The following is a 144,179-nucleotide window of genomic DNA, read 5'->3' on the forward strand; positions in this document are numbered from 1 at the left end:
AGGACAGGAACATTTACCAATTCACACACTTATCAAGAGAACATCCCTACTGCCTCTGATCTGGCGGACTCACTAAACACAAATGCTTCATTTGTAAATTATGTCTGAGTGTGGCCCTGGCTATCTGTAAATAAATAAATAAATAAAACATATATATTGCTGTCTGATTTGCTTAATATAAGGACTTTGAAATGATTTATACTTTTATTTTTGATACTTAAGTATATTTAAAACCAAATACTTGTCTTTCACTCAAGTAGAATTGTACTGGGTGACTTTTACTCAAGTATGATAATTGGGTACTTTCCCATCACTGTAAATAGCAATATGATCAGGGCACTACCCACCACACCCATCAAACGGGAGCAAAGATACTCAACATACCTCATACTGTTGAAGAATGGTGCACAAGTACTTTACTTGAGTATTTATGTTTTTGACAACTTTTACTGCACTACATTCCTAAAGAAAATATGTACTTTTTACTCCCATTCATTTCCTCTGACACCCAAAAGTACTTGTTACATTTAGAATTCTGAAGCAAGACAGCAAAATGGTGCAATTCATGGACTTATCAAGAGAACGCGCGGCCATCCCTTATGCCTCTGATCGAAATGGTGTCTGGGTTGGAGTATGCCCTTCGCTGTCCTTAAATGTAAAAATGTTTTAATAATTGTGCTGTCCGGTTTGCTTACCTCTGCATTTGCATAGGGAGTGATGTCAGACTTTCTGGCCTAGCCAGAGCCCAGCCTGGGAGGCAGTATATTAAAGGGCTCCCGAGTGGCGCATCGGTCTAAGGCACTGCATCTCAGTGCTAGAGGCGTCACTACAGACCCTGGTTCGATCCTGGGCTGTATCACAACCGGCCGTGATTGGGAGTCCCATAGGGCGGCGCACAATTGGCCCAGCGTCGTCTGCGTTAGGGTTTGGCCGGGGTAGGCCGTCATTGTAAATAAGAATTTGTTCTTAACTGACTTGCCTAGTTTAAATAAATAAACCGTCTAGAGAATTCAACAGTTGTGGTTTCATCTCGCTGTGATATTGTCTGCCAGATTTAGCTCTCACAACATGAAAAAATGACTAAATAATTTAATAGAATTGGAGTAAGACCACTTTCTCTTGGTCACAGACGGACAAAAGCACTTCTTGTTTAAAGTTGTAGTTGTAACGAGTCTGCACACATTTTAATGGTGTCTCTGCGCCGCTTGGAGGACGTTTAGTAGAAAATTATCTGCTGTCAGTTATGAAATAGTTCCAAAATTGTACTGTCACTAAGTATATTATAACCGTAAAATAAATTATTAAAGGGGAAAGGTGTTACTATATTAAAATAATTTCTGTCATTTCAAGCTGACTTTTTTTGGAATAGGAAGAAGAAAAAAAACATTTTTCATAATATTTGTACTATGTACTTGAGATCGAGTCCTCAAAAGTGAGTACACCTCAGCAATTTATAGAATGTACCAGGAAGGTGAGTTCAAGACCTTTCTTAAACTATGCAACATGACCAGTTATTGTTTATAGCCATCATGAAAAATAATGACGTTTTGGTATGTCTATTTAGGGGGAAATCTAAATGTTGACATGACATTCAACTGGTTATAAGGAATTTGATTCATAGTAAAACCAGTTATTTTTTACTTTACTCAAGTAGTATTTTACTTGGTGACTCACTTTTACTTGAATAATTGTTTACTTATTATTTCATCATTACTTTTACTCAAGTATGACAATTGGGTACTTTTTCCATCTTTGACCATTCAAACCATCGCAAAACTTTAGCCTGAATGTACCCCAGGCATTTCCGTGGGAGATTCTCATTTGGTTTTTCTCAACTCCTGTGTCCTTTCTCACCCCCTTTTGAAAAAGTTAAAAGGTAATCGAGAAGGTACAGTGCTATCCGGGATCCTTGGGACATCCCTGCCCTAACCCTTACCCATTATGTCAACATTAATGAGGTAGGGATGTCCCAAGGATCCCAGATAGCGAGGACCTATTGAAATGTAGCTATGTAGCCTGTTTTCTGTTTGCTAGCTAATAAGTATGTGTTTTATGCACATGTAGAGTATGTTCATATTGGTATACTTATCCATTCTACTTCCTCTTTTTTTGTTTACCTGTTGCCAAGGAGGCCCTCCACATAAGAAGACTGGAGGCCATTGTTGGTAAGATTAACATTGTATATCAAATGTTTTTCTGTGTTTTCTTATGTGACCTCTGTTAGCAGATGATTGATAATGGCTTCTAGTTGGTTGTCTGTTGTACTTGTCTTTATTTTCTAAAAGGGTACATGGTGGAGAAATGTGGTTGCAACAAGAAACAGGACCAAGATGGGACCAGGACCATAAGTCAGAGATGAATGAAGACAAGGCCTCAAATTAATAAAATTAAAAAAATACATTTGCACAATCTTATTTCTTGTTTGATATAACTAGTTAGAAACTTGAGTTAATAAAACGTGCACTTGGCAGTTGCAAAGAAAAAGACATCTCAGACTGGCCAATAAAAAGAAAAGATTAAGATGGGCAAAAGAACACAGACACTGGACAGAGGAACTCTGCCTGGAAGGCCAGCATCCCGGAGTTGCCTCTTCACTGTTGACATTGAGACTGGTGTTTTGCGGGTACTATTTAATGAAGCTGCCAGTTGAGGACTTGTGAGGCGTCTGTTTCTCAAACTAGACACTAATGTACTTGTCCTCTTGCTCAGTTGTGTACCGGGGCCTCCCACTCTTTCTATTCTGGTTAGGGCCAGTTTGTGCTGTTCTGTGAAGGGAGTAGTACAGTGTTGTACCAGATCTTCAGTTTGTTGGCAATTTCTCGCATGGATTAGCCTTCATTTCTCAGAACAAGAATAGACTGATGAGTTTCAGAAGAAAGTCCTGTTTCTGGCCATTTTGAGCCTGTAATCAAACCCACAAATGCTGATGCTCCAGATACTCAACTAGTCTAAAGAAGGACAGTTTTATCGCTTCTTTAATCAGCAAAACAGTTTTCAGCTGTGCTAACATAATTGCAAAAGGGTTTTCTAATGATCAATTAGCCTTTTAAAATGATAAACTTGGATTGGCTAACACAACGTGCCATTGGAACACAGGAGTGATGGTTGCTGATAATGGCCTATGTAGATATTCCATTAAAAAAATCAATTTGATGTTATTTTAATGGACAAAAAATGTGCTTTTCTTTCAAAAACCAGGACATTTCTAAGTGACCCCAAACTTTTGAACGGTAGTGTAAATCACTACTGGTCAGTGGTGGATAAAGTAGCCAACTGCTATACTTGAGTAAAAGTATTTGATTTTAACCATACTTACGTATCAAAAGTAAAAGTATAAATAATTTTAAATTCCATATTAGGAAAACCAGATCGCACAATTTTATGGATAGTCAAGGGCACACGCCAACACTGACATAATTTACAAATGAAGCATTTGAGTTTAGTGAATCTGCCAGATCAGAGGCAGTAGGGATGACCAGGGATGTTCTTTTGATAAGTGTGTGAATGACAATTTTCCTGTCCTGTTAAACATTCAAAATGTACTTTTCGGTGTCAGGGAAAATATATTGAGTAAAAGTAGTCAAAAATATAAATAGTAAAGTACAGATACCCACAAAAACTACTTATTAAGTAGCAGTGGTTTATACACATCTCAAAAGCAATCGTGTAGATATTGGGTAGTAGTGTTGATATTGGGTAGTAGTGTTGAGTAGTACTTATTTTGAGGGAAGGGTAGGGACGGCACAAGGATCCCAGATAGCACTACGCCTTTTCTCAATTTGATTTGCTCAACACCTGCGTCCGCTCTCCTTCGTCCCCTCTCGCCTCCATTTGTAAAAGGTCAAAAGCAATCAAGGAGAGGCGGCGAGGAGATGGAATGTGGACGAAAATGCACTTGTATGAAATAACTCAACTCACAAATTACATTTACAGTGGTAGAACCCTGAATAAATGTGTACCGGTAGTCATAAAAACATAAGTTAGTTGTGCCATACATTTTATAGATAAAACTATAAGTATGTGTTTTTAAATGTGTGCATGCTTTCCTCCGACCAAAACAAAAGCTGATTCAAAGGGTGTGTGGCAGATTTTAAAACACTTCTGTGGAGGACTCATGAATATCCTCGATGACAGGTGGTTATCGAGAAGGGGAGGACATCTTCCATTTGCCTACTAATGAATTGACATCTCCTCGACCACTTATCGGTTTCCGGGTTACGGAGGAGAGATGGAGGACAGACTTTTTCCCAAATGAGGAAAGGCCTTGTGCTTCCTCGGCGGGAGGAGGTGAGGACACTCTTCTGTTCGCCTACTAACTAATTGACACTACTCGACCACTTATCGGTTTCCAGGTCACGGAGGAGAGGACTGAGTCGTCGAGGAGAGGATGGTCTTTTGACCAAATAAGAATCTCCCCAAGTTTAGACAATTAGAGGGTGTCTCCACGGCAGCAGACCCTCAAGTCGACTACTAATTTATGGTCTCACGGATGGACAGCCCTGCTGGGCCGGGGAATCCCTACAAACGGCACTTTGATACAGCTATGACTGGAAGTGCCTTTGTAGACGGTTAGAAGAGCATTTTCGCTAACCCTAACCTAATTCTCCAAACCTGCTGCGTAACTTCTAACTTGCTCCGAAAAAGTCACGTCCGGTTGTAGCTGTGTCGAAGTGGTGTGTTTTTAGGGAATCTCCTGTGGTTACACTGGAATACATCGGTGCACTGACTTTGCGCCCTCTATTCTGTCTTTTGGTACTGCAATCAACTTGAGACTCCAAAGGTTCACTTCTTCAATGAAGTGGGGAGAAAATTGTCCAATGGCGCAGAACAGATTTTCCAAGTATGTTCTGACTGTCATATTTCAGGCATGATTGCCATTAGAAATGTTTTATTCATCAGGAAAACCTCCATTGACCCTCTATTCATTCTATGCTTACTTGATGCCATCCAATTGCACACTGCACGGTATGACTATGACAGAGGAATAAATAATGCACACACAACATGTAGAAATACTGCAGGTTTTATTTACTTGCACAGGGATCTGTGGTCTGGTAGGGTTGATTCTGTCAAGGGATAATGTGCCATCTTGTATTTGCGCTAGAAAGGGCTTCATTTGGTATTGAGGGGACCCTCAGTCTTTGGGAGAGACTTGATATGGACATGCTTGCCTACGGTCCACTTATGATTGCTGTGATGTTCACTGCTATGTATAGCTCCCTTGATACAAATCACATCACTTTTTTGTTCATTAATGTTTTATTTTATATTCTATTTTATCCCCTTTTTCTCCTCAATTTTGTAATATCCAATTGCGATCTTGTCTCATTGCTGCAACTCTCCAACGGGCTCAGGAGAGGCGAAGGTCAGGTCATGCGTCCTCCAAAACATGACCCGCCAAACTGCGCTTCTTAACACACGCCCACATAACCCAGAAGCCAGCTGCACCAATGTGTCAGAAGAAACTGACGACTGAGGTCAGCCTGCAGGCACCCGGCCCGCCACAAGGAGTTGCTAGAGCGCGATGAGCCAAGTAAAGCCCCCCCCCCCCGGCTAAACCCTCCCCTAACCCAGACGACGCTGGGCCAACTGCGCGCCGCCCTATGGGACTCCTGGTCACGGCTGGTTGTGACACAGCCTGGGATCGAACCCGGGTCTGTAGTGACGCCTCAAGCATTGCGATGCAGTGCCTTAGACCTCTGCGCCACCAGTGAGGTGTTCATTCGATTTTTAAGTGCACATACAGTACACCAGTCAAATGTTTGGACACACCTTCTCATTCAAGGGTTTTTCTTTATTTTTACTATTTTGTACATTGTAGAACAAGACATCAAAACTATGTAATAACATATGTAATAATGTAGTAACCAAAAAAGGGTTAAACAAATCAAAATATTTTATATTTGAGATTCTTAAAAGTAGCTACTCTTTGCCTTTGCACACTCTTGGCATTCTTTCAACCAGCTTTACCAGCAGCCTTGAAGGAGTTCCCACATATGCTGAGCACTTGTTGGCTGCTTTTCCAACTCATCCCAAACCATCTCAATTGGGTTGAGGTCAGGTGATTGTGGAGGTTAGGTCATCTGATGCAGCACTCCATCACTCTCCTTCTTGGTAAAATTGCCCTTACACAGCCTGGAGGTGTGTTGGGTCATTGTCCTGTTGAAAAACAAATGATAGTCCCACTAACCACAAACCAGATGGGATGGCGTATCGCTGCAGAATGCTGTGGTAGCCATGCTGGTTAAGTGTGCCTTGAATTCTAAATAAATCACTGACAGTGTCACCAGCAAAGCACCCCCACACCATCACACCTCCTCCTCCATGCTTCACGGTGGTACCGCGGAGATCATCCGTTCACCTACTCTGCATCTCACAAAGACAAGGCGGTTGGAACCAAAAATCTCAAATTTGGACTCATCAGACCAAAGGAGATATTTCCACCATTGCTTGTGTTTCTTGGCCCAAGCAAGTCTCTTCTTCTTATTGGTGTCCTTTCGTAGTGGTTTCTTTTCAGCAATTTGACCATGAAGGCCCGATTCATGCAGTCTCCTCTGAACCGTTGATGTTGAGATGTGTTGTTACTTGAACTCTGTGAAGCATTTATTTGGGCTGCAATCTGAGGTGCAGTTAACTCTAATGAACTTATCCTCTGCAGCAGAGGTAACTCTCTGGGTGTTCTTTTCCTGTGGCGGTCCTCATGAGAGCCAGTTTCATCCTAGTGCTTGAAGGTTTTGGTGACTGCACTTGAAGAAACTTTCAAAGTTCTTGACATTTTCCGGATTGACTGATCTTCATGTCTTAAAGTAATGATGGACTGTCGTTTCTCTTTGCTTATTTGAGCTGTTCTTGCCATAATATGGACTTGGTCTTTTACCAAATAGGGCTATTTTCTGTATACCTTGTCACAACACAACTGATTGGCTCAATTGAATTAAGGAAAGAAATTCCAGAAATTAACTTTTAAGGCACACATGTTAATTGAAATGGTGACTACCTCATGAAACTGGTTGAGAGAATGCCAAGCGTGTACAAAGCTGTCATCAAGGCAAAGGGTCGCTACTTTGAAAAATTTCAAATATAAAATATATTTTGACATGTGTAACACTTTTTTTGGTTACTACATGATTCCGTAAGTGGGATCTGAGTGGCACAGCGGTCTAAGGCACTGCATCTCAATGCAAGAGGCATCACTACAGTCCCTGGTTTGAATCCAGGCTGTATCACATCCGGCCGTGATTGGGAGCATCGTCCGGGTTTGGCCGGGGTCATTGTAAATAAGAATTTGTTCTTAACCGACTTGCCTAGTTAAATAAAGGTAAAACATTTTTTGTTTGTTATTTCATCGTTTGTAGAAAATAGTAAAAATAAAAACACTTGAATGAGTATGTGCGTCCAAACCTTTGACTGGTACTGTATATAAACTTCATATCACTTCTCCCCATTTCTGAAGTATCCTTTTCACATCCTTTTAAAGAACAAAAGGAAAACTGCATTGCATCAGTCAGACAGTATCATACAACACTTCCTTGAACTACAAAATGTAGTCTTATGTGCATCAGTAATATCTTTACCACCAGTAGTCTTGAAGCAGACCCGGGTGATTTGAGGTATTTGCCTCAAAGTTCTGCACCACCTTCAGCGGTTCTCTGCCATGTCAGGCGTTATGGCATCCCAGTTTGTGTCATCAAAAAAAGGGCTGGTGTCCCGTATAAAAAAAAGCCTTAACTGAATGACACCGAGTGGTGTTTCCCATGGCACACATCAGTATGATATGGTTTTAGTCAGGACAATGTCTCTGGTTGTGAGATCCTGAAATGCTTGGACTATACCCATAATATGGCATTGGGTGGATGAGGTTGGCGACAAAGGTGAACATGAGGAATCTTTTTGCGAGCCTCCCAACACTTTGTGCTCTGCACAGTGTCTATCCCACTGGCTTTACTCACACACGGACTGAGACCCAGTGCAATCCACAACAGAGAATCCTAAATCGGAGAGGTCCTGTAAACTACTAACAAAAAAAACATCCCAGTCTTTTAGCTGCCTTCACAGTTCTCGTTTGTAGTCTCTTGTAATCATGAAGAGTTTGTAAAATGACCCAAGGCCCAATACACTGGGACATGTTCTTATGTCTTCTCTTCGCGCTCTGTTTTGCGCCGCGTGATGTTCCGAGGTTTGATCTTCAAAGACAGCTCCCACAGAGCCTCCTCTGCCAGGTGGTCGCTGAAGTCGTTGAAGAAGGAGACAATATCGTCGTTGTGTTTCAGATCATAATGGCTGGGGAGAGGGAAAACACCATCTAAACATTGCAAAGGTGGTAAACGTTCATGGAAAATATAAAATTCCAAGATAGGCCAATGAATTAACAAATTGTTACGTGAAAGAAAAGTGCGTTGAACATAAAGTTGTATGAGAGCGACAGCCAGATTGGCCACTGTATACATACACCTGCTGGAAGCGCCTCATACTGTCCAGGATGTTGAACTGCTGCCAGCGCTTGGAGAAGTTGACCTTCCCGTTGATTTGATCAGGGTTGCCCAGATGGACAAAGGTCAAGTCCTGGAGGATAAGACCCCTGTGTGTCGTGTGAGGAAAAAAGACAAGAAACAGTAAAGACGAGAAATGCACAGTAAGCAATACAAATGGTAGACGTGCAAATCCATTTGCATCACTTGTGACAGCGAAGTGTATACACTTTACCCAGCAAGTTGACTTACAGAACAGCAAAGTGCATACACTTTAAACCAGCAGGTTGACTTACAGATATGGTATACATGGGGGCTCCACGTCTGCCAGTGCTGCTCGATAGACCCGGAACGACGAGGAACTGTCTATTAACGTGCAGTATTCCTCTAGGCCCTGTAAAGAGAACAGTGACAGTCATCCATGTTAACATCAAACAACACCAACATGTGTAGAGAGAGTTCATATTAGAGGTACCTTACAGTAACTGCTGTGAAGATTACACTTTTTTTCTTACAATAAACTGATGTTTCGGAGCAATCTTTGGACATCGATTAGACCACAGTCTAACTCACCTCTGAGGTTGTTTTCTGCCACTCCAGTCTTCGGATGGGAGCTGAATCCAAGGCAGATAATATTGCCAAATATGAGTTGAAATTATTTAGCTTCCGTAAGTGCTGCAAGAGAGTGGAGGGAGACCATCTTAAAATGCACCTGAGAATTTGTTGCTTTTTCAACAAACGCCCAAAACAACTGTTTGCTCATTCTTAAGTATCCACATTTCAAAAGGCATACCTTCATTATTTTGATAAATTTGAGGAGGAGCTTTTCTCGGTCCTGGGCTTTCTCTTGCAGAATGATTATGGAGCGTACCCTGAGGGAGACACGAAGGGGGAGAGATGCATCAGTTTGTCATCACATGTTCTCCAGACCTGGCTGCTTTCCTCTCGGAGAGAAGGCAGTGAACTGAAGTGCTGCAGGGAAGAAGAGAAGCAGTATGGTGACTAAGAGAAGATGTGAGGTGCAGGCTTACCAGTAGGACATGTTGTTAAAGTGCTCTGTGAACTGTGTGAGGTTGGCACTCTTCTCCTCGTTCTGCTCCTTAGCCCAAAGCAACACCTCAGGGATCTGTCCAGAGAGAGAGACACACAAATAACTACTTTTTAGGCAGAGGGGCAGCATACACAGGAGGAGGAGAAAGACATGCTTGGATGAGCTACCTCAATTTTGTAGAAGAGCTCTGCATCCAGGAGAGTTAGCTGGTCGGCGATCTCATGACTTCGGAAGTCGTGCAGGGTCCCAGGTCTAAAGTTTCACGTAGGAAATTAGAAGAAAGTGAACATGGCCAAAGTTAGAACTAGACACTGTGATACATTGATGTTCAGAACACAACAAGGAAATCCTTCACTGTCACGGAGCAGAACATTTCTAAATGCCTCTGCTAGCGGTAACATTCTCTGAAACAATACAAAATACATTGCAATGCAATCTTTATTGATCCATTATACAGAGACAAGGGACGTGACGTTATAGCTGTCACAGTATCCTCGTCCACTAATTGCGGGCGGACCTACCTGGCGGCGACACCTCTTGCGGCCAGTGGTTTGAGGGAGTAGGTGTAGCGCAGCAGCTTCCTCTGCTCCACCTTGTCCAGGATGTTTGTGCGGAGCACGCGGGCCAGGCTCAGCTCACCGTTACACACCAGCCTGAACACCAAGTCCATCAGCTGCATCAGGATGTCCTCCGTCATCTCCACCAGACTGACACACACACACACACACACACACACACACACACACACACACACACACACACACCCCCCCCCCCGAAGGGATGGAGAGATGAGAGAAGGGTATGAGAGAGGGTGGTGGAGGTGGAAAAAGACCTAAAGAGGTGTTTACTTGCGCTGCGAGCTGCTCCAATAATTAAACAAATGTAACAGAAGCCCTATCACTCTCTGCACACCCCAGCTTGCCATCACGGCTAAATTACATTTGAAAACTGATGGATATGCGCAAACCGAGCAGGCTATTGGCTGGTAGGGGATGCGGCTGGCTGATCACAGCTGTCACACGTTGATATTGGATGAAGCACTCATTTTGATATGACATATCTGACATCATGCTCTGAACTCTGTTTGATATTCTCTTTGTAGGACGTGTAGGGATGCATTCTGTATTCAGTCATTTATTTTGATATGAGAAACATACACCCCCCCCAATTTTCTTCTTCTTCGGGTCTACAGTGAAAATAGCCAAAAAGTGACGAGTTTGCGTTTCTGTAATCATAACTGGTTAACCCCTCCCCCTTTTACCAGGAACAGACCAAAGGAAAAGTGAATAAGAATCGTCATTGTCTGCACAGTCATTGAAGGACAAACTTTTCTTTGCAGATTGCAGGTTTTTGATAGCTAGACTTCTGGTCAAATGGCAGGCTAGAGACCTCACCACAGCTCGTCCACCACACGGACCAGAACAAAGAAGGTGTTTTTGCTGACTTTCTTCTTGAAGGTATCTGGGCAGTGACAAAACCTGGTGTATGTGTGGAGGTGTTAAGGAAAACAAACAAATAGTCAAAGTATATTACACATCTTACAGTATTCAGAGTGTATATGACTATGGGAAGTGATGTGGTAGGGATTCTGCTACCCATTCCCCATTGTCTCAACCAAGCAGGCTTTGTTGGAGGAACATCTTTGGGTCCACATGTGAGAAGTGAAGCATGGAAAGGATATCTGCAGTGCAGCTTTTTGATGAGGTCCTCAGGGGTTATGAACGTTCTGTACGTCGTCAGGAAAGCCTCACAGTACAAGACAAGATCTGGAAAAGAAGACCACAAAGGAGATTACTGAATATCCTCTTGCTTCCCCAGAGCTCTACTTGGGAGGAAGGAAAGTCTGGGTGTATTATAGAAAAGCAGTACTAGTAAAAGCTAGAATCCTTAGTTGCTACATCCATTTTTGGACTATAAATGAATTATTTACACTACCGTTCAAAAGTTTGGGGTCACTTAGAAATGTCCTTGTCCATTAAAATAACATCAAATTGATCAGAAATACAGTGTAGACATTGTTAATGTTGTAAATTACTATTGTAGCTGGAAACAGCCGATTTTTTTATGGAATATCTACATAGGCATACAGAGGCCCATTATCAGCAACCATCACTCCTGTGTTCCAATGGCACGTTTGTGTTAGCTAATCCAAGTTTATCATTTTAAAAGACTAATTGATCATTAGAAAACCCTTTTGCAATTATGTTTGCACAGCTGAAAACTGTTGTGCTGATTAAAGAAGCAATAGAACTGGCCTTCTTTAGACTAATTGAGTATCTGGAGCATCAGCATTTGTGGGTTCGATTACTGGTTCAAAATGGCCAAAAACAAATAACTTTCTTCTGAAACTCGTCAGACTATTCTTGTTCTGAGAAATGAAGGCTATTCCATGCGAAAAATTGCCAAGAAACTGAAGATCTGGTATAACGCTGTGTGCTACTCCCTTCACAGAACAGCGCAAACTGGCTCTAACCAGAATAGAAAGAGGAGTGGGAGGCCCCGGTGCACAACTGAGCAAGAGGACAAGTACATTAGAGTGTCTTGTATGAGAAACAGACGCCTCAAAAGTCCTCAAATTGCAACTGCCTTAAATAGTGCCCGCAAAACACCAGTCTCAATGTCAACAGTGAAGAGGCGTCTCTGGGATGCTGGCCTTCCAGCTACAATAGTCATTTAGAATATTAACAATGTCTACACTGTATTTCTGATCAATTTGATGTTATTTTAATGGACAAAAAATGTTTTCTTTCAAAAACAAGGACATTTCTAAGTGACCTCAAACTTTTGAACGGTAATGTGTATATATACACCCATTGATTCTTAACCTCTCTGGGCTGGGAGGCAGTATTTTCATGTTCGGATGAAAAGCGTGCCCAGAGTAAACTGCCTGCTACTCAGGCCCAGAAGCTAAGATATGCATATTATTAGTAGATTTGGATAGAAAACCCTCTGAAGTTTCTAAAACTGTTTGAATGATGTCAGTGAGTATAACAGAACTCATATGGCAGGTGAAAACATGAGAGCAATCCAACCAGGAAGTGGGAAATCTGAGGTTTGTAGTTTTTTTAAGCGATTGCCTATCCAACATACTGTGTCTATGGGGTCAGATTGCACTTCCTAAGGCTTCCACTAGATGTCAACAGTCTTTAGAATGTTGTTTCAGGCTTCTATTGTAAAAGGGGAGCGAATAAGAGCTGTTTGAACCAGTGGTCTGGCTGAAAGCCTTTAGTTTGGTCATGCGCGCAGCGGTGAGCACGAGCTCCGTTCCCTTTCATTTCCAAAGACAAAGGAATTGTCCGGTTGGAATATTATTGAAGATGTATGATAAAAACATCCCAAAGATTGATTTTATACATCGTTTGACATTTTTCTACAAACTGTAATGGAACGTTTTTGACTTTTCGTCTGAACTTCCAAACGCCTTGTGCATTTGGAATAGTGAACTAAACGCGCAAACAAAAAGGAGATATTTGGACATAAAGATTAGCTTTATCTGACAAAACGAACATTTATTGTGGAACTGGGATTCCTGGGAGTGCATTCCGATGAAGATCATCAAAGGTAAGTGAATATTTATAACGCTATTTCTGACTATTACTGACTCCACAACATGGCGGGTATCTGTATGGCTTGTTTTGGTGGCTGAGCGCTGTACTCAGATTATTGCATGGTGTGTTTTCACCGTAAAGCTTTTTTGAAATCTGACACAGCGGTTGCATTAAGGAGAAGTTTACCTTTAATTCTATGCATAACACTTGTATCTTTCATCAACGTTTATGATGAATATTTCTGTAAATTGATGTGGCTCTCTGCAAAATCACCGGATGTTTTGGAAGCAAAACATTACTGAACATAACGCGCCAATGTAAACTGAGATTTTTGGATATAAATATGAACTTTATCGAACAAACATACATGTATTGTGTAACATGAAGTCCTATGAGTGCCATCTGATGAAGATCATCAAAGGTTAGTGATTAATTTGATCTCTTTTTCTGCTTTTTGTGACTCCTCTCTTTGGCTGGAAAATGGCTGTGTTTTTTTGTGACTAGGCGCTGACCTAACATAATCACATGGTATGCTTTCACCGTAAAGCCTTTTTGAAATCGGACACTGTGGTTGGATTAACAAGAAGTTTATCTTTAAAATGGTGTATAATACTTGTATGTTTGAGGAATGTTAATTATGAGATTTCTGTTGTTTGAATTTGGCGCCCTGCACTTTCACTGGCTGTTGTCAAATTGATCCCGTTAACGGGATTTCATCCCTATTAAAGGATATAACTTGTACCTTCCATCTGAGTGGACACCGACTGCATGTAATGGGGGAGGGGGGGTGTACTACGGAGGTCATAAATACCTTTGCGGTCCGTTTCTGTGGCGTGGACTAATAAAATATCTCCCGATCCGGCTCGGACATCTGGACCGTCGTCGTTCTAGTATGACATGTGGACAGATGAAAAGTTGTAAGGGCAGAGAGAGAGAGGATTAGCCTAAGTGTTGACCACATAAGGAGTCCTAGTGTAGCCCTACAAGTGACTGTCCTGATGAAACCATTCCGACAATATTGAAAAATATGTTTTGAAAAGCCATGCTAGCCATGAGGGGGTTTTCTATAAGGAGATAGGCGCTACTAAAGCTGCACTGACCTTGCCATGCTAACTCCAGATCTTCACCTACATACTTATTGTCTACTGTGAGAATGTGATCATATAGCCCCCTCAAACTCAACTCTAGACTTCAAAGCCACTTCCACTGTGTTTTTTCATTGTTCCCCTCTAATCAGGGACTGATTGGGTGCAATTCATGATCAGGTAGAACAGAAACCAGCAGGCTCTGGACCTCGTAACAGTAACAGACAGGGACGTTGCATTTGAGTTAGAGAGGCAGGGGCCAGCAGAGGGCAAGCTCTCTGTAAACAGCTGATTGGTGGCTTATTCTGTATTAATAGTATCCTTCTTGTAGGACAGGGATCTATGCTGACATTTTTTTACAAGGAGCACATGTGCTCCTAAATTGAAAAAGTTACGAGGACAAAAATAAAATGTAGGTGCACAATAAAAGGATGAGGAAGAGTGTTTTTATTCTAAGAAATGGGAAAAATGTTGGTTTTTGGGGTGTTCCATGCTGAATCAATTACAATGTACCCTCAAATATTTGAGTCACTTAGGTGAGACAAAACATTTCAGCTGCCCCTTAAAGGGGCGGGATGTTACTGTTGTAACGGTAGGACTCGCATGTCTGTCTGTGAGAGATGAGATTCTCCAACATGTCTCTTCGCTAGCAGTTGAGCAAGCTAACATTGAAATACAACCTAGTGTGTGAACAAAACTATGTAAATAGCCAAGCAACACGAGAACAAAGTCACACTTTAGTAGACTTTCAGGTAAGTTTGGACACAGGGGTCTCCCGAATGGCGCAGTGGTCGAAGGCACTGCCTTAGGGAGGTCCTGGTTCGGGTCCAGGCGCTGTTACAGTCGGCCGTGACTGGGAGACCCATGGGGCAGCGCACAATTGGCCCAGCGTTGGCCGGTTTAGGGGAGGGTTTGGCCGGCAGGGATGTCCTTGTCCCATCGTGCTCTAGTGACTCCTGTGGCGGGCCGTGCGCAATGCACGCTAATACGGTCGCCAGGTGTACGGTGTTTCCTCCGACACATTGGTGCGGCTGGTTTCCGGGTTAAGCGGGCATTGTGTCAAGAAGCAGTGCGGCTTGGCTGGGTTGTGTTTCTGAGGACGCACGGCTCTCGACCTTCACCTCTCCCGAGTTCTGTACGGGAGTTGCAGCGATGAGACAAGACTGTAACTACCAATTGGATACCACGAAATTGGGGAGAAAAAGGGGTAAAACATAAAAATATATATAAAAACAAAATAAAAAATAAGTTTGCACACATCTATTTCTAGGCGCATATGCGAGTAAAATAGTCGCACCGTAGAGCCATGTAGGATCCTATGAAGTATCACATAAAAAGGCATCTCCTGCTCTATGATTAAACAGCTTGATCTGAAAGAGACGTGAGGTAAAATGGACTGACCATCAACAGTAGAAAACGAGGACACTTTTACCTCCTGCTTTAGTGTTAACCGGGACATGATCTCCATGTGATCGATGAGGGAAAGCTCATCCGTCTCCTCGCTACTCTGCCCATCTTCAGAGGACTTTTGTCTTCGGCTGAGTGAGAGAGAGAAAGAGAATATAACAAAAAAGAGAATCCTTCCTTCTGTCACTGGAGGATAGGAACAATGGAGAATATTTTATTATTTATTTAACCTCAAAATAAAAGGTAACAGAAAGGCCAGACTGTCATGGCATGGGTTCTTACCGGTCATCGGACATGTCCTTGTTATTGCACAGTGGGTTCTCTGAGGCAGTGTCCTCCAGTGAGTCATCTATGGCAGACGAGTCCTGATAACAACACAGAGTGGTTAGGACCGGTCTCGCACCAAATCCAGCAGCCTGAGGTCATGTTCGTTAGGGCATGGCACAGAAAAGATTTCACAATGATTTGCAGTAGATAACGAAAATGTGCATTTCTCATTGGACATTTATTTCTATGCTTGTTTCAGGATATTTTCTTCTGTTCGGTACCTAATGAACATGACCCTGAGGTGAAGATAAAGGTAAATTGCTTTCTTAGTTAAGGTAGATGTGTGGGTACGTTGTCTAAGCACATGGAGGTTTCAACTTAGTATTCAGTGAGTTGTTCCGTCAGCTGTGAGGAAAACAGACAATGGTAGTTCACAGACACTATTAATATCACACGCTGTATGGATCAGTGGAGGCTGCTGAGGGGAGGACGGCTCATAATAATAACTAGAACGGAGAAAATGGAATGACATCAAACACATGGAAACCATGTCTTTAATGTATTTGATACCATTCCACCTATTCCACTCCAGTCATTACCATGAGCCAGTCCTCCACAATTAAGGTGCCACCGATCTCCTGTGGTATGGACACATGCATAACTCTAGCCTTATTTCTCTAGTGCAACACTAAATACACTATACAGTGCCTTCAGAAAGTATTCACACCCCTTGACTCTTTCCACATTTGGTTGTGTTACAAAGTGGGATTAAAAATGATTTCATTGTCTTTTTTTTACACAAAATAACGGATGTGTAAAAAAAATAAAACACTAATATATCTTGATTAGATAAATATTCAAACCCCCTGAGTTACATGTTAGAATCATTCTTTCTGGGTAAGACTAAGAGCGTTGCATACCTGGATTGTACAATACTTGCAATTTTTTATTTTTTTTATTCTTCAAGCTCTGTCAAGTTGGTTGTTGATCATTGCTAAAGAGCCATTTTCAAGTCTTTCCATAGATTTTCAAGACAATTTAAGTCAAAACTAGAACTACGCTACTTAGGAACATTCAATGTCATCGTGGTTAGTAACTCCAGTGTAGACTTGGCCATGAGGGACCTTACAGATAATTGTATGTGTGGGGTACAGAGATGAGGTAGTCATTCAAATGTTAAACACTATTATTGCACACAGAGTGAGTCCATGCAATTTATTATGTGACTTGTTAAGCATTTTTACTCCGGAACGTATTTATGCTTGCCATAAGAAAGGGGGTTGAATACTTATTGACTTAAGACATTTTGGAATTTGTAAAAATTTCTACAAATGTAATTCCACTTTATGGGGTATTGTGTGTAGGCCATTGACACAAAATCTAAATTTAATCCACCTTAAATTCAGGCTGTAACACAACAAAATGTGTAAAAAGTCAAGAGGTGTAAATACTTTCTGAAGGCCCTGTATATACCCATCTCCATCCCAGAAGACAGTCCAGATTTTTTTTACTAAAAACGTGGGGAATGGGGAGAACTTTGAGCGAGAAAGACTGAATAAATAAGCTGAGCGTTTAGTCGTTTTATTGGGCTGTCCTTCCTGATGAAAGGCCTTACGGAAGATGTTAAATACACAGACTTAAAGCAGAGCCATTCATGAATCTAGTTGTAATTAGTTACTACGATCCAGACCTGACCCAGGTGGACAACCACCACTGGCCTTAACGGCCAAGTTTATGAACATGATAGAAAATGTCTCACTGTCACTTGGAGACAAACCCCCCTTGAGACAATGACAGGGGAGTGACTGATGTCCTTTGAGCTAGAACTACACATAGGCCCATATAGTAGGGAATGGGCACTAGAGGTCGACCCGTTAATCGGAATGGCCGATTAATTAGGGCCGATTTCAAGTTTTCATAACAATCGGTAATCGCCATTTTTGGACACCGATTGTGGGCGATTATATTGCACTCCACGAGGAGACTGCGTGGCAGGCTGACCACCTGTTATGGGAGTGCAGCAAGAAGCCAAGGTAAGTTGCTAGCTAGCATTAAACTTCTCTTAGAAAAAACAATCAATCTTCACATAGTCACTAGTTAACTACACATGGTTGAGGATATTACTAGTTTAACTAGCTTGTCCTGCGTTGCATATAATCAATGCGGTGCCTGTTAATTTATCATCGAATCACAGCCTACTTCGCCAAACGGGTGATGATTTAACAAGCAAATTCACGTAAAAAGCCCTGTTGTTGCACCAATGTACCTAACCATAAACATCAATGCCTTTCTTAATATCAATACACAAGTATATATTTTTAAACCTGCATATTTAGTTAATATTGCCTGCTAACATGAATTTCTTTTAACTAGGGAAATTTTGTCACTTCTCTTGCGTTCCGTGCAAGCAGTCAGGGTATATGCAGCAGTTTGAGCCACCTGGCTCATTGCGAACTGTGTGAAGACCATTTCTTCCTAACAAAGACTGTAATTAATTTGCCAGAATTGTACATAATTATGACATAACATTGAAGGTTGTGCAATGTAACCGCAATATTTAGACTTATGGATGCCACCCGTTAGATAAAATACGGAACGGTTCCGTATTTCACTGAAAGAATAAACGTTTTCACCATATTAATGACCTAAGGCTCGTATTTCTATGTGTTATTATGTTATAATTAAGTCTATGATTTGATATTTGATAGAGCAGTCTGACTAAGCGGTGGTAGGCAGCAACAGGCTCGTAAGCATTCATTCAAACAGCACTTTCCTGCATTTGCCAGCAGCTCTTCGCTGTGCTTCAAGCATTGAGCTGTTTATGACTTCAAGCCTATCAACTCCCGAGATTAGGCTGGTGTAACCGATGTGAAATGGCTAGCTAGTTAGCGGGGTGCACGCTAATAGCGTTTCAATCGGTGACGTCACTCGCTCTGAGACTTGAAGTAGTTGTTCCCCTTGCTCTGCAAGGGCCGCGGCTTTTGTGGAGCGATGGGTAACGATGCTTCGAGGGTGGCTGTTGTCGATGTGTCCCTGGTTCGGGCGAGGAGAGGGATGGAAGCTATACTGTTACACTGGCAATACTATAGTGCCTATAAGAACATCCAATAGTGAAAGGTATATGAAATACAAATGGTATAGAGAGAAATAGTCCTATAATTCCTATAATAAATACAACCTAAAACTTCTTACCTGGGAATATTGAAGACTCTTGTTAAAAGGAACCACCAGCTTTCATATGTTCTCATGTTCTGAGCAAGGAACTTAAACGTTAGCTTTTTTACATGGCACATATTGCACTTTTACTTTCTTCTCCAATACTTTGTTTTTGCATTATTTAAACCAAATGGAATGTTGTTTCATTATTTATTTGAGGCTAAATTTATTTATGTATTATATGAAGTTAAAATAAAAGTGTTCATTCAGTATTGTTGTAATTGTCATTATTACAAATAAATTAATTAAATTGGCCGATTAATCGGCAGTGGCTTTTTTTGCCCCCCCCCCCCCCCCCCCCCCCCCCCCCCCCCCCCCCCCAATAATCGGTATCGGCGTTGAAAAACCATAATCGGTCGACCTCTAATGGGGACTGTCCAGTAGTAGGGGATTTGGGGAAAGGAAGAGAAACATGGTAATGTACAGGCAGTTACCAACGCAGGGCATGCCAAGCGGTCGAAGAGACACAGCGAATCCTGAATGGTTAGGTCACATACAGATAGGGTTACTTAGTGAGGTCTGTGGTCAGTCATGGTGCAACTGTCTGTGAAAGCACGCTTTTCTCTCCTCGCTCCCATGCAGCCTCTCCGCTAAGGCTACTTACTCGGCGGGAGAGCCCATCTCCGTTGGCTTGGCTGGAAGTGTACAGATTAACGTACTCTCCCTCCCCGCCTTCCTCGTTAGCGCTTTCACTCTACGGGGGAAAAAAGAAAGACAGCAAAGAGAATGACAGATGCTAGGAAAAAGCAAATGTGATTCCGAATGCGAAAGCTTCTCACAACTAGCCGGACAACACAAACAAGTACCTATATCATCTCAAATGAAACCACTAAGAACCAAGTGTTCCAATCACCACAGCATACATAGAGCTGCAGACTTGTTTTTTGCCTAGGGTTTGGCCTATTTTCAAGGATAAGAACATCACGTCACCGACATTGAAACAGCCCTTTGCTAACAATGTCTATACCCTACTCCAGATCTGTGCTCTTCTTCAATAGCACCCCATCCCCCCCCCTGTCAAACGCAATCCCATTTTCTTTTCGCACAGTACCTAACACTTGTCACAACACACAGCTAGGGCTCACCAAAGAGGTTTGACGAGTGTCAGAGAAAGAAGAGTCAGTAAGAAGACAGATAGCCAGAGAGCCACCAGAGCTGTCCAGAGAGCCGTTGGCCACCAGCACAGGGTCAGGGCTGCCACTGCCCAGGGCCGCTAGGTCCATGCTCTGTGATTGGTGGACAATGGGAGAGTGGGAAGAGACAGATGAGAGAAGATATGGAATGGAAGATTTGCAGAGAGGCGCAAAGTCCTGAGAATAGGACCGGAGAACTGTCTTATGCTGAGAGAGCGAGGGCGAGAAATGAGAAGGAAAGAGAAAGAGAGATTAAGACAAAAGCTACTTGAGAGATCTACAAGGTCAAAGAGCAAATGTTTTTAGAAAAAAATAATTGAGAGAGAAGCATTGGCATACTTGCCATCGGAGAACAATATGACTGTATCTGACTGGTTAGTCAGTGACTAGAATTCCTAATTCAACTCAGTCGCTTGAAAATTACATATTCACAAAATGTGCTTGTTGTAACTTGTAACAGATCTGTTGAATATCCCATGCATATCGGTTTAATTGAAACCAAGTCAAAAGGGTGCAACAAGGATCAATGGTTCTTCAGCAAGAACAGATCAATTGTCCTCATCATTGCTCCAAAACTAGAATGATTAGACAAAGAAGAATACAGAACATTCATTTGCTACGCTTGTATCATAATGGTTCTGGATTGTGTTCAAGCCCCAGTTTTAAATGAATGACATCCGCTAATATAAATAACACATTTCACAAATTCTGGATGAAAACACACCTTTTCAACTGCATGCTTTCTCTGACAGAGATTGTCATTTAGTATGTAAATATTGAGGGGTCTGATAGAGAGTGAAGAATGAAAGTGTTTTTGCCAGTGTGTGTGTTTTGCACAATATACTTCCTTATCAGTAGCTGAACATGTCTACAATGGCTAATGGCTAATAAAATAACTTTTTGTATTGGTGTCAATACTTCTAAAGCAGAAGCACAGTCGTGTCTGTGGCAGAGCAGACAAGGTTTCAACTAGTATTGGTTTTCATTCAAATAGTTCTGATGCACTTGATCGAGCTTGCCTGACACGGTGGGACCAATTAAATAGTCCCCAAAGTGCAAAACTTTTATTTGATTTAGCACCGCACTTTGCCCCTGACTTTCCAGGTTAAATAAAACGTTTCAGAAAGAAAACAAATACTATTTAAAGCCAAGTCTGCTGTAGAGAGTGAGAAGAGCAGAGAATCAGACAGGCAGGCAGGCAGACAAGCCCACTGAAAGTCACTCACCATGGGGGTGGTCAGGGAGGAGTTAGAGACTGACATGCTGAGAGCAGCCCCAGTCTCCTCCTCCACCACCACTGCAGCCTGCGACTGCTGAAGGTGGCAGGAGAGAGAGGACGAGGAAGAGGACGAGGAAGAGGCAGAGTGGGAGGCCTGGAGGGGGGGGGGAAGGAGAGCGTGGGGGAAGGAGAAAGTAGAGAGAGAGAGAGGAAAGAGCAGAGAGAAAGTACAGTGGGAGATGTTAGTTAGCAAAAGAAGACGTAGGTCTACGCAGATAGTTAAGCCCAATCTAGACGCAGCAGAAAACAATAGGCTTGATGGACTAAAAGAATGCTACGGCAGACAAAGCGTTAAAATAGAAATACACTAGTACTTTCTAATATTCTACTGTTACCTCTGTGTTATGCATCGCTCTGATGGAGGCTGGGCTTTCCAAAAAGAAAAAAGGAATGAGATTTGATGAGTGCAATGGAAAATAAAGCCCCAAAATGTTTTATTTTTATTTAAAACGCATCTCACGATGATGTGGCCGGTGACACTGCTGGGAACTAGTCCGCGTTCACATCCTTGTCAGAACTAGGAAACTCCAAATGTCAGAGTTTCCTAGTTCTGACTAGTGCGTGAACGTGGAACGTATCAACAGTGGACTAAAGGAAAAAATACTCAAATATAGTTTGAGTGGATTTTCCCTTTAACCCGTTTCACCTAAGCATTTAAATAAATTATCCTAACCTTTGTCATTAGTTCCCCTAACTGCCAACATAAATTCTTTCCATGATTCTCCTTTGTTGTTAAGGCGCAACAAGCAACCTGGTCTCAGAGAAATAGTATAATCCAAACATGCACCAAAATGTATTATAAGGTATATCATCCAATTCCTATGCTATTGTACGTCCAGGTAAGACGTTTGATACTATACGTCCTATAATTTGTATGATATTGTATGATCTATGCATAGTCACCTTACCCCTACCTACATGTACAAATGACCTATTTTTTTTACTTTAGTTTATTTAGTAGATATATAAAAACTGCATTGTAGGTGAAGGGCTTGTAAGTAAGCATTTCACGGTAAGGTCTACACCTGTTGGATTCGGCGCATGTGACTAATAACATTTGATTTTGATCGCTACTCCATTCATAATTTAAAAAATATATATATAAAAAAAATGTTTACCTTTATTTAACTAGGCAAGTCTTAATGCAACCTAACGTAACATAATATATCATACTAAATGGAGTGCCACAGATTTCCATACAGAATAATATGAATTGCCCTGAGACCACGTTGAACTATGCCTACATACTGTGCAAAGCACATGACTGGCCTAAATGGAAATAACTAGCTACTGTATCAGAAGTGAGTGGACATTCTGCTCAGGTAGAAGTCTATTCATTCTGGCAATCAGAAAGTACACAATGTGGACATGACAGTTAACAACCGCCAGCACAGAAACACTTTTTGATTACATGAAACACAAACACCCTTTCCTGTCCCTGCCTACATCCAGGAGCACATCTTTCACTGGGGACGGGGACATGTCCCCCCCCACATTCTGACCCCTCCAGTTTTATCATTGGAATGTGATACAAAACGAGGCAACGGTGTGCTTTAGGACCATGCAGACGCCTCAGAGCGATCTGGTAGACTGTTTGGCGTGTTTATCCAACTGGATACATTTAATTTACACTTCTAAAACCAAAGTTGCGCCCCTACCTACATCTATAGCTTAAGTTCAAACCAATCCTTGTTTTATTTCCCTGCTCCTCAGAGGATTCTGTGATTCGTCTTAATCCTCACCCAATATGAACTGGGCATGCAGTAATCCACAAGGTCAAATAACAGGGAAAAAATTTTTCAGAAATGTTTCATTTTTATTTCTCACATTTTGATCCGCTTTAGATATGCTTAAAAATATCCGTAATCATGGATAAACCTTGAGCATGGATTGACTCATTTATATCGGGTTCATTTTTTTTTCTGTCAGAGCAAATTACTTTTTCCAACCATGAATGTCTGGTAAAGAGATTATGGCATTGAATATAATCTGGGAAGTGAACTACTACAGCCTTGCAGAGGCCTGAAACAAACATAACAAATGGCCAAAATTATGAAAACAAATTCAAGTACAGTGGTGGGATATAAGATGGGACATCATGGAGGACAAGTCTGTACAAAAGGCCAATCGTCTTATGCCGGAGGAAAAAACCCATCTTACTGAGAAGTGGTAGTAATTTAAATTGTACCGTTGCACTGATTTGTATTTGTTGTTAAGATGGGTTTTTTTCTGATGCAAAAGGTAGCCTGCTGGTTAGAGCGTTTGGCCAGTAACTGAAAGGTTGCTGGTTCGAATACCCGAGCCAACAAGGTGAAAAATCGGCTTAAGTTCCCTTGAGCAAGGCACTTAACCCTAATTTGCTCCAGGGTGCCGTACTACTATGGCTGACCCTGTAAAGCAACACATTTCTCTGCACCTATCCGGTGTATGTGACAATAAAACATGTCTTTTACATTTTTTTCTCTATGTATTGAAGTAGAGTTCAGGACTTAACACCCTGCTTTTCTTCTTCTATGGTATACAGATGGGCTAAAACATCATGGACTCACTCACCACTCAATCCTACACACTTGGTACAATATATGATAAGAAAATGAGTTTCCTGAAATGCATATGTATTGGGTCTTGGTAAGTGATGGATGTGTGTGAACAGGGTGTGTGGATGGGCTGGCGTACTGCATGTTGTAACACTGGTGAGTGTGAGGCTTCAGTGTGAGGTGAGGGGCTATAGTTTACCAGCTGCCTCTGTTTGGGTGGCAGTGCCGGGGGTGGGAGGGGCTCGTGGACAGAATCGCTGCTGCTAAACGAGTCGTTGAAGCCGTAGACTTCCTGGAAGCGCTTGTTGCGTTGCTCATAGATGCTCTTGCTCTGTGGCATCTGGTAGAAAACCGAGGGCTGGGGCTCCGAGTAGTCTTCCACAAACTGCATGTACTTCAGTACTGTGGGGGTGAGACGTGTGCACACAGACGCACAGACACGCACACACAGACGCACACACAGACGCACACACAGACGCACAGACACGCACACACAGACGCACACAAACACAGACCAAAACAAACAGGGGATATTACAATGACAATGCGCTTGCAGATGATAATGACAGTGTTCTTCAGAGTATCCCAAACCATTTACACATTGTTATAGTGTTTAGATGAGGAGGAAACTCTACACGTCAAACGTTGGTTAAAATGGAGCACTTCACTTCCAATCCTGTAAATTGTCAAATGAAAAATGGTCGTGGTGTGCATTAAATACAATTTCAAAACGAGAAAACCGTCACTCCAAAACTAGCGGACCAATGGAGACTCATTGTCTACGCCTCCCTCTAAACCTCGCCCTTCCCGGGAAAATTATGCCCAAACTCGTAATCGAAAAGACTGGCAGTAGCGTAACCAAAAGGTAGTACATGCAGGCAAGAGTGTAGGCAAAATCTATTCAATAGGATCGGTTGCTGGGAAATTTAACCGAAAACGATTTTTGCATTCGTTTTAAAAAAAAACATTTTTTTATAATTTGTCATAGAGTTTTGCTCTCGCTTTAAAATTATTTGCTTACAAGTTTTTGGGGTTTGAATTCTTATTTTTGTTTACAATTCTATACATTTTGCTTTCAATTGTTGGGTTTTTGATTTCAACATCCATTATTTCACCCATCCTGGAAAATATAATGTTTACATTCTCTACTTTATTTTTCATGTTCACAATTTATTTTATTTTGAATTCAACACATATGGTGTGAAATTGACCCCATAGAAGTCTACGCCCCTTCGTCGGTGATTGGTCAACAGTATGGATTCTTCAATAAAGTCTTTGTTGTCATTCAACAAGAGATTACTCTTTTTCTTGCACACTTTTTCATTCACAAAATACTGCGCCAAACATCTTAGATGTATAATCTAAGATATCCTCGGAAAAACATCAAAATAAATGACATATTTCTTGAGTTATTTTAGATTAATTCTAACTCTTTTGAGGAAGTGTATACTGGCTAAGGCATCTCAAAAAGGACAAACAGTACTATTGGTGCTTTGTTTCTTGTTTTTCAAGCGAAGGTCTTTTAAGGAAGTATGCGAGCACAATCGTTCGGTTCACCTAACTGAGTTTGGCTAGGCTCCAGCTTGCTGACGCCTTAAGGGTGACGGGTTTCATCTGAACCCAGCCACACCTACTGGAAAAAAAACTTGGGACCAGAATGTTACACTGAGATAAAACATGTTCTATTTAATTCTGTGGTTTTATCATTCTAACACAGCAGTAGGCCTCCATGTGCATTACAGAGGGGCCTAATCCGCTGTATTTGGAGCTTAAATGTGAAAACCCTGGTAACAGTAGAGAATGTATAAGGCTTTTTATGAATTATTTCTGCCTCCCCCTGACATCAGATACTCACTGTGACGGCTCTTCTTCTCAGGGAGTGGCGGTGGACTCTGAGGTACGTCTGTCATCTCGCAGGCGCTGAACTCGGACACAAACCCCCCGGCGGCGTGGCACAGGGGCGAGATGTCGGGCGTGAACAGGGGGAAGGGGGGCACAGGCGGTAGGTCCTCCTCCATGAGGTTGTCATACTGGGATGGGTGGCGCTCAAAGGAAACGCACCAGGAGGAGCCCGAGTAGGAGCCGTCGGAAAAGCCCGAGCAGGCGCCACCTCGGCGCTTCTTTTCCGGCAGGGCAGGGGGCGGCAGGGCGGAAGTCATGCGGGAGTAGAGGGGGGACACGGAGGAGCCCTGGAGGGGGCTGAAGTGGGGCTGTGCCAGCGGCGGACCGGGGCCAGGGCAGGGGGAGGAAGACTCGCTGTGGGACTCAGGCAGGGGGCTGAGGCACGCTTCCACTGGCACAGGAGTCATCTGCTCCAGGCTGGACAGGTCCTGGTGCAGAAAGTCGTAGTCCGGGTCGTAGTGGTCTGTGGTGTCTGTGGAGGGGAGGAGGGAGAGAGAGAGCGAGAGAGACGGGGGACAGGTGAGTCACCACACAGAGCACTGAAAACAAAGCCACACTGTCACTTTGGCATAAAAGGTACTTTTACCCCACTCAGGAGCACAACAAACACATTGGCAGAATCTATTTTCATTGGGGGGTGAGGTGGGATATTAGGATTTCACAAAGGGTTGGTTTAGAAACTGATCCATGACACATCAGTTGATCACAATGGAGAAGGCACAAAACGGCTCACTTCTCCTTCCACTGAGAAAAGAGCCACCGAATGACTTGGTGCAACGTTCTTATCGCCTTGACAACCGTCACTTTCTTGTCCCCGGTCCCAGAAGGTTTCAGCCGTGCTATTACAGTTTAGACTTTTTGAGGCTGCATCTCAATAGCGTCACATGGCTTCCTCTCCTCAACAAATTCCCAGTAAGCATCCACCATATTGCCCTCCTCCCTGCTATCCTGTTTCCAGACTGATGCAGATGAAGGAGAGGAGGCTGCTTAAAGACTATTGAGATGCAGCCTCAGTGAAGTCTTGTCTCTTTGCTCACAGGATGGTGGTCACAGCTCGTAAACAATGCTCTGTGCTGTTGGAGGTGGCAGGAACAGGAAGCTCCTGCCTGCGTGTGTTGACTCGTTACACGCATCAGCAGCAGGCTTGTTTCCGCACACTGTGGCTGCCACATCAAGACAACCTATGGTGATCCTGTGGTGACCACAGTGCTCCTGATCAAAGAGAAAGGCCTCTCTTGCTAGAATTATAATGGCTCCTCTCTAACCTAATGGGCTCATAGAGGCTCCTCTCTAACCTAATGGGCTCATAGTGGCTCCTCTCTAACCTAATGGGCTCATAGTGTCTCCTCTCTAACCTAATGGGCTCATAGTGTCTCCTCTCTAACCTAATGGGCTCATAGTGGCTCCTCTCTACCTAATGGGCTCATAGTGTCTCCTCTCTAACCTAATGGGCTCATAGTGGCTCCTCTCTACCTAATGGGCTCATAGTGGCTCCTCTCTAACCTAATGGGCTCATAGAGGCTCCTCTCTAACCTAATGGGCTCATAGTGGCTCCTCTCTACCTAATGGGCTCATAGTGGCTCCTCTCTAACCTAATGGGCTCATAGTGTCTTCTCTCTACCTAATGGGCTCATAGTGTCTCCTCTCTAACCTAATGGGCTCATAGTGGCTCCTCTCTACCTAATGGGCTCATAGTGGCTCCTCTCTACCTAATGGGCTCATAGAGGCTCCTCTCTACCTAATGGGCTCATAGTGGCTCCTCTCTACCTAATGGGCTCATAGTGGCTCCTCTCTACCTAATGGGCTCATAGTGTCTCCTCTCTAACCTAATGGGCTCATAGTGGCTCCTCTCTAACCTAATGGGCTCATAGTGGCTCCTCTCTACCTAATGGGCTCATAGTGGCTCCTCTCTAACCTAATGGGCTCATAGTGTCTCCTCTCTAACCTAATGGGCTCATAGTGGCTCCTCTCTAACCCAATGGGCTCAAAGTGGCTCCTCTCTAACCCAATGGGCTCATAGTGTCTCCTCTCTACTTAATGTGCTCATAGTGGCTCCTCTCTAACCTAATGGGCTCATAGTGTCTCCTCTCTACCTAATGGGCTCATAGTGTCTCCTCTCTAACCTAATGGGCTCATAGTGGCTCCTCTCTAACCTAATGGGCTCATAGTGGCTCCTCTCTAACCTAATGGGCTCATAGTGGCTCCTCTCTACCTAATGGGCTCATAGTGGCTCCTCTCTAACCTAATGGGCTCATAGTGTCTCCTCTCTACCTAATGGGCTCATAGTGGCTCCTCTCTACCTAATGGGCTCATAGTGTCTCCTCTCTAACCTAATGGGCTCATAGTGTCTCCTCTCTACCTAATGGGCTCATAGTGTCTCCTCTCTACCTAATGGGCTCATAGTGTCTCCTCTCTACCTAATGGGCTCATAGTGTCGCCTCTCTAACCTAATGGCCTCATAGTGTCTCCTCTCTAACCTAATGGGCTCATAGTGGCTCCTCTCTACCTAATGGGCTCATAGTGTCTCCTCTCTACCTAATGGGCTCATAGTGTCTCCTCTCTAACCTAATGGGCTCATAGTGTCTCCTCTCTAACCTAATGGGCTCATAGTGGCTCCTCTCTAACCTAATGGGCTCATAGTGGCTCCTCTCTACCTAATGGGCTCATAGTGTCTCCTCTCTACCTAATGGGCTCATAGTGGCTCCTCTCTACCTAATGGGCTCATAGTGGCTCCTCTCTAACCCAATGGGCTCATAGTGTCTCCTCTCTAACCTAATGGGCTCATAGTGTCTCCTCTCTACCTAATGGGCTCATAGTGTCTCCTCTCTACCTAATGGGCTCATAGTGGCTCCTCTCTACCTAATGGGCTCATAGTGGCTCCTCTCTACCTAATGGGCTCATAGTGGCTCCTCTCTACCTAATGGGCTCATAGTGGCTCCTCTCTAACCTAATGGGCTCATAGTGGCTCCTCTCTACCTAATGGGCTCATAGTGTCTCCTCTCTAACCTAATGGGCTCATAGTGGCTCCTCACTAACCTAATGGGCTCATAGTGGCTCCTCTCTACCTAATGGGCTCATAGTGGCTCCTCTCTAACCCAATGGGCTCATAGTGGCTCCTCTCTACCTAATGGGCTCATAGTGGCTCCTCTCTAACCTAACGGGCTCATAGTGGCTCCTCTCTAATCTAACGGGCTCATAGTGGCTCCTCTCTACCTAATGGGCTCATCGTGGCTCCTCTCTAACCTAATGGGCTCATAGTGGCTCCTCTCTAACCTAATGGGCTCATAGTGTCTCCTCTCAAACCTAATGGGCTCATAGTGTCTCCTCTCAAACCTAATGGGCTCATGGTGTCTCCTCTCTACCTAATGGGCTCATAGTGTCTCCTCTCTACCTAATGGGCTCATAGTGTCTCCTCTCTAACCTAATGGGCTCATAGTGTCTCCTCTCTAACCTAATAGGCTCATAGTGTCTCCTCTCTAACCTAACCAGCTCATAGTGGCTCCTCTCTAACCTAATGGGCTCATAGTGTCTCCTCTCTACCTAATGGGCTCATAGTGGCTCCTCTCTACCTAATGGGCTCATAGTGGCTCATCTCTACCTAATGGGCTCATAGTGGCTCCTCTCTAACCTAATGGGCTCATAGTGTCTCCTCTCTAACCTAATGGGCTCATAGTGTCTCCTCTCTAACCTAATGGGCTCATAGTGTCTCCTCTCTACCTAATGGGCTCATAGTGTCTCCTCTCTAACCTAATGGGCTCCTCTCTAACCTAATGGGCTCCTCTCTAACCTAATGGGCTCCTCTCTAACCTTATGGGCTCCTCTTTAACCTAATGGGCTCCTCTCTAACCAGGCCTCTGTGAAGCCAGTGCAGGAACATGTAACTCATATGTGTTTGTGTTGTGTGTGAGTTTCATGTGTGTGTGTTAGGGATGAGCATTTGAAATGTTTTGACTGTTCGAGTACTCGCATGAAAAACTTTTTTTTTTTTAACACAAGGTCCGCACTGGATTTTTTTTGTGGATTTATCTAGATGTCATAAGATTGCAAAAACGCAAAATTTATCATAACCATTATAAATAAATCCTAATAGCTAAATTGCTTTAAAAAAAGTGCCATGTAAGATGAATTTATTGAAACCGTAATATCAACTGGTTATTATATTATATCGTGAAACACAATCTTCAAAAAGGCAGTAACCTGCTTGTAGAACTCTATGGCTGTGTAATGGCATAGCCTTGTTTTGTTCATTTAACAGACAAAACGCTCTTATTTCCTGAGCCCTTATCACAGTCAAGACGCCTATTCTATAGTAAAAAAACATGATGTAATAAAACTATCTAACAGAATATTTTTCCAAATGAATAAAGTTGCCAGTGTGAAGTGATGCACATCTCGTGCCTGGGGCAGTTATTCTCAAAGAGGGATCATTTGAAACAAGGAAAAATTCAGGGTTACAAACCAACATTTGTCTTCTTTTCGATATACAGACGTTCGATTTAATCTTTGGAATTTTCTGAATGGATGAACATTCCTCATTGAACACTGCATAGTGATGAATTATGGCCATGACATGTGTTTGGTGAGTAGGCGTACAGTGGGAAGAAAAAATATGTGAACCCTTTAGAATTACCTGGATTTCTGCATAAATTGGTCATCAAATGTTATCTGATCTTTTTAAAATTATTTTTATTTCACCTTTATTTAACCAGGTATATAATGTTTTCATAACCTACATTACTCATCTCATATGTATATACTGTACTCTATACCATCTACTGCATCTTACCATCCTGTTGTAATGTATCACTAGCCACTTTAAACAATGCCGCTTTATATGTTTTCATACCCTACAATACTCATCTCATATGTATATACTGTACTCTATACCATCTACTGCATCTTACCATCCTGTTGTAATGTATCACTAGCCACTTTAAACAATGCCGCTTTATATGTTTTCATACCCTACAATACTCATCACTGTACTCCATATCATCTATTACATCTTCCCTATGCCGTTCGGCCATCACTCATTTATATATTTTTATGTACATATTCTTATTCATTCCTTTACACTTGTGTGTATAAGGTAGTTGTTGTGGAATTGTTAGGTTATATTACTTGTTAGATATTACTGCATGGTCGGAACTAGAAGCACAAGCATTTCGCTACACTTGCATTAACACCTGCTTACCATGTGTATGTGACAAATAAATTTGATTTGATTTTAGGTAGGCTAGTTGAGAACATCTTCATCCAAGTCACAACTATAGACAAACACAGTCTGCTTAAACTAATAACAAACAATTATAACTTTTCATGTCTTTATTGAACACACTGTGTAAACATTCACAGTGCAGGTTGGAAAAAGTATGTGAACCCTTGGATTTAAGGATCCGCCCCTTTTTTCAATTTTCGCCTAAAATGACACCCAAATCTAACTGCCTGTAACTCAGGCCCTGAAGCAAGGATATGCATATTCTTGGTACCATTTGAAGAAATGTGAAAGGAATGTAGAAGAATAACACAATAGATCTGGTAAAACAAAATACAAAGAAAAAAACAACCAGTCTTGTGTATTTTTTTTGTACTATCATCTTTGAAATGCAAGAGAAAGACCATAATGTATTATTCCAGCCCAGCTGCAATTTAGATTTTGGTCACTAGATGGCAGTAGTGTATGTGCAAAGTTTTAGACTGAACCAATGAACCATTGCATTTATGTTCAAACTTTTGTATCAAGACTGCCCAAAATGTGCCTAATTTGTTTATTAATAACTTTTCATGTTCAAAACTGTGCACTCTCCTCAAACAATATAATGGAATTATTCCACTGTAATGGCTACTGTAAATTGGACAGTGCAGTTAGATTAACAAGAATTTAAGCTTTGACAATATCAGATATGTCTATGTCCTGGGAAATGTTCTTGCTACTTACAACCTCATGCTAATCGCATTAGCCTATGTTAGCTCAACTGTCCCGTGGAAGGGACACCGATCCCAAATAAGTTTAATAACAAGTTGACCCTCATTTGGCAGCAATAACCTCAACCAAACGTTTTCCGTAGTTGCGGATCAGACCTGCACAACGGTCATGAGGAATTTTGGACCATTCCTCTTTATAAAACTGTTTCAGTTCAGCAATATTCTTGGGATGTCTGGTGTGAACCGCTCTCTTGAGGTCATGCCACAGCATCTCAATCGGGTTGAGCTCAGGACTGTGTATTTTCTTCTGTTGAAGCCATTCTGTTGTTGATTCACTTCTGTCTTTTGGGTTGTTGTCCTGTTGCATCACCCAACTTCTGTTGAGCTTCAATTGGCGGACAGATAGACTTACATTCTCCCGCAAAATGTCTTGATAAACGTGGGAATTCAAACACCAGTCTCAACGTCAACAGTGAAGAGGCGACTCCGGGATGCTGGCCATCGAGGCAGAGTTTTTCTGTCCAGTGTCCGTGTTCTTTTGCCCATCTTAATCTTTTCTTTTTATTGGCCAGTCTGAGATATGGCTTTTTCTTTGCAACTCTGCTTAGAAGGCCAGCATCCCGGAGTCGCATCTTCACTGTTGACGTTGAGACTGGTGTTTTGCGAGTACTATTTAATGAAGCTGCCAGTTGAGGCATCTGTTTCTCAAACTAGACACTCTAATGTACTTGTCATCTTGCTCAGTTGTGCACCGGGGCCTCCCACTCCTCTTTCTATTCTGGTTAGAGCCAGTTTGCGCTGTTCTGTGAAGGGAGTAGTACACAGCGTTGTGCCAGATCTTCAGTTTCTTGGCAATTTCTCAGATGGAATAGCCTTAATTCCTCAGAACAAGAATAGACTGACGAGTTTCAGATGAAAGTCCTTTGTTTCTGGCCATTTTGAGCCTTTAATCAAACCCACAAATGCTGATGCTCCAGATACTCAATTAGTCTAAAGAGGCCAGTTTTATTGCTTCTTTAATCAGCATAACAGTTTTCAGCTGTGCTATCATAATTGCAAAAGGGTTTTCTAATGATCAATTAGCCTTTTAAAATGATATACTTGGATTAGCTAACACAACGTGCCATTGGAACACAGGAGTGCTAATAATGGCCTCTGTACGCCTATGTAGATATTCCATTAAAAATCAGCCGTTTCCAGCTACAATAGTAATTTACAACATTAACAATGTCTACCCTGTATTTCTGATCAATTCGATGTTATTTTAAATGGACAAAAAAATGTGCTTTTCTTTCAAAAACAAGGACATTTCTAAGTGACCCCAAACATTTGAACGGTAATGTACTTTTTTTTGCCACTGCATGCTTGATGTTTCTGATGAAAATACTCTCTTTGTCTTAGTCAAACTAATGTTTTTGCATATTGTCAGAGTGGAACCTGTCTATGTTTAGGGAGATTATAGCCCAGGCTAACTAATTCTAAATGGCACTAGCAGTTCACAAAGTAGCTTCAGCAGAAAATAGACAGGACGCAATTATTCAAAAAACTGCAGCTCGTTGTTGGAACACATTTTCCTACTTCAATCAACCAGTCCATTTTGAATTTGTGATAAAACTGTCATCATTTGGAAAGGAATGTAGTGTGTGTATCCAATCAGTTAGATTTATTTCTGTAGGCCTTACAGGAGCTTGTGTGCACTGAGCACGTGTGGAGGGAGGGGTTGGAATGGAATTAAGTGAATATAACAGGAAATACTGCCCAGACGGGCAAGTAAAATGTACAAATGGAACAGTAGAGTCAAAGCAAATTAACTTTGTCTTAAAGACAACATTTTACTTGCCTCTTCGGACAGCCAAAGCACCTTCCACCAAATAGTTTACATTATTTGAAGAAAAAAAATGGATCTCTGGTTAAAGATCGAGCTTTGACGCCCGTTTGAGTACTCACCCAGAGCCTCACTGCTGGTGTTGCGTGAGCACTGCCCACTGTCTATTGTCCAGGACAGCTGCTCGTCGGACTTGCTCAGCTTGCCCATGCTATTGCAGGGGGATATGCGCGGTGACTCCCCTCCGTAGTAATGGCTGCCCCCAGAGAAGCGCCGCTGCAGGGCATCCACCTCGTACTCCTGCCAACCAGAGAGGTGACAAGACCCGTTTTAGTGGAAAAATACATAATAGCCGCCGAAAAAGAAACAGTGCAAGAAATGACTGATATATGTCTCACCCTGGTGTAAAACATAGCACAATCCAAAATGGCAACTTATTCCTTATTGGGCCTGGTCAGAAGTAGTACACTAAACTGAATATGGTGCCATTTCTGACAGCCCCAGTGTGTGTAGCTGCTCCTTCCACTGTACCTGTTTGTGGAGGCCGATGCTTTCTAAAGAATCAAGACTACTTATGACACACAGTTTCCCATTACTTGCTAGATATTACTGCACGGTAAGAACTAGAAGCACAAGTATTTCGCTACACTCGCATTAACATCTGCTAACCATGTGTATGTGACCAATACAATTTGATTTGGAAGACAGGAGCCACTGTACCTGTTTGTGGAGGCCGATGCCCATGGGAAGACTGGAGCCACTGGTGGCGTGGTTCATGGGGGCTACTACTGCCACCCGAGTGGGGGAGGGGGCAGACTGGCGCTTCTTTGGAGGGAGAGCAGGAGGACTGGAGGGGGAGAAGAGGGGGGACATCATTTAAATATGAAGCAGCGTGCAATGTCCATCAATGCCAAGTATTCCAAAAGCCACGCATGCAGCCCTAGCCACAGTACACTGACTGATTCACTTCTTCTGTGTGTACTGTGTAGTATGTATTATGTAGTATGCATGGTGAAGGGAGGTGGGGAAAAGACTGCACTGACACTGGCTTGGGTGGGTTGAGAGATAATATACAATATCTGACACTTTCCGAGAGCCTTCTGTAGTAGCAGAAGAATGGGAAAAATGTGCAGTGCACGGGTCACTGCCTGGCTGCTTTTTCCTCCTCCACAAACAGATAGGGGTGGAGAGAGCAGCAGCTACTGAATTGTTTCCACACCGCAGTGCACACAGATGGCCCAATGACAAGATGCAGGGCAGGCAGGCAGCTGTGGTGATGAAGAGGTGCAGGATATACTCTATGCCAGTTAGGGAGTGGGGTGAGGGTGACAAGGCAAGCCCCCAGGGAGGAGAAAAAATAAAAACTAATTACCACAAAAAAGAACAACGACAAACAAAATCTGCAGTGTGCCCCTGTGTAAGACACACATACTGCTGTCGAGAGCTACCCTGCTGTGGGCAAGGTGACATACAGAGAGCTACCCTGCTGTGGGCAAGGTGACATACAGAGAGCTACCCTGCTGTGGGCAAGGTGACATACAGAGAGCTACCCTGCTGTGGGCAAGGTGACATACAGAGAGCTACCCTGCTGTGGGCAAGGTGACATACAGAGATCTACCCTGCTGCGGGCAAGGTGACATTCAGAGAGCTACCCTGCTGCGGGCATGGTGACATTCAGAGAGCTACCCTGCTGTGGGCAAGGTGACATTCAGAAAGCTACCCTGCTATGGGCAAGGTGACATTCAGAGAGCTACCCTGCTGCGGGCAAGGTGACATTCAGAGAGCTACCCGCACCTGCTGCGGGCAAGGTGACATTCAGAGAGCTACCCGCACCTGCTGCGGGCAAGGTGAAATTCAGAGAGCTACCCGCACCTGCTGCGGGCAAGGTGAAATTCAGAGAGCTACCCGCACCTGCTGCGGGCAAGGTGACATTCAGAGAGCTACCCGCACCTGCTGCGGGCAAGGTGACATTCAGAGAGCTACCCGCACCTGCTGCGGGCAAGGTGACATTCAGAGAGCTACCCGCACCTGCTGCGGGCAAGGTGACATTCAGAGAGCTACTCGCACCTGCTGCGGGCAAGGTGACATTCAGAGAGCTACTCGCACCTGCTGCGGGCAAGGTGACATTCAGAGAGCTACTGTTCGGAGCAAAAGGAAAGACAAAGAGCCTTTAAGTATTTTGAAGTATATGGATATGCTGCTGTCCAGTGTGTTTGTGGTGGGCTCTGGAATCTGGTCCATTTCCATTTCTTGTTGTCACTCTCTGGCCATAAACTCACCAGCCTCTGCTGAGCCCAGTTTCTCCCAAAAGAAAAGAGCCTCAGAGATGGTGCCATGATAGTTATCTCACCAGAGGAAGTGTAATTTCTGACATCTCCCTTTATTACCCCCTTCAAAGTCTATAAAGCTTTCTAAAGAATCAAGACTACTTATAACACAGTTTCCCAGTTATTGTACCTCTCTTGTCTTCTTGTAAAGAGACGAGCGGCAATCACATTGGCCTGTAATCCAAGGACATTCAACGTGATGAGTGGTATACAATGAACGTTTTTCAGTTGATAAATTGGTGTTGGCTTCAAGAGAGCTGTGTGCTGCGCTATCGGCAGGCCTAACAAGTATACAGAGTTGGGGACTTGAGTCTTGGCTAAACAGTGATTTGTTACTGCAATTACTTCAGTGCAGACTTGACCCTGCCTTGTGCTGTGACTGAGAGCAGTCAATTCAATTATCTTATGAGGGGTTAAACTTTTCCCATTCCGAAGCAGTTTATTAAGTCTGAATGCAATGGCATCCTGTTGAAAGCAATGGTATCCTGCGTGGATCATGATATTGATATGCAGCTCTGTGCCATTTGAAGAAAGAGAGGTGAGATACTGGAGACTTGACTTGGACTTGCCTGAAGCAACATGTCTGGGTCAGTGATAGGGGGGCTCCATTGATCAACTACTGTATATTGAAGCTATGAAACAGACACTATCTCCATGAAATGAGCTCTTACTTGTGTTCAGCCATCTTGAGGCCAGGGAGAGGGGGTTTTGGCGGGGCCACCACCTCCTCCTCCTCCTCCTCTCCAGTGGGTTCAGTCAGGACTTCCATAGATTGGGACGTGGCTGAGCTCTTGTCCAGACTCTCCTTCTCATTGGCAGGCGGCTCAGCAGCACTGTGGGTATGCAAGTTGTTTACTGATGTTGTTTTACATCTTGTACAATTACCATCAAGTCTGATATGTTCAGTAAATATATATGAGAGAATGAGGTTAGTGGAGAAGTGTATTGATGTCCTCCGTGGCTCACTCACCTTTCGGGTGGGGTGGCCACTGGCACTGGTTTGACAGGAGACGTGGGGGAAGGATTCTCCTGTTTCTCTATGGTCAGTTTCACTAGCTCCTGTGGACAATCACCGTGTGCAGTTAATAAATGCTAGACAACTTCATCGGCATTTTTACCATCTCTTACCGAGAGAGTACTAAGTACTCGGCTAGCTACCATTTCTCCAAAAACCATAACGTGCATGAAATGGTACACATAATCTGAGATGTCTCACATTTCATGTTTACTTGTTTTCTGGTATGCTAACGTTACCTTAACACCGCCGAGCACTACCTTGATCACAGTGGTGACGGTCTGGTATGCTAACGTTACCTTAACACCGCCGAGCACTACCTTGATCACAGTGGTGACGGTCTGGTATGCTAACGTTACCTTAACACCGCCGAGCACTACCTTGATCACAGTGGTGACGGTCTGGTATGCTAACATTACCTTAACACTGCCGAGCACTACCTTGATCACAGTGGTGACGGTCTGGTATGCTAACGTTACCTTAACACCGCCGAGCACTACCTTGATCACAGTGGTGACGGTCTGGTATGCTACCGTTACCTTAACACCATCAAGCACTGCCTTGATCACAGTGGTGACGGTCTGGTATGCTAACGTTACCTTAACACCGCCGAGCACTACCTTGATCACAGTGGTGACGGTCTGGTATGCTAACGTTACCTTAACACCGCCGAGCACTACCTTGATCACAGTGGTGACGGTCTGGTATGCTAACGTTACCTTAACACCGCCGAGCACTACCTTGATCACAGTGGTGACGGTCTGGTATGCTAACCTTTCCTTAACACTGCCGAGCACTACCTTGATCACAGTGGTGACGGTCTGGTATGCTACCGTTACCTTAACACCATCAAGCACTGCCTTGATCACAGTGGTGACGGTCTGGTATGCTACCGTTACCTTAACACCATCAAGCACTGCCTTGATCACAGTGGTGACGGTAACGATGGTTTCTTTATCATCCAGGTTGACCCCCTCCAGCATGACTTGGTCAGACCAACGGATGAGATTGCCCAGACTCTGGTACACACGGTTCAGACAGGAGGACACCCCCGAGCTGTGAACACCCAAGAGGAAAGATTGGGCTAACAGACTGACAAAAACACTCCATGGTTGGTTGGCAATTCTGTATCAGTCTTTGAAGGTTCCTCATGAACCTTAAAACTAATATAATCAGCAACCTTAAAATGACATTTGTCTGGATCTCGTCTCGTGACGGTTGAAGCGTTGTCTAAAAACCCTCAATGGGCCAACAAGCTCCAGATACAGTGCATTCAGAAAGTATTCAGACCCCTTCCCTTTTTCTACATTGTTACGTTAAAGCCTTATTCTAAAATTGATCAAATATTTTTTCCCCCTCAATCTACACACAATACCCCATAATGACAAAGCAAAAACAGGTTTTTGCAAAATACATCATAGAAAAATGTTTTGCTTTGTCATTATGGGGTATTGTGTGTAGATTGATGAGGAAAGCAAACTATTTAATCCATTTTAGAATAAGGCTGTAACATAACAAAATGTGGAAAAAGTCTAAAGGTCTGAATACTTTCCGAATGCACAGTATATCCCCTGGGCCAGACTCACCTGTGCTGGATCCTTGCGTCCACTTGGACTAAAGGCAGGATGGCCTCCAGGACCTTACTGGCAGAGCCTGGTAACATCTCCAGCACCTTCTTGTCCACCGCCATCTTGTCAATGATGGTCTTGAAGTAACGCAAGGCACTGACCACATCTTTCTCTTGCTCTTCTAACCGACTCAGACTCTGTAAAAGTAAGACAACGTGAGAGCAATCGTGAACTTGGTGGGGTGGCATTACTTTTATTAATGGCATCTTGGTTGTGTGATTATTGCATTGCATGAGGCTTTGTTTGTCACTGCCTTCACAGTCTCACTCTTGTAGGATATAAATCCACAACTAATTGCAATTTTTGAGACGGGCACAGCAAAAGCTTGAGGCCTATGTAGAGGGAGAAATATATACATTAAAACACACCTTGTTTGCAGGTTTCTCCGCAGTCTTGACGCCATGTTCTAAAGGCGGCTTACTAACTTTCTTTGAGGGTGTCCTTTTGATTTTGGGAGAGTGGAATTTGTCCATAAGCTTCATGGTGAAGGAAGACAAATGGGAGCGTTGGGAGTCTGAGGAGGAGAGGGAAAGAGAGAGGCAGAGTTAAGAGAAGAACCGCTAATCTTCATAATCAAGGGAGTGTGAATTGAGAGAACACTAGTTAGAAAGTGACTTTGAGACACCACACGTCAAACTATGGAACTTTCATTTAACGTTACATGAAACACAACCTCTCCCAACTGCATTTGTTCAGAACTTCGGCCTATAAGAAATAGTAAGCACGTAAATTCTGAAGAACAATCAATATAGGAGAGATCCTCTGAAGATTTTGTGCATTTGTGTGAGAGCCTTGTAATCTGTCCTCATAATTCATCTGCCCGTTTTTCATTGTTAACTGCATGAAGGCCATGGCCCAAATGAATCCTTTAGCAACCCGCACAGACAAAGGGGCTGGGACACAATGACATCAGCTTTATGAGAGAACCTGCGGAATGACGTGTTGCATAATGGGACTCTTTATTAGGGAGTGTTTAAGTGGTGACTTAACACACTACATGACAAAAGGCGTACCCTCACTCGTGCTCACTGTTATGAGAGCAGCGATTCCCCACAACCCCAACACCCCGAATCTGGATAGACCACTGCTATGGCAACTAGCAGTTTATTTACAATACTACATGTTTTCTCATGATCTCCAAACAATCTGGCTCCCATCGCGGCCCTCTAAGAGTTGACTGCTGGCGGTGCTGCACTGTGCATGCCTGTGTGACCGGTTGGGTTCAAAACCAGCCAACCCGGACTTCTGTGCTCCACAAGACTGTTAGCCCGCTGACCTTAAAGGGATACTTCAGGATTATGGCAATGAAGCCATTTATCTACTTCCCCAGATGAACTCGTGGATACCATTTTTATGTCTCTGTGTGCAGTTTGAAGGAAGTTGCTAACTACAGTTAGCGGATTGTGGCAGTGGCTACGTAAACAAACCCAAAAATGTTGACTATAGTCTTTCCTTTCCATAGACTGATAACAAGGTAAGGAAATAAATACACTGATCAAAAATAAACGCAACATGTAAAGTGTTGGTCCCATGTTTCATGAGCTGAAATAAAAGATCATAGAAACTTTCCATATGCTCAGAAAGCTTATTTCTCTCAGATTTTGTCCACAACTTTGTTTACATCCTTGTTTGTGAGCATTTTTCTTTACCAAGATAATCCATCCACCTGACAGGTGTAGCATATCAAGAAGTTGATTAAACAGCATGATCATTACACAGGTCCACCTTGTGCTGGGGAAATAAAAGGGCACTTTCAAATATGCAGTTTTGTCACACAACACAATTCCACAGATGTCTCAAGTGTTGAGGGAATGTGCAATTGACATGCTGACTGCAAGAATGTCCACCAAAGCTGTTGCCAGAGAATTTAATATTAATTTTTCTACCATAAGCCGCCTCCAATGTCATTTTAGGGAATTTGGCAGTGCGTCCAACCGGCCTCAAAACCGCAGACCACGTGTAACCGTGCCAGCCCAGGACCTCCACATCCAAATCAAATCAAATTTTGTTTGTCACATACACATGGTTAGCAGATGTTAATGCGAGTGTAGCGAAATGCTTGTGCTTCTAGTTACAACCAGGCAGTAATATCTAACAAGTAATCTAACCTAACAATTTCACAACAACTACCTTATACACACAAGTGTAAAGGAATGAATAAGAATATGTACATAAAAATATATGAATGAGCGATGGCCGAACGGCATAGGCAAGATGCAGTAGATGGTATAGACGAAGTGTGGTGGAGGAGGAGAGGGCCCTCGGAGTGTGGTTTCCCTTTTATAGTCTGTGATTGACTGATATCATAAGGTGAATGCACCAATTTGTAAGTCGCTCTGGATAAGAGCGTCTGCTAAATGACTTAAATGTAAATGAGTACAGTATATACAAATGAGATGAGTAATGTAGGGTATGTAAACATATAAATTGGCATTGTTTAAAGTGGCTAGTGATACATTTATTACATCCATTTTTCATTATTAAAGTGGCTAGAGTTGAGTCAGTATGTTGGCAGCAGCCTCTCTGTGTTAGTGATGGCTGTTTAACAGTCTGATGGCCTTGAGATAGAAACTGTTTTTCAGTCTCTCGGTCCCCGCTTTGATGCACCTGTACTGACCTCGCCTTCTGGATGATATCGGGGTGAACAGGCAGTGGCTCGGGTGGTTGTTGTCCTTGATGATCTTTTTGGCCTTCCTGTGACATCGGGTGGTGTAGGTGTCCTGGAGGGCAGGTAGTTTGCCCCCGGTGATGCATTGTGCAGACCTCACTACCCTCTGGAGAGCCTTACAGTTGTGGGCGGAGCAGTTGCCGTACCAGCGGTGATACAGCCTGACAGGATGCTCTCGATTGTGCACCTGTAAAAGTTTGTGAGTGTTTTTGGTGACAAGCCGAATTTCTTCAGCCTCCTGAGGTTGAAGAGGCGCTGCTGCACCTTCTTCACCACGCTCTCTGTGTGGGTGGACCATTTCAGTTTGTCTGTGATGTGTACGCCGAGGAACTTAAAACTCTCCACCTTCTCCCCTACTGTCCCGTCGATGTTGATAGGGGGCTGCTCCCTCTGCTGTTTCCTGAAGTCCACGATCATCTCCTTTGATTTGTTGACATTGAGTGTGAGGTTATTTTCCTGACACCACACTCCGAGGGCCCTCACCTCCTCCCTGTAGGCCGTCTCGTCATTGTTGGTAATCAAGCCTACCACTGTAGTGTCATCTGCAAACTTGATGATGGAGTTGGAGGCGTGCATGGCCATGCAGTCATGGGCGAACAGGGAGTACAGGAGAGGGCTGAGAACGCACCTTTGTGGAGCCCCAGTGTTGAGGATCAGCGGGGTGGAGATGTGGTTACCTACCCTCACCACCTGGGGGCGGCCCGTCAGGAAGTCCAGGACACAGTTGCAAAGGGCGGGGTCGAGACCCAGGGCCTCGAGCTTAATGACGAGTTTGGAGGGTACTATGGTGTTAAATGCTGAGCTGTAGTCGACGAACAGCATTCTTACATAGGTATTCCTCTTGTCCAGATGGGTTAGGGCAGTGTGCAGTGTGATTGCGAATGCGTCGTCCGTGGACCTATTGGGGCGGTAAGCAAATTGGAGTGGGTGTCAGGTAGGGTGGAGGTGATATGGTTCTTGACTAGTCTCTCAAAGCACTTCATGATGACGGAAGTGAGTGCTACAGGGCGATAGTCATTTAGCTCAGTTACCTTCGCTTTCTTGGGAACAGGAACTATGGTGGCCCTCTTGAAGCATGTGGGAACAGCAGACTGGGATAAGGGTTGATTGAATATGTCCGTAAACACACCAGCCAGCTGGTCTGCGCATGCTCTGATGCCGTCTGGGCCGGCAGCCTTGCGAGGGTTAACACGTTTAAATGTTTTACTCACGTTGGCTGCAGTGAAGGAGAGCCCGCAGGTTTTGGTAGCAGGCCGTGTCAGTGTCACTGTATTGTCCTCAAAGCGAGCAAAGAAGTTGTTTAGTTTGTCTGGGAGCAAGACGTCGTGGTCTGCGATGGGGCTGGTTTCCCTTTTATAGTCTGTGATTGACTGTAGACCCTGCCACATATCTCTCGTGTCTGAGCCATTGAATTGCAACTCTACTTTGTCTCTATACTGACGCTTAGCTTGTTTGATTGCCTTGGAGGGAATAGCTACACTGTTTGTATTCGGTCATGTTTCCGGTCACCTTGCGTGAATGCTACCATAAATGCACGGTTTCTGGTTGGGGGAATGTTTTAATAGATGCTGTGGGTACAACATCACCAATGCACTTGCTAATAAACTCGCTCACCGAATCAGCGTATTCATAAATTTTATTGTCCGACGCTATGCAGAACATATCTCAGTCCACGTGATCGAAGCAATCTTGAAGCGAGGAATCCGATTGGTCGGACCAGCATTGAACAGACCTGAGCACGGGCGCTTCCTGTTTTAGTTTCTGTCTATAGGCTGGGAGCAACAAAATGGAGTCGTGGTCAGATTTTCCGAAAGGAGGGCGGGGGAGGGCTTTATATGCGTCGCGGGAAGTTAGAATAACAATGATCCATGGTTTTGCCAGCCCGGGTGGTGCATTCGATATGCTGATAAAATTTAGGAAGCCTTGTTTTCAGATTAGCCTTGTTAAAATCCCCAGCTACAATAAATGCAGCCTCAGGATATGTGGTTTCCAGTTTACATAGAGTCAAATGAAGTTCTTTCAGGGCCGTCGAGGTGTCTGCTTGGGGGAGGATATACACGACTGTGATTATGATCGAAGAGAATTCTCTTGGTAGATAATGCGGTCGGCACTAGGTCAGGTGAACATGATCACAACACGTCTCGTTAATCATAAGGCATACACCCCCGCCCTTCTTACCAGAGGGATGTTTGTTTCTGTCGGCGTGATGCGTGAAGAAGCCAGGTGGCTGTACCGACTCTGATGACGTATCCCGAGTGAGCCATGTTTCAGTGAAACAAAGAACGTTACAATCTCTGATGTCTCTCTGGAAGGCAACCCTTGCTCAGATTTCGTCTACCTTGTTGTCAAGAGACTGGACATTGGCGAGTAGTATGCTCGGGAGCAGTGCGTGATGTGCCCGTCTACGGAGCCTGACCAGAAGACCCTTCTGCGGCGCCATTGTTTTGGGTCGCTGGCTGGGATCCGATCCATTGTCCTGGGTGGTGGACCAAACAGAGGATCCGCTTCGGGAAAGTTGTATTCCTGGTCGTAATGTTGGTGAGTTGACGTTGCGCTTATATCCAATAGTTCCTCCCGACTGTATGTAATAAAACCTAAGATTTCCTGGGGTAACAATGTAAGAAATAACACATAAAAAAACGAAATACTGCATAGTTTCCTAGGAACGCGAAGCGAGGCGGCCATCTCTGTCGGCGCCGGAAGTACAGGCTTCTTTACCTACGGGATCACTGATACCAGCCACCAGCTGATGAAACAGTATGTTTGCACAACCAAAGAATTTCTGCAAACTGTCAGAAACCGTCTCAGGGAAGCTCATCTGTATGCTGTAAGCTGAAAATGTCCCAGTTCTTCCATGCCTGCATACTCACCAGATGTCACCCAATTGAGCATTTCTGGGATGCCAATACCCAGCAACTTCGCACAGCCATTGAAGAGGAGTGGGACATTCCACAGGCCACAATCAATAGCCTGATCAACTCTATGTGAAGGAGATGTGTCGCGCTGTATGAGGCAAATGGTGGTCACACCAGATACTGACTGGTTTTCTGATCAACGCTCCTACCTTTTTTTTTTAAGGTATCTGTGATCAACAGATGCATATACATATTCCCAGTCATGGGAAATGCGTAGATTAGGGCCTAATGAATTTAGGGCCTATATTAACTGTAACTCAGTTAAATCTTTTAAATTGTTGCATGTTGTATTTATACTGTATTTTTGTTCAGTGTATGTAGCTTAAGTTTGTAATTTAAGTGAGCTTCCCTTGAAAACCAGACTATTTAAACAAAAGTGAAATATTATTTGACTACAAACTAAAATTGAACAGAGGGGCTTAATAAGCTAAGCTACATTATGCATCAGTGAAGTCTATTTGGAAGGCACTAGTTGTACACAGCACAGCATTCAAAACACCTCAGGTAGCCTATACAGGATACAGACCATTTCCCCTCTGCGAGGTAGTGAAGATTTGCAGAGAAACTGAAAACAAAAGCTTGATGCTGCTGGCATGCCCATACTAAATGGTTGAAAAGGGGGGGTTGAAACTGAATATTGAGTACATAAATAAACACCAATGATTGTGCTGCTCTTCCGTTGTGTACAGAAGCATGGGACTCCTGCCAGGGATAGGAGCTGTCAATGGCTTTCGAGAGAGAATCAGCAGGCTTCACAACTGGGGGTGAAATGCTTCTGCCTATAGAGTCAATGAGGAGGAATGCAGTCTGGATGTCCATTCACTGCTCATCTCATCCAGTGTTTGCTGTGAATTCCTGGCTGTGCCCATCAGTCTCTGGGGATGTGCCACCCTTCCGCTAAAACAGGCACGTTGTTGTCATTGTGACTGCCTGCTGCCAGCAATGAACAAAATTAATGAGTTTCCAGAATAGAGTCACAACAAGTCATCATCTGGCTAACTAGGTTGCTTTGACCAGTTTGGAAACTATGACGTGAGAATGTTTTACAGGAAAAGGTTGATCATCAGATCCCAGTAAATCTCTGTCTTCCCATGGGCAGATCATGGTAAACATCTTTCTGAAATAGCTACAGAATGGATGATCAGGCAATGGTAAAGGTGAAGTTCACTTAATTTGAACTAAATCTGTATTTCGGACGTACAGTGGCAAGAAAAAGTATGTGAACCCTTTGGAATTACCTGGTTTTCTGCATAAATTAGTCAGAAATGTGATCAGATCATCTTAGTCACAACAATAGACAGACACAGTGTGTTAAACTAATAACACACTAATTATTGCATTTTTCTTGTCTATATTGAATACATAATCTAAACATTCCCAGTGTAGGTTGGAAATAGCATGTGAACCCCTAGGATAATGACTTCTCCTAAAGCTAATTGGAGTCAGGAGTCAGCTAACCTGGAGTCCAATCAATGAGACAAGATTGGAGATGTTGGTTAGAGCTGCCTTGCCCTATAAAAATAAAACACTCGCAAAATTTGAGTTTGCTATTCACAAGAAGCATTGCGTGACGTGAACCATGCCTCTAACAAAAGAGATCTCAGAAGACCTAAGATTAATAATTGTTGACTTGTATTAAGCTGGAAAAGGTTACAAAATTATCTCTAAAAGCCTTGATGTTCATCAGTCCACGGTAAGACAAATTGTCTATCAATGGAGAAAGTTCAGCACTGTTGCTACTCTCCCTAGGAGTGGCCATCCTGCAAAGATGACTGCAAGAGCATAGTGCAGAATGCTCAATGAGGTTAAGAAGAATCCTAGAGAGTCAGCTAAAGACTTACAGAAATCTCTGTAACATGCTAACATCTCTGTTGAAGAGTCAACGATACGTTAAACACTAAACAAGAATGGTGTTCATGAGAGGACACCACGGAAGAAGACACTGCTGTCCAAAAAAAACATTGCAGCACGTCTGAAGTTCCCAAAAGAGCAACTGGATGTTCCACAGCGCTACTGGCAAAATATACTGTGGACAGATTAAACTAAAGTTGAGTTGTTTGGAAGGAACACACAACACTATGTGTGGAGAAAAAAAAGGCACAGCACACCAACATCAAAACCTCATCCCAACTGTAAAGTATGGTGGAGGGAGCATCATGGTTAGGGGCTGCTTTGCTGCCTCAGGGCCTGGACAGCTTGCTATCAGACTGAAAAATGAATTCCCATGTTTATCAAGACATTTTGCAGGAGAATGTAAGTCTATCTGTCCGCCAATTGAAGCTCAACAGAAGTTGGGTGATGCAACAGGACAACAACCCAAAACAAAGAAGTAAATCAACAACAGAATGGCTTCAACAGAAGAAAATACGCCTTCTGGAGTGGCCCAGTCAGAGTCCTGACCTCAACCCGATTTAAAATGCTGTGGCATCACCTCGAGAGCAGTTCACCCCAGACATCCCAAGAATATTGCTGAACTGAAACAGTTTTGTAAAGAGGAATGGTCCAAAATTCCTCCTGACCGTTGTGCAGGTCTGATCCACAACTACAGAAAACGTTTGGTTGAGGTTATTGCTGCCAAAGGAGGGTCAACCAGTTATTAAATCCAAGAGTTCACATACTTTTTCCACCCTGCACTGTGAATGTTAACACGGTGTGTTCAATAAAGACATGAAAACGTATAATTGTTTGTGTGTTATTAGTTTAAGCAGACTGTGTTTGTCGATTGTTGTGACTTAGATGAAGATCAGATCAAATTTTATGACCAATTTATGCAGAAACCCAGGTAATTCCAAAGGGTTCACATACTTTTTCTTGCCACTGTACATGAAATGTAATAGAAGTGTAGAAAAGAGAAGAATATGCACATCCAATTTCTCAGTTGCAAGACAGAAAAATGTATTAAAAAAAATAAGGACTGTCTGGAACTCTGGTATGCTCCCTCTTATCAGACGCCAAAAAATACGTTTTGAATCGAGTTGGATCACTGAATCACCATGGGAGCATACCAGAGCTTGTCTGCTCATCTCAATTCTGCCCCTGGAGACGCCCGTGGCAACAGCTTGTCTGCTCAACTCAATTCTGCCCCTGGAGACGCCCGTGGCAACAGCTTGTCTGCTCAACTCAATTCTGTCCCTGGAGACGCCCGTGGCAACAGCTTGTCTGCTCAACTCAATTCTGTCCCTGGAGACACCTGTGGCAACAGCTTGTCTGCTCAACTCAATTCTGCCCCTGGAGACGCCCGTGGCAACAGCTTGTCTGCTCAACTCAATTCTGCCCCTGGAGACGCCCGTGGCAACAGCTTGTCTGCTCAACTCAATTCTGCCCCTGGAGACGCCCGTGGCAACAGCTTGTCTGCTCAACTCAATTCTGCCCCTGGAGACGCCTGTGGCAACAGCTTGTCTGCTCATCTCAATTCTGCCCCTGGAGATGCCAGTGGCAACAGCTTGTCTGCTCAACTCAATTCTGCCCCTGGAGACGCCCGTGGCAACAGCTTGTCTGCTCAACTCAATTCTGCCCCTGGAGACGCCCGTGGCAACAGCTTGTCTGCTCAACTCAATTCTGCCCCTGGAGACGCCCGTGGCAACAGCTTGTCTGCTCAACTCAATTCTGCCCCTGGAGACACCCGTGGCAACAGCTTGTCTGCTCATCTCAACTCTGCCCCTGGAGACACCCGTGGCAACAGCTTGTCTGCTCAACTCAAGTCTTGCCTGAGCAGCAGGGGCCTTACATTCACCGGAGTTCGGACACGTGTCCAATGGTAGATAGGCATCATGTGGAAAGGACAACAACACCGTGAATCTCGCTAATGCCCACTAGGTCTCCAGAAGAAATCAATAAAATCTATTGCCTTCATATCATTTCTGTATTCAGCGATAAGAGTGATCATCAAGATAGGCGGACACAAATGTGGGTGTGAATAAAGACTGTATGTACCCCAAGTCCCACCACAATAACTGTACACTATTATTTCAGTCAAGACTTTCAATAAACAGCTTACACCGGCAGGTAGCCTAGCAGTTAGAGTGTTGGTCCAGTAACAAAAAGGTTGGTAGTTCGAATCCCAGAGCCAACTAGAGGAAAAATCTATTGATCTGCCCTTGGGCACTTAACCCTATTTAACCCTAATTGCTCTAGGGTCGCGGTCAATAATGGCTGATCTTAACTGGCTGGCCGGCCGGACCTACATATCTGGCTGGCTGAACCCAGCTATCTGGCCGGCCGGCTGCCCTTGAGCACTTAACTCTAATTGCTTCCGGGTCGCCATCAATAATGGCTGATCCCATGCCGTGACCCCACTCTCTGAGGGGGAGTGGGATATGGAAATGTGTTTTTTTGTATTTCACACCACACACTTGTACAGGTTACACATGTGTGAAACAGGTCAAATATAAGCACCCCATATATTAACTAGCCAAAACATTGAGTTGCTCATTGATTTAAGCGGTGTAGACAGGTTGAAGCAATACAAAAAAGCCCACGTTTGCTGCTCACATCTACTGCCAGCAACATCTACGGCACACCCAGTCATCAAGTAGGCTAATACACAGAGGCCATTATAATGAGTTGCAAGAAACACTCCAATGCAATAGCCCAATAGCAAACAGGGCACAAAAACAATTGAGCAGTGCTTGAGTTACTAAGAAAATGAATTAATTGATCATGAGCGACAGAATTGATCCATCTTTGGACATTCAACAACAAATGAGGTCAAGATAAAATAGAAGAACTAGGGAACAATCATCAGAAATCACAACAATAAAGAGGTAGTAAAACATTGTGCCTTCATGTCAGCGTGAACTTAAACAGAACAGGCAGATGTCCAAATTCAGGACCAATGTTTCGGTTTCCTCTGTATAACACAACGTTTTGCTCCTACTTTACACCAACACCATGACATTGAAATGCCAAAAGGAGCCTTTGTATGTATGGGTTCTGACGGCTCTCTGATGTTGTTGAATGTACTTCCTTGACATGTCCCGCTGCTCCACAAGCTATAAAGGGTCACTTTGCTCTCAGGTCTTCAAGCAGCCTGACTATTAAACCTAAAGATAACCTAGCCTATATGGCCAAGGCATCAGTTTCCAACATTGTGAGGGCTGAACCATTTCACTTCCTGTAATAGATACATTTAGACGTTAGCCTCCATAGCCTGTTTTAGAACTTCCGGGTCCTACTCATTACTTCCTCTTCTATTTCAAAACTAATTTAACTAGAACACAATGCTACTGGAACTTAGCTTAGTTCTTCAATTACTATTTTGAGTGTAGAGAATAAGTGTTCCTAGCTACTTTTAACAACATGGCATGACTGCTATATATCCAACTGCAACAGCCAGTCTAGCTAACTTGAAAATAACATTTACATGAGCAAGAGGGTGCAGTAACCACTCCCCTGTTTGCTCGGTCTCTGTGCAAGGGTGGAAATCTCTCCACCATGGTTGTAAAGAAAGGCGAGGCCAGAACAGGCATGACTGTAGCCAGCAGATACACCCCACTTGCTTACAGCTGCACTAGGGTCTGACAGCATTCCTGTGTATATTAAGACACTGTGGAGCTGGCGCGAGATATGGCTCGGAAAAAAACTTACATCAATTCAGGGATGAGAAATGCGTTGCACTTAGAATTGTCCCATTATCCCAACTGTTACACAAATCTATCTATCAAATCTATCTATCAAATCAAATTGTGTAGACTAACAGTGAGATGCTTACTTACAGACCCTTCCCAACAATGCAGAGAGAAAAATATAAAAATAATAGAAAGATAATTACACAAGGAATAAATACACAAGTAACGATAACTTGGTTTATATACACGGGGTAGCAGTACTGAGTAGATGTGCAGGGGTACGAGGTAATTGATGTACATATGGGTAGGGCGGAAGTGACAAGGCAACAAGATAGATAATAAGCAGTAGCAGCAGTGTATGTGATGAATCAAAAGAGTTAGTGTAAATAGCAGATAGTCCGGGTAGCTATTTGGTTAACTATTTAGCAGTCGTTGACGATTTTAAGGGCCTTCCTCTGACATCGCCTGTTATAGAGGTCCAATATGGCAGGGAGCTCGGCCCTAGGGATGTACTGGGCTGTACGCACTTCCCTTTGTAGTGCCTCTGTCAGACGCCAAGCAGTTGCCATACCAAGGGGTGATGCAGCCAGTCAAGATGCTATCAATGGTGCAGCTGTACAACATTTTGAGGATCTGAGGGCCCATGCAAAATCTTTTTAGCCTCCTGTGTGTGGACCATGCTAATTCCTTAGTGATGTGGACACTGAGGAACTCGAAGCTCTCGACCCGCTCCACTACAGCCAGGTTGATGTGGATGGCGGCATGCTCTGCCCTCCGTTTCCTACAACAAGAAGATTGAATGACTGCTCGTTAAGAAAATGTCCATATTCGTCCTCATGCTAGAACCTACATCTGGGCCGTTCTGGGAGGGAGAGGAGGACATGTAGGGCCAGCAGTAAGAGCGTTGGGCCAGTAACCGAAACGTCGCTGGTTCGAATACTCGAGCCGACAAGGTGAAATATCTGTTGATGTGCCATTGAGCAAGACACTCAACCCTAATTTGCTCCAGGGGTGCCGTACCACTATGGCTGACCCTGTAAAGCAACACATTTCACTGCACCCATCCTGTGTGTGACAAAGCATTTTTTTTGTTTTTCGCTAGCAGTAGCAACAGCAGCCATTATGGAATGGCATGTCTCAATGAACAACAAAAATAGCTGATTGGCTGACACTGCCATTCCAAAATGGATGCTGTGGCTTCTACCTACACTAGTGCAGCTGTAAGCAGTTGTAAACAAGTGGGTCGGATCTGCTGGCTAGCATGACTGAGTCATGACTGTTAGTAGGCCCCCAAAAGAACCACAAATGTAGGTCACGCATAATGATGCATCAGAACTTATCAGGGCCCGTTTCCACAAGCGTCTCTGAGTAGGAGTTCTGATCTAGGATCAGTTTTGGGGGTTTTGTTCATAATTAATATGATTGTATGGATAGATCCTAGATCAGCACTCCTACTCTGAGACGCTTTGTGGATACGGCCCTAGACCAAGAGGAACTGCAGAGAACTAGTGGGAGGATTACGGAAGATGAAGGTAAATTGTATTTTTTTTGGCCACAACAAAGACATAGCCTCTATAGTTATCTCTCAGTGAGAAAGTATCAAGAATCATAGCTACAAGAGAAAACACATATACAATTGGCCCTCAGACTGTTCCAAACTGATCTGCTGGCTCTGGTAACATTTAGCCTGCAAAACATAAAAATGACATCATTTAAAATAAAACACAGTACCGCAATTACCCCCACCCATCTGTGTCGCCTAGCCCATTTGGAATCGATAGCTTGTTGGGCGGTATGCTAGTAGCATCCCTTGTGCAAGTGATGAAACTCCCCTTGAGACTTGAAGTAAGCTAGTTCCCTTGCGCCCCAAGGACCAAGGCTTTTTTGGAGTGATAGGTAACGCTGCTTTGTGAGTGCATATTGTTGATGTGCAGAAGGTCCCTGGTTCGAGCCCAAAGGGACAGGATCTACTTTGTATGGCAGCAAGAAGGCCTTCCTCTGACAACCACTGCTGGGAAGCTCTTAATATGCACTCCTAGATAGCCAACACATTTTTTTTTTCATCAATCAAAAAGGAATGTGTTGCCAATGGCCACTTAAGACTAGAGAAGATTATATCTAATCAGCTCATTTGAACACCACTGGAATTACACATCCGATGAGTCAACACTGTTATTAAAGCGTTAGCCTGTCCACAGTCATTCAACCTACACCAACCAGCTGCCACTGATCAGAATCACAGCACACACTCAACAAGGACATCCTGATCCTACCACTTCTAGTTCACCATGAACCAGTAGTGAACAACACCTCCTGAGATTAGTGCTGGCCCTGACATTTAGAATTCCAGATGTATGTACATTTCTAAACCCGCAACAACCCAAGAGAGAGCAAATCAATAGGCCTGAAGTTCTCTCTGAAACATTACAAACTTTAATCTGATCATTCCTGAATTGTATGGCAGGTATAAGTAACACATTTCATCATAAACACACCCAATTCATTTGAAGGTGGCAAAAAAGATGGGTTGACTAACTCCTTAGCAGTCTCAACTAGCTCTCTAGTGTCAACTCACTAAATACATAGAACACATACATACTGGCTACAGATGGGGACACTTGACTGAAGTAGTTAGAAGTGACTCTCTCCAGCCAGAGGATGTAGGAAGGTTTTCAGTGAACTATGACTCACACTGGTTCTCATAACCCATGAGAAGGGCAAGACTCTCACACTGTGAATGAGAAAGTACTTGTTATTCTCCTCGAATAGCTAGTCCCTGATCAGGAAGGTCAGAGCAGGTGGTGGAGGGTAATAACCAACCCTGACAGCTACTGGCTGTAAATCATAGGGATGGAGAAAACACTACTACATTACTAGCTAGACCCTATTTATCAGGTAGCCTAGAATGAATGACGGCTACTGTGTATTTTATAAGTAACAGTGACAAGCAAACTAGATTATGATGTAGCTATAATTAACTAGCTACCTTGTTAACGTTACTATCAATACTGTCAAAACAATTTTCTATTCGAACTACAGCAGACTAGCTCGACAGCTGACGTTAGCTCGAAAGTTACTTAGTTATCTTAGCTAGCTAGTTTGCTAGATATTCTATAAATTCGCCACCAGCTCTTTTCAGAATATAAAAACTAGCTAGTTAGATAACTAATTAAATGCGAATATATATATATATATAGCAACATTGCAACAAAATATGAAGGTTGTGTTTTCCCATTTCAATAACGTTAACTCAGTTAGCTAGGCTACCATGTAGGTAGCCTAGCCAATGCTAGCAATCTAACTTTGCCTGGTTTACTAGCTAATGTTAGCTAGTTAAACACTGATTGAATGTTTGACCAATATTGACTAGGTAGTAGCTGCCTAGCTAACGCTGCGACAGAATGTGAAAGTTTGGTGGGTGATGCGGCCGTATTTCTAGCTAGAACAAGAAAGGCAGACAAATCACAGACTGACTAGGATCTAGCGAGAGTTCATCACTAGTTAACATAGCCACAAAATCCTAATTATGGCTAAACCCCGCCCATTTATACAATTTCTCTTCTTCAACTCATATTTTCAACCTAACCGTAATAACCCTAACCTTAAATTAAGACCAACACGCTATATTTTCTCTTTGTGGCTGTGGAATCTGAATGTGTAGCTGTGTTATTTAGTGGAAACCCTAGCTAGCTGCCGTTAGCTATTTAGTCCAGTCTAACCGTGCTTACCTGATTTACTCTCTATTTTCCCCGACATTTCGAAGCAGAGACAGTATCGTGGAACAAATTAAATCCAGGGAGGTATTTTGTCCTTTTATTTTCTTTTAATCCCACATCCTTCAGCCAAAGCGATTGAGCTTTGACAGTTCCTTCGCAAATACAACAACCAGCAATTTCTGCTATCCCAGCCAGCCAGACCCCGACGATGATAGAATGATGATGATGGGCAGACTAGCAGCCAGAAGCAGACAACTCGGTTCAGTATCATAATCAATACCTCCCCCTTGTGGCTGGAATGAAGAAATGTTAGTGCACGCGACAAAAAGTGTGCCCTCCGGTGATGGATTTAGTAAAATAATCTGATTCATGAGTTTATTTGTATTATTTTATTTAACCTTTATTTAACCAGGTAGGCTAGTTGAGAACAAATTCTCATTTACAACCGCGACCTGGCCAAGATAAAGCAAAGCAATGCGACACAAACAACACAGAGTTACACATGGGATAAACAAACATACAGTCAATAATGCAATAGAAAAATCTATATACAGTGTGTGCAACTGTAGTAAGATTAGGGAGGTGAGGCAATAAATAGGCCATACTGGCGAAATAATTACAATTTAGCAATTAAACACTGGAGTGATAGATGTACAGAAGATGAATGTGCGAGTAGAGATACTGGGGTGCAAAGGAGCCCAAAAAATTTATAACAATATGGGGATGAGGTAGTTGGGTGGGATATTTACAGATGGGCTGTGTACAGGTGCAATGATCAGTAAGCTGCTCTGACAGCTGATGCTTAAATTTAGTGAGGGAGATATAAGACTCCAGCTTCAGTGATTTTTGCAATTCGTTCCAGTCATTGGCAGTATAGAACTGGAAGGAAAGACTGCCAAATGAGGAGTTGTCTTTGGGGAAGACCAGGGAAATATACCTGCTGGAGCGTGTGCTACGGGTGGGTGCTACTATGGTGACCAGTGAGCTGAGATAAGGTGGGGCTTTACCTAGCAAAGACATATAGCCAGCAGCATACCACCCTGCATCCCACTACTGGCTTGCTTCTGATGCTAAGCAGGGTTGGTCCTGGTCAGTCCCTGGATGGGAGACCAGATGCTGCTGGAAGTGGTGTTGGAGGTCCAGTAGGAAGCACTCTTTCCTCTGGTCTTAAAAAAAAAAAAAAAAGAAAAAAGAAGTATCCCAGGGCAGTGATTGGGGACATTGCCCTGTGTAGGGTGCTGTCTTTTGGACGGGACGTTAAACGGGTGTCCTGACTCTCTGAGGTCATTAAAGATCCCATGTATTGTAAGAGTAGGGGTGTTAACCCCGGTGTCCTGGCTAAATTCCCAATCTGGCCCTCAAAATGTCATGGTCACCTGATAATCCCCAGTTTACAATTGGCTCATTCATCCCCTGTAACTATTCCCCCAGGTTGTTGCTGCAAATGAGAACGTGTTCTCAGTCAACTTACCTGGTAAAATAATGGATAAATAAAAAATAGATGACCTGGAGCCAGTGGGTTTGGCAATGAATATGAAGCGAGGGCCAGCCAACGAGAGCATACAGGTCGCAGTGGTGGGTAGTATATGGGGCTTTGGTGACAAAACGGATGACACTGTGATAGACTACATCCAATTTGCTGAGTAGAGTGTTGGAGGCTATTTTGTAAATGACATCGCCAAAGTCAAGGATCGGTAGGATAGTCAGTTTTACGAGGATATGTTTGGCAGCATGAGTGAAGGATGCTTTGTTGCGAAATAGGAAGCCGATTCTCGATTTAATTTTTGAATGGAGATGCTTAATGTGAGTCTGTAAGGAGAGTTTACAGTTTAACTAGACACCTAGGTATTTGTAGTTGTCCACGTATTTTAAGTCAGAGCCGTCCAGAGTAGTGATGCTGGACGGGCGAGCAGGTGCGGGCAGCGATCAGTTGAAGAGCATGCATTTTGTTTTACTAGCATTTAAGAGCAGTTGGAGGCCACGGAAGGACTGCTGTATGGCGTTGAAGCTCGTCTGGAGGTTTGTTAACACAGTGTCCAAAGAAGGGCCAGATGTATACAGAATGGTGTTGTCTGCGTAGAGGTGGATCAGAGAATCACCAGCAGCAAGAGCGACATCATTGATGTATACAGAGAAAAGAGTCGGCCCAAGAATTGAACCTTGTGGCACCCCGGTAGAGACTGCCAGAGGTCCGGACAACAGGCCCTCCGATTTGACACACTGAAATCTATCTGAGAAGTAGTTGGTGAACCAGGCGAGGCAGTCATTTGTGAAACCAAGGTTGTTGAGTCTGCCGATAAGAATGTTGTGATTGACAGTGTCGAAAGCCTTGGCCAGGTCGATGAAGATGGCTGCACAATACTGTCTTTTATCGATGGCAGTTATAATATCGTTTAGGACCTTGAGCGTGGCTGAGGTGCACCCTTGACCCGCTCGGAAACCAGATTGCATAGCGGAGAAGGTACGGTGGGATTCAAAATGGTCGGTGATCTGTTTGTTAACTTGGCTTTCGAAGACTTTAGAAAGGCAGGGTAGGATAGATAGATGAGTGAGAGCGAGCGAGCGAGCGAGAGAGACCTTTAAAAAAAGATAGATTTAGAGTTAGATAAACTTAGATTTTTTATCAGGAACATATACAGGATGCTACCTTTTACAACATAACCTTCACTCCAAATCAAAACTTACAACCTGATTTGGGACGGAATTACGGAATCACATGGAAGGCTTACAATTACCAAGGATTATTATTCCAACTCTATACAGCAAATGCTCTGGAAAACAACAGAAACCTGAAAACACCATCCAACCTGGAACTGAGTGAGTAATGTTTAGTCTGAAGCTATATTTTATTTCCAAAAGCCAAAAAGAAAAATACATTACATGACTTTATAAGGACAGAATGCTAAATTAAGGCTGCCAAGCTTGATACAACTTCAATTAGCAATGACTTGTCAAGTGAGAAGTGTCAAACACCTTTAGCCCAACAATGGCAGGAGAGTGGAACAGTCTACTCCAACCAAATGGAGAGGCCTTAGAAGCTGCCTCTCGCTGTTCAGAGGTAATTAAATACAGCACCCTGTGTATGTATAGAATGATAAGGCAAGAAAATATCCCAAAATGAAGCTCCTTATGGAAAATCAAGACACACTTTTTGCTGACTATTTAAAAAATGGGAACATCAGCAACCTCATCTTCCACACAAACTATCCCCTGGCATGGCACAGTGCTATATTAGCACACTACCCCTCTGTTAAGGGGGGTGGGGGGTGGGGGGGGTTAACAAGGGGTGGAAACTCAGGATACTAGACAACAAGGACTCTGAGTCAGCTAATGTAAATCTCTATAAGTCTGGAACAGTATTGGTTCAGGGCAACCCCAGTTTCATCTGACTAACACCTAATCAAAGAATTATCCCAGCAGGAGAAGCTCTCCCTTGAGAAAGATACCCCCACCCCAAGCGGGTCAGACCAGACCTCTTCATTATATAACCCAGCAGACGAGCAACCCCAAGCGTAAAGTCAATCTCCCAGCACAGAGTTTTACCCCCTCATTGAAATGAAGGATAAATTCACCCAGCTGGAGGTAAGGCAGGTGGAGCTGGAACAGCAGGTGATTACACTCCAGTCAGCACAGACCCAGACAACAGTCCAGCACAACAACACCCCCTTAACTAGACCCGGAGACCTGGAGGTGGAGAGGGACATATCTGCACTCTGGACTGTGGTGAGACAACTTCAAAAATATAAAAAGCAAGAGCAGGAGAAGAACAGAGCACTAGAGGAGAGGATCTGACTGCTGGAGGAGAGAGTGAGGGGGATGGCATGTGACAGAGAACAACCCACTAGAGAGGTGGCCACCCCCACAGAGAAGCCAGCAGAACAGCCCACCTCAGCTCCCGACAAAAGCATCAACACCACAGCAGAACAGTCCACACCAGACCCTGACCATAGCGTCGACATCACAGCAGAACAGACAAACGAAGAACCCCAAGCCCAGGGGATCTCACCCCCTCTGAGCACCCCCCTTGTCAGCCACCCTGATAGCCCTCCTGACACCCACTGAGGACATACACAAGACGCAGATTGTACTCCTTATGGACTCAAATGGGAAATATATACAAGAAAAAAAACATTTTCCCAAACGCAGTGTGTCTAAACTCTGGTGTCCAAACACCCAGCGCGCCCTAGACCTTCTGTCTGAGGACCAACTAGGGACACCCAGCCACATAATAATACACACAGGCACAAATGACCTGAGAACACAGCAGGAAAGGGTGGCCACAGCACTGAAGGGAGTGATTGAAAAAGCTTATTCTACGTTCCCCAATGCACAAGTGGTTATCTCCACCCTGCTACCACGAAAAGACTTCCACCCTGCTACCATACAGTGGGTAAATGCAAGTATTTCCCATGACTGTGCCTCAAAACCAAATGTTTTCCCGGCCCACCACTCCACCCTGTATTTGAACAGCCTCTGTGACCAGGTCCACCTATACAAGGCAGCAGTGCCCACCTTCACCTGGACTCTACAGGACATCGCTCTCAAACGCAGCCCCAACACTTCACACAGGAGCAACAGATCATTAGACACCCCGCCCAGACCTACACATAGAGGACCCACGCTGAGAGGACCTACATCCAGACCACAACACCACCAGCCATGTACACACCCCCACCGCAACCAATCAACACCCCCTCAAGTCAACCATGCCCACACCCCATTTAGGCCCCCTCAGATCAGACCTATGCCCCTCCCCTGCAAAGAGGGCCTCAACATGGAAGTCACACATACAGTTAAAGTCGGAAGTTTACATACACCTTAGCCAAATAAATTTAAACTCAGTTTTTCACAATTCCTGACATTTAATTCTAGTAAAATGTCCCTGTTTTAGGTCAGTTAGGATCACCACTTATTTCAAGAATGTGAAATATCAGAATAATAGTAGAGAGAATTATTTATTTCAGCTTTTATTTCTTTCATCACATTCCCAGTGGGTCAGAAGTTTACATACACTCAATTAGTATTTGGTAGCATTGCCTTTAAATTGTTTAACTTGGGTCAAATGTTTCGGGTAGCCTTCCACAAGCTTCCCACAATAAGTTGGGTGAATTTTGGCCCGTTCCTCCTGACAGAGCTGGTGTAAGTGTTTCAGGTTTGTAGGCCTCCTTGCTCGCACATGCATTTTCAGTTCTGCCCACAACTTTTCTATAGGATTGAGGTCGGGGCTTTGTGATGGCCACTCCAATACCTTGACTTTGTTGTCTTTAAGCCATTGTGCCACAACTTTGGAAGTATGCTTGGGGTCATTGTCCATTTGGAAGACCCATTTGCGACCAAGCTTTAACTTCTTGACTGATGTCTTGAGATGTTGCTTCAATATAGCCACACAATTTTCCTGCCTCATGATGCCATCTATTTTGTGAAGTGCACCAGTCCCTCCTGCAGCAAAGCACCCCCACAACATGATGCTGCCACCCCCGTACTTCACGGTTGGGATGGTATTCTTCGGCTTGCAAGCCTCCCCTTTTTTCATCCAAACATAACGTTGGTCATTATGGCCAAACAGTTCTATTTTTGTTTAATCAGACCAGAGGACATTTCTGTAAAAGGTATGATCTTTGTCCCCATGTGCAGTTGCAAACCGTAGTCTGGCTTTTTTATGACGGTTTTGGAGCAGTGGCTTCTTCCTTGCTGAGCGGCCTTTCAGGTTATGTCGATATAGGACTCTACCTGTTTCCTCCAGCATCTTCACAAGGTCCTTTGCTGTTGTTCTGGGAGTGATTTGCACTTTTCACACCAAAGTACGTTCATCTCTAGGAGACAGAACGCGTTTCCTTCCTGAGCGGTTTGATGGCTGCGTGGTCCCATGGTGTTTATACTTGCGCACTATTGTTTGTACAGATGAACGTGGTACCTTCAGGCATTTGGAAATTGCTCCCAAGGATGAACCAGACTTGTGGAGGTCTACAATATTTTTTTCTGAGGTCTTGGCTGATTTCTTTTGATTTTCCCATGATGTCAAGCAAAGAGGCACTCAGTTTGAAGGTAGGCCTTGAAATACATCCACAGGTACACCTCCATTTGACTCAAATGATGTCAATTAGCCTATCAGAAGCTTCTAAAGCCATGACATAATGTTCTGGAATTTTCCAAGCTGTTTAAAGGCACAGTCAACTTAGTGTATGTACACTTCTGACCCACTGGAATTGTGATACAGTTATAAGTGAATTATAAGTGAAATAATCTATCAGTAAACAATTGTTGGAAGAATTACTTGTGTCATGAACAAAGTAGATGTCCTAACCGACTTGCCAAAACTATAGTTTGTTAACAACAAATTTGTGGAGTGGCTGAAAAACAAGTTTTAAGAAGAGAGGGAGAAGAGTCCCCTAAGCAAGCTGGTCCTGGGGCTCTGTTCACAAACACAAACACACCCCACAGAGCCCCAGGACAGCAACACAATTAGACCCAACCAAGTCATGAGAAAACAAAAAGATTACTTGACACATTGGAAAGAATTAACAAAAAAACAGAGGAAACTAGAATGCTATTTGGCCCTAAACAGAGAGTACACAGTAGCAGAATACCTGACCACTGTGACTGACCCAAACTTAAGGAAAGCTTTGACTCTGTATAGACTCAGTGATCATAGCCTTGCTATTGAGAAAGGCTGCCGTAGGCAGACCTGGCTCTCAAGAGAAGACAGGCCATGTGCACACTGCCCACAAAATGAGGTGGAAACTGAGCTGCACTTCCTAACCTCCTACCCAGTGTATGACCATATTAGAGACACATATTTCCCTCAGATTACACAGATCCACAAAGAATTTGAAAATAAACCCGATTTTGATAAACTCTCATATCTACTGGGTGAAATACCACAGCAGCAAGATTTGTGACCTGTTGCCACAAGGTCAACCAGTGAAGAACAAACACCATTGTAAATACAACCCATATTTATGCTTATTTATTTTCTATTTTGTACTTTAACCATTTGTACATCGTTACAACACTGTATATATACATAAAATGACATTTGTAATGTCTTTATTCGTTTGGAACTTCTGTGAGTGTAATGTTTACTGTTCATTTTTATAGTTTTTTTTCTCACTTTTGTATATTATCTACTTCATTTGCTTTGGAAATATTAATATATGTTTCCCATGCCAATGAAGCCCCTTGAATTGAATTGAGAGACGTTATTGACTGTGTTTTTAATCATGATGCATGTTTTAGTATAGGAAATAGGAGAGAAAATATAAATATGACATATTATTATGGGTTTAGTGGAGTATGCTGCTCATGTCATTTCGTATTTAAAGTAAAAACAGTCCCTAACATTTTCCATCAGAAAATATATATTGATTTCAGGATTCACAAACTATCAGAAAAGGCTAAATCTGGGCTATTTCCTGCTATTCAATGGTATTTTTAGTTGATGATATTGTTGTGACCTTTGTACAGTTAGCAACCTTGTCCAGATGTTTAGACCTCTTGGTGTAAAGGTTAAGGGGTTGGGCTGACAGCAGAAGTGGCCGGAGCTATCCCTGAACTTGTACATTGGTGTCGGAAGTGGGATGGCACCCTGGTGAGGCCATCGAGAGTCTGTCCCAAAGGTATGGGCGCGAGGGTCTCAAGAGTGTGGAACGCACTCTCCGAAGCAAGCAAATAGAGTAGTGACCTTGGTACAAAACCTCATCAAGAGGTTAGGACCTCTTGGGTTAGCTGACAGCCACAGGAACATTTAACATATTGTATTGTATTTGTGCTTGTGCTTGTATTGCATTTGTGCTACTATTTGTGCTGTGGCTACTTGGCAGGATTAAACTATGAGAAAAAAGGAACTCCATTCCATTCTAACCCAATTCTTTATCATTCAATTCCCTCCAGAAGCCCTCCAGAAGAGGTGACTGATAAGTCTAGACATTATGGATACACAACCTTAGATTTTGGTTTATGAAAAGGTAACACATTCCTAATTTCTCATTCCTCATAACAATCAATGGGTATACCATTAAATAAAATAAAATGTTGTTTGTCACATGCGACGAATACAACAGGTGTAGTAGACCTTACCGTGTAACGCTTACTTACAAGCCCTTAACCAACAATGCAGTTTTAAGAAAATAAAAGTTAAGAAAATCTTTACTAAATAAAGTAAAGTAAAAAAATAATAATTGAAATGAAATCTGCATTGACCCTTCTTGAACAAACTGTTTTTTTAAAATCATCACATCCACTGCTGCTTCTGTTTATTATCTACCCTGTTGCCAAGTCACTTTATTCCTAGTTACACTGAGGGTACTAAACATTATGAACACCTGCTCTTTCCATGACATCGACTGACCGGGTGAATCCAGGTGAAAGCTATAATCCCTTATTGATGTCACTTGGTCCTGTGTGGCTCAGTTGGTAGAGCATGGTGTTTGCAACGTCAGGGTTGTGGGTTTGATTCCCACGGGGGACCAGTATGGAGAAAAAAATGTATGAAATGTATGCATTCACTACTGTAAGTCTGCTAAATGATGTAAATGTACTTGTTAAATCCATTTCAATCAGTGTGGAGGAGAAAGGTTAAAGAAAAATGTTTAAGCCTTGAGACAACTGAGACTGCTGGGTTTTTCACACTCAACAGTTCCCTGTCTGTTTCAGGGGGGGTGCAACTGAATATTAGGAAGGTGTTCTTAATGTTTTATACACTAAGTGTATGTACACATCTACTTCAATTACCCTGTACTCCTGCTCATCAACTCAACTCGGTTCTGGTACCCTATGTATAGAGCCAAGTTATAGTTACTCATTGTGTATTTGTTATTAATTGTATTATTACTTATATATTATTTCTCTATTTTCTTTCTCTTTACATTGTTGGGAAGGGCCCATAAGCAAGCATTTCACTGTTAGTCTAAACCTGTTGTTTTCGAAGCATGTGACAAATAATATTTGATTTGATTTGAAATCAGGAAATCTGTCAGATCAATCAAGTCCATTCTTGCAGAGATTGCAGGATAGTTTGGCAGGGATGCACTACCTCTGCTCAGGGAAACTGATATATCCTATACCCTATTATGTCAATTTGGCAAAGGCAACTCAATACCACAAACTGAGAATATTCCTTTTTGTTATACCCTGTTGTTCAGTGGACATTGGTGGCCACTAGATGGCCATCTATCTCTATCATCAACTAGTTGCTCAACAACGTGATCTAATTGATGCACAGAAGCAGGTGAGTTTCCTTCTATAGCATATTTATTTTGATGTATCTTATTGAACCAGGAAAGTTGCATCAAGATTGACATCTCTTTAAGTGAACCCTTGTCAAGAAAAGCAGCATATAAATACACAATATATTTAAAGTCCTCAGATTGTACTCCATTCTGTACATCGTAGAATGTGACCAATAATGACCTCACTTAAAGATATGACTACCTATCTGATTATTGAGATTCGAGTTAAGAGAAAAGGATTATTTGATGGTTGAGCTGAGGGTGAGAAAGTTTTCCATTGAGACAGCACACATCTTTGATGTTTATGTTTGTTGTTTTGTGTAAAAAACATTGAGAGCCACACTAACTGCCAGAGCGCCGGCGGGCAGACTCACACACACACACACACACACACACACACACACACACACACACACACACACACACACACACACACACACACACACACACACACACACACACACACACACACACGCACACGAGGACTCCTTTTTCAATGATTAATATTACAATACCTATTCAAACTCTGCTGTTTCTGAGTATTCCTTCCCATGTGTTTTGTTTACCTCATATTTATGCTGTGACGATCACAACTACAATTTGGTAGATGGGTTCTGAACAACATTCCTACATACTGTAGAGAAGGCTTGTTTAATAAATGTATTGATCTGTTTTAGAGGGAGGTACTGTATCTGCAATGGGGTGTAGTTGCTAATTAGGTTCTACCTCTGGCAATGAGTTATTGGACGGGGTGGAACACAAAACCGAAAGGCCCAGACATCAATGTGGTTTTACCATGGCTCAAAGCCATCTCATCACTAAAACTACAACAACAGTATCACAATTTGTTTAGGACCCCAGGAGGTTTGCTAAGATATTAGTAATTCATTATTCATAAAAAAAAATAAGGTTTTCAGTTGCAGATCTGTATGCTGTTTTCCTTGTTTTTTTTTATTAAAACCCCCCTGGTTGCCTTAAAGTCTATGGGCATCTAGTTAACAGCAAATAGGACAAAACAAACAATACCCAGCGTTGAGCGAGTGGTCCAATTCATTAACAGCTTCACTAATAGCTCTATGAATAACAAACACACTATCCTCCCCTCTCCAAGGAACCCATACAGACGGCATCAGGAGCTCAGTATGGGCTGCATGTGTTCAGCTGAAATATAAATTATAGTATACTCAGTCTATGCACTTCTCACTGCCTCAGTCTATTTATTATCAAAGACCAAATTTACATTACTGAGAGGGAGTGAGAGAAGGGGGTGAGGGGGTGTAGAAGGTAGATGAAGGCATGCATTTATGAATTCATGAAAAGTGAGAATCATGCTTTTCCATTTTGTGTGGGGTAAAAATGTAACATGCAGAGCAATCTGTCCAGAAATACTTCCTAGGTCAACACCTTCTGACAGGCCATGTTTAATGTATACCCAACCCACTACCCCACTGGTGCAACAACGGTGTCTTTGTCCTAGGTCAACACCTTCTGACAGGCCATGTTTAATGTATACCCAACCCACTACCCCACTGGTGCAACAACGGTGTCTTTGCGGCTTTACACAAACACGACTCGAGGATACCACACCCATTTCAATCAAATCAATCAATCACATTTACTTATAAAGCCATTTTTACATCAGCAGATGTCACAAAGTGCTATACAGAAACCCAGCCTAAAACCCCCAACAGCAAGCAATGAAGATGTAGAAGCACGGTGGCAAATTATAAGAGTGTATGGCCGGGACAAGGTAGCACGTCAGGTGAACAGGTCAGGGTTCCATAGCAGCAGGCAGAACAGTTGACACGAGCAGCAGCACGGCCAGGTGGACTGGGGACAGCCAGGAGTCACCAGGCCAGGTAGTCCTGAGGCATGGTCCTAGGGCTAAGGTCCTCCGGGAGGGGAGGGAGAGAGAGAGAATTAGAGGGAGCATACTTAAATTCACACAGGACACCAGATAAGACAGGAGAATTACACCAGATATAACAGTCTGACCCTAGCCCCCCAGCACGTAGACTATTGCAGCATAGATACTGGAGGCTGAGACGGGGGGGGGGGGGGGGGGGGGGGTGTTGACACTGTTCAACAATACCCCCGGACAGGGCCAACCAGGCAGGATATAACCCCACCCACTTTGCCAACGTATAGCCCCCACACCACTAGAGGGATATCCCACGAAGATCTCCTCCTCCGCACGAGCCCGAGGGGGCACAAAACCCGGACAGGAAGATCATGTCAGTGACTCAACCCACTCAAGTGATGCACCTCTCCTAGGGATGGCATGGAAGAGCACTAGTAAGCCAGTGACTCAGCCCCCGTAATAGGGTCAGAGGCAGAGAATCCCAGTGGAGAGAGGGAAGCCAGTCAGGCAGAGACAGCAAGGGTGGTTCGTTGCTCCAGTGCCTTGCCATTCACCTTCGCACCCCTGGGCCAGACTACACGTAATCATAGGACCTACTGAAGAGATGATCTTCAGTAAAGACTTAAAGATTGAGACCGAGTCTGAGTCTCTCACATGGATAGGTAGACCATTCTATAAAAATGGAGCTCTATAGGAGCAAGCCCTGCCTCCAGCTGCTCGCTTAGAAATTCTCGGGAAAATAATGAGGCCTGCATCTTGTGACCGTAGCGTACGTGTTGGTATGTACAATAGGACCAAATCAGAAAGATAGGTTGGAGCAAGCCCATTTAATACTAGGTTTGTAGTAAAACCTTGAAATCAGCCCTAGCCTTAACAGGAACAGAGTCTAGCACTGGAGTAATATGATCAAATTTGATTCTAGCAGCCTAACTGAAGTTTATTTAGTGCTTTATCTGGGTAGCCAGAGAGTATAGCATTTCAGCAGTCTAATCTAGAAGTAACAAAAGCATTGAGTAGCTTTCCTGCCTCATTTTTTGAAAATAGTTTCAAATTTTTTGCAATGTTACAAAGATGGAAAAATGCTGTCCATTAATAATTCTTGATATGTTCGTCAAAAGAGAGATCAGGGTCCAGAGTAACCCAGAGATCCTTCACAGTTTTATTTGAGACAACTGTACAACCATCAAGATTAATTGTCAGATCCAACAGCAGATCTCTTTGTTTCTAGGGACCTACAACTTTTGTCCGAGTTTAAAAGTCAAAAATGTGCCGCCATCCACTTCCTTATGTCTGAAACACAGGCTTCCAGGGTAGACAATTTTGGGGCTTCACCATGTTTCATCGAAATGTACAGCTGTGTGTCGTCCCCATAGCACTGAAAGTTGACATTGTGTTTCCGAATGACATCACCAAGAGGTAGAATATATAGTGAAAACTATAGTGGTCCTAAAACGGAACCTTGAGGAACACCAAATGTTACAATTGATTTGTCAGAGGACAAACCATCCACAGAGATGAACTGATATCTTTCCAACAGATAAGATATAAGCCAGGCAAGAATTTGTCAGTGTAGACCAATTAGGGTTTCCAATCTCTCCAAAAGAATGTGGTGATCGATGGTGTCAAAAGCAGCACTAAGGTCTAGGAGCAGGAGGACAGATGCAGAGCCTTGGTCTGACACCACTAAAAGGTAATTTAGCACCTTCACGAGTGCAGTCTCAGTGCTATGATGGGGTCTAAAACCAGAATGAAGTGTTTCATATACATGAATTGTCTTCAGGAAGGCAGTGAGTTCCTGCGCAAGAGCTTTTTCAAACATTTTTGAAAGGAATGGTAGACTCGATATAGGCCAATAGGTTTTTATATTTTCCGGGTCAAGGTTTGGCTTTTTCGGGAGTGGATTTATTACTCAAAGACAAAATAAGAGAAACACCATCAGCCATTCCCATATAAATTACATGACAATAAGGTACTGAAATGTATTTTCCTGTTACCTATACAGTAACAGTGAAAAGTTTGTACACACCTACTCATTCAAGGTTTTTCTTTATTTTTGCTATTTTCTACATTGTAGAATAATAGTAAAGACATTAACAATATGAAATAACACATACGGAATCATGTAGTAGTCAAAGAAATCGTTAAACAAATAAAAATATGTTTTAGATTCTTCAAAGTAGCCACCCTTGGCATTCTCTCAACCAACTTCACTTGGAATGCTTTCCCAACAGTCTTGAAGGAGTTCCCACATCTGCTGAGCACTTGTTGGCTGCTTTTTCTTCACTCTGCAGTCCAACTTATCCCAAACCATCTCAATTGGGTTGAGGTTGGGTGATTGTGGAGGCCAGGTCATCTGATGCAGCACTCCATCACTCTCTTTCTTGGTCAAATAGCCCTTACACAGCCTGGAGGTGTGTTGGGTCATTATCCTGTTGAAAAACAAATGATAGTCCCACTAAGAGCAAACCAGATGGGATGGCGTATCGCTGCAGAATGCTGGGGTAGCCATGCTGGTTAAGTGTGCCTTGAATTCTAAATAAATCACAGACAGTGTCACCAGCAATGCACCCCCACACCATCACACCTCCTCCTCCATGCTTCACAGTGGGAACCACACACACAGAGATCATCCATTCACCTACTCTGCATCTCACAAAGACACGATGGTAGGAACCAAAAATCTCGAATTTGGACTCATCAGACCAAAGGACAGATTTCCACCGGTCTAATGTCCATTGCTCGGGTTTCTTGGCCCAAGCAAGTCTCTTCTTCTTATTGGTGTCCTTTAGTAGTGGTTTCTTTGCAGCATTTCGACCATGAAGGCCTGATTTACGCAGTCTCTGAAAAGCGGATGTTGAGATATGTCTGTTACTTGAACTCTGTGAAGCATTTATTTGGCCTGCAATTTCTGAGGCTGGTAACTCTAATGAACCTATCCTCTAACTCTGGGTCTTCCTTTCCTGTGGCAGTTCTCATGAGAGCCAGTTTCATGACAGCACTTGATGGTTTTTGCAAATGCACTTGAAGAAAGTTTCAAAGTTCTTGAAATGTTGTCTTGACGTAATGATGGACTGTTGTTTCTCTTTGCTTATTTGAGCTGTTCTTGCCATAATATTGACTTGGTCTTTTACCAAATAGGGCTATCTTCTGTATACCACCCCTACCTTGTCACAATACAACTGATTGGCTCAAGCACATTAAGAAGGAAAGAAATTCCACAAATGAACTTTTAACAAGGCACACCTGTTAATTGAAATGCATTCTGGTTGACTACCTCATGAAGCTGGTTGAGAGAATGCCAAGAGTGTGCAAAGCTGTCATCAAGGAAAAGGGTGGCTTCTTTGAAGAATCTCATATATAAAATATATTTAGATTTCTTTAACACTTTCTTGGTTACTACATGATTCCATGTGTGTTATTTCATAGTTTTGATGTCTTCACTATTATTCTACAATGTAGAAAATAGTAAAAATAAAGAAAAACCCTTGAATGAGTTGGTGTATCCAAACTTTTGACTGGTACTGTACATTGACACATTACCCGCCAATATCCTCTGTCATACCACATGAATGATCTCAGTTGGAACATTTAGGCTGTGGTTATATATTCAAGTTGTTCTTTGGAAAAGTGACATCAATGACAGTAACTATAGGAACTGTGCTCTAATCTGCATTTTAAATGGAAGAGGTTTGAAAAAGATGCCCACTCTGACAACCTTGGCAAAGGTCACCTCCAGCACTGAAGTGGGACTATGGCTGTCAAAGTACATAGACAGCTTGGCCAAACCACTCATCCATCACGAGCAACCACGTCTACTTTGCACACCCAGATAACAGGGGAATTAAGAACAAGTCCAGAGATCAATACATTATTTAAGAGGCAGCATGCAGATTGGTTATAAAAATGTATGAGTATCCTCCACCCCTCCCTCTCCCCCCACCTCTCTCTCTCTCCTTCTCAATCTCACTCTCTCTTACCTGTCTCTCTTTCTGCCCCTCTCCTCCCACCTCTCTCTCTCCTTCTCAATCTCACTCTCTCTTACCTCTCTCTCTCCTTCTCAATCTCACTCTCTCTTACCTGTCTCTCTTTCTGCCCCTCTCCCCCCACCTCTCTCGCTCTCTCTCCTTCTCAATCTCACTCTCTCTTACCTGTCTCTCTTTCTGCCCCTCTCCCACCTCTCCCTCTCTCTCTCCTTCTCAATCTCACTCTCTCTTACCTGTCTCTCTTTCTGCCCCTCTCCCACCTCTCCCTCTCTCTCTCCTTCTCAATCTCACTCTCTCTTACCTGTCTCTCTTTCTGCCCCTCTCCCACCTCTCCCTCTCTCTCTCCTTCTCAATCTCACTCTCTCTTACCTGTCTCTCTTTCTGCCCCTCTCCCCCCTCTCTCTTTTCTTCCTCTCTCTTTCTCCCTCTCCCGGTCTCTCGAGTTCTCTCACACACACCTCTGTGTGCACATGGTGATTGCTTACAAAATTCACTAAAATATAAAATCCCCCCCAGGCCTGAGAGATGCACCGTTCCCATCTATTATTGACACAGACCTTGACAAGTCTTCCATGAAAGAGCAGAGGAAGGAAGAAGATCTCATCCCAGGCCCCTGTCAGCGGGGTCACGCTGTTTTATTTCAGATGACAGGCCCTGTGATTCAATAAAAACGTATTGATGGTGAGCTACTATCCCATCCACATATCTGCTCTGACCCCCAACACGAACGCAGACACGCACACAGACACGCGCAAGCACACCTTTAAAATATAGCAATATTGTATAACAGTGCAGACAATTTTACAAGGTTTTAATTCCTCTGTTTGCTGGTCCATTCCCGATACTATTCTTTGAGTATTGCTTACTCTTGCTTGATGCTTCAGTCTGTATGCACTTTGACTGTGTACCCTTGAGGAAATGCAGTCTATCCTGGAACAAGAAGAACACATCCCTCATTACTGTAGTCTGCAGGGAAGGACGTGCAGCGGTAGTCTCTCTGTGACCTTGGCCAAGCACACAGCAGTGGCCACAGTCCTAAACAGGCTTTTCCCCCGAGGTAAAGGAAAATACAAAAGACAGTATGCTTAAAGAGTGATTACATGTGATCTGATAGGGGAAGCTGAGCAGGTCCTTTCAGCGTTGCAGGAGAAAGACGGAAGCAGTTGGACAGGGCCAGGGGAGTAACACATCTGCAATACATGGCGTTTATTCCAAGCCATGTGGAGCAGGACAGAGGCGTGGTGTTTAAAGCCAGCTCTTTAACTTTCTGGCTCCTGATAAATTGAGGATAATGAAGCACTCGGAGAACTGGCCCCTCAAAGATCCATTATTTATCCATGTCCATATTACAAGCAGAATGTATCGCTACACACACCAAAAAAACCATCTTACATCACACATCATTAAGATTGGTGCACTGGTAGAGCAGACTTATTTTAAGAGTCAAGTGCTCGATGAGACATGATCTGATGAGAGGTGAGGGATGTCTCTACAGTAAAGCAGTGGCAGCTGGTGATTTAAAAAGTTGAGGAGGATGATGGAGACACTGATGCAACAAGGAATAAAGGAGCTTTTTAGAGGCTGAAAAGCCATGGGTTTCTATTGCTTGGTCAATTCTCTCAGCAGTAGTTAATAAAACATAATCATCAATTAATATACTACCTGGGACAACATACTTAAGAAAGAACAGAGATACTTGAAGTGTATGCTACTTGCAGTAATGCCCAGGCATACATGGCTGACAAAGTGTGCACTCATAGTCATAGAATTCTATAAATTGGACACAATTTACTATTTTGGAAACCTTATTTTGAGTTTAATTATTATTATTATTATATATTATTGAATTTTTTACTCAAAGGATTATTTCCAGAGAAATGCTTGGGAATATTTCACAATATAATTTAAAATGTCCCAAACTACCTTTGGCGGTTTATGGCAGGAGTACTGATGTAAAAAAATATACAGTATTTGTATGATGTATCTTTAAAGAAAAACAGCTTGAAAGATATTCAAATAGATTTCCCATCAAAAGGAATTTCTAATATCCCTCCCTCATTGGAATGCATGGTGTAGTGTGCTCTATTTTCTTTCTGCTGACATATTTAGTGGGAATATGACAGCTAGCATATCGCTCCCAAAGTAATGAGGAAAGCCAGGATAAATATTCACACATTAATAAAAGAATGATGAAGCGTTTTCTTCTAAATGAATTTAGATGCAGTATGTTCTAACATAAACTAAAATAAACGGGGTGGTATCTGATTACAGAAATTAGCAGTGTTGACATTTCTTTCATCGCTGTAGTTTAAGTGGTTTCTTACCTCAAGGTATGAATTGGTAATGATTCAAAGTTCTATACTTTTTTTTGTAAGATGAAATTATTTTAAAGTAGTGCTTAATGAGGGGCTTCCGAGTGGCTCAACAGTCTAAGGCACTGCATCTCAGTGCTAGAGGCGTCACTACTTTCATTTTATTTAATTCACCTTTATTTAACCAGGTAGGCTAGTTGAGAACAAGTTCTCATTTACAACTGCGACCTGGCCAAGATAAAGTAAAGCAGTGCGACACAAACAACAACACAGACCCTGGTTCAATTTCAGGCTGTATCACAACCGGCCGTGATTGTGAGCCCCATAAGGTGGCGCACAACTGGCCCAGCGTCGTCCGGGTTTGGGTTTGGCCAGGGTAGGTTGTCATTGTAAATAAGAATTTGTTCTTAACTGACTTGCCTAGTTAAATAATGGTTAAATATTTTTTATTTTGTAATGATGCTCAAACCTTCAGGACATCAAAACATCCTTGACAAATAGTATTCCACATTCCATGGTTATCTTGCTCCTCTTTGAATAAGAGGTCAATCCACTTCCTTTGTGAACAAGCACATACATTAGGTTAGTATTCTGGTCTTGCACTTCCCCCACTCTAAGTAGGGGCCTTCAAACAGCAGAGAAATCTAAAATCAAATGCATTGAGGAATCATTTAAGAATGGCCCTGGAGTGATCTGCTCATCTCTAATGAAGGTTAGACTTTCATGCAAATTAAAGAAGCTATGCTCCTGTTAGAGAAGCTAGATCATAAATAAATCTACACGTTTCCAGCTAAGTTCAAATTGTAGAATGCAACAGTGTAAAAGTGCACGTTTGTAATTGGTTGCCCATCTGTTGTATGGTAATTAGCTGCCTGTTATTACTGACCCTCTGTGTATAATGACAGTATATAGTAAAATGGTAATACAACAATGTTGAATGATAATTAACTGCTACGTCCAAACAAGGGTGTGATCATGTGCTTGTGCTTTACATTAGATTAGTTTCAGAAACAGAAAGCATTCGTTGATTGAAATTGTGTCTGTATTCCAAATCCAATAGTAAATAAAAAATGAACACTGCATATTACATCCCGGTATACAAGGTTTTATGAACAAACTTAATGTAATAATCGGTAGTCACCTCTTACTTGATGATATATTTAATCATTTTGATTTGCTTATAAATGAAAAATTGCAATTTCTTGGTGAACACGTTCTCTTAGAAGTTGACAGGAATCAAAGAGAAATCAAATCTCTGATCTGTCACTGAGAAAAAAGATAATCCAGCAAAAAAGTTATAGAATTTGATAATGAGCCTCAAATAAACATTAAATGCATTATTCATTTTGAGTGAAGGTCATATGTGATCGTGCTCAACTAATACGATTTCATCAAGTACAATTATTTACTTCCATGAACTATATCAGACCATTTAGCATCCCATCATATCCTTTCCATTAGGATGAGAGGGGGCAGAGTAGGGTAGAGCAGGGCTGCCATGCCCATTGAAACTGTATACATTAGGTGTATGTTATCTTTGGGGTAGGGAGATCAGAAGTGACATGCACCAATTAAGCAATGGCCAAATTCGATCTTTGAATACACAGTGCATTTGGAAAATATTCAGACCCCCTTGACTTTTTCCACATTTTGTTACATTACAGCCTTATTCTAAAATGTATAAAATAATTTTTCTCCATTATCAATCAACACACAACTCAGCACCTTCTTAAAGCTCCTTTGGCAGCGATTACAGCCTTGAGTCTTCTTGGGTATGATGCTACAAGCTTGGCACACATGTATTTGGGGAGTTTCTCCGATTCTTCTCTGCAGATCCTCTCAAGCTCTGTCAGGTTGGATGGGGAGCGTCACTGCACAGCTATTTTCAGGTCTCTCCAGAGATGTTAGATCGAGTTCAAGTCCGGGCTCTGGCTGGACCACTCAAGGACATTCAGAGACTTGTCCCGAAGCCACTCCTGTGTTGTCTTGGCTGTGTGCTTAGGGTCATTGTCCTGTTGGAAGGTGAACTTACACCCCAGTCTAAAATCCTGAGCACTCTGGAGCAGGTTTTCATCAAGGATCTCTCTGTACTTTTCTCCATTCATCTTTCCCTCGATTCTGAATAGTCTCCCAGTCCCTGCCGCTGAAAAACATCCCCACAGCATGATGCTGCCACCACCATGCTTCACCGTAGGTATGCTGCCGGGTTTCCTCTAGATGTGATGCTTGACATTCATGCCAAAGAGTTAAATCTTGGTTTCATCAGACAAGAGAATCTTGTTTCTCATGGTCTGAGAGTCCTTTAGGTGCCTTTTGGCAAACTCTAAGCAGGCTGTCATGTGCCTTTTACTGAGGAGTGGCTTCTGTCTGCCCAGTCTACCATAAAGGCTTGAATGGTGGAGTGCTGCAAGATGGTTGTCCTATGGAAAGTTCTCCCATCTCCACAGAGGGACTCTGGAGCTCTGTCAGCGTGACCATCGAGTTCTTGTTCACCTCCCTGACAAAGGCCCTTCTCCCCCAATTGCTCAGTTTGGTCGGGTGGCCAGCTCTAGGAAGAGTTTTGGTGGTTCCAAACTTCTTCCATTTAAGAATGATGGAGGCCACTGTGTTCATGGGGACCTTCAATGCTGCATAAATGTTTTGTAACTCTTCCCGAGATCTGTGCCTCGACACAATCCTGTCTCTTTGCTCTACGGATGATTCCTTCGATCTCATGACTTGGTTTTTATTCTGCCATGCACTGTAGGACCTTATATAGACAGGTGTGTGCCTTTCCAAATCATGTCCAGTCAATTGAATTTACCACAGGTGGACTCCAATCAAGTTGTTGAAACATCTCAAGTATGATCAATGGAAACAGGATGCACCTGAGCTCAATTTCGAGTCTCAAAGCAAAGGGCTTGAATACTTATGTATATAAGGTATTTCTGTTTTTAATTTTTAATACATTTGCAAACATTTCTAAAAACCTGTTTTTACTTCGTCATTATGGGGTACTGTGTGTAGATTGATGACAAAACAAATCTATATTTGATCAATTTTAGAATTATATATATATTTTTTAATTTTTTAATTAAAAAGAAAAAATAAATACATTTATTTCTTATTTTTATTTCACCTTTGTTTAACCAGGTAGGCAAGTTGAGAACAAGTTCTCATTTACAATTGCGACCTGGCCAAGATAAAGCAAAGCAGTTCGACACATACAACAACACAGAGTTACACATGGAGTAAAACAAACATACAGTCAATAGTACAGTAGAAAAATAAGTCTATATAGAATGTGAGCAAGTGAGGTGAGATAAGGGAGGTAAAGGCAAAAAAGGTCATGGTGGCAAAGTAAATACAATATAGCAAGTAAAACACTGGAATGGTAGATTTGTAGTGGAAGAAAGTGCAGAGTAGAAATAGAAATAATGGGGTGCAAAGGAGCAAAATAAATAAATAAATAAATACAGTAGGGGAAGAGGTAGTTGTTTGGGCTAAATTATAGATGGGCTATGTACAGGTGCAGTGATCTGTGAGCTGCTCTGACAGCTGGTGCTTAAAGCTAGTAAGGGAGATAAGTGTTTCCAGTTTCAGAGATTTTTGTAGTTCGTTCCAGTCATTGGCAGCAGAGAACTGGAAGGAGAGATGGCCAAAGGAGGAATTGGCTTTGGGGGTGACCAGTGAGATATACCTGCTGGAGCGCGTGCTATGGGTGGGTGCTGCTATGGTGAGCAGTGAGCTGAGATAAGGCGGGGCTTTAACTAGCAGAGACTTGTAGATGACCTGGAGCCAGTGGGTTTGGCGACGAGTATGAAGCGAGGGTCAGCCAACGAGAGCGTACAGGTCGCAGTGGTGGGTAGTATATGGGGCTTTGGTGACAAAACGGATGGTCAGTTTTACAAGGGTATGTTTGGCAGCATGAGTGAAGGATGCTTTGTTGCGAAACAGGAAGCCAATTCTAGATGTAACTTTGGATTGGAGATGTTTGATGTGAGTCTGGAAGGAGAGCTTACAGTCTAACCAGACACCTCGGTATTTGTAGTTGTCCACATATTCTAAGTAAGAACCGTCCAGAGTTGTGATGCTGGACGGGCGGGCAGGTGCGGGCAGCGATCGGTTGAAGAGCATGCATTTAGTTTTACTAGTATTTAAGAGCAGTTGGAGGCCACGGAAGGAGAGTTGTATGGCATTGAAGCTCATCTGGAGGGTTGTTAACACAGTGTCCAAAGATGGTGTCGTCTGCGTAGAGGTGGATCAGAGACTCACCAGCAGCAAGAGCGACATCATTGATGTATACAGAGAAAAGAGTTGGCCCAAGAATTGAACCCTGTGGCACCCCCATAGAGACTACCAGAGGAGAGAATAAGAGAGAATAAGAAAATAAGGCATAATAAGGCTGTAACGTAACAAAATGTGGAAAAAATGTAGGGGTCTGAATACCTTCCGAATGCACTGTATATGCAAATATATATATATATTTTATACTTTCAGTGTGTAAGTGGATACATTTGAGGAAGCCTCAGCCCTCAGTTTCAAAAGACATCATGCCCCTGTGACAAGTCTATTTGCTATGGCGTAGGCACTGCATTTGTGGATCTCATCCCCAATCCACACAGATCTGATCTGAGGGTTTATATGTGGCAAGTTTAATGTGAGCTGATCTCCATCTTTTCTGCATGAAAATCTTTGTGTAGAAGAACAGGCTGACTCGACAGACGTTCTCTGCATGTGTTTGAAGAGTCTAACACCCCCCGAGCCCTGCGAGACACAGATGGTCATAGGGATACAGATTAGTCCGGAATGTGGATTGAGCGGCCCTCTCTCCCCAGCTATGATTTAATCCAACAGTGTTACACGATTTCCATTTAAAAAGACAAAGGACATGTGCGGTTTAGTTGCCTGGCAGCCAGCGCTGGTTATTCCTCGGCTGTTTTTATTTAGGATCTTTCTCCAAGATGAATTCCTTGCCTTCCTTTTCCTGCCTGCCAGTTCAGGGATTAAAGTAAAACATTTTAACAGAGCTGTGCTCTCTGGGAGCAGGCCGCGCTGTGGAAAAGATTGAGTAACACCGTTCCTCTGAGAGTTTTAATAAAGGACTAATGTATTGCCCCCAAACTATCAGTGCATGTCTGAGAGTAATGCACTTGGCAAACCCAAAAGCACTTGAGAATACATTTTTAATGCCACTGTCTACAGTATATCCCTTGATATTGCAACATGTAAATTTAGTGCCATGGTAAATTTTACCACATGGAAAGTGGTCAATAAAACCTGCTTGAAACCCCCAAATAATTTGTTAGTATCATGTATCTCAGATTATTTGATATCAATTCAACTGTCTATAGTAAAAAAAGTATTTAATTTGTTGGAATTGAAAATTAAAACCTCAAACCCTTTGAAGGAACAAAAATATAGGCCCGGAGTTGGAGGTTGGGTGACTGGGAGGTTTTGAACCTGGGGCCAGTTTCTCACGGCACTGCTAGCTTACAGCTGGCTGCAGCATGCATTGATTGGCTGATAAAGCACAAATGTATTAGCCGGCCCTCATTAGCATCCTGTTAGCGATGACCTATACCTACTGAGCCCTACCACGATCTGATTTCAATGGATTAACAAGCAGCACAATTCTGCCTGGGACAGAAAATCAGTTAACACTTGTCAGAGAGCCCAACATCAATACAATTCACATCATTAACCCCCTACGGACCCCACAGTAGCACTTTCAAGCTGCAACTCGGATACAAACATCTATTTTAATATTTGCATTTAATTAAATTATCAATCAGTCTTCTGACCTCAATGACTTGTTAATCTCCAATCCAGATTCCAGGTGTGTTACCACCGGGGGCTGTAGCTGCCCTGACTGCGCTGCCTTTAATGCTCTGCCAGGCTATTGATACTGTAGCTGCCCTAACTGTGCTGCCTTTAATGCTCTGCCAGGCTACTGATACTGTAGCTGCCCTGACTGTGCTGCCTTTAATGCTCTGCCAGGCTATTGATACTGTAGCTGCACTAACTGTGCTGCCTTTAATGCTCTGCCAGGCTACTGATACTGTAGCTGCCCTAACTGTGCTGCCTTTAATGCTCTGCCAGGCTACTGATACTGTAGCTGCCCTGACTGTGCTGCCTTTAATGCTCTGCAGGCTACTGATACTATAGCTGAATTCACTTTAGTGGCTTCAACCAGCCAGGAAATGCTTGTTCCCAGAAGGAAGAGAATGGGGTAATATATTTCACATTGATTATAGTACTTTTTCGATGATATTCTAGTTTCCTCGTTTTGTTTAGTAGGAACAACAAATAGCATTCAATTATCACAATAGGGCCCGATTTCCAGTCCTCCAAATCTGTAAACCTATGTGTTTTTGCCGTAGTTTACTGAACTGATAGGGACTCTAATTTAAACACAATTATCAATGAATTAGAAGACTGCTGCCCGGTGCCCACTGAAAACTTCTAGGAATAACGCATTCTTCTTTGAAGCAAATTCAATTCTGTCAAATATCACACTAAAGCACTGTTTCCAAATAAAGAAACTGACATTAGAATGCTGTAATTCATCACTATGAAAAGTTCAAGCACTTATTCATAACTGTACATTTGCATAGATATATAAAAATGACAGCATTGAGGGAGCAATGCCCTGGAGATGATATTTAATTGGATGACTATAATGAATATTGTAATACGTGTGGTTCATCAGGGCAGTACATCTCTCATTGTTTATTGCAAACTTATTCTGCGATTAGCCTGTCTAATCATATCGTTGTGCTTTTCTTTTTTCTCTCCCAGTATTACAACTTAATCATAGGCATAACATTGACACAGTATAACGTTTAAGAACTTCATCATAAAACTATATACGCATGTCTACCATTACAAACTCGTATTGGTGAGTTCCAACTACTGGACAATGTACCAACGGTATCAATGTTATGGCATGTACATTAGGGAATGTCATTTCATCTGTTTAGCTATGAAAGGCCACTCAGTAACAATTCTCACTGTTTTCCAGGGAATCCTGGATTCCATAGAATCAATAAAAACACACAGTCACATAAAAGTGAATGTGATTGTAAGACCACCTGCGGCCAACTGCTGGGCTTCATTTTCCTCAGCAGAACTACTGTTGAGTAGCAAATCTTTCCCCTTTCTCCCTAATACTGTGCATCTTGTACTTGACTTTTGTTTCTCTCTATGAAAGTTTCACCATCTGTTATGGAAGGGGATACAATTCTATTTCTGTCCAGGAGCCAGTAGAGCATCTGATTCAGAGAGCTTTCAGGGCTGTTGTATCACTAGCTTGGTGCCTCGCTACTCCTCAGCCAACAGCCCCCCCCCCCCCCCCCCCCCCCCCCCCAACTGTCATTGAGTACGGTAGCATGCACACAATGTGATAATTGTGAATAGTCAGATTAAAATAGTTCGATTTTAACATTTACATGCTTTGCAAGAATAATGATTTCCCTAATAATCCTGTTTACATGGACATCTGAAATCAGGCTTCCTGATGGAAACATTCTACCACAGTGACCACTTTATATTTGGGAAGCCTATTTGATTGAGTTTGGACATACAGTGCCTTCAGAAAGTATTCATACCCCTTGACTTATTCCACATTTTGTTGTGTTACAGCCTTCAAAATAGATTAAGAAAATAAATATATAATTTACATAAGTATTCACACCGGAGTCAATACATCTTGGAATCCCCTTTGGCAGTGATTACAGCTGTGAGTCTTTCTGGATAAGTCTCTAAGAGCTTTGCACACCTGGATTGTACAATATTTGCACATTATTCTTTAAAAAATTCTTCAATCTCTGTCAAGTTGGTTGATGATCATTGCTAGACTGCCATTATCAAGTCTTGCCATAGATGTTCAAGTCGATTTAAGTCAGAACTGTAACTAGACCACTCAGGAAAATTCAATGATGTCTTGGTAAGCAACTCCAGTATATTTTTGGCCTTGCGTTTTAGGATATTGTCATGCTAAAAGGTGAATTTGTCTCCCAGTGTCTGTTGGAAAGCAGACTGAACCAGGTTTTCCTCTAGGATTGTGCCTGTGCTTAGCTCTATTCCGTTTCTTTTTATTCTAAAAAACTCCCTAGTCCTTGCCGATGACAAGCATACCCATAACATGATGCAGCCACCGCCATGCTTGAAAATATGAAGCATGATACTCAGTGATGTGTTGTGTTTGCCCCAAAAATAAGGCTTTGTATTCAGGAAATGAAGTTCTTTGCAGATTTACTTTAGTGTCTTACTGCAAACAGGATGCATGTTGTGGAATATTATTTTCTGTACAGTCTTCCTTCTTTTCCCTCTGTAATTTAGATTAGTATTGTGGAGTAACTACAAAGTTGTTGATCCACCCCCAGCTTTCTCCTATCACAGCCTTTCAACTCAGCAACTGTTTTAAAATCATCATTGGCTAGATTGTGAAATCCCTCAGCGGTTTCCTTCCTCTCCTATTGCAACTGAGTTAGGAAGTACGCCTGTATCGTTGTAGTGACTGGGTGTATTGATACATCATCAAAAATGTCATTGATAACTTCACCATGCCCAAAGGGATATTCAAATGTCTGCTTTTTAAAAAAATAGGTGCTCTTCATTGCGAAGCATTGTAAAACCTCCCTGGTCTTTGTGGTTAAATTTGTGTTTGAAATTCACTGCTCGACTGAGGGACCTTGCAAATATTTGTATGTGTGGGGTACAGAGATGAGGTAGTCATTCAAAAATCATGTTAAACACTCTAATTGCACACAGAGTGAGTCCAATTAAATCTAGAATTGGCTTCCTATATCGCAACAAAGCATCCTTCACTCATTCTACCAAACATACCCTCGTAAAACTGACCATCCTACCGATCCTCGACTTCGGTGATGTCATCTATAAAATAGCCTCCAACACTCTACTCAACAAACTGGATGCAGTCTATCACAGTGCCATCCGTTTTGTCACCAAAGCCCCATACACTACCCAACATTGCGACCTGTACGCTCTCGTTGGTTGACCCTCGCTTCATACTCGTCGCCAAACCCACTGGCTACAGGTTATCTACAAGTCTCTGCTAGGTAAAGCCCCACCTTATCTCAGCTCACTGGTCACCATAGCAGCACCCACTCGTAGCACGCGCTCCCGCAGGTATATCTCACTGGTCACCCCCAAAGCCAATTCCTCCTTTGGTCGTCTTTCCTTCCAGTTCTCTGCTGCCAATGACTGGAACAAACTGCAAAAATCTCTGAAGCTGGAGACTCATATCTCCCTCACTAGCTTTAAGCACCAGCTGTCAGAGGAGCTCACAGATCACTGCACCTGTACATAGCCCATCTGTAAACAGCCCATCTATCTACCTACCTCATCCCCATACTGCATTTATTTATCTTGCTCCTTTGCACCCCAGTTTCTCTACTTGCACATTCATCTTCTGCACATCTACCATTCCAGTGTTTAATTGCTATATTGTAATTACTTCGGCACCATGGCCTATTTATTGCCTTAACTTACCTCATTTGCACTCACTGTATATAGACTTTTCTTTTGTTCTACTGTATTATTAACTGTATGTTTTGTTTATTCCATGTGTAACTGTGTTGTTGTATGTGTCGAAGTTGCTATGCTTTATCTTGGCCAGGTCGCAGTTGCAAATGAGAACTTGTTCTCAACTAGCCTACCTGGTTAAATAAAGGTGAAATAAATTAAATTAAATAAAATGCAACTTTTGCAACATTTTTACTCATGAACTTGTTTTAGGCTTGCCATAACAAAGGGGTTGAATACTTGACTCAAGACATTTCAGCTTTTCATTTTTAAACATTTCTAAAAACATAATTCCACTTTGACATTATGGGGTATTGAGTGTAGGCCAATGACACAACATCTCAATTGAACCCATTTTAAATTCAGTCTGTAACACTACAAAATGTAGAAAAAGTCAAGGGGTGTGAATAGGGTTGCACATTTTGGGAAATATTCAGAGGTGTAAACTTTCCGTGGGAATTAAGGGAATATATGCAAATTAATATTAAATCCTTTTAAATGTTGATGTTTTTTTAATTGGATATATTTACCATATCATATGGAGACAGAAACATAAACCTTTTACCTTATCAAATTACTAAATCCTTCCAATAGAAATTTTAAAAAAACTATTTAGTTATGAATTGAACTTTAATTAAATGAGTTGACTCTTCACATGGGATGATTTCACTGAACAACAAAAGAAAGGGAATATTGCATGATCCCCAATGATCCATCGCATCTCCCAAAAACGTTTTCAACATACATCTGTAAAATGATAGTCTAGAAACGAATGCTTTGGTTGTCTTCCTCTCAGGCTTCCATGTCTTCTTCCTGGACCTCAATGTCCACCTCTTGAACATCAGACTCTGAGGCCTCATCTTCACTGTCACTTTCCAACCTTGTTGAGGATGGCTCGTTGTCAGGCTCAAAAAACCTCAAATTTGCCCGGATGGCCACTGACCCATGTATTGGTCAGCCTGTTGCGTGCTTTGTTGTACATGTTCCAAACAAGGACCAGTTGCGCTCTGAGGCGGCTGATGTTGGTGAAATTTGGAGGATGATGGTGGCAACAGGGGAAAGAGCCTCAGATCCACAAAGTCCCTTCCACCAGGTGGCTGATGGGATATGTTGGCACGACTGTCATATTGCATCTCCATCCCAAAGCACTTTCTTGGAAGTGTACTTCGCCAGACTGCCAAGAACCTTGCCCTCATCCAGGCCAAGGTGGCAAGACACGGTAGTGATGACAACAAAGGCCTTGTTGATCTCTGCATCAGACAGGATGCTCTTGCCAGCATACTTGGGGTCCAACATGTATGGGCTTCAGGCAGAAGTCTTCACGCTTTTTGATGTATTTCAGAACTGCAGTTTCCTCTGCTTGGAGCAACAGTGAAGTGGGCAGGGCAGTATGGATTTCTTCTCTTACATCTGCAAGCAGAGTCTGAACATCAGACAGAATGGCATTGTCTCCCTCAATCCGTGCAATGGCTACTGCTATAGGTTTCAGGAGTTTCAAGCTGCTTACCACTCTCTCCCAAAATACATCATCCAGGAGGATCCTCTTGATGGGGCTGTCCATATCGGCAGACTGTGATATGGCCATTTCTTGGAGAGACTCCTTCCCCTCCAGGAGACTGTCAAACATGACACCACCATCCCAACGGGTGTTGCTGGGCAGCTTCAATGTGATGCTCTTATTCTTCTCACTTTGCTTGGTGAGGTAGATTGCTGCTATAACTTGATGACCCTTCACATACCTAACAATTTCCTTGGCTCTTGTAGTGTATCTATTGTTTTCAGTGCCATGATGACATTGAGGAGTAGATTCAATGCATGAGCAGCACAGCCAATGGGTGTGATGTGAGGGTAGGACTCCTCCACTTTAGACCAAGCAGTCTTCATGTTTGCAGTATTGTCTGTCACAGGTGCAAATACCTTCTGTGGTCCAAGGTCATTGATGACTGCCTTCAGATGGCGTAGCAGTTCAGACGTCCTCTACCCTCCTCCTGTCGTGTCCCGTGTATATATATATTTACATATTTTTCTTCACTTATCTTTTTACATTTTTTCTTCTAAAAACTCAACCTTAAAGCACTCTCCTGCAACCCGCCTCACCAATTTAAAAAAGAAAGTATTATTTACCTCATCTGAATTCCACAACAGAAGCTAGCCAGAGGTTAGCCATTTTCACTGGCTAACGTTGGAGTTCAGCTAGCCACGGTTAGCTGTCCTCAGCTATCCATTAGCTCGAAAAGCTATCCCCAGTTTTTGTACAGCGCGACTCAGACCAGAGCATACCTGACCTATTCTCTCTCCTTTCCCCGATTTCTACCGCAGGCTCTGGACATTTACACCTGGATCTTGCAGCTAACTAGCTGCTACCTGAGTGACTATTGGCAACTTCGGTCACAGAATTAACACACATTATTACGGAGCTAGCCAGCTGAAGAGTTCCGTCAGCCACTCGTGGGCTTTTCCTGAGCTAGCCAGCTGAAGTGTCTCCTGGGCTACAATCACCTATCCTGACCCATTTTACTGCCGATGCGGTGCCCCATCGGGGCTTCACGACTGGACCACGGACGTTATCTGCCCGAGGGAGTTATCCAACTGGCCCTTCCGTCGCGACGTAACCTGATCGCCCATCTGCGGCCGGCTAATCGTTAGCTGTCTTATCGGCTGCGATCTGAATAGGTCTATCGGACAATTTTCTTGGGCCACTATAACTAACTATTTTGCCCACTTGGACAGGTCCCCCCTTCCACACGGAACCCCACTAACCCACAGACGGAAACGCACGAGGTGGCTAAAAACAGACCTCCCTCCATCTTCCACCAGCTTTCTACCTATGGCCCGGCTAGCTGTCTGAATCTCACTGGACCCTTTGATCACTCGGCTAAGCATGCCTCTCCTTAATGTCAATATGCAATGTCCATTACTGTTCTGGTTAGTGTTTATTGGCTTATTTCACTGTAGAGCCTCTAGCCCTGCTCATTATACCTTATCCAACCTCTCAGTTCCTCCACCCACACATGCTATGACATCTTCTGGTTTCAATGATGTTTCTAGAGACAATATCTCTCTCATAATCACTAAATGCCTAGGTTTACCTCCTCTGTACTCACATCCCACCATACCTTTGTCTGTACATTATACCTTGAAGCTATTTTATCGCTCCCAGAAACCTGCTCCTTTTTCTCTCTATTCTGGACGTCACAGACGACCAATTCTTATAGCTTTTAGCCGTACCCTCATACTTATTCTTCTCTGCTCCTCTGGGGATGTAGAGGTGAATCCAGGCCCTGCAGTGCCTGGCTCCACTCCTACTCCCCAGGCGCTCTCTTTTGATGACTTCTGTAACCGTAATAACCTTGGTTTCATGCATGTTAACATTAGAAGCCTCCTCCCTAAGTTTGTTTTATTCACTGCTTTAGCACATTCTGCCAACCCGGATGTCCTAGCTGTGTCTGAATCTTGGCTTAGGAAGTCCACCAAAAACTCTGAAATCTTCATCCCTAACTACAACATTTTCCGACAAGATAGAACTGCCAAAGGGGGCGGTGTTGCAATATACTGCAGAGATAGCCTGCAGAGTTCTGTCTTACTATCCAGGTCTGTACCCAAACAATTTGAACTTCTACTTTTAAAAATCCATCTTTCCAGAAACAAGTCTCTCCCTGTTGCTGCTTGCTCTAGACCATCCTCTGCCCCGAGCTGTGCCCTGGACACCATATGTGAATTGATTGCCCCCATCTATTTTCAGAGCTCATGCTGCTAGGTGACCTAAACTGTGAAATGCTTAACACCCCGGCCATCCTACAATCTAAGCTTGATGCCCTCAATCTCACACAAATGATCAATGAACCCACCAGGTACAACCCCAAATCCGTAAACACGGGCACCCTCATAGATAGTATCCTAACCAACTTGCCCTCCAAATACACCTCTGCTGTTTTCAACCAAGATCTTAGTGATCACTGCCTCATTGCCTGCATCCGTAATGGGTCTGCAATCAAACGACCACCCCTCATCACTGTCAAACGCTCCCTAAAACACTTCAGCGAGCAGGCCTTTCTAATCGACCTGGCCCGGGTATCCTGGAAGGATATTGACCTCATCCCGTCAGTAGAGGATGCCTGGTTATTCTTTAAAAGTGCCTTCCTCACCATCTTAAATAAGCATGCCCCATTCAAAAAATGTAGAACCAGGAACAGATATAGCCCTTGGTTCTCTCCAGACCTGACTGCCCTTGACCTCCACAAAAACATCCTGTGGCGTTCTGCATTAGCAACTTTTCAGGGAAGTTAGGAACAAATATACACAGGCAGTTAGGAAAGCTAAGGCTAGATTTTTCAAACAGAAATTTGCATCCTGTAGCACAAACTCAAAAAAAGTTCTGGGACACTGTAAAGTCCATGGATAATAAGAGCACCTCCTCCCAGCTGCCCACTGCACTGAGGCTAGGAAACACTGTTACCACTGATAAATCCACTATAATTGAGAATTTTAATAAGCATTTTTCTACGGCTGGCCATGCTTTCCACCTGGCTAGCTAGCCCCGGTCAACAGCCCTGCGCTCCCCACAGCAACTCGCCCAAACCTCCCCCACTTTTCCTTCACCTAAATCCAGATAGCTGATGTTCTGAAAGAGCAGCAAAATCTGGACCCCTACAAATCAGCCGGGCTAGACAATCTGGATCCTCTCTTTCTAAAATGATCTGCCGAAATTGTTGCAAATCCTATTACTAGCCTGTTCAACCTCTCTTTCGTATTGTCTGAGATTCCCATAGATTGGAAAGGTGCCGCGGTCATCCCCCTCTTCAAAGGGGGAGACACTCTAAACCCAAACTGCTACAGACCTATATCTATTCTACCCTGCCTTTCTAAGGTCTTCGAAAGCCAAGTTAACAAACAGATTACCGACCATTTCAAATCACACCGTACCTTCTCCGCTGTACAATCTGGTTTAAGAGCTGGTCATGGGTGCACCTCAGTCACGCTCAAGGTCCTAAACGATAACATAACCGCCATCGATAAGAGACATTACTGTGCAGCCGTATTCATCGACCTGGCTAAGGCTTTCGACTCTGTCAATCACAACATTCTTATTGGCAGACTCAACAGCCTTGGTTTCTCAAATGACTGCCTCGCCTGGTTCACCAACTACTTCTCTGATAGAGTTTAGTATGTCAAATTGGAGGGCCTGTTGTCCGGACCTCTGGCAGTCTCAATGGGGGTGCCACAGGGTTCAATTCTCGGGCCTACTCTCTTCTCTGTATACATCAATGATGTCACTCTTGCTGCTGGTGATTCTTTGATCCACCTCTACACAGACGACACCATTCTGTATACTTCTGGCCCTTCTTTGGACACTGTGTTAACAAACCTCCAGACGAGCTTCAACGCATCACTACTCTGGACGGTTCTGACTTAGAATATGTGGACAACTACAAATACCTAGATGTCTGGTTAGACTGTAAACTCTCCTTCCAGACTCACATTAAACATCTCCAATCCACAATTAAATCTAGAATCGGCTTCCTATTTTGCAACAAAGCATCCTTCACTCATGCTGCCAAACATACCCTCGTAAAACTGACCATCCTACCAATCCTCGACTTCGGCGATGTCATTTACAAAATACACTCTACTCAACAAATTGGATGCAGTCTATCACAGTGCCATCCGTTTTGTCACCAAAGCCCCATATACTACCCACCACTGCGACAGGTACGCTCTCGTTGGCTGGCCCTCGCTTCATACTCGTCGCCAAACCCACTGGCTCCAGGTCATCTACAAGTCTCTGCTGGGTAAAGCCCCGCCTTATCTCAGCTCACCATAGCAGCACCCACCCGTAGCACGCGCTCCAGCAGGTATATCTCACTGGTCACCCCCAAAGCCAATTCCTCCTTCGGCCGCCTCTCCTTCCAGTTCTTTTCAGAAAACCAGGTGTTTTAATCAGCGTGTGCTTACTTCGATTACGACCTTATGCTGAAGATAAGCAGAGTAAGGTGTTGACATGACCAATGACATACTCTGCCTACTGCCATAATCAGTTTAATATCAAATGATTAGGAAGCACGTAAACATACGGAGGACCAATGATATGTACTGCTTGCTTAGTTTCCTCAGATTGTTGCATCACAATTTTAAATGCCATTCAAATGTGTCACTGTATCTTTCTATTCAAACATGCCGATACACCATCATTACTGTGGTGTGGTTTGGACAGGTTCACAGTTAATGACCTTTCTATGACCAGAGAGAGGGCAGGACTCAAGTGGTGGAGTGCTGCTGATAACACAGTGCTAGTTGGAGATCTGGTGGTGGAGCCAAAGAACAGATGGGAGTTGGATGTGGCCTCCACTGCTGAGGCCGACCCCGGTGTACGCACCTCCTACATACGCCTAGGGCTGTGTGAATGGAGCCTGTCCAGACTTCTCCTGGCATCGAGAGGAACTCATCACCATCTGCCTCCCGGGACAACGACTGACCTCCCTTACACAGACCTCCTTCCACCTCCCCTCTCTACTCATTAATGCAGGCAGAATGGGAGACCATGGTAAAAAAAAGCCTCCACTGTAATTAAGAAATGTCAGGGTGTCTGTTCAATAGGTTTTTGACAACCTTTGACATAGACTTAGCCACTCTTTTATTATGCTGCCAGTTTCCATTTCCATGACGAGGGGAAACTTTATTAAACAAGGAAGGAACACGTCTTGTCTGTGTATAATGTCAAAATTTTCTAACATAACACACATTATAGTGTGTATTTGGATAGTGAATCCTGTGAGGATAATTGAGTAGTCTTAACTACCAGTGTGTGCACTGAAAAGTGTGCAGGCCCTAAACTACCTTTGCATCCACCCAGAGGAGGCTTACGGCGCGGGGCACAGTTGGCTCTGCAGACACCAGTCATACAGCAGCATTGCTAGCTACACACCTTACACCCTGCTCTCTTGGTCTTCATTCACACTTGAGGGGAGAGCAACACCAGCACTCATTATCAATCATAAGCAGTGTTGGGGAGCAATAATTAGGCATTCCAAGGGAGAATGTGTGAGGTGGGGTGAGGAGGGGGGCTGGGAGTGGGTGGGATAATGTGAGGGGTAGGATTAGGAGGAAATGCAGCAACAACAGGGAGCTCAAAGGAAACAGGGGGAGGCTAATGGAAATGCAGCAACAACGGGGAACTCAAAGGAAACGGGGAGGCTAATGGAAATGCAGCAACAACGGAGAACTCAAAGGAAACAGGGGGAGGCTAATAGAAATGCAGCAACAACGGGGAACTCAAAGGAAACAGGGGGAGGCTAATGGAAATGCAGCAACAACGGGGAACTCAAAGGAAACGGGGAGGCTAATGGAAATGCAGCAACAACGGGGAACTCAAAGGAAACAGGGGGAGGCTAATGGAAATGCAGTGGTGGGACAAGACTCTTTATTGTAAAAAAAATAATAAATAAAACATTAAAACATCCTATTGTGGAAAAAATGTATTAGGTATCCATGTTTGAGTAAAGAAAAAAGCTTGAATCTATGTACCTCTTTATACCAGCGGTGGCTTGAGGAGTTTTAAGAGCACACATTGGCAGTAGGAGGGATTCATACAGGCATCAGTCAACTCCATAGGAATACTGGATGTGTGGGAGAACGTAATATTAATCATAAATGGGGACCCATGTAAGAACCTCCTTTAGACAGCATAGATCAAGAAATATTAAACCCAGCTCCTGTATAAAACTGATCAGTTACAACACAATGCCCAAAAACTGCACAAGATTTGGGGCATAAATATGTTCGCTCTACCTTTGATACAAAATAACTTTTTAGAGAGAGAGTTGGGTAGACAGAAAAATAGGTTCCCGCACAACCAGGGGACTGAAGTAGGCGCAATGAACAATACTCTATAAGGCAAACATTTGGACAGCTGTGTGAGATTAGGTGAAAGGTAGACTCATTAATATGACATCATCATACACAGTGGGGGAGGGGGGACTTACAGACCAAAACAACATTCATGTCATGTTAATGATGGAAGAGTCAACGGTGGCAGTCTTGGCAGATTTTAATTCTGATGTTGATGTCTGTAAACTGGAATTCCCCCTACTTACTGGAGCCCTCTCTCCATCCCAGTCCAACCAGGAAGTGGACTAACAGGCATGACAGTCTATAAATCCCGGGGTTGTTGCTCTACATGCACAATGTAGACAGAGGTTGAAGAGAAGGTGAAGTCTTGCCATGCTCTTGTCTTATCAGATGAGTTGTCAGAGTAGTTTCTAATGGAACCTTTCCCCACCGTTTCCTCATTGCCTGCATGTGTCGTGGAAGGCCTCCAGGGTACGAAAGTCTCTCCAGGTCGGTGGAAGTCCCTCCTGCAGGAACTTTCCACAGCGCTGACACGGGGTCTGGAACAGCTTGATGTAGCTTCTTAGCCAGGTCTACCGAGGAGAGCAGAAAAGGGACATTCAGGCAGGAGGACAGTGATATATATTTGTCAGGAGGATTCACCAATAGACTGATTCTAGTAAAACATCAAATTTTGAATCAAAACTCAATGATGGCCACTACAATGAGCTTATGTGCTGACAATGGTGAGAGAGACCCAATGTGGGAGCCTGCGGTTGATCCACTCAGGGGGGTGAAATGGAGCCTCTCCTCCTGCTTGTCCCCCCCCCCCGGCTCTCTCTCCCAGCCAGTCAGTGGGCTCCAGCCAGCCACACCTCCCTCTCAGTCACACACCTGGCAGAACACATTCACTGGCACCATCAATCTAGAGGATTAAACCCGCTCCAAGATTCATCAGCAGCCAGGGTAATGTTCACCACCCCCACTGGGAAGCGTGAGAAAGACCCATTACAACAATCTCAGGTTAGCTCTGCAACCAGAAGGCTACATACAGTTATGTGTAAGGAGGGAGAAATGTTTCTGCAAGCCTATGGAATAGCAACTGAGAAACAGGTGCAGAAAAGCCATATATGTTTTGACTGTTTTAGTAGCTACTTAAGACGGGACTTAGGCCAACTGTTCCTTTAAACAGGACTGATTGCAGACATACAGTACCTTCAGAAAGTACTCACACCCCTTTACTTTTAGCTCAGACAACAGGACCGCCGAATGCTGAAGCGCGTAAAAATCGTCTGTCTTGAGTTGCAACACTCACTACCGAGTTCCAAACTGTCTCTGGAAGCAACGTCAGCACAAGAACTCTGTACATTTAGCTTCCTATCACGACCATCTACTTCTATGAATCTGAACATTTAGTTTCCTATCATGACCATCTACTTCTATGATTCTGTACATTTAGTTTCCTATCATGTCCATCTATTTCTATGAATATGTACATTTAGTTTCCTATCATGACCATCTATTCTTTTTTATATCAAAAAATGTTTTACCCTTTTTTTCTCCCAATTTCGTGGTATCCAATTGGTAGTTACAGTCTTGTCCCATCGCTGCAACTCCCGTACAGAACTCGGGAGAGGAGAAGGTCGAGACCCGTGCATCCTCCGAAACACAACCCAGCCAAGCCGCACTGCTTCTTGACACAATGCCCGCTTAACCCGGAAGCCAGCCGCACCAATGTGTCGGAGGAAACACTGTACACCTGGTGACCGTGTCAGCCTACATTACGCCCGGCCCGCCACAGGAGTCCCTAGTGCGCGATGGGAAAAGAACATCCCTGCCGACCAAACCCTCCCCTAACCCGGACAGCGCTGGGCCATTTGTGCGCAGTCCCATGGGTCTCCCGGTTGTGGCCGGCTGCGACATAGCCTGGACTCCTGCCCATCTTTCCTATGTGAATATTTACAGTGCCTTGAAACATCTCATTCATTCTAAGATTGTCTTAAGATGTATTAAGACAGTCTATAGATGCACCTTGAAGATGTCTTGACTTTTTAGGATGTCTTAAGACGTTTCAAAACATGGTGATGGCTGGGTATGTAGTGATCATGTCTTTCTGGACAGTGTCAAGCTGTAAATGAGGACAGGTCAGTAAAGGAGGCGTCCCACTGTTGGCCCTGAAGCCGAGCCGCTGATCTGTCTGTTTGAAACCCCTCCCTAAAGGACGGCGGTGCTACCTAGCCCCCACACCCTGGCTGGGCCAGATCAAAATAGTATCTCATTGATTTTCAGCACCGGAGAGGATCAATCTCCCTCACTTCAGCACTAAGAGCATGGGTCTACAGAGTGGACAGTCGGGCTATTTAAAGACTAAAACATCAAAACACTAATATATAACCCCGCCCTGCACTCCGGGAAGCCAGGAGTAAGAACATCCGATGGTATCTGATACATCACACAATAACAATGACAAGTATTTTCTATGCTTCCTGAGGTACCACCTCTATTGGACTCTATGTGGTGACTGGCTACTAGCTTCAGTGATAGATGGAAGCTTTGTCCAACTCTCAACCAGTAGTAATTCAGTAATAGCCTGACAATTTTCAACCCCCTCCTCCCCTTATCAAAAATGAGTCTCAGAGCTTTAAATCAAATGAGGTACTGTTACAGTACTGTGTGATAAGATGCCTGGACCGACTAGCAATGCAAGTGCAATCCATCGGCTATGTGTATATGGTGAAGATATTGGACAAAAGACAGAGTGGATTATCAAGTAGAGGAGCTCAGACACAGGGTGGGAGAGGGTTATGTAGTTTGCGTTGTGAATGTGCTCACCATGAAGGACCGTACCACCACGTCGGGCATTTGTGGAAGTTGGTAGTGCAGCAGAGCAGTGGTGGCGTGATCCGTAACCTTAGAGAGAAAACGGGGTTTGTAAAAACACATGAACATTTGAGAACATTCCAATTGTCTCTGCTAAACCTGAAACAATAAAATCACATTAAGCCTGCCAGTTCATTTTCAATTCAATATGGTTTTATGAGCAAGCATTACATAACATAATCAATACAAGCGGTCAAGTAAAACAAGATGTTTTCAAAGACAGAGTACTTATTACTCAACTTTTAAAATAACTAAAAGAGTTCTGGTAGACTACTGCATGGTTGTCATTGGAGCAATACTAATCATAGCGTATACTGTATCCATCTCTCCCTCCTACACATTCACTTGGCAGTGACTGGGTTTCTTATTATTCTTAATACTTTGATCAAAATCAAATATTCATCCCACATGCAATTATCTGCGGGCCATCTATTACGTAACTAAGTTCTTCTGTCGATGTAGCTAGTATTGTTTTATTCTGTGTCCAGTCAATATGTCCATTGCTATTACATTTTTACCATCTGGCGAAGCATGAGAGACACGGCTATTAGCAGCACATAGCAGGCATATAGTACACTAAATGCACAGAGAAAACATATCAAAACAGAAGGGGGGGGGGCTTTCTCCTCAAAGAAGATGTAAGGATATGACTGGGCGGTTAACAAAGAGGCTTTGGTGACAAGACACACCTTGGCAGTGCAGTGACAGATGGGAGGGGAAGCTGAGAGGTGCCATCCTCCCTCTCTCTCTCTCTCTCTCGCCTTCCTCACGGTCTGTTTGAGTTAGCATTAGGATGAGATCAAGAAATAAACATACTGTGCTTTGAACAGCCAGGGGGCACAAGTGACAATTCTCTATGAAAAACACAATTGGGGGCTCTCTTTCTTTAATGCTGGCTCCATCCCAGTCATTGGTGTGTGTGGCTTTCTGGCTGCCCATATGCTGCCATGGCGATGACTCCGCCTGATGAGATTTTGGTGAGGGAGGATGAGAGGGAAGTGAGGACGACTCATAACCCCCATATGCTCACAAGAAATGAGTTTGAAATGAAATCCGACCGGAAACAGAGTACATTTTGGTATGACAGGGCTTGACAAGTGGGAGAGAACACACAGCAACAGCTGGCCTAACAGGAGAGAGACAGAGGGTTCCACAATCCTATGACTACTCGTGAGTTCCTCAGGTTGTGCATTGTATCTCCGTTTGGAGTAAACTTTGAGATAGGGTCTCACCTTTTGAAAAACCTGATAGTTTGACTTTGACCAGATATCCAGCTGAGGAGAGAAAAGGATATTATTCTCATATCTATGTAATCAATCGTACATTTTCAAATCCACACACATTATTTTCTTCAGTTGTATACGATACAAATCACAGCAAGTGTTAATTTTGAGAATTTAGAACAATGAGATTGGAGTACACGTGTAGTCGTCATCAAGACTGACCTCACCCCTCAAACTCAACTATGGACTTCGAAGCCAGTTCCACTGCATTTTTTTCCAGTTTTCCCCTCTAATCAGGGACTGATTTAGACCTGGGACACCAGGTGTGTGCCATTCATTATCAGGTAGAACAGAAAAGTTGTAAACGAGAACTTGTTCTCAACTGGCCTACCTGGTTAAATAAAGGTGGGGTGAAGAAAATAAAAAAAAACAGCAGGCTCCGGACTTCATTCGGTAAGAATGAATACCTCTGGACTACACCATCAACTTTCACTTAAGTCTATAATCTTTGTAATACCATTCATTAACATTGTATTGATAATTTGATCAGGTCTATATTTTAAGTTCAAATGACTCCTCTCTTCATGCTCCCCTGCTTTCCTGTGACTTGCATGGTCCTTCAGTGAACCAGGAGAGAAGGGCAGGAGATTGTGCGAAGGTCGTCCAAACAGTTTCAAAGGCGATAACAAATCAAAACACTACCCTGAAACTAATATCAAACAGGCCTGGTGTCAGCATTTATTAGAGAAATCGGATTCAATCCCCCTCTGTCCCTTTACCCACTACCGACACACAGAGACCCTTTGAAGGGAAAATAATACAGGATCACAAATTACCCAAGAGATGCCTTCGATAGTCTTTGAAGCCCTCCTTTGATAGTGCAGTTTTCCTTCTCCTTTCCCCCCTCTCTCTGTATGCTAGAAGGTTCAGCTTGCTGCTCCTGCTGCTTCTTACCGTATGATAATTAGTGGAGAAAATGGCAGAAATTGGGATGTTGGAGCCTGAGGGGTGGGGGTGCGAGACATCCTAAACAAAACCCTGGCTGCTGTTGTGTCTGTCTAACTCATCCTAGGTGGAGCTTTGGGAATGTCTGGACTTCAAAACATTTTCCATGGAGCACATTATCTCTATAAAGTACCCTGGGTAGTTGTGACAGTTACATATACACTACCGTTCAAAAGTTTGGGGTCACTTAGAAATGTCCTTGAAAAAAATAGCACATTTTTTTGTCCATTAAAATAACACCAAATTGATCAGAAATACAGTGTAGACATCGTTAATGTTGTAAATGACTTGTAGCTAGAAACGGCAGATTTTTTATGGAATATCTACATAGGCCCATAATCAGCAACCATCACTTCTGTGTTCCAATGGCACGTTGTGTTAGCTAATCCAAGTTTATCATTTTAAAAAGGCTAATTGATCATTAGAAAAGTATTTTGCAATTATGTTAGCACAGCTGAAAACTGTTTTGCTGATTAAAGAAGCAATAAAACTGGCCTTCTTTAGACTAATTGTGTATCTGGAGCATCAGCATTTGTGGGTTCGATTACAGGCTCAAAATGACCAGAAACAAGGGACTTTCTTCCTAAATGCATCAGTTCATTCTTGTTCTGAGAAATGAAGGCTATTCCATCTGAGAAATTGTTAAGAAACTGAAGATCTGGTACATTGCTGTGTACTACTTCCTTCACAGAACAGCGCAAACTGGCTCTAACCACTATAGAAAGAGGAGTGGGAGGCCCCGGTGCACAACTGAGCAAGATGACAAGAACATTAGAGTGTCTAGTTTGAGGAACAGACGCCTCACAAGTCCTCAACTGGCAGCTTCATTACATAGTACCCACAAAACATCAGTCTCAACGTCAACAGTGAAGATGCGACTCTGGGATGTTGGCCTTCTAGACAGAGCTGCAAAGAAAAAGCCATATCTCAGACTGGCCAATAAAAAGAAAAGATTAAGATGGGAAAAAGAACACAGACACTGGACAGAGGAACTCTGCCTAGAAGGTCAGCATCCCGGAGTTGCCTCTTCACTGTTGATGTTGAAACTGGTGTTTTGCAGGTACTATTTAATGAAGCTACCAGTTGAGGACTTGTGAGGTGTCTGTTTCTCAAACTAGACACTCTAATGTACTTGTCATCTTGCTCAGTTGTGCACCGGGACCTCCCACTCCTCTTTCTATTATGGTTAGAGCCAGTTTGCGCTGTTCTGTGAGGGGAGTAATACACAGCGTTGTGCGAGATCTTCAGTTTCTTGGCAATTTCTCGCATGGAATTGCCTTCATTTCTCAGAACAAGAATAGTCTGACGAGTTTCAGAAGAAAAGTGCTTTGTTTCTGGCCATTTTGAGCCTGTAATCGAACCCACAAATGCTGATGCTCCAGATACTCAACTAATCTAAAGGCCAGTTTTATTGCTTCTTTAATCAGCATAACAGTTTTCAGCTGTGCTAACATAATTGCAAAAGGGTTTTCTAATGATCAATTAGCCTTTTAAAATGATAAACTTGGATTAGCTAACACAAACGTGCCATTGGAACACAGGAGTGATGGTTGCTGATAATGGGCCTCTATACGCCTATGTAGATATTCCATTCAAAATCTACTGTTTCCGGCTACAATAGTCATTTACAACATTAACAATGTCTACACTGTATTTCTGATCAATTTGGTGTTATTTTAATGGACAAATAAATGTGCTTTTCTTTCAAAAACAAGGACATTTCTAAGTGACCCCAAACTTTTGAACACACACACACACACACACACACACACACACACACACACACACACACACACACACACACACACACACACAGCTGAGTACATCAGACAGCATTGTTCTGGCAGGAGGTTCAGAAGTCTACCATTCATTGGCATAATTAATGGTGATCAAGGTTCTCTGTGGCTTTGATGGCCTCCTAATATTGATGTCAGTTCAAAGAGTCCTCACTCTCTGGCTGAGTGAGGGCGAAACACCAACACAGAGCTACATTCAAAATTAATTAGGGATTAATGTTGAATCTGATAGAGTGGAAATCGTAGAGGAAAGCCAATGTCACCTATCCTTTACAAGTTTTTCATGTGAGTGTGCAAGAGAGGAAGTGGTCACCTAAATTATTCAGCCGTGCCAACAGAAAACTGACAATGAGGAATGGAGGTCCAGACCCTGGATTGCATCGTGTTACGTTAGCAGCTGGAGACCATCAGCCCCCTTGTATAAAAGGCTATATGAGGTCACATAGCCTAGAGGGATCCTTCATTGTAGCCAGGACAGTCTCAAGAAGACTGAAGTAGAGGTCTTCACAGGTCCAATAGACCAGAAATTCCGAGATCTGACCTGGGACCCGAGTGGTTCCTAAATTCAGACTTCTGTCACGGATTTGGGTATCGCTTTTTCATTGCGCATTGTGATATTAGGCTTGTGAGCAGCTGCATGGCCATGGAAAACCATTTCATGAAGCTCCCGATGAACAGTTCTTTTGCTGACGTTGCTTACAGAGGCAGTTTGGAACTCGGTAGTGAGTGTTGCAACCGAGGACAGACAATTTTTATGCGCTACTGTGGTCCCGTTCTGTGAGGTTGTGTGGCCTACCACTTCGCAGCTAAGACGTTTTTGCTCCTAGATGTTGCCCCTTCACAATAACAGCACTTACAGTCGACCAGAGCAATTCTAGCAGGGCAGAAATTTGACAAACCGACTTGTTGGAAAGGTGGCATCCTATGAGGGTGCCACATTGAAAGTCACTGAGCTCTTCATTTAGGCCATTCTACTGCCAATGTTTGTCCATGGAGATTGCATGGCTGTGTACTCGATTTTATACACCTGTCAGCAATGGGGGTGGCTGAAATAACCGAATCCACTAATTTGAAGGTGTGCCCATATACTTTTGTATATATAGTGTATGTTGGCCACAGGTCTCGGGTATGTGCAATTAAAATTGATTTACCGACTGGACCCGTCCTCTTAATTTAATGTGTGAGGTGATGACAATTGTGTGAACTTGTTATCTGTGTCAGCCAATAGCAACTCAATAAAACGTATAGCTTATGTCCAGCTGAAACTGGTTCTGGCCACTCGCCTCACACGCGTCTGCGGCTGTTGATTGCAAAGATGGAGGACATTTTTAATGAAGTAAAACGAAAGCTAGAGGAGAAAGAGTATAGTGAAAAGAAGCGGAATCTCTGTGAGTGAACAAAGATGAGAAGGTTGGCGCGGCCAAATGGACTGTATGCAACTCGCTATTCAGGTTTGATGCAATTTTCTAACTTTTATTTATTTATTATAATTTGGTTTCTTATCATTATTATTATTATTATTATTATTATTATTATTATTATTATTATTATTATTATTATTATTATTATTATTGGCCTATTTAAGAATATAAGCCAGTTCTTTAAATATGCTCAAAGTGTTTTTGTTTTTGCTGCGACATTTTTGTTGGCTAAATTAAGTTCGAACTGTCTTTTTAATTTAATTTAGGATTAAAAGTAAGCCTGTTGTAAAAATAAAAAACTTTAGCCTATTGCAGTCATTTGTTGGGTAGGCCATCACACAGTTGTCGAAACATTGGTAAATACCCAATAAATTACTGGGAGTTTATATATGGAGAGTGCGACTCTATTTTGATAGTTTATAGTATATTTTTCGTTAGTCATCACCGCCACACCGACTCATTTTTATGGGTGTGCGCCAGCTCATGTTTTTTAAGCCTGCGGTAGGAACACACCTTTGTTGGTAATTGCTGCAATATAGGCCTAAGCCTGTTACCTTTTGTGAAGGTTAAAATCAGTTCTTTAAATATGCAACAAGTGTTTTGTTTCATCCTGTTGAGACATTTTCTTTGGCCAAATTGAGTTCCAACTCTTAATGTTGTGTTGCCGGAAGGCTACTCGCACTCGCACTCAAACCATGAAAAGGAGAGGCGAGATGCAAAACTTTATTTAATGACGCAATAACCTGTTTGTATTTTCCGTATAAACAACGATGCCTTACTTTTGATATTACCCTAATAAAGTTAAGAATCCTTCGTCAAGGTCTGGTATGGCTATATACTTTTTATTTATTTAACTAGGCAAGTCAGTTAAGAACAAATTCTTATTTACAACGATGGCTTCCGGGTTGGATGTGCATTGTGTCAAGAAGCAGTACGGCTTGGTTGGGTTGTGTTTCGGAGGACGCATGGCTGTCGACCTTCGCCTCTCCCGAGTCCTTTCGGGAGTTGCAGCGATGAGACAAGACTGTAACTACTACCAATTGGATACCACAAAATTAGGGAGAAAAATAAAAAAAGCCAGACTACGGTTTGCAACTGCACATGGGGACAAAGATCGTACTTTTTGGAGAAATGTCCTCTGGTCTGATGAAACAAAAATAGAACTGTTTGGCCATTATGACCATCGTTATGTTTGGAGGAAAAAAGGGGGAGGCTTGCAAGCAGCATCATGTTGTGGGGGCGCTTTGCTGCAGGAGGGACTGGTGCACTTCACAAAATAGATGGCATCATGAGGCAGGAAAAGTATGTGGATATATTGAAGAAAAATCTCAAGACATCAGTCAGGAAGTTAAAGCTTGGTCGCAAATGGGTCTTCCAAATGGACAATGAACCCAAGCATACTTCCAAAGTTGTGGCAAAATGGCTTAAAGATAACAAAGTCAAGGTATTGGAGTGGCCATCACAAAGCCCTGACCTCAATCCTATAGAAAATTTGTGGGCAGAACTGAAAAAGCGTGCGAGCAAGGAGGCCCACAAACCTGCCTCAGTTACACCAGCTCTGTGAGGAGGAATGGGCCAAAATTCACCCAACTTATTGTGGGAAGCTTGTGGAAGGCTACCCGAAACATTTGACCCAAGTTAAACAATTAAAGGCAATGCTACCAAATATTAATTGACTGTATGTAACTTCTGACCCACTGGGAATGTGATGAAAGAAATAAAAGCAGAATTAAATAATTCTCTCTACCATTATTCTGACATTTCACATTCTTAAAATAAAGTGGTGATCCTAACTGACCAAAGACAGGGAATTTTTACTAGGATTAAATGTCAGGAATTGTGAAAAACTGAGTTTAAATTTATTTGGCTAAGGTGTATGTAAACTTCCGACTTCAACTGTAAATCATTTGGCCAATATCGCTTGTTTATTGATGGCACTAGCAGGTTTCTCTCTCTCTCTTTTTCTACTATCGGAAGTGAATGGGTCTCTCTGATCCGAACCGGCACAGGTCTGTTGGGGTCTGTTTTTCCACAGGCCTTTTTGGAACTGTCCTCGGGTCCATTCGGAACGGGTCTCTCAAAAAAAATAATGAATTTATGCATTTTAATTTTTGTATTTTTTATTTGAGTGATTTAGTAGACACTCTTATTCAGAGTGACTTAAAGGAGCAATTAGGGTTACGTGGCCTTGCTCAAGGGCACATCAACATGTTTTTTTACCTAGTTGGCTCCGGGATGCATATTGGGTCATGTGGGAAAGCCACGGATCCATTTCGGATTGGATCAACATTTTTGGGACCCGTGAAGACCTCTAGACTGAAGTCTCCTGGGATGTGTACAGATAATATGCCTAGTATGACGTCTCTTGACCCGAGTGTAAAAGTAATACCTTATGTAAAGTAATACCTTATGTAAAGTAATACCGTATGCATATTTTTTTCAATGGAGAGAGGGTCGCACCTCACCATCTCATGCAGTACTACCCAAACCAGCTGTTTGGGCACTAACCTCCCTTTTAACCCTGAACACAATACCTTGCCATCCTCGGAATACACATTCTCACTGAATCCTCTCACGATGGTCCGGTCTATGAACAGGCTTCTCATCACCACGATGGCTTTCAGCACCTTCCCCAATGTCACCTAAAGGAAGAGACAGCAGAGACGAAAAGACAACGACAAATGAAGCCGTGTTCAATCCTCTCCTATCCAACTGCCATGTCAAAGAAATGTGCTTAGACTTCTCTCCCCTTGAGGCGAAGGTTAACCTACAGTGCTCTCCACTGGATGGCCCAATAGGCTTATTGTACTTTCCAGTGAATTAACCTTGGAAAAGAGCAGACACCTCTTTTCATCTGACACACGCTTGACATACATAATTACTGAGTTGCAAAGTGTGCCCTGTTAGATATTGACCTTGATCTTTCAAGGCTGAGTAAAGCTTACAAAGGGCTTTGACTATCTCTGTGTAAGAGCAGGGGATAAGAAAGAAACAGCAGAAATTGACCTCTTTAGGTACCAGAGAGAGAGGGAGGGAGAGAGAGAGGGAAAGATGGAGAAAAAGGGAGAGAGAGAAAGAGAGAGAGAGAGAGGAGGGAGAGATATAGGGGGAGAGAAGGGGTTAGAAGGGGAGCATGATAAGAGAAAAAAACCCTGCTTTATTTGTCATAGCTGTTCCAACAGCAGCAGCGTCCCTAGAACAAAACAGCGGTGCTTATCGCCTGCTCTACTCAGCCGGAATTATTCATCTAAGTCAGCGCTCCGGCTCAGTTGGCGAATGGGAGGGAAGACGGTCCCAGACTGACAGGGAGAGCACAGTATTTGGGAGGGCTTTCATGACTCCACTCAAACATGAGAAAGAGGGGGTGACTGAGAAAACCTTTTGTTTAAACAAGCCAGTTGTATTCAATGGCAGACTTTGCAGAACAACTTTGCATGAACTGAGCAACAACACCTTAGAGAGAAAAGAAAGATGTTTCAAAAGAGGTTGCATGGTATAAAATAAACTAAGTAGGACTACACATTTTGAAATTCATTTTTCAACAAATTAAAGACCTAAATAATCAGAGGCAGTGTTTTTTTACGAATGTTAACAGCTATTTACCTCGACATTAGGCCATATCTACAAAAAAAAATATTTTCATGAATATAGTATAGCGTTCACAACTAAATTGTCTTCATCAGGCTTCCCCAAGCTGAGGACATTGTGTTGACATTGTTTTGGAGTCTGTGAAAGCCTTATGGTAGGCTTACATGGTAACATGTTAATTACACAGTAATAAGCTAACCAATTAAATAATTAAACCATTTCATGGGTACAATTTAGTACCAGTTATAGTAGTTACCAATTGTGTTGAATTCTATCCATTTGTTGCCACAATTTCCTGTTAATATCATACAAACATTGTGGAAACAGTACCGTAAAATTAAGTGCCCCCAAGACTTCTGCAATGGTCATTTCAGATGGCTCATTAAATCGTTTCTTATTAAATAGTTGACCAGTTGGATGTTTTTCTAGCTCTAAATACAATGGAAACTGATCAGTTTCAGTTCATAATGGATTAGTAAGCTCTAAGCTATGAGAGAAAATGGTCATCTTACTGTGGTCTGTATTTGAATTTGTGCAGTGAGGAAAACCCCCCAGCATTGTCGAACACTTCAAAAGCATTTGACTTGATGGATTGTTCTGCACACCAAAACAAAAAACAAAAGGACACTTTTTAAGTCCGGTGACAGAGAATCTAACAACCCTCCATGCATAAATGAATAAATCCATTAATGGAGAAAATATCACCATTGAAAATAATTTGTTTCTCCACAGAAGACGTCCTGTTAGATGGCCTAAGAGGCTTCTGTAAAAGGCTTGTCACTTCCACAGCTCTTGTAAGCCAGCTAATTGGAGAGGTGATCAGCAAACAAATTTCAAGGAGCGCCTGAACCCATCGAATGCACTTACAGTGTAGAAAGGAGAGAAACGTACTCCTGTTAAGTGTTAGCACAGACTAGTAAAAGACATTGATGGTTCCAAAACAGTTCAAGGCTAACTAGGTAAATGCAGTCTTTATGCAGTATGATGAGAGGAGGAATGTCTTGCCGCATGGCCAGTCAAAGTAGGATAAACTGTGGATCAACCCAGAACCACTACTGAGAGAAGTACACACACGTCTCTCAAAAAGTCCTTCAGAGAGATGACATACCAAAATACATTTTGAAACAATTGAATACTGCAGACCTGGAAGGCCCCTTTATGTTCAACGTAGGAGTGTGGACTAGAAAATCCTCTGACGTGATTAAACATGCCTAGAAAACGCAGGAGCATCCATTCATATTTCATGAGGGTTCCTCAGCAACACATTTTCCAGTCTTTAGTGGTTGGGCTGTGTCAAGGCGGCTCTAAGGCTGTCATACCTCTCCGGCGGCCTGCTCGCTCCTTGCCAAGACAGGTGCTCAAAGGGAGAATACATTACTGATGACAGGCCTTTTATAAAGGCAGGGCCCAGGCTCTCTGCTCTGCTTTACCCTGGCCAGGCCCAGGACATGAGGCTCGAGTACACATTGACCGAATGACTGAGTACTGACTTCTCCCATGTCTGACAAACATTCACCAACCTCACTTCAGCTACAGCAAATCCAAATCAATCCTCCATTTTAAGAGCCTTTTCTGTAGTTTTAGTAGCCTTTTCAGTATTTATAAATTATTCTGCAGGAAAATTAGTAATTGACAACAAATCAATCATCATCATTACATGGACGGTTCACAACGAATCAAAGTCGTCAGAAATGTATGTACCTCACAAGTCAATATGGAGTCTAGAAAAACATTTATTTGTAAACAGCTAAAATTACAGTTGACTAGAGGATGAAGAACCTGGCATGCTTCTACACCTGCATTGCTTGCTGTTTGGGTTTTAGGCTGGGTTTCTGTACAGCACTTTGAGATATCAGCTGATGTAAGAAGGGCTTTATAAATAAATTTGATTTGATATACAGTGCATTCAAAAAGTATTCAGCCTCCTTCCCCTTTTCCACATTTTGTTATGTTACAGCCTTATTCTAAAATGGATTAAAATTACTTTTTCCCCCCTCATCTTACTACACACAATAACCCATAATGACAAAGCAAAAACAGATGTTTAGACATTTTTGCAAATGTATTTAAAATAAATAACTGAAATACCTTATTTACATACAGTACCAGCCAAAAGTTTGGACACCTACTCATTCCAGGTTTTTTCTACAATAGTGAAGACATCAAAACTATGAAATAACACATATGGAATCATGTAGTAAACAGAAAATAGTGTTAAACAATTTCAAGAACTATAAAACTTTCTTCAAGTGCAGTCGCAAAAACCATCAAGCGCTATGGTGAAACTGGCTCTCATGAGGACCGCCACAGGAAAGGAAGACAGAGTTACCTCTGCTGCAGACGATAATGTTATTAGAGTTAACTGCACTTCAGATAGCAGCCCAAATAAAATGTTTCAGAGTTCAAGTAACAGACACATCAACATCAACTGAACAGAGGAGACCTTCATGGTCTATTAGCTGAAAAGAAACCACTACTAAAGGACACCAATAAGAAGAAGAGAAGAGACTTGCTTGGGCCAAGAAACACAAGCAATGGATATTAGAACGGTGGAAATCTGTCCTTTGGTCTGATGAGTCCAAATTTGAGATTTTTGGTTCCAACAGCCATGTCTTTGTGAGACGCAGAGTAGGTAAACGGTGCTTCCCACCGTGAAGCATGGAGGAGGTGGTGTGGGGGTGCATTGCTGGTGACACTGTCAGTGATTTATTTAGAATTTAAGGCACACTTAACCAACATTGCTACCACAGTATTCTGCAGGGATACGCCATCCCGTCTAGTTTGCACTTAGTGGGACTATCATTTGCTTTTCAACAGGACAATGACCCAACACACCTCCAGGCTGTGTAAGGGCTATATGACCAAGAAGGAGAGTGATGGAGTGCTGCATCAGATGACCTGGGCTCCACAATCACCCGACCTCAACCCAATTGAGATGGTTTGGGATGAGTTGGACCGCAGAGTGAAGGAAAAATAGCCAACAGGTGCTCAGCATATGTGGGAAATCCTTCAAGACTGTTGGAAAAGCATTCTAGGTGAAGCTGGTTGAGAGAATGAGTGTGCAAAGAATGCATGTGCAAAGCAAGAGTGTGCAAAACTGTCATCAAGGTAGTGACTACTTTGAAGATATATTTTGATTTGTTTAACACTTTTGGTTACTACATGATTCCATATGTTATTTCATAGTTTTGATGTCTTCACTATTATTCTACAAGGTAGAAAATAGTAAAAATAAAGAAACAACTCTTGAATGAGTAGGTGTGTCCAAACTATTGACTGGTACTGTACATAAGGTCCCACAGTTGATGCATGTCAGAGCAAAAACCAAGCCATGAGGTCGAAGGAATTGTCCGTAGAGCTCAGAGACAGGATTGTGTCGAGGCACAGATCTGGGGAAGGGTACCAAAAACTTTATGCAGTATTGAATGTCCCGAACAACACAGTGGTGTCCATCATTCTTAAATGGAAGAAGTTTGGAACCACCAAGACTCTTCCTAGAGCTGGCCGCCCGGCCAAACTAAGGAATCAAGGGAGAAGGGACTTGGTCAGGGAGCTGACCAAGAACCTGATGGTCACTCCGACAGAGCTCCAGAGTTCGTCTGTGGAGATGGGAGAACCTTCCAGAAGGACAACCATCTCTGCAGCACTCCACCAATCAGTCCTTCATGGTAGAGTTGCCAGCCGAAGCCACTCCTCAATAAAAAGCACATGACAGCCCACTTGGAGTTTGCCAAAAGGCACCTCAAGGACTATCAGACCATGAGAAACAAGATTCTCTGGTCTGATGAAACCAAGATTGAACTCTTTGGCCTGAATGTCAAGCGTCACGTCTGGAGGAAACCTGGCACCATCACCATGGTGAAGCATGATCTCCAATCCAAAATCAAATCTAGAATAGTCTTTCTATTTCGCAACAAAGCCTCCTTCACTCACGCCGCCAAACTTACCCTAGTAAAATTGACTATCCTACCGTTCCTCGACTTCGGCGATGTCATCTACAAAATAGCTTCCAATACTCTACTCAGCAAATTGGATGTAGTCTATCACAGTGCCATCCGTTTTGTTACCAAAGCGCCATCTACTACCCACCACTGCGACCTGTATGCTCTAGTCGGCTGGCCCTCGCTACATATTCATCACCAGACCCACTGGCTCCAGGTCATCTATAAGTCTATGCTAGCTCACTGGTCACGATTACATCCACCCGCAGCACGTGCTCCAGCAGGTATATCTCACTGGTCATCCCCAAAGCCAACACCTCATTTGGCCGCCTTTCCTTCCAGTTCTCTGCTGCCAGTGAATGGAACGAATTGCAAAAATCGCTGAAGCTGGAGACTTATATTTCCCTCACTAACTTTAAACATCAGCTATCTGAGCAGCTAACCGATCGCTGCAGCTGTACATAGTCCATCTGTAAATAGCCCACCCAATCTACCTACTTCATCCCCATATTGTTTTTATTTACTTTGCTGCTCTTTTGCACACCAGTATCACTACTTACACACAAATCATCTGCTCATCCTCTGCTCATCTAACCCTCCAGTGTTAATCTGCTAAATTGTAATTACTTTGCTACTATGGCCTATTTATTGCCTTACCTCCTCATGCCATTTGCACACACTGTATGTAGACTTTTTTCCCCTTCTATTGTGTTATTGACTGTACGCTTGTTTATTCCATGTGTAACTCTGTGTTGTTATTTGTGTCGCACTGCTTTGCTTTATCTTGGCCAGGTCGCAGTTGTAAATGAGAACTTGTTGTCAACTAACTTACCTGGTTAAATAAAGGTGAAAAAATAATAATGATTAATAATAATGGTGGCAGCATCATGCTGTGGGAATGTTTTTCAGAGGCAGGGACTGGGAGACTAGTCAGGATCGCGGGAAAGCTGAACGGAGCAGAGTACAGTGAGATTCTTGATGAAAACCTGCTCCAGAGCGCTCAGGACCTCAGACTGGGGCAAAAGTTCACCTTCCAACAGGAAAACGACCCTAAGCGCACAGCCAAGACAACGCAGGAGTGGCTTCGGGACAAGTCTGAGTGTCCTTGAGTGGCCCAGCCAGAGCCCGGACTTTAACCTGATCAAAATTTGAAAGATTGAGAGGATCTTCAGAGAAGAATGGGAGATACTCCCCAAATACAGGTGTGCCAAGCTTGTAGCGTCATACCCAAGAAAGGGGGATACCTACTCAGTTGTACAACTGAATGCCTTCTTACGCCAAATATTTTTTTTTTTTACCTTTAACTACACAAGTCAGTTAAGAACAAATTCTTATTTTCAACGATGCCTTATTCAGGGGCAGAACGACAGATTTTTACCTTGTCAGCTCAGGGATTCGACCTGGCAACCTTTCGGTTACTAGTCCAACGCTCTAACCACTAGGCTACCTGCCGCTCCATTTAACCCAACCCCAAGACTCGAGGCTGTAATCACTGCCAAACGTGCTTCAACAAAGTACTGAGTAAAGGGTCTGAATACTTATGTAAAATTGATATTTTCGGGTAAATTTGCAAAATTAAAAAACGGGTTTTGCTTTGTCATTATGGGGTATTATGTGTAGATTGGTGAGGGGAAAAAATATTAAATCAATTTTAGAATAAGGCTGTAACATAACAAAATATGGAAAAAGTCAAGGGATCTGAATACTTTCTGAGTGCACTGTAGATTGTAACGGTACTGTAAACAATTGGATTCCTCTCGGTTTTCTTTTCCAAGGTGAATTGACATCAACTAACTTTCATTTGAGACCTGCAGATTTCTCCAGTCCCAAAGGAATATAACGGTATCAATGGAACATGTGGCATGGAATGTAGACCCGGGCTCTACTTTAGACAATTTGCCATTCCTAAAAGCCTCAGTTGATACATTTGTAGGAGCAGATTGTGAATCACCTTTCACATAGTGCCTTGTTCTAGTCCTTGATGCCTTCTCTCTGTGGAGGTCCAAACAGAGAGTGTGTGTGGAGCTCCAAAGTACTACATAACCTACACGAACGAGGCGCTAAAATACAGACCCATCAGCTGATGGCTCTGTCTATCCAATGAAAATGGGACAGACAAAAGCCAAGCAGTGCGCTCACACACAGACGCACAGGTGCACGTATGCTTACATGAGGAATTGATCTGGGTCTCCCTCCTGAACAAATCTTGACATATTATGTTGGACATATTCCCAACCCCAATAAGCACAAGCATTGAGTCTTAAGACTTCTCTCTACACACAGGTACTCTACTTAATATTTTCTGAAGGTTTCAAACGTGTTTGAAATGACTGACACACTACTATTACATATTTTACAAATGAGACTAGCAGACTCCCTACCTAGGCAGCTATACTTCATACGTTTACAAAGTGCTCTCCTGATGCCCAGACTGAAAGTATGACTCAGTGGGCAGAACAGAGCTCTACTTTGGACCCCGATGAGCTAGCCTAGTGTGGTTAATTAGGAAAAGGAAAAGTGCATTTCTGTCCGTGGCTGCAGCATAGGCTCACAGATGGTGGGCCGTTTTATTTAGCGAGAGAGTGGGCAGCAGATCACATACTGTAGAGAGCAGAGCACACAACAAATTGGAGACAATTAAAAAAAGGAACAGTTTCCAAGCAACAAGTGGGTCTGGATGTGACTGACGTCCTCCATGGTACTGAGAGGAAAAAAAGAAAGCTGACAAGTTGAGATTGAGAACAGAAAAAGACAGTGAGAGAAAGAGAGAAGTCAGCCTTGCAATAAAATGCTCTGCCATTTTCACATCCTATAGCCTATTCACAGCAAACATGTCAAAGACACGTAGAGGCTCATAATTTAACATCCCAAACTATTAGCCCACTGACATGTCACCATAAGGAATGATGTCGAGTTTTTTGAATTTGTGTGGCTCTGGGCAACAAATGGTAGAAAAAACAACAATAACCTTTCCTCTTGACAGTTAATCATTTGGTCTGAAGAAAAAGTCAATTAAATCCAACAATGCTGCTGTGTGACACAAGGGGGAGTGAATTGTTGACAGTAAATCTGTTTCTTCTTTGAGCTGGTTAAAAAAAACAGTGTGAGAGGGATCACTGATTTATTTCATCACCAAAACAGGACTTATTTGCCCACCTGGCTGCCAGTCAGTCTGCTACCTGATCCTGCTTGTTGAGGATTTGCTGAGGCTGGCTATATCTTTTGATGACGGCCATGTTTGTTGGTCTCCCTTTCCTGACCTCAGCGCCTGGAGGTTCTCTCCTCCTCAGAATTAAGCCAGTCAGAGGATATCAGGTCAATATTCCACACATGGAGCGCTGCCTGCCCGCCCCGCTCCCCTTGGCCCAGGTGTTCAGTTTCGCTCCTGGTGTAGCGACCTTGATGTGGGTTTTAATTTTTTTAAAAATTTAGATCGATACCCCAACAAGGTCACTTTAAAATTAAATGAATGAGCCCCATGTACAGCACGCCCCTGCTCCTCTCAAATGTTTCAAAAGAAGCAACCACAAACGACTAGGATCATCAAACATAACTATCAAGATGCAGTATTCACACCCCTGAGTCAAAACAGGTTAGAATCACCTTTGGTAGCGATTACAGCTGTGAGTCTTTCTGGGTAAGTCTAAAGAGATTTGCACCTCGATTGTTGGTCATTACTAGACTTTTTCAAATCTTGCCAAAGATTTTCAAGCAGATTTAAGTCAAAACTTTAACTAGGCCACTCAAGACCATTCAATGGCATCTTGGTAAGCAGCTCCAGCATATATTTGGCCTTGTGTTTTACATTATTGTCCTGCTGAAAGGCGAATTTGTCTCCCAGTGTCTGTTGGAAAGAAGACTGAATCAGGTTTCCCTTTAAGATTGTGCATGTGCTTAGCTCTATTCTGTTTATTTTTATGCTAAAAAAACTCCCTCGTCCTTGCCGATGACAAGCTTACCCATAACATGATGCAGCCACCACCATGCTTGAAAATATGAAGTGGTACTCAGTGATGTGTTGTGTTGGTTTTACCCAAATCATATAATGCTTTGTATTCAAAGTAGCCACATGTTTTGCAGTTTTACTTTAGTGTCTTATTTCAAACAATATGCATGTTTTGGAACATCATTCAAAAAGTACTCGCACCCAAAAGCATGAAAAGGGATAACCCAAGGAGGTCGCAATGGAAAAAAATAATATAATTAATTGAATCCATGCTCGAAATATTAAAAAAGGTGAAAGTGCAAGGTGCTAAACAAAATGAAAAAGGAACGGAGCATACGTTTTGGCCTTATGCCTACGACAGTGCTGTACAAAGAAATGTTTCGCCTACTTGAGTATTTCATATCTATTGCTTCTGATATTATATAGCCCAGACTGTTGTCTCTTTCCAATTATATGTGACATTTCAATTGCTAATTTTTGATACTCTTCTATATATTCCTTGTTAATATGCATTGACTTCCGATTCCCCAGTCTCTAATCAACTATCGGCCTGCGCCTGTCACGCACAGCAGGTGTGTCTTCTTAAGTACTTGTCTTCTTAATTTGTTTCTACAGCACTGATGAAGGCATAAGGCCGAAACGTATGCCCTGTTCCCTTTTCATTCTATTTAGCACCTTGCACTTTCTGTATTCTTTCGAGCATGGATTCAATTAATGACATTATTTTTTACATCATCTCGGACTGCTTGGGTTATTCCTTTTCATGGTTTTGAGTGCGAGTACTTTTTGAACTCTACAGATATTTTCTCCTCCACGCACCGGCCGCCTTTCATTCTAACCTAAGTGCCAACCCTCATACTGGATATCTAAACACTATTATTGCACACAGTGTGAGTCCATGTAACTTATGGGACTTGTTAAGCACATTTTTACTCCTGAAGTTATTTAGGCTGGTCATAACAAAGGGGTTGAATACTTGACTCAAGACATTTCAGCTTTTAATTGTTTATTCATTTGTAAAGATAGACATGAGTCCACTTTGACACTATGGGGTGTGTTAGGGCTGACCACATTTAGTGAACTGGTCGATTGTTTTGTTGATGGTTGACCAACAGCCTAAGGTTTTTTTAGTCGAGAAGTGGCACATTTATTTAAAGGAATTATGGCACTTGAGACACCTGTCTGATTCACGCCTGTCAGTGGACTAATCCATTGGGAGGGCACACCAGTATCACCAGTAGTACATTTACCATTAATTCCCATCATTTATCATCTACAATGTTTGTTTGGTTAAGGTAATTATGTTAATGCATTCAATATATTAATGTATCAGTTTTAAAGTTGTCATTGTAGGAGTGGACACGTTTGCAGAGCGCACAACCTAGACTACACTTGTCAGAAAAAAAGTGTACTTTTTTTCCTATTCCATTTACGAGTTGTCAATTTATTAATTGTCTTCTGTTCGGCGCGCTGCTGTCAATCTTGAGTTAGGACACGCACTTTAGTATGCATATAGAAGTAGTACTAGTCTACCTGGCCTGCGCGCAAATGTAGCCCTATAAATGTGCCCATTTGGGTATCTGATACTATTTCTGATTGTCTTAACTCACCATCATTGTGGAGGTTCTCAAAGTAATGTTTTCTTTACCTCAAGTAAACAGCATGAATAGCAAGTAAACAGCATGAATAGGGAAAAAAAACTGGTGGAAACTTCATAAAATAGGCCTACCTGATTACTTCTTATCCCTTGCGTAAACAGCCTACAGCAGTGTCTGTCTGGAGCTCACTGGCACAGGAAACTCTGAGGGCCCAGAATATTTTATACAAAGTTGCAAGTTTGCTAGCACAAGCTTCATGCCAGACCAAGTTAATACAATGTTTTGAGTTCCTTGCAGATTGGCCACACGTAGCCAATGTGATGATTAGGATATTTTAAAATCAGGATATTTTATACTTGCGGGCTGTAATGTTTTTATTTGTTGGCTTTATGTAGGCTATTGTTAAATATTGGCAATGGCAACAGAAGTTACATTTAGATTTGTATAATTTCCCTCACGAAAAAAGACTGCAGTCAGAGTGCAGTATAATTGCAATATAACTACAGTTAGAGTGCAGTATAACTGCAGTAAGCTGCGTCTAAAATAACTGTCACGCAGGTCAGTAGAAATGGTACGATAACTTGGCACACCAAATGGAAAACGTTGCCAACTGATGGTGTAGTCCATTACCCGCACCTTCTGGAGCTTAACGGCAGAATCTGTGAAGGCCAGCAGCAGCGGGCAAGGGGAAGAGGATGGTAGGGAACAGGTTTTTTCCTTCTGGTTAGGTTATATTGATCTCTGGCTCCCCCTCTTTAGAAATGTGTATCTTCATTTTTCATCGCAGTGCTTAAAGCATCAAACAAGCTCAGTAGCCTACATGTAGTTGACTGTATTGTAAAATGTCGACCAATCGATTGGGCGAAGGAACAGATGACTCTCTGTCGACTAATATTTGTTGCTGTTGTCGGGGACAGCCCGATTGTGTGTAGGCTAGTGTCAGAAAATCTACATTAAATCAATTTCTAATTCAGGCTGTAACACAACAAAATGTGGAAAAGGTACTTTCTGAAGGTACTGTAACTAAGATGTTCAGTGTAATATTTCTCAAGTGAAAACATTTCCATGAAAACTATCGTTGAATGACAACACTTTATTGTAGAATCCCTACTGTTGACCAATTACTGACGAAGGGACGTACTCTTGCCTCGAGAAAATATGTAATGTACACAAACAGCCCAAAAATCCCTTGCCCAAGACCAAACCGAGCAAAAATGTCACAAAATGTCATCATAATATATGCATGAACTGTTCCGAACAGTTTCGGATGGGAAGCCTGTGGACGCCTTTAGCCTTCGCCTGCCACTGAAGGGGATTACATGCGCTGAGCCTTTCCTCTGAACTCAATCAACCGCCCCAATTAACGCTGCATTCCCTCTTGCTGCTGACGCCGTTTACAAACACAGAACGTGAGAGTGAGAAAGAGAGAGCGAGAGACTGGGAGAGAGAGAGGGTGGATGAATGAGAGAGAGAGAAAATGGGGCGAGAGAGAAAGAAAATGGGGGTGAGAGAGAAGGGGAAAACGAGAGAAAGGGAGGATGGGGAGAGAAGAGAGAGAGAAAGGGGGAGAGCGAGTAACACAGCACAAACAGGGCCTTTCATTTTCTATTACAGGTTACCAGATGAGACCCATGGTGGCCTGGTAGACTTTGTTCCTCTATGCTATTGATATCCCTTAGCAGAACACACGCTTGTCAGTTGTCAGTCATGTTCTACAATAGTGCACCCCTCTTCACTAAATTCCTTCAAGGACACGCCACCGCAAAAGGCAAGATCTTCAGTTTTGTAAATCGTTAATTCGTACATTCTGGGCTTTTCGAAAGCTAACCTCTCTTTAAAAATGGGCTGACAATGAAGTACATTGTACTCTGATGGGCGACGCAAAAATGATTGTCCATCCCTTACAACCCACTTTAAGGGATGGACAAATTATTAACTTTAACAGTGGCCAAACACACACACACACACAATGATTGTTACAAAACTAACAGTCCATTAACAAATGCATCTGCAAGAAACTGGCATTTGGGTTGCTTGTATTAAAATGACTGTGTTCTTTTGAGCTCTGCTGTGCCAGTGACGGTGGTGGTGAGGTAATGAGGCCTGGGTATACTATGGAGGACAGGGCTGGGAGTAGAACTGGATCTGGCTGGGCAGCCAGCCTGCCAACTGGGCCATCTGTGAGCCAGTGAACCCCTGTTGGTGGGGATGGAGCACTGATTTATATATACATTAGATGACTGACAGGGGGCTCTGTTTTAAAGCAACCGCGACTCCATCTTGGCATTTCCACATTATTGTACAACAAATGATGGAAGCTATAGAAATGCATTTATGTCTAGAATTGTTTTTGCGATGTTTATTACATTACAGACAATGCATACTTTAAAATGATCTTGAGCTAAACATTAAAAAGAATACATACAAAAATGTTCCTTAAAGTATCATTTTTAGAATCTTCTAATGTTACTCTCCCCACTACAACAACAAAAACCTCTTACAATTTGTCCTTTAATAATTTGATTGAATTCCATTCATTCCTATGGAGGACTGTTCCTACTGAGGAGTGCCAATATGGCTGACCGGTGGCTTCAAAGCCTCTCACTGGCCAATACATATCAGCAATCCAGGGTTTATATGCATTATTTGGATGGCGTATTTGTAATCTTCCTGTCTCTTTCTCTCCCCTGCCAGCCTCTCTCTTTCTGCCTCTCCTTGGACACAGTACTGGTGCATGAAGGGATCTTAGCATCATTGAGCAAAGACATAGACAAATGGTTGAAGCCACCGGTCAGCTAGATACAATGCTACACTGAACAAAAATATAACCGCAACATGCAACAACTTCAAAGATTTTAGGCCCTAATCTATGGATTTCACACGACTGAGAATACAGGTATGCATCTGTTGGCCACAAAAACCGTAAAAAAAATGTAGGGGCCTGGATCAGAAAACAAGTCAGTATCTGGTGTGACCACCATTAGCCTCATGCAGTGTGACATCTCCATTCCGTAGTTGACCAGGCTGTTGATTGTGGCCTGTGGAATGTTGTCCCATTCCTCTTCAATGGCTGTGAGTGGTTGCTGGACGTTGGTGGGAACTGGAACGCGCTGTCGTTCACGTCAATCCAGAGCATCCCAAACATGCTCAACGGATGACATGTCTGGTGAGTATGCAGGCCATGGAAGAACTGGGACAGTTTCAGATTACAGAAATTCTGTACAGATCCTGGAGACATTGGGCTGTGCATTATCATGCTGAAACATAAGGTGATGGCAGTGAATGTATGGCATGCCAATGGGCCTCAGGATCTCTGTGCATTCAAATTGCCATAGCTTATGCCTGCCCATACCATAACCCCACCACACTGTTCACAACATTGACTTCAGCAAACCGCTCGCACAGACGACATCATGTCTGCCATCTGCCCGGTACAGCTGAAACCAGGATTCATCCGTGAAGTGCACACTTCTCCAGCATGCCAGTGAAGGTGAGCATTTGCCCACTGAAGTTGGTTACAACGCTGAACTGCAGTCAGGTCAAGACCCTGGTGAGGATGACGATCACACAGATGAGCTTCCCTGAGACAGTTTGACAGTTTGTGCAGAAATGATTTGGTTGGGCAATCCCGCAGGTGAAGAAGCCGGATGTGGAGGCCCTGGGTTGGCGTGGTTACACTTGGTCTAAGATTGTGAGGCCGGTTGGATGTACTGCCAAATTCTCTAAAACGACGTTGGAGGCGGCTTATAGTAGAAACATGAACATTCAATTATCTGGCAACAGCTCGTGGACATTCCTGCAGTCAGCATGCCAATTGCACACTCCTATAAAATGTGAGACATCTGTGGCATTGTGTTGTGTAACAAAACTGCACATTTTAGAGTGACCTTTTATTGTCCCCAGCACAAGGTGCACCTGTGTAATGATCATGCTGTTTACTCAGCTTCATGATATGCCACACCTGTCAGGTGGATGGATTATCTTGGCAAAGGAGAAATGCTCACTAACATGGATGTAAACTAATTTGTGCACAACATTTGAGAGAAATAAGCTTTTGTGCATATGGGACATTTCTGGGATCTTTTATTTCAACTCATGAAACATGGGACCAACACTTTAAATGTTGTGTCTATATTTTTGTTCAGTGTATTTCACGGTAAACAAATTAACAGACTTTCAGCATGCTTATAGGAAAGGGAACTCAACATGTACGGCACTTACACAAATGACTGATGATTCGCTGAAAGAAATTGATAATAAGAAGATTGTGGGAGCTGTTATGTTAGACTTCAGTGCAGCTTTTGACATTATCGATCAAAATGTGCTGCTGGAAAAAAGTACTGTATGTGTTATGGTTTAACATTCCCTGTTATATCGTGGATGGAGAGTTACCTGTCCAACAGAACACAGAGGGTGTTCTTTAATGGAATCCTCTCCAACATAATCCAGGTAGAGTCAGGCATTACCCAGGCAAGCTGTCTAGGCACCTTACTTTTTTAAATGTTTACTTATGACCTGCCACTGGCACTGAGTAAAGCCTGTGTGTCTATGTATGCTGATGACTCAACACTATACACATCAACCACAACAAGTAAAATCACTGCAACACTTAACAAATCAAATCAAATTGTATTGTTAGATGCACCGAAAACAACAGCTGTAGACTTTCCAATGAAATGCTAAATAAAAAAAGGAAATAGTAACAATAAGAAAAATAACAAGGCTATAAACAAGGAGTACCAGTACCGAGTCAATGTGCAGTGGTACGAGGTAGTTGAGGTAACTGAAGTAACGCAGTATGTACATGTCGGTAGGGGTAAAAGTGACTAGGCAATCAGGATATATTATAAACAGAGTAGCAGCAGCATATGTAAAGTGTGTCTATGTGTGAGTATGTATGTGCATGGTGTCAATATGCATGTGTGTGTGTGTGTGTTGGAGTGTCAGTGTAGTATGTGTGAGTAGAGTCTAGTTCAGGGGTGGGCAAACGTTTTTGCTCGAGGGCCACATTGGATTTTGAAATTCAACGGAGGGACGCATTTTTTGGGGGACTAATTATTTGTTAAAATCTATTTGTGAGGGCCTTCCGAGTGGCGCAGAGGTCTAAGACGCTGCATTGCAGTGCTTGATGCATCACTGCCTGGTACGACAATTGCTCGGCCTCTTCAGAGATTAGTGCCTACGGCCCAGTACATCACTGGGGCTAAGCTGCCTGCCATTCAGGACCTCTACACCAGGTGGTGTCAGAGGAAGGCCATAAAAATTGTCAAAGACCCCAGCCACCCCAGTCATAGACTGTTCTCTCTACTACCGCATGGCAAGCGGAACCGAGTGGCAAGTCTAGGACAAAAAGGCTTCTCAACAGTTTCTACCCCCAAGCCATAAGACAAGACTCCTGAACAGGTATTTAAATGGCTACCCGGACTATTTGCATTGTGTGCTCATATATGCATAGTCACTTTAACCATATCTACATGTACATACTACCTCAATCAGCCTGACTAACCGGTGTCTGTATGTAGCCTCGCTACTTTTATAGCCTCGCTACTGTATATAGCCTGTCTTTTTACTGTTGTTTTATTTCTTTACTTACCCATTGTTCACCTAACACCTTTTTTGCACTATTGGTTAGAGCCTGTAAGTAAGCATTTCACTGTAAGGTCTACACCTGTTGTATTTGTCGCACGTGACAAATAAACTTTGATTTGATGCGTCACTGCTGCCTCACAGCTGGCCGTGGCTGGAAGACCCATGAGGCGACGCACAATTGGCATTGTCCGGGTTAGGAGAGGGTTTGGCAGGCCGAGATTTCCTTGTCCCATCGCGCTCTAGCGACTCCTGTGGCGGCCCGTGCGCATGCACGCTGACACGGTCGCCAGGTATACGGTGTTTCCTCCAACACATTGGTGCGGCTGGCTTCCGGGTTAAGCGGGCATTGTGTCAAGAAGCAGTGCATATGTAAAGTGTGTCTATGTGCGAGTATGCGGCTTGGCTGGGTCGTGTTTCAGAGGACGCACGGCTCTCGACCTTCGCCTCTCCCGAGTCCGTATGGGAGTTGCAGCGATGGGACAAGACTAACTACCAATTGGATACCCCAAAATTGGGGAGAAAAAAGGGGTAAAATTATAGATTTTTTTTTTTTCATGTCTCGTGGCCCGTACTTTGCCCCCCAATCTAGTGAGTGCATACAGCCAGTTCAAGGGAGTCAGTTGAAACCAATTAAGATAAATAAATAAATAATAAAGGGGGTCAATGTAAATTGTCCGGGTCGCCATTAGATTAACTGTTCAGAAGTTTTATGGGCTACAAAGAGCTGCAGTCAGTTTTAGTCCTAAATATAAAAACATTAATAGCATTGTATTTGTGACAAATCATTCACTAAATCCAAAACCTCAATTGAATCTTGTAATGAATAATGTGGAAATGGAGCAAGTTGAGGAGACTAAACTGCTTGGCTCAGCCCTGCATTGTAAACTGTCATGGTCAAAATGTATTGATGGGTAGCTAAGAGTGGGAGAGGTCTGTCCGTAATAAAATGCTGCTCTGCTTGCTTGACATCGCTATCAACAAAACAAGTCCAACAGGCCCTAGTTTTGTCGCACCTGGACTACTGCCCAGTCATATGGTCAAGTGCCACAAAGAAGGACATAGGCAAATTACAGTTGGCTCAGAGCAGCACGGCTGGCCCTTTAAATGCACACACAGAGCTAACATCAATAACATGCCTGTCAATCTCTCCTGGCTCAAAGTAGAGGAGAGTGACTGCATCACTACTTCTCTTTGTTAGAGATATTGACATGTTGAAAGTACCAAGCTATCTAAATGTATCTGTTTAAATGACTAGCACACAGCTCAGACATGCATACCCCACAAGGCACACCCCACAAGACATGCCACGAGAGATCTCTTCACAGTCCCCAAATCCAGAACAGACAATGGGAAACGCACAGTACTACATAGAGCCATGACTACACGGAACTCTATTCCACATCAAGTACAGTGCCTTCAGAAAGTATTCATACCTCTTGAGTTATCCCACATTTTGTTGTGTTTTCTCCACCATCTACATACAATACCCCATAATGACAAAGTGAAAACATGTTTTTAGAAATGTTTGCGAATTTATTGAAAATGGAATATATAAGTATCTCATTACATAAGTATTCACACTCCTGAGTCAATACATGTTTGAATCACCTTTGGTAGTGATTACAGCTGTGAGTCTTTCTGGGTATGCCTCTAGGGGCTTTACACACCTGGATTGTGCAACAATTGGCCATTATTGTTGTCTAAATTCTTCAAGCTCTGTCAAATGTTGATCATTGTTAAACACCCATTTTCAGGTCTTCCCATAGATTTTCAAGCTGATTTAAGTCAAACTGTAACTCAACCATTCAGGAACATTCACTGTCTTCTTGATGAGCAACTCCACCAGTGGAGGTTGCTGAGGGGAGGACGGCTCATAATAACGGCTGGAACGGAGCGAATGGAATGACAAACACATGGAAACTATGTGTTTGATACCATTCCACTCCAGCCATTACCACGAGCCTGTCCTCCCCAATGAAGGTGCCACCAACCTCCTATAAACTCCAGTTAGATTTGGCCATGTGTTGGTCTTTGTGGTTGAATCTGTTCGAAATTCACTGCTCGACTGAGGGACCTTACAGATAATTGTATGTGTGGGGTACAGAGTTGAGGTAGTGATTCAAAAATTATGTTAAACACTATTATTGCACACAGAGTGAGTCCTTGCAACTTGTTAAGCACATTTTTACTCTTGAATTTATTTAGGCTTGCCATAAATGGGGTTGAATACTTATTGACATTTCGGCTTGTCATTTTTTTTTTTTTTTCTGAAGGCACTGTAACTAATGCAAGACAAAAAAGAAAACTACACCTCATAAGGAGAACAGCGCGGACTGTGAAGACACGCTAACACACGCACTCTACACACACTTACATTGTAATATTGTTATATTACTGTATTATGGATTTTATGTTGTGGTAGAGTAGTGTATAATAATGGGTTGTGTGATGTACTGTATTATTTTGTATGTAATTGCCTTAATCTTGTTTGGACCCCAGGAAGAGTAGCCTTGGCAACAGCTAATGGGGATCTGTAATAAAATACAAAAATACTTAAAGGGAAGGCCAAAGTGCTGAGTGCTGACGACCTGGCGGTCATGATTAAAATAGCAAGACTGACCAGAGTGCTGTTCCTCACACATTGCCAGCAGCATACCACCCTGCATCCCACTACTGGCTTGCTTCTGAAGCTAAGCAGGGTTGGTCCTGGTCAGTCCCTGGATGGGAGACCAGATGCTGCTGGAAGTGGTGTTGGAGGGCCAGTAGGAGGCACTCTTTCCTCTGGTCTAAAAAAATACCCCAATGCCCCAGACACTGCCCTGTGTGCTGTCTTTTGGATAGGATGTTTAACGGGTGTCCTGACTCTCTGAGGTCATTAAAGATCCCATGGCACTTATCGTAAGAGTAGGGGTGTTAACCCTGGTGTCCTGGCTAAATTCCCAATCTGGCCCTCATACCATCACGGCCACCTAATCATCCCCAGCTTACAATTGGCTCATTCATCCCCCTCCTCTCCCCTGAAACTATTCCCCAGGTCGTTGCTGTTAATGAGAATGTGTTCTCAGTCAACTTACCTGGTAAAATAAAAAAAAGTCAGAAGCACTGACTTTGTAGGGTCCTTTTTGTGGTAAGAGACGGTAAAGAACAGTAGCTGTGTCGTTCAGCAGTATGTATGCTGCTGTAGAGCAGAGCTCCACCACACATCCCAGGGAACCATGTTAAATATTAATACTACCTGTAATTATTAACAGTTTAAGTCTTCTTCAAATGCTTAAGCACTTCGTATAAATACAACTCAGAGCAAAAGCAGAGCTGGGGAGAACCTAGTGTTGGTAGGAGGACTGAAGATGTTTCTCTATAATCTACCTCTTGCATGAACAGTCAGATGTGCAGTACCCTTTCAACTACACATGACAATCATTAGTCAAGGACCTTAACCAGTGTTCCTCGATCATGGATTTCTTGTCACAGAATGCACACACCATAATAGCTCCTTGGTTCCTTGGTTCTGTATTTTTGGACAGCAGTCATGGGCAGGAAGCTGCACTCATCCTGGTATCCGATGAAGGAAAAAACTGAGGACTAGGTGCATAGCTTGCATGTTCTTTTGTGGATATTGCTGACTCCATGCAAATATCATCTTGGTCAGCATTTTTATATATTTATATTGGGAGTGGCCTTCCAAACTTGAATAATTGGTCAGATGTTGAATGTGTGAGAAGCAGTTTTGGACCAGAGGAGTGTTGGATTCCCAGTGGTGATGAGGAATCTTACCAGAAGTACTGCTGACGTCCCGTTGGGTCGGAAGAGTTCAATCGACATGTCTGGAAACATCCTGCCGATCCTTGATATCACGTCGTCCACATACCTGGAGGATGACAGAGTACATTTTTACCCGTTGAAAAGAAATTGCAAATGTTTCAAACTACAATACAGTGCCTTTGGAAAGTATTCAGACCTCTTGATTTTTTCTCCATTTTGTTAGGTTACAGCCTTATTCTAAAATTGATTAAATAAAACAATTTATTCAGCAATCTACACACAATACCCCCTAATGACAAAGTGAAAACAGGTTTAGACATTTTTGCAAATGTATAAAAAAAATAAACAGAAATACCTTATTTATATAAGTATTCAGACCCTTTGCTATGAGACTCGAAATTGAGCTCAGGTGCATCCTGTTTACATTGATCATCCTTGAGATGTTTCTATAACTTGGAGTCCCCCTTTGGTAAATTCAATTGATTGGACATAACTTGGAAAGGCACATAACTGTGGGACCTTATGTAGACAGGTGACAGTGCATGTCAATGCAAACACCAAGCCATGATGTCGAAGGAATTGTCCGTAGAGCTCTGAGACAAGATTCTGTTACAGTGGCATCTATCATTCTTAAATGGAAGAAGTTTGGAACCACCAAGACTCTTCCTAGAGCTGGCCGCCCGGCCAAACTGAGCAATCCGAGGAGAAGGGCCTCGGTCAGGGAGATGACCAAGAACCCGATGGTCACTGATAGAGCTCAAGAGTTCCTCTGTGGAGATGGGAGAACCTTCCAGAAGGACAACCATCTCTGCAGCCCTCCACCAATTAGGCCTTTATGGTAGAGTGGCCAGACCGAAGCCAGTCCTCAGTAAAAGGCACATGACAGCCCGCTTGGATTTGGCCAAAAGGCACCTAAAGACTATCAGACCATGAGAAACAACATTTTATGGTCTGATGAAACCAAGATGGAATTCTTTGTCCTGAATGCCAAGCGTCATGTCTGGAGGAAACCTGGTACCATCCCTACGGTGAAGCATGGTGGTCAAATCAAATTGGTGGCAGCATCATGCTGAGGGGATGTCTTTCAGCGGCAGGGACTGGGAGACGAGTCAGGATCGAGGGAAAGATGAACTGAACAAAGTACAGAGAGATCTTTGATGAAAACCTGCTCCAGAGCACTCAGGACCTCAGACTGGGGCGAAGGTTCACCTTCCAACAGGACCACGACCCTAAGCACACAGCCAAGACAACGCAGGAGTGGCTTTGGGACAATCTCTGAAGTGCCCAACCAGAGTCCGGACTTGAACCCAAACTAACCTCTCTGGAGAGACCTGAAAATGGCTGTGCACCAACCTGACAGAGCTTGAGAGGAAGAATCAACGCTGTAATCACTGCCAAAAGGTGCTTCACAGAGTACTAAGTAAAGGGTCTGAATACTTATGTAAATGTCATGTCTTTTGCTTTGTCATTATGGGGTATTGTGTGTAGATTAATGATATTTTAAAATAAGGCTGTAACCTTACAAAATGTGGAAAAAGTCAAGGGGTCTAAACAGTGCCTTTGGAAAGTATTCAGAACCCTTGACTTTTTAAACATTGTTAGGTTACAGCCTTATTCTAAAATGTATGAAATTGTTTTATTCCCCTCATTAATAGAATGCTATGTACCCGCTATTCTTTTGGGGTGGAGATAGAATAAATGAAGGTGTGATGGGGGTGCGTCTACAGATTCTGACCTGGAGTTAATTCCCTAATAATTCCACTACCTTTACCCAAGATGAAACCATGAATGAAGTCCAGCAAACCTGCCGGTTTCAAGTACAAGTGGAAAAAGTATATACTCCCTTTTTTTTCGATAGAAATAACAGCATTCTCCATGCACTATAGCTTACAACTTGATAAGAGCTAGGTAAATGAGTAATCAGTTTGGATAAGGGAATTGTAAATATAAATGACCGTTGTTTTAGATAAATTCTACCTTATAATAGCTGGAGACAAATGTGAAATCAGTCATATGGCAGCAAACTGAAGCATATCAACATAACTTTCCCACAGTAAAGTTTATGAAATGTTGTGCCATTATGCAGTATTTAAATTGTAGAGCCTTTTAACTTGCAGGGAGGGGCAGTCTCGAATGTCTTATTTATAGGCCAACCCGCCTCTTTTCTATCATGTTAAATACTAGCAACTATCAGTATCGACCCTCAGTAGGCCTAATAACCACACACATTCAACTGTCAATTTACTGTTAGTTCCCTTCAGCTGGTTGTTGCTGAGGATCATTAGTAACAGTTGATATACACTACCGTTCAAAAGTTTGGGGTCACTTAGAAATGTCCTTGTTTTTGAAAGAGAAACATTTTTTGTCCATTAAAATAACATCAAATTGATCAGAAATACAGTGTAGACATTGTTAATGTTGTAAATGACTATTGTAGCTGGAAAGGGCAGAATGTTTTATGGAATATCCACATAGGCGTACGTACAGAGGCCAATAATCAGCAAACATCACTCCTGTGCTCCAATGGCACGTTGTGTTAGCTAATCCAAGTTTATAATTTTAAAAGGCTAATTGATCATTAGATAACCCTTTTGCAATTATGTTAGCACAGCTGAAAACTGTTTTGCTGATTAAAGAAGCAATACAACTGGCCTTCCTTAGACTAGTTGAGTATCTGGAGCATCGGCATTTGTGCGTTTCTGGCTCAAAATGGCCAGAAACAAAGACCTTTCTTCTGAAACATGTCAGTCTATTCTTGTTCTGACAAATGAAGGCAATTCCATGCGAGAAATTGTCAAGAAACTGAAGACCTCGGACAACACTGTGTATTACTCCCTTCACAGAACAGCGCAAACTGGCTCTAACCAGAATAAAAAGAGTGGGAGGCCCCGGTGCACAACTGAGCAAGAAGTCAAGTACATTAGAGTATCTAGTTTGAGAAACAGACGCCCCACAAGTCCTCAACTGGCAACTTCATAAATAGTACCCGCAAAACACTCGTCTCAACATCAACAGTGAAGATGACTCTGGGATGCTGGCCTTCTAGGCAGAGTTCCTCTGTCCAGTGTCTGTGTTCTTTTGCCCATCTTAAGCTTCTTTTTATTGGCCAGTCTGAGATATGGCTTTTTCTTTGCAGCTCTGCCTAGAAGGCCAGCATCCCGGAGTCGTCTCTTCACTGTTGATGTTGAGACTGGTGTTTTGTGGGTATTATTTAATGAAGCTGCCAGTTGAGGACTTGTGAGGCGTCTGTTTCTCAAACTAACACATGCCATTGGAACACAGGAGTGATGTTTGCTGATAATGGGCCTCTGTAACGCCTATGTAAATATTTCATAAAGAATCTGCCGTTTCCAGCTACAATAGTCAATTACAACATTAAGAATGTCAACAATGTATTTCTGATCAATTTGATGTTATTTGTATGGACCAACATTTTTGCTTTTCTTTCAAAAACAAGGAAATTTCTAAGTGACCCCAAACTTTTGAAAGGTAGTATATATCTTCTTTTAAAGACATGTGGGCTAATTCAATTTTTTAGCGGAGCGCAGACCAAGCTGCAACAGTTTGAACCCGACGCATGGCACAATACTTGGCTGTGTCGTCACCCAGTTCCATGGTTAGTGCAGGTAACAGACAAGGGTATAGCCTACTATTGTACACTATTCTCCCTATTATAATTCTATGTACACTAATCTTCCAATATTACCATGGGTTGAAGAACTGAATGTTTTTAAAAGGCTCTCCTAACCTGTTTTTTTTTATTATTCACAAATACTTTCCTAACCCTAAATAATCTACAACATCAGAGTATTTTAAAATGTACCAATTGGTGCTGAAACAGAGACGAATATGCATATATTTAGATGGATTTCTTTCATTGAGCCCTAATATTCTGAACCCATTCTCTCCATAGACTACTGAGTCTGTGGACAAAATTCAAACTAAAAAAGGGACACCGTATTTAAAGGGATGACTTAATTAAGATAAATGTACTGAAAAGCCTATAGAATGAAAACTTCACGAGAAAATCTATTGGCCAGTAAGTGGGAGTGTTTTCAGCAGTTGAATAACATTTATTTAGCACGCACAAGGGAACCATGCCTGCAAAGCCCGTTAAGCACCTGCACAAGGTAAGTCTGAATACCAACTTACTGAGAAGTGAGTAGGAAAGGCATGTGTAATAAAGGTGTAATATCCTAAGTCGGAATCAGGCCCTATGTGCATTGGGTTGAACATAGGCAGTAGAGTTGCTTAATAAAGATGCAGAACAATGTCAATTGGCAGCATTGTAGGGTGCAGGCTGCCAGACAGTTACAAGACAAGACTTGTTCTTACATCTAGCTGCTTAATAATTCATCTATGGAATGAAACTCATTTAACCACAACACATTTTCACTGACTCAAATCAGTATTGTAAATTAACATCTCCCTAGGCATTGGATACTTGCCATTCTAGGCTAGGAGTTCCAAGTTCCACTGATAACCAAACCAAGTTATTTGAGCCTGACCCCCAAAACTTCCCCTGGTACATGTATGGTTCAACATTGAGAACCTCAGTACACCTTTTAAAAAAACAGCTACCTCTGTTTCTTTAACTTGCAAGAAAAACACTTGGATCGCAGGATGTCTCCAGTCTCCATGTAAAGTTGACTTCCCTAAAACGAAACCCTGCACCATGGTGATACTCAATTGGCATAGCCCTAATTACTTGATATTGAGCTGCTCCCTAAATACAAAACGAGGATGGGTTTGAGAGAGTCAAATATTTGCCTCTGTGTGTAGAAGTGGCTGCCATATCATCCTTTGTCCTAATGAGGGCTTGGAATTGCCAAGAACTATATTATCACAATACTTAGGTGCCAATACAATACGTATTGCAATTCTGCTGCAGAGAAACAAGAGAGAGCCAAAAGAAAACAAGTTTTGGAGATAAGTGCTCAAAAATGTTGGCATAACATTTTAAAGATTTTAAAAGAAAATGGAGAACAAGCTATAGGATAAGAAATGCCAGAGTTTTGGCACAGGTACAACCGACTAACACTAGCTAATGTTTACTATCTTATTATTTTCTACATTGTAGAATAATAGTGGAGACATCAAAACTATGAAATAACTCATGGAATCATTCAGTAAACGGAAAAGTGTCAAACAGAGATTCTTCAAAATAACCACAATTTCTTTACCTTGATGGCAGCTTTGCACAATCTTCAGAAACGTTGAGCTCTGCCATGTCTGGTGTGCTCACAGCAAATGTGGCCCTAATGAGAGACAATAGTCTATAGATGGTTCGGAGGGTTAAAGATGAAAGCACAATGGCGCAAAAATGTTTAGCTCGCTGTAGACTGACAAAATGTACTTTCATTTTCTTGTGGGGAGAGCACCCCTGTGCTCTGATTGGCTTCCCAATTTAAGTCTTCATCAACAGCCGAATATTCTAAATGTTGAATTGGGAAAGTCAAACACCCCTTGCCACCAAGTCGTCTGTGGTGCGGGCAGCAGGTGATTCTGGGACATCATCATGTAACCTAATGACCACATTGAGCAATCAAAACCCAGCAATCAAATTCAAATGCTCCAAACAGGGAATTTAGGCCTAACTCTATGCGAGAGCTGATTGTACATATGGATAAAAAAAATAGGACTTGACTAAATGAAAACACATGAAGATTAGATTGTCTGTGTAGCAGCTAGTCTTTTTGAAGCTACAGTATGAATACTGTATTTATCCTTCCGCTGACTACACTACCTTATGCACTTTGCTGAATATTCCTCCACTGAATAATCTTCCCATTAGTGTTCATGAGAGATGCTTTATTGAAAAATGTACCAGGCATAATATTGGTAATATAGAGGGATGAACATGGACTTGGTTTGGTTATAAGCGGAACTTGGAACTCCTAGCCCAGATTGGTGTCGTGTCTTTGGCATCATTAAACTGAAGATTCATCTTTATTGAAAATTCTCTGTATTTATTATTACGTGATTAAACTACTTAATCACGTAACTGTAATTAACTAGGAAGTCGGGGCACCAAGGAAAATATTCAGATTAAAGTTATAATTTTCCTAATATAACTTTCAGATATTTTAATATCTGATCACCTAGTCTTCTGATTAATGAATTATTCTTTACCTCACGTTAGTCTCATTCCAAACGTCGTAAATTGTTGGTTATCTGCACGAACCCAGTCTTCACTAAGTCATCCATACATCAATTGCCTTAAAATCATTTATTTACTAGTCTCTCATGAGTTTCACAAAATTGTACCAAACGGACCAGTTCGTAGCTGGATTCTTCACCGATCTTTTATACATTCTCCAGAACATAAATATTGTTCGGACCTCCAGTTCTGTGAGGTGGAAGAAATTCCTTTGTTCTCTCTATGAAAACTCACTTTCTCTATACTGTCTGGCCCTGAGGCAGGATTCTCCTCCAGGAATTTACGACCTCTCTGACCACAGCAGCCTGAGTGTAACAAAGAGACAGAGGTAGGGGGATGGTGCAGAGGGAGGGGGAATAGTGCTCGCTGTTCCCAAAGAGGGCAACGTCATGACAATGGCAAGTATCCAATGCCTAGGGAGATGTTAATTTACAATACTGATTTGAGTCAGTGAAAATGTGCTGTGGTTAAATGAGTTTCACTCCATAGATGAATTATTAAGCAGCTAGATGTAAGAACAAGTCTTGTCTTGTAACTGTCTGGCAGCCTGCACCCTACAATGCTGCCAATTGACATTGTTCTGCATCTTTATTAAGCAACTCTACTGCCTATGTTCAACCCAATGCACATAGGGCCTGATTCCGACTTAGGATATTAACACTTTTATTACACATGCCTTTCCTACTCACTTCTCAGTAAGTTGGTATTCAGACTTACCTTGTGCAGGTGCTTAACGGCTTTGCAGGGATGGTTCCCTTGTGCGTGCTAAACAAATGTAATTCAACTGCTGAAAACACTCCCACTTCCTGGCCAACAGATTTTCTCGTGAAGTTTTCATTCAATAGGCTTTTCAGTACATTTATCTTAAGTCATCCCTTTAAATACGGTGTCCCTTTTTTAGTTGGAATTTTGTCCACAGACTCACTAGAATATATGGAGAATGGGTTCAGAATATTAGGGATCAATGAAAGAAAATGGGAAGAACCATGTGATGACCCAAGCTTCATCGAGAAGACAAACCATCTGGAATTGATCACCCCAGTTATAATGTGAAGTCACATTTAAGATCAATGTGAAAAATAGCTTGTGTTTCAGAAATGTTCCTCCTCTTGTTCTGTTACCGTGTTAATATGTGAGTGGACGTGGGGCCCGTGTGTTTGTGTGATGCTTGTGACAAGGCCAGACCTAAGAGAGCAGTGCAGTGGGGAAGGGGTTGGCTCCCAATAGACCTGCTTAGCCTCTATGCTGATAGGAATAGACAAGTCCAAGGTGATAACACCACTCTGAATTGATGTTCCAAGGACAAAGGTCTGTGTCCCAGGAGAGACAAAATGATCATCGTTGACCAACAGACGACAACCCCAGCACAAGTCCCACCAAAATGACATTGCACGGCTCACAGTACGCAGGTGAACTTCCAGAAGCAGAGGTAATATCACCATATTACTACACATTACAAACCATTAGGAAAACCTTCCTACTATTGAGTTGCACCCCCTTTGCCCTCAGAACAGCCTCAATTCATTGGGGTGTGGACTCCACAAGATGTCAAAAGCGTTCCACAGGGATGCTGGCCCATGTTGATGCCAATGCTTCCCACAGTTGTGTCAAATTGGCTGCATGCCCTTTGGGTGGTGAACCATTCTTGATACACAGGGAAACTGTTGAGCATGAAAAACCCAGCAGAATTACAGTTCTTGACACACTCAAACCAGAGGGCCTGTCACCTACTACCATACCCCGTTCAAAGACACTAAAATCTTTTGTCTTGCCCATTCACCCTCAATGGCACACATACACAATCCATGTATCAAGGCTTAAACATCCTTCTTTAACTTCATCGGGATAGGGGGCAGTATTTTGACGTCCGGATGAAAAGCGTGCCCGTAGTAAACTGCCTGCTACTCAGGCCCAGAAGGTAGGATATGCATATTATTAGCAGATTTGGATAGAAAAAAACTCTGAAGTTTCTAAAACTGTTTGAATGATGTCTGTGAGTATAACAGAACTCATATGGCAGGCAAAAACCTGTGAAAAAATCCAACCCGGAAGTGAGGAAATCTGAGGATTATAGTTTTTCAAGTGATTGCCTATCTAATACACAGTGTCAATGGGGTCATTTTGCACTTCCTAAGGCTTCCACTAGATGTCAAGTCTTTAGAACGTTGTTTCATGCTTCCACTGTGAATGGGGAGACAATAAGAGCATATGGAGTCAGATGACTGAAAAAATGACATGAGCTCAATCCCACGAGCTCAATCCCACACACTCCCGTGAGAGTTAGGTGTGTTCCTTTTCATTTCTGAAGACAAAGGAATCGTCCGGTTGGAATATTATGGAAGATTTATGATGAAAACATCCTAAAGATTGATTCTATACATCGTTTGACATGTTTCTACGAACTGTAATATAACTTTTTTGACTTTTCGTCTGAACTAACTGCGCGAGCACAGTGCATTTGGATTACTCCACTGAATGTGCGAACAAAATGGAGTTATTGGACATAAAGATGAACTTTATCGAACAAAACAAACATTTATTCTTGAACTGGGATTCCTGGGAGTGCATTCCGATGAATTTGTGACTTCTGTTGACTCCAAAATGGCGGGTATCTGTATGGCTTCTTTGTGTCTGAGCGCTGTACTCAGATTATTGCAAACGTTTGCTTTCGCCGTAAAGCTTTTTTGAAATCTGACACAGCAGTTGCATTAAGGAGAAGTGTATCTATACTTCTTTGAATAACAGTTGAATATTTTATCAACGTTTATGATGAGTATTTCTGTAAATGGATGTGCTCATTCACCGGAAGTTTTGGGAGGCAAAACATTTCTGAACATTACACGCCAATGTAAAATGGTGTTTTTGGATATAAAAATGAACTTTATCGAGCAAAACATACATGTATTGTGTAACATGAAGTCCTATGAGTGCCATCTGATGAAGATCATCAAAGGTTAGTGATTAATTTTAGCTGTATTTGTGGTTTTTGTGACACCTCTCCTTGCTTGGAAAATGGCTGTGTGGTTTTTCTTGTCTAGGCGCTGTCCTAACATAATCTAATGTTATGCTTTCGCCGTAAAGCCTTTTTGAAATTGGACAGTGTGGTTGGATTAACGAGAAGTGTATCTTTAAAATGGGATATAATAGTTGTATGTTTGAGAAATTTGAATTTTGAGATTTTTATTTTATTTGGCGCCCTGCTATTTCACTGGCTGTTGGCGAGTGTGTCACATACCACAGAGAGGTTAACCTGTGTCCTCACCTTCATCTACACTGATTGAAGTGGTTTTAACAGGTGACATCAATAAGGTATCATAGCGATCACCCCTGGATTCACCTGGTCAGTCTGTCACGGAAAGAGCAGGTGTTCTTGTTTCAGAGAAATAATAGAAATAAGAAATAATAGATCTGATATCAGTCAGTTGGAATCACGATCAAGCTTAGGGGTTAGTTTGACTTTAATCATACATTTTTCTTCACTTTTAACAATAGATTGCTCTAATTCGGTCACTGCGTCTCTGGATTAAACAGAGCAGCAACTCTAGCAGCACAAAGAGATGCATGATTAACCTAAATGTGTTAAACACTTAACATAATAATCCAGACGGGGGGGGGGCTAGCTAGGGGTCTAAGGGAGGATGGCTTATGCATGAGAGGAGTCAGTCAATATGTGCCAGTTTAGCTGATTACATTCAGCATGACTCCATTTAGAGGATTAACACATACGCATGACAGTGATCTGCTTCATTGATACAGTGATCTGACCGTTTGGTATTGTATTAGGATCCCTATTAGCTGTTGCGAAAGAAGCAGCTTCTCTTCCTGGGGTCCACACAAAACATGACATAATACAGAACATTAATAGACAATAACAGAACTACATTAATTTTAAAATGGCGCACATAGCTACATATCTCGACCCACTTGAGTTTGCATAGCACCCCAACCGGTCCACAGACGATGCAATCGCCATCACACTGCTCTATCCCATCTAGACAACAGGAATACCTATGTAAGAATGCTGTTCACTGACTACAGCTCAGCATTCAACACCATAGTACCTTCCAAGCTCATCATTAAGCGGGCTACCCCCATGTGGTGAAGGTAGGAAACAACATCTCCACTTCGCTGATCCTCAACACTGGGGCCCCACAAGGGTGCGTACTCAGCCCTCTCCTGTACTCCCTGTTCACCCATGACTGCGTGGCCATGAACACCAACTCAATCATCAAGTTTGAGATGACAACAGTAGTGGGCCTGATTACCAACAACGACGAGACAGCCAACAGGGAGGAGATGAGGGCACTCGGAGTGTGGTGTCAGGAAAACAAACTCTCACTTAACGACAACAAAACAAAGGAGATGATCGTGGATGTCAGGAAACAGTAGAGGGAGCACCCTCCTATCCACATCAACGGGACAGTAGTGGAGAAGGTAGAAAGTTCCTCGGCATACACATCATGGACAAACTGAAATGGTCCACCCACACAGACAGCGTAGTTAAGGTGCAACAGCGCCTCTGCAACCTTAGGAGGCTGAAGAACTGTGGCTTGTCACCTAAAATCCTCAAACTTTTACAGATGCACAATCGAGAGCATCCTGTCGGGCAGTACCACCGCCTGGTACGGCAACTGCACCGCCCTCAACCGCAAGGCTCTCCAGAGGGTAGTGCAGTCTGCACAACGCATCACCGGGGGCAAACTACCTGCCCTCCAGAACACCAACAGCACCCGATGTCACAGGAAGGCCAAAAAGACTATCAAGGACAACAACCACCCGAGCCACTGCCTGTTCACCCCACTATCATCCAGAAGACGAGGTCAGTAAAGGTGCATCAAAGCTGGGACCGAGAGACTGCAAAACAGCTTCTATCTCAAGGCCATTAGACTGTTAAACAGCCATCACTAACTGTATGGCTGCTGCCAACATAAATAACCAAATCACTGGCCACTGGCCAGGTATCACTAGTCACTTTAAATAATGCCTCTTTAATAATGTTTACATATCCTACATTACTAATCGCATATGTACATACTGTATTTCATACCATCTATGGCATCTTGCCGATGCCGCACGGACAACGCTCATTCATATATTTATATGTACATATTTTTATTCAATCTTCTTTACATTTGTGTGTATAAGGTACAGTTGAAGTCAGACGTTTACATACACCTTAGTTAAATACATTTAAATCCTAGTAAAAATTCCCTGTCATAGGTCAGTTAGGATCACCACTTTATTTTAAGAATGTGAAATGTCAGAATAATAGTAGAGAGAAGTATTTCTTTCAGCTTTTATTTCTTTCATCACATTCCCAGTGGGTCAGAAGTTTACATACACTCAATTAGTATTTGGTAGCATTGCCTTTAAATTGTTTAACTTGGGTCAAACGTTTCGGGTAGCCTTCCACAACCCTCCCACAATAAGTTTGGTGAATTTTGGCCCATTCCTCAAGACAGAGCTGGTGTAACTGGGTCAGGTTTGTAGGCCTCCTTGCTCGCACACGCCTTTTCAGTTCTGCCCACACATTCTCTATAGGATTGAGGTCAGGGCTATGTGATGGCCACTCCAATACCTAGACTTTGTTGTCCTTAAGCCATTTTGCCACAACTTTGGAAGTAGTGCTTGGGGTCATTGTCCATTTGGACGACCCATTTGCGACCAAGCTTTAACTTCCTGACTGATGTCTTGAGATGTTACTTGAATATATCCCCATAATTATAATCCCTCATGATGCCATCTATTTTGTGAAGTGCACCAGTCCCTCCTGCAGCAAAGCACCCACACAACATGATGCTGCCACCCCGTGCTTCACGTTGGGATGGTGTTCTTCGGCTTGCAAGCCCCCCCTTTTCTTCCAAACATAACGATGGTCATTATGACCAAACAGTTCTATTTTTGTTTCATCAGACCAGAGGACATTTCTCCAAAAAGTACAAACTTTGTCCCCATGTGCAGTTGCAAACCGTAGTCTGGCTTTTTTTGGCAGTTTTGGAGCAGTGGCTTCCTTGCTGAGCGGCCTCGTTTTACTGTGGATATAGATACTTCTGTACCCGTTTCCTATAGCATCTTCACAAGGTCCTTTGCTGTTGCTCTGGGATTGATTTGCACTTTCCGCACCAAAGTACATTCATCTCTAGGAGACAGAACGCGTCTCCTTCCTGAGCGGTATGACGGCTGCGTGATTCCATGGTGTTATACTTGCGTTCTATTGTTTGCACAGATGAACGTGGTACCTTCAGGCATTTGGAAATTGCTCCCAAGGATGAACCAGACTTGTGGAGGTCTACATTTTTTTTCTGAGGTCTTGGCTGATTTCTTTTGATTTTCCCATGATGTCAAGCAAAGAGGTACTGAGTTTGAAGGTAGACCTTGAAATACATCCACAGGTACATCTCCAATTGACTCAAATGATGTCAACTAGCCTATCAGAAGCTTCTAAAGCCATGACATCATTTTCTGGAATTTTCCAAGCTGTTTAAAGGCACAGCCAACTTAGTGTATGTAAACTTCTGACCCATTGGAATTGTGATACGGTGAATTATAAGTGAAATAATCTGTAAATAATTTTTGGAAAAATTACTTGTGTCATTCACAAAGTCAATGTCCTAACCGACTTGCCAAAACTATAGTTTGTGACAAGAAATTTGCGGAGTGGTTGAAAAACAAGTTGTAATGACTCCAACCTAAGTGTTTGTGAACTTCCCACTTCAACTGTAGTTTTTGTGAATTTGTTAGATATTACTGCCCTGTCGGAACTAGAAGCACAAGCATTTCACTACACTCACATTAACATCAGCTAACCATGTGTATGTGACAAATACAATTTGATTTCATCAATACGTAAACACTAAATATCTAGGTCAAATAGGGGAGAGACGTTGTGAGGTGTTGCTTTATCTGTTTTTAAAACCAGGTTTGCTGTTCAGGTATGACTATTTCGGCAAATTCAGCCAAATAGAATTTTGCCTCTTCGCTTCTCTCATATTCGTCTGGAAATCCCCTTTCATCCCAAAGCCACATCCCAGACAACGTCCTACCATGAGGCATGCTAGTTAGCAGTCAAACGTATTCTATTATTTGTTAATCTCTTCAGCATCCAGTCTTGACTCCTGCATGCCAAACTCTTCTTGTGATTTGTCAGACTAATAGGCTATTAGATTGTATAACCTGGTTTCTCCATACATTGACCAGGATTGTTTTCAAGGATTAGCTCACATGACAAAGCAGATTCGATTTGAACAATCACCCTGGCCAGTCTCTAATGGCCTGCCATTGAGCTAATCTCCAACAGAAATGTGTCTGTTAAGGACTTGACTCCTTGGTAGCTAGTGTCTGCATAAACCCATTATTATATCATTTTCACTACTATCATATCATTTTCACTACCATCAACATTTCTTTGGAATACTGTAATTACACAGTGCACTTTCTAGGGCATTTCTGTAGCTACATACAGAAGAAAAATGCCCGAGGGTGGATGCAGAAAAAACTTAAAGGTTGTGCTGCATAATTCATGCGCTGGCTGCTCCTTTTAGAAACGGCAAATTCATCAGAACAATGACGTTTGACAGAGGAGCCGTTGGTTGGCTTCACTTTGACCCACTCTTCATCCACTCTCTTCCTGTGCTGTACGGAGCCATTAGACTTCCCCAAAGCTCAGAGTCACCCCGGCACAACGCAGGAAACCGGACAGTGAGAAGCTGCTCAGGGAAGATATACAGTGACAGCAGTGCCTTCACTGTTGCCCACTATTAATATTTCCTTTTACATCCAGAATGCAGACACTTTACTGAGCAAAGACAGCCCTACCTCCCAAGCCAAAAACTGCTAAAGTGCCAGATGGGAAATATGGGGGGAAAATGTCACCCAAACCCAATGAATCTGACATTTTGTGAGGATCTTTCTTTTGTTGACAAGGGGTGTGAGGGTGAACAGAAGAGAGCACCAGGTGCCATTTTCACACATTCTGCAAACCTGATCCACCAGAAAGCTGCATTGTAATAACATTATGAAAACCAAAGCCTATATCTATCAAAAGGCACATTGATGAAAAAAAGGTGGGCGATTTCAAAGACCAGGGTACAAAGATTATTAAGGGTACAATGCCACACTGATCAAGGACTATCCATAAGAGCCCAACACAATGGATTTCTGTTTTGTAGCAGCTTTTCCAGCTGGGGACCACGCTCTATGCCCACGGGGACCACTATTTTCGCTCTCCTTCAACCACTTTCATCTTCCACTGGGGACGTCGTCCCTCAGTCCCTCCAACCAGACCTCCTGCATGCCCTTCTCCCACTCTCATCACTCTCCTATCAAAGCAAGAGGTCTAAGACAACAAAACAAGACAATGCACCATTTGTATTAGTCACATGATCCCTCTGGACTATGACAACTAAACAGAAAGACAAATAACTGGAGGGAGATCATTCATCTTTCAGTCATTGCATTATCAGGGAAATGTTTAAGCAGGAAGCGGGGCTGTACTTACTGTGGTGGCAGAACCAGGGTACTGGGCTGGACTTTGGGTCTTCTCTTGGCAGATGCCCCCATTTGGTTAGCTGAGCGCTTCAATGACTGCTGGTTAAGAAGACTGGACGCCAAGCCAGCATGGTACTGCAACTGAATGGGAGAAAAGAACAGAAAATAATAAAAACATGCCATGTTTCAGTACAATAACTAGGCCTAACAGGAAACATGGGGCATTAGGGATTAAGACATATGGCCAATGTTGAAATCGAAATGCACCTTGCTTTAACAACCCACAGAACCATTGGAACCATGTGGTAGGATATGCATCTACTGTGGTGAGAAGGACAAGACACTTCAGACGGTACTCTATTACAGGGTGGAGATCATCCTGAGAGGCTCTAAACCACATCACATCAAGCATACATAGTGAATACCCAAAATCTGAGTTAGTCTGGGTCTGTTATGTCACTAAACCTTGAGACACTTAAATACAGCTCCAAGGCCAACGATGTGACAGTAATGTGACAGGCGTCAGATTAAAGTTAATAAAAGGTAGAAATCTGACCTTGAGTTAAGTGACACAAGACAAGTTGAAAGCTGTACTGTTATATATTATAATGTGTCCTCTGTTCTAGCCTGGAGCAGCCCACACAAAACCAGAAAATTCACAAGATAACATTGGCAGCAGAGTAGAGAAAAATAAGAAAAGAAGTGAGTCATCATCAAGTTTAATTGAGACACTGTAGCCGACTGTTTTCCCAAAGCTAGAACCCAAGCCTGACAACAATCTGCTCACTTAGAAAGGAGAAATATTTGGTTTGGTAGCCCAACTATATCCTCCACTCCTGCCCACTCTGCCTCCCCCTCTCCTCCTGTCGTTGGTTTGGGAGCGACGAGTGGCAAGTAAAGCAGCTCTCACTTTGATGTAGAAGCGACAGAAGCCTGTCGGCAGTGCCACTCCACGTCTGATGAAACGGCGTGAAAGAGATGGAAGCTATGCAGAACACACGTGTTAAAATCAACGTCCATCCTCCAGCCCAACGGCAGGTGTCAAATGTGACAGTAAAGCCTAAAGGGACCAGCAATACCTCGATTTGATATTCCCCAAAAATAAAAACAGGGTATGTACAGGCCTGATAAAGACATTACTAATTTGGTATGAATTTACATTATGCTAATTATAACTGTTTTATAAGCATGTACACTGAGTGTACAAAACATGAGGAGCACTTTTCTTATATTGAGTTGCACCCCCCTTTGCCCTCAGAACAGTCTCAATTCGTTGGGGCATTCCACAGGGATTCTGGCCCATGTTGACTCATATGCTTCCCACCAGTTGGCTGGTAGTGGATCTCTACTCCGAATAACTTGTTCCATCTCATTCTACAGATGCTCAATTGGATTGAGATCTGGTGACTGGACAGGCCACTGCAGTAAGCGGAATAAACTGTCATGTTCGTGGAACCATTCCCGGACAATCCTAGCCTTGTGGCATGGAGCATTATGCTGCTGAAAAAAATCTATTTGCAGATGGATACACTGCTGCCATGAAGGATGCACCTGACTGGCAATGATGTTCAGATATCCTGTGGCATTTAAAGGTTGCTCCACTTTTATCAAGGGGCCCAATGTGTGCCATGAAAACACAACCCACACCATCACCACCAGCCTGCAATGTTGACACGCGACAGGATGGATGCATGTACTCATGGGGTTTTCTCCATACCCTAGTTCTCCCAAAAGCATGAAATAGCAGGAACTGGGATTCATCAGATTCTCCAATTCTCCAGGGTCCAGTGTTTTCGTTCCTTAGCCCACTGCATCCGCAGTTTTTACATTTTTGCTGAAAGAAGTGGAACTCTTGTCGTCGGCTGCCATACCCCTTCGTGTCAAGGTATGACGAGTTGTGCATTCTTTTATGGGTCTTTGAGCACCAATGTTGTACTGGACTGTCAGCTGACTAATTGTAGCCCATCTGTTTCTCTGCACAATTCGTGTCAGCCTCCTTTGTCCACTTTCATCAATGACCCGTTCTTGACACACTCAAACAGGTGAGCCTGGCACCTACTACCATACCCCGTTCAAAGGCACACTTACATATTTTTTTTGTCTTGCCCATTCACCCTCTGAATGGCATACATACACAATCCATGTCTCAATTGGCTCAAGGCTTAAAAATCCTTCTTAAACCTGTCTTCATCTACACTGACTGAAGTGGATTTAACAGGTGACATCAATAAGGGTTCATAGCTTTCACCTGGATTCACCTGGTCAGATAGTGTCATGGAAAGAGCAGGTGTTCATAATGTTTTTTTACACTCCGTGTATAATAAATGTTTTATTAGTAAACTTATACTGAACAAAAATATAAATTCAACATGTAAAGTGTTGGTGCCATTCTTCATGAACTGAAATAAAGATTACAGAAATGTTCCATAATCACAAAAAGCTTATTTCTCTCAAATTGAGCACAAAATTAGTTTAACATCCCTGTTAGTGAGCATTTCATCTTTGGGAAGATAATTCATCCACCTGACAGGTATGGCATATCAAGATGCTGAGTAAACAGCATGATCAGTACACAGGTGCAACTTGTGCTGGGGAAAATGCAAGGCCATTAAAATGTGCAGTTTTGTCACAACGCCACAGATGTCAATTCTTTAGGGAGAGTGCAATTGGCATGCTGACTGCAGGAATATCCACCAGAGCTGTTGCCAGGGAATTGAATGTTCATTTCTCTACCATAAGCTGCCTTGTTTTAGAGAATTTGGCAGTACGTCCAATCCGGCCTCACAACCGCAGACCACGTGACCTCGCCAGCCCAGGATCTCAACATCCGGCATCTTCACCTGTGGGATGTTCGGAGACCAGCCACCCAGACAGGCTGATGAAACTGTGGGTTTGCACAACTGAAGAATTTCATTAAACTGTCAGAAACCGTCTCAGGGATGCTCATCTGCGTGCTCATCGTACTCACCAGGGTCTTGACATGACTGCCGTTGAGTGTCGTAACCGACTTCAGTGGACAAATGCTCCCCTTCGATGGCCACTGGCACGCTGGAGAAGTATGCTCTTCGCGGATGAATCCCAGTTTCAACTATAGCCGGGCAGAAATCAGGCAATGTGTATGGCGTCGTGTGGCCGAGCAGTTTGCTGATGTCAATGTTGTGAACAGAGTGCCCCATGGTGGAGGTCGGGTTATGGTATGAGCAGGCAGGCATAAGCTATGGACAACGAAAACAATTGCATTTTATCAATGGCAATTTAAAGAGATACCATGAGGAGATCCCTTGTCTTGCCATTCCTCCACCGCCATTACCTCATGTTTCAGCATGATAATACTCGGCCCTATGTCGCAAGGATCTATACACAATTCCTGGAAGCTGAACATGTCCCAGTTCTTCTATGGCCTGCATACTCACCAGGCATGTCACCGATTGAGCATGTTTGGGATGCTCTGGATTGACGTGTATGCCAGCGTTTTCCAGTTCCCGCCAGCAACTTCGCACAGCCATTGAAAAGGAATGGGACAACATTCCACAGGCCACAATCAACAAGCCTGATCAACGCCATGTGAAGAAGATGTGTCGCACTGCATTAGGTAAAAATGGTGGTCACACCAGATACTGACTGGTTTTCTGATCCACACCCCTATTTTTTTTTTAAGGTATCTGTGACCAATAGATTCATATCTGAATTCCCTGTCATGTGAAATCCATAGATTAGGGCCTAATGTTTTCATTTCAATTGACTGATTTCCTTATATGAACTGTAACTCAGTAAAATATTAGAAATTGTTGGATGTTATGTATATTTTTGTTTAGTGTATAATGTTAAGGGTTTCAACAGGATGAAAATTGCTGAAATGATAAAGCCATATTTCTGATCAGTTTTAATGTATCCTGTATCAAAATGCAGTAAGCCTACACCAGTATGTCACAAAGTATTACCACAACAGAAGTAAAATCAACAGGTAGAGGACAACCTAGCACCATTCCTCAGGGTCTCCTGGCTGCAGTGCAAACAGGTAGCAGGTCTCATCTGGACTGATTCCGCCAGCTACCCTACGGTATATCACCTCACTTCTTTGTGGATTCGCCACAGGGCTCATGCACAGACAGAGCACTTAAATTGGGGCTCATATAATCCCGCAGCTCATTAATTGCTATTCAAATATTCCTCCTCTTGAACTAATTAGCCAAGATGTGCGGCTACGGAGAGCCATTTCAAATCAAATCAAGGTGAGAGGCAGACTACACAGCGCTCCCCTAGCTAAATTTAGCTGACCAAAGCAGCTGTGCTAACAGGGAAATATTTTAATTGACCAAGCCTCCTCTTCATGGCTAATGAGGCTACTTTGTTAGGCCTGGATTGTGAAGCAGCCCAATGCTGCAGGAGCCCAGTGAAGCTCAACCTGAATGCCAAACACACTAAATCCAATGGATATAAATAAACAAACATAAAAGCTGCAGAGCAGATAGTGTTGCTTTAGCCCAGGGCTGTTCAATTGTGGTCCTCGAGGGCCGAAACACTTCTGGTTTCTGTTTTGACATTTTTCTTTCAAACACGAAAACAAAACGCCCACTATGCAAAACATTCTCCAAGGTGATCAACATACTGCATGTCCTCCAAATTCTATCAAATCTGTCAGTTGTTTGTTTAACTTTATAATATACCATATCTAAAGGGATGTAACTAGATACTTCTGTCCTTCAGTTTGTTATTGAGGGTGAATACAGAGCTTTCCAAATGACAGCTATACATTTCTCTGACATTGATCAGTAATATTTACATTTTCCAACAGACATAATCGTGGAGATGGATGAATATAAATTCCTAGACACAATGAAATGATACAAATATTATCCCAAAATGGTGTCAGTTTGACACAGGACCACAGAACATGTAATGCTTTTTGCATCTCCAACAGAGATGTGACATTTCTGTGAACAAGTCCTATGAATTATCTTAAATTGCAGTAGTTTATGTCTTAGGTTGTAGGAACAGGTATGATGAGCATTTTCACATATCTGTGACCAATGGTTCTCCTCAATTTCTTCATTTAGATCCTTTTCCCATTTTTTCCTTATAGGTTCTGAACCATCAGGTATAGTTTCAATCAACCCTTGATATAACTTGGCAATCAACTTCTTTGGAGTTGCAGATTTTTTCTGCGCTAGATGCCATAAGTTCATCCAGATTCTGTTGAAGCAATTGAATACGATTTCTGAGTTGGAAGAACTCGGCCTTTGATATTCCAAATCTTTCTTGTAATTAATTGAATGACAGTTGAGATCCATCATAGTACAAATGTTCAAAATTCATGATGCTACTTTGGAACCAGGACTTAAAAGGACACTGGAGAAAAGGTGGGGTTATTCCAAACAGGGGTGCCTGACGATATTGTTTTTTCCACCTCATAAATGCATGTACATTTCCCCAAATACAAATGGAATTGAGAATCATTGGATTGTCTGTTTTTTTCTTCGATGCCTTGGACCCGAAGTAGTGAATATATTTTACATCACAATGTATTACTTTTGTGGCTTTGATACTCCTAAATGCACAAGGATAATCTGCTGTCCATTGTTTAAGTGAATGCAATTGTGCATCTCAGTAATACATCTTCATAAGAGGTAGTCCAAGAACTCCAGCTTTATAGGGTAAGTGTAAAACAGTCAATTTGACTCAAGGTCTTTCCATTCCAAATAAAGTTGAGAGCAGGCCATTTATTTTATTTAAAATGTACATGGAATTGAAACTGGCAGGGCCAGGAATAAATACATCAACCTTGGTAATATATTCATTTTGATTATGCTGACCCTATCTAACATAGAAATAGGGCGAGATCTCTGAAGACATCCTGTTCTGTATAAATCCTGTTTGATCTGAATAAATAAACTTTACATTACCGTTTCTATGCAAAAAGCAAATACCTTACCAATAATTTTATAATCCACATTCAAGAGTGATACTGGGTGGACGGATCCGCATTACAATGGATCCTCATTTATTTTTAAGTAGGGTGATTGTAGCCAAACATAGTGACTGGTTAAGTTCATTTCTCTCTACAGCTGCTGTGAGCATAAGTAAGATGGGCTTTAGCAATTTGAGACAAAAGTGTCTAAAAAAATTCCACTGGGATTTCCCATTTTGTAAATTATTGATGGCCAACAATTCATCTGGGGTAATGTTTCTATCCATATTCATCTTCTCTGGTTCACGTACAGTGCCTTCAGAAAGTATTCACACCTCTTGACTTTTTCCACATTTGTTGTTGTTAAAGCCTGAATTTAAAATGGATTCAATTGAGATAGGTTGTCACTGGCCTACCCACAATACCTCAATGTCAAAGGGAAATTATGTTTTAAGAAATGTGTACAAATTAATAAAAAATGAAAATCTGAAATGTCAATAAGTACTCAACCCCTTTGTCATGGCAAGCATAAGTAAGTTCAGGAGTTGCTTAACAAGTAACATAATAAGGACTCACCCTGTTTAACATGATCTCTGCAAGGTCCCTCCGTCGAGCAGTAAATTTCAAACATAGACTCAACCACAAAGACCAGGGAGGTTTTCCAATGCCTCACAAAGAAGATAACCTATTGGTGGATTGGTAAAAATAAAAAAAAGCAGACATTGAACATCCCTTTGAGCATGGTGTTATTAATAACACTTTGGATGGTGTATCAATAAACCCAGTCAAAACAAAGATACAGGCGTCCTTCCTAACTCAGTTGCTGTAGAGGAAGGAAACCGCTTAGGGATTTGACATGCAAATGGTGACTTTAACAGTTAAATGGATGTGATATGATAAAACTGAGGATGGATCAACATTGTAGTTATTCCACTATACTAACCTAATTCACAGGGTGAAAATAATAAAAAATATTCCAAAACATGCATCATGTTTGCAACAAGGCACAAAAGTAATAGTGCAACTTTTTGTCCCAAATACAAAGTCTTATGTTTGGGGCAAATCCAATACAACACATTACTGAGTACCACTCTCCATATTTCCAAGCATAGTGGTGGCTGCATCATGTTATGGGTATGCTTGTAACCATTTAAAAAATTGGGGAGTTTTTCAGGATAAAAAAAAAAACGTAACGGAGCTAAGCACAGGCAAAATCCTAGAGGAAAACCTTGTTCAGACATCAGACACTGGGCGATGAATTCAACTTTCTGCAGGACAATAACCTACAACACAAGGCTAAATCTACACTGAAGTTGCTTACAAAGAAGACTATGAATATTCCTGAGTGGCCGAGTTACAGTTTTGACTTAAATCTACTTGAAAATCTATGGCAAGACATGAAAATAGTTGTCTAGCAATGATCAACAACCAATTTGACAGAGCTTGAAGAATTTTGAAAATCATTAAATGGGCAGATGTTGCACAATCCAGGTGTGGATTTATTTTATTTAACCTTTATTTAACTAGCAAAGTCAGTTAAGAACAAATTCTTATTTACAATGACGGTCTACTCCGGCCAAACCCGGACGATGCTGGGCCACACACACACACACACACACAACATGACCAAAAGTATGTGGACAACAGCTCGTCAGACATCACATTCCAAAATCATGGGCATTAATATGGAATGTGTCACCCCTTTGCTGCTATAATAGCCTCCAATCTTCTGGGAAGGCTTTCCACTAGATGTTGGAACACCGCTGCCGGGACTTGCTTCCATTCAGCCACAAGAGCATTAGTGAAGTCGGGCACTGATGTGGGGCGATCAGGCCTGGTTCGCAGTCGGCGTTCTAATTCATCCCAAAGGCGTTGTGGTCAGGGCTTGTGGTCAGGGCTCTGTGCAGGCCAGTCAAGTTCTTCCACACCAATCTCGACAAACCATTTCTGTATGGACATCACTTTGTGCACGGGGGCATGGTCATGCTGAAACAGGAAAGGGCCTTCCCCAATCTGTTGCCACAAAGTTGGAAGCACAGAATCGTCTAGAATGTCATTGTATGCTGTAGTGTTAAGATTTCCCTTCACTGAGACTAAGGGGCCTAGCCCGAACCATGAAACCATTATTCCACCTCCACCAAACTTTACAGTTGGCACTACGCATACGGGCAGGTAGCGTTCTCATGGTATCCGCCAAACGCAGATTTGTCCGTCAGACTGCCAAACGGTGAAGTGTGATTCATCACTCCAGAGAACACGTTTCCACTGCTCCAGAGTCCAATTGAGGCGGGCTTTATACCACTCCAGCTGACGCTTGGCATTGCGCATGGGGATCTAAGGCTTGTGTGCGGCTGCTCGGCCATGGAAACCCATTTTATGACGCTCCCGCCGAACAGTTCTTGTGCCGACGTTGCTTCCAGAGGCAGTTTGGAACTCAGTAGTGAGTGTTGCAACCGAGGACAGATGATTTGTACGCACTACAGTACTCTGTGGTCCCGTTCTGTGAGCTTGTGTGGCTTACCACTGCGTGGCTGAGCCGTTGTTGCTCCTAGACATTTCCACTTCACAATAAGAGCACTTACAGTTGACCGGGGCAGCTCTATCAGGGCAGAAATTTGACAAACTGACTTGTTGGAAAGGTGGCATCCTACAGTGGTGTAAAGTAGTTAAGAAAAATACAAGTACCACTTAAGTAGTTTTTTGGGGTATCTGTACTTTACTATTAATATTTTACTTCACTACATTCCTAAAGAAAATTATGTACTTTTTACTCCATACATTTTCCCTGACACCCAAAAGTACTAGCTACATTTTGAATGCTTCGGACAGGAAAATGGTCTAATTAACATACCTATCAAGAGAACATCCCTGGTCATCCCTACTGCCTCTGATCTGGCGGACTCACTAAACACATGCTTCGTTTGTGAATTATGTCCATGTTGGAGTGTGCCCCTGGCTATCTGTAAATAAATAAACTAGAACATGTGGCCAGCTGCTTTGCTTAATATAAGTATTTTGGTAGTTAAGTATATTTAAAACCAAATACTATTTTACAGGGTGACTTTCACTTTTACTTGAGTCATTTCTATTAAAAGGTATCTTTACTTTACCTCAAGTCTGACAATTGGGTACTTTTTCCACCACTGGCATCCTATGATGGTGTCACGTTGAAAGTCAGAGCTCTTAAGGCCATTCTACCGGCAATTTCTTTCTATGGAGATTTCATGGCTCTGTGCTCGATTTTACACCTGTGAGCAACGGGTGTGGTGAAATAGCCAAATCCACTAATTTTAAGGTGTGTCCACATACTTTTGTGTATATATACACACAGTACCTGTCAAATGTTGGCACTCACGTACTCATTCCAGGTTTTTTCTTTATTTTTACTATATTCTACATTGTAGAATAACAGTGAAGACATCAACACTATGAAATGACACACATGGAATCATGTAGTAACCAAAAAAAAGTGTTAAATCAATATAAAACTTTGCAAAGATGCCCCTGCTCCCCTTTGCTGCTCGTGTCCCCTCTCGGGCCACCTGTTTGATTTGCTTGTTCAATTGTGGGAGCCCGTGTGAAGTTCTACTGGCCCAATAGTTTTGCCATGACCTTTTCCAGGAATTCGTCCATTCTGGTTGTTCCACAGCTTTAGGGAAATTTACGAAATGAAGATTTGAAAGGCGACTGAAGACCTCCATCCCCTTTAATCTTTCAGTAAGCCCCGAAATTATGTATTTTGTTCATCCACCATTTTCTGGAGCTTTTCCCGTGGGATATCCTCCAGAGTTAACATGGTTTCGGCGTTTCTCTACATGTTTACCCAGTTCAGCCATATCAGTTTAGATTTTTTTAACATCAGATATTTTATTCATCTTCTTAGACAGTTTCTCATTACCAGTGCGAATCTGTCAGTAGCGTCTCTAAACCGTCAGCTACTCGGTCCATGGGCACATTGTTTAGCTGTGCTTGTTTGTCTCCATTTCTAGATGTAGTATTTGCCATAACATGTAGTTGCCAAGATAGCGTTTCAGTTATTTCTTGAATCACCTTCACCCGACTACCTCACGGTCGACATATCAAAAATTGGATAGCTAAAAGCTGGTTAATGTTTCTAACTGGTAGTTAAATTGCACTTACCTGGTGTCCCTGTTTAAAGGAGAGGATGAAAACCAGAAGTGTTTTGACCCTCCAGGACTGGAATTGAACAGTCCTGCGTTAAGCCCATATGTCAGATGATGGTAGTAGCTAGCCACGGCAGAAGTCAACTGCAGCAACAACGTAGCACAGTGTATACAGTAAGGCCTACACATTTATTCAATACTAGTGGCTCTACTCCCACTTCAGAATATTGTTTGGGAACTCTTTCACAAAGAAGATAATACTGAATAAACATGTCATTTTCAAACGTTCTGACAGCATTTCTTCCCCCTTTTCAGTCAAGTTACAGAGCGCTCCCAAAAGCCTGATATGTGGGAGAGAGCAGGAACAGCAGGGTGCTGTGTGAACGTAACCGGTTATTATCTCCATTCAGGTCTGACACAAGCTCTAGTTACCTGCTACCCATTCCATTCAATTAGAGCCAGCTGTCTCCTTGCCTGTCCAGGTCCCCAACCTCCACAACTCCCTGCATCTCCTCCCAATGGCAAATTGTGACTATT

The 144,179-nt window shown here is 42.8% G+C and overlaps 2 protein-coding genes across 9 annotated transcripts in view; both read right to left on the reverse strand.

Annotated features, from left to right (window-relative positions):
• Positions 1 to 7,435: 7,435 nt before the first annotated feature.
• rapgef1a (Rap guanine nucleotide exchange factor (GEF) 1a) lies at positions 7,436 to 53,754 on the reverse strand. Of its 5 annotated transcripts, none has more exons than XM_029717766.1 (26): positions 53,492 to 53,754; positions 38,982 to 39,127; positions 38,572 to 38,750; positions 37,885 to 38,041; positions 36,941 to 37,029; positions 36,642 to 36,803; positions 34,364 to 34,490; positions 33,766 to 33,943; positions 25,847 to 26,365; positions 24,191 to 24,393; positions 21,402 to 21,548; positions 20,128 to 20,268; positions 19,647 to 19,736; positions 15,842 to 15,924; positions 15,585 to 15,690; positions 13,879 to 13,954; positions 11,201 to 11,285; positions 10,914 to 11,006; positions 10,041 to 10,226; positions 9,687 to 9,771; positions 9,500 to 9,594; positions 9,262 to 9,340; positions 9,042 to 9,143; positions 8,765 to 8,862; positions 8,450 to 8,578; positions 7,436 to 8,280 (listed from the first exon to the last, which is right to left on the reverse strand). In XM_029717766.1, exons 1-26 carry the CDS (start codon positions 53,517 to 53,519, stop codon positions 8,130 to 8,132), a joined length of 3,534 nt encoding a protein of 1,177 aa, XP_029573626.1. In that variant the 5' UTR covers positions 53,520 to 53,754; the 3' UTR covers positions 7,436 to 8,129. The 5 variants fall into 5 exon arrangements, with proteins under 5 accessions (XP_029573626.1, XP_029573625.1, XP_029573627.1 ...); XM_029717765.1 differs by having other exon boundaries at positions 20,128 to 20,382; XM_029717767.1 differs by lacking the exon at positions 20,128 to 20,268.
• A 34,031-nt stretch (positions 53,755 to 87,785) lies between these two features.
• med27 (mediator complex subunit 27) overlaps positions 87,786 to 144,179 on the reverse strand; it is an 87,604-nt gene continuing 31,210 nt past the window's right edge. The window contains exons 3-9 of one of the 4 annotated variants that reach the window (XM_029717773.1): positions 133,621 to 133,751; positions 118,976 to 119,069; positions 99,074 to 99,181; positions 93,154 to 93,260; positions 92,327 to 92,368; positions 91,047 to 91,124; positions 88,417 to 88,807 (exon numbers count right to left, since the gene is read on the reverse strand). In XM_029717773.1, coding sequence (XP_029573633.1) covers position 88,807; positions 91,047 to 91,124; positions 92,327 to 92,368; positions 93,154 to 93,260; positions 99,074 to 99,181; positions 118,976 to 119,069; positions 133,621 to 133,751 — 561 coding nt within the window. In that variant the 3' untranslated portion in view covers positions 88,417 to 88,806. Of the gene's footprint in view, positions 88,808 to 91,046; positions 91,125 to 92,326; positions 92,369 to 93,153; positions 93,267 to 99,073; positions 99,182 to 118,975; positions 119,070 to 133,620; positions 133,752 to 144,179 lie in introns of all 4 variants that reach the window. The other 3 variants (XM_029717772.1, XM_029717771.1, XM_029717774.1) reach the window with 3 other exon arrangements.

This window comes from Salmo trutta, chromosome 27, assembly GCF_901001165.1.
Source record: "Salmo trutta chromosome 27, fSalTru1.1, whole genome shotgun sequence".
Classification (NCBI taxonomy): domain Eukaryota; kingdom Metazoa; phylum Chordata; class Actinopteri; order Salmoniformes; family Salmonidae; genus Salmo; species Salmo trutta.

Coding starts and splice junctions, on each gene's coding strand:
- rapgef1a (XM_029717765.1), bottom strand. CDS start 53,519: ATGTCGGGGAAAATAGAGAGTAAATCAG. Junction 36,804..36,940: donor GTGGCCACCCCACCCGAAAG/GTGAGTGAGCCA, acceptor GCATACCCACAG/TGCTGCTGAGCCGCCTGCCA. Junction 21,549..24,190: donor CACCCAAACAGAGGCAGCTG/GTAAACTATAGC, acceptor CCCCCCCTCCAG/GCCTCCCACTCTGCCTCTTC.